This window comes from Pristis pectinata, chromosome 2 (assembly GCF_009764475.1).
Source record: "Pristis pectinata isolate sPriPec2 chromosome 2, sPriPec2.1.pri, whole genome shotgun sequence".
In the NCBI taxonomy this organism is placed as follows: Eukaryota; Metazoa; Chordata; class Chondrichthyes; order Rhinopristiformes; family Pristidae; genus Pristis; species Pristis pectinata.
In genome coordinates this window covers 81,633,054-81,777,232 of record NC_067406.1, presented here as the reverse complement: position 1 = coordinate 81,777,232, position 144,179 = coordinate 81,633,054, and the positions used below count along the sequence as shown (strand labels likewise).

The following is a 144,179-nucleotide window of genomic DNA, read 5'->3' as shown; positions in this document are numbered from 1 at the left end:
TAAAAAAGATTTTACAGAAGAATAAAATTTCATCCATATTAAATAACCATACCTGCAGGTGAGAAATTAATATGGGCTCAGAACGTCCAAGAGCGAGGTACCTGAATCACCTGAAAAGCCACATTGTGCTGTGCAGTGTGCTTCCAGTCATGTATTAAGACGGATACAGTGTCACAGGACGACAAGTTGTATGCTGCATTGGATCAAGAAAAAAATTACACTTTTTTTTAATGGTTCAATTCCTAAACACGAGTACTTCAAGGAAAATTCTAGATGAATGAGATCCACCATAATTAATAGGCCGTATCTGTGTTTTGTGTGATTCATCATTACTTGCAATCATGGTCATACAAATGTTCTACTTTCCATAGAGGGACCAAGCAAGCATTACTTTCCTTTCTTATTGATGAGCTCGGATGAGAATGTTCTCGTGAAATGGAATCAGTTGTAAATATTATTCTAAAAAATACTGAATTCTGTAATTGATGGAGCTCATCGCCTTGGAACAGCCCTCACCTTTGCTCATTTTTATCAGCGCATAAACAAACAGAATGTTTAAGATATGGTCAGTGCCAATGTCTGCTTCCAACTCCTCAGCTTTCTCAACTCCTCAGCTTTCTGCGATCCGAGTACTTTGGCCCAGATCTTCCAACTCCACGCCAGCACTATTGCTAGGAGTTACCCACATTTCCCCATGATAGTCTCAGTTTCCGCTGCTTATATTGGCCAAAGTCTGTGGCAGCTGCACCAGTGACCTTATCATAGTCCAGAGATGCAGAGTGATCTTGACCACTAAGCCTGTGCTGAGGTAAATCTGGTGCAGACATAGCAATACCCATGTAATGTATAGGGGAAAAGAAGTTTTAAATTATTCTTGTAAATCTCACAGTTTTAATTGATATTTTTCAAGTGTGAATGTGTTTTTCAGCATAATAAATGTAAAATGAGATCTTTTGTAACTGCTTTTATTTTTCAATGGGTCCTCGATGTTGCTGAATATTTCTGAATGAGTAAGTCATGCATAAACATCGGCAATACTGACACCTGGTGAACCTGGGGCATGAACCCCCACACCAAACACTGCACTAGGGACCACTCTGGAACAAACAGCATGGCCCAGGACCAAGCAGCCAACTATTTGGGGAAAATGGAAGATCTGCACCATTGTCCCTGCTCATCCTCCTCAATTCTGCATCAGGTTCTTGCCTCAACTACACCAACGTCTTCTCCTCTCCCAGCTTAATAGAAGGGCATTCATTTAGTCGGCTCACTATTACCCATCCTATCACAGCTGGTGTGATATTTCCTCTCATTTCCACATTTCCATATGCAAAGTTCACCAAGAAGCTTTCCTTGCCCCCTTGCTTTCTCTTATATGCCCTTCAGCATCTTCATCAGAAGACATGGGATTGGGTTCCACATGTATATAACCCAGCCCCACATCTTCATCTTCTCTCCGCTACCTCTGTGTTGTCACCTTGAATGACCAAAGGTTGGCTGTGAATTAGGTAAATGTTAGAAAGAAGTGTTTTGTTTTTATAGTGGCAAGAAATTATTGGTAAATCTAGTTTGTATATTAATAGTAGACAAATAATGGAGTACAATCCCCATACTAATAGTACATCATTTTAATAATAAAAACAAATCTTTTACATTGATAAGGTGGCTTTACAAAATCTGAAAAGTTCACTGTTTCCAAATATGTATCCTGAAAAGGGTCTAAATTATTTTCAATGTTCGGTATTTAACATTATATTTAATTTTAAATCATCTTGCAGAGATATCTTTCTCATTCTTGCATAAAATAGATCTGTATAGGTTTAACACAAGATCTCTACTTTTCAGTTTTATCCCACTGTAAAAGAACCTCAGATGCCTATATCCCTTTATTTATACCCTTGTTCACCTTTTAGTGATTTGCCTATTTGTGTAACGTAACCTCAGATTCTTTTGTTTTTCTACCCCATTCAGCACATTTTCAAGGGGTATGCAAGTGGCTGCCTTTTTCTTCTTAACAAAGAATAATTATCAAAACATAAAACCTCACATCTATATTGCAATTCATTTCCCAGTAGGATTCCTGGTCTACATATTTGTTAACATCTTGCTGTATTTTGCTATAGATTTGTATTGGCTACACCCAATCATCACCCACCCACTCTGCACCCCCACACCTCCAAATCTGGTGCCTTCCACAAGTTTTGATATTAAACATTTGAATCCCAAATCCAAATCCAAATCATTGTTGCAAATACTGTACCCAGTAGTCCTTAACCTGATATTTGTGGAATACGACCTTCCTTTTTTTTAACCCTTAATTTCTATCCCTGTTTTCTGTTTTGCTATCTATTCTGCTATTTGTCCCCGGAAGCTACATGTCTTATCCTTGGTCATTATTCTACAATGTGATATATTGGGAACTTAAATATATTATGTCTACTACATTATTCTTTTGTACCCTCTCTGTTATTTCTTCAAATAATTCATTGCAATTAGTCCAGCCTGTCCTTCCCTTCTGGAATTTATCCTGATTATTCATTATTATATTTTCAGTATATAGATGTTTTCTTGTTAAATTTTTGAGTGAGTAGTCCATTCTGTTTCCTACTGCTGGTCTATAGTGTCCTGGACTTGTTCTGCCTCCTTTTTCATGGATAGTTCAATGGCACAATTTCCTTTTCTAATGTATGTTTACATTGTCTTTGGCATCTCTTTCCCGATCTATTTTAATATCCATAGATATTTTATTCTCTCTTGTATTAATTATTTTATAATTACCAGCCCTCTTTCTGTCATAAACATATTTATATTTTTTGATCCTCCTAATATCATTCATCATCCAAGTCTTCCTGATAAATAATATGGCAGTTTAGTGTCATTGCTGGAAAGTCTATAAAGAGAGACTGCCATGTCCCTTTCAAAACATCCCAAAATGCTTTAATAGTAAATTAAGTGAAGTGTAATCAGTATCTTAAGAAACTGCACATATCCCTTAGTGGTCCATTCCCTGTCCTGATTTTGCTTTTCTGGATGTTTGTAAAATTCTATTTTTCTTGATAAAGTTGTTTTGTACTTTTTCATTCCTTTCATAATTGTTTTTTTTTACTTCACATTCAAGGACGATATTTGCAGATTTCATCAATTTGTATTGCAAATGTGCTTTCTTAGTATTGATATAGTTCAAGCTGACTGAAATTAACAGAAGTGACATCATTACTAGAGGTGAACAAGATGGAAAAACCACATCTGCTCAGTTAGAATTTCTCATGTGGCTGGGAATGCCAGGTATTCAGAATGAATGAGGTCTGCTCCAAAGCTCTCCACCTCGCCTGGAGGGAACAAATTCTGAACTCTCATTTTGACACTATCATGTTTAAATGAAGATGTATTTTGAACTCATAGCTAGTCCTTGTGTTAGCTCAGGCAAAAAGGTACATATAAGATTTGCTTTTCCGTCTCTTTCCATTGGAATAAGCATTTATCCACTAACAATCCCAGGAACAATTTCACATGTTCCCCTTTTGACATCTATCCTCTATACACTGTACACTTTCCTGGCCAAAATACTATATAAAGTTACATTTAAGTTGTTTGACAGTTGTAATAGATAAATTATATAAATCAGATTTCATGTTGCTCTCCAGTGTTTCCCTGCCACTCCTTTTCCACTGCTTCCCAGTGAAGCTGACACATAATGTATCATTTAATGACCTGAAACATGTCTGTTTTTCTTTCTGTATTTGCAGTCTGTCTTGCAGTACTAACAGTATTCTCTGTTTCTATGTAAAATTTAAGTTGTTTTATAGTTTATATTGCTCTTAATATTATTGACAAAAGCAATCTTACATTTGTGTAAGGTTTTATGAATCATGTTAAAATATTGACCAGTAATGAGCCTGGCTTACAATTATTCTCAATCAGCACAAAAGTAATCATGATGAAATATCCATTTTTTTTTAAAAAAAAGGAAACATGTTAAACTTGTGGTGATTTCCAGAAAGAATCAGAGCCCCTTTTGACAGAGAACTGATTGGCCCCAATTTCAGTAGAGGCTTACTGGTTAATTTCAAAATAAATATGGTTGTATTTCATGTGTGTCAGCTGGTACTTTTTTATGTACCAGAGGGAACAAATCATTATAAATGTGTCTATTTTTTGGCAAATGGTTTAATAAAGGCAGAATGATTGACCAAAAGGATATACAATGTAGCCCTGCATTATGGCAGTTTGGGTAATGGAAATTCACCCTTATGGAATTCACAAATCACGACCAAAAGTTTCAGATTCGGAATAAAAATTTGCTCTTATGGAATTTATGTGGAAAAAAAATTACCCTGGGGGTTACCAAGGACAATGATCACAGGCTGCACGTTCACAGCGGGAGGTCACTTAAGAGATTTGCTTTGGAAACTGACAAGGCAATCTCTTCTATTGTTACTCGTACAACAATACTTTATCAAACAATGTAATATCCATTTCTAGTTAATTAAAACAGCCCTTTCTCTTCTGCCTGCAATGTAATTGGAATTCCCTTGCCTATAAACCACACACCCATGGGGGCATTTTGTTGAGAGGAAAACTTCCTGTAGGAGTGCATCTCCACTTATAATATGGGATTCAATGTAAAAAAAGAGCTTGTATTACGGAAAGTCATGATACAGATGGTTTTCTAGGAATGCAACCCCTCCATAACATGGGAGTACACTGTATACGGTATGTAAATGGTATACAATGATATTTCTTTCATAAAGTGAAATACAGAGGTATATTTTCTATGCAAGATGTTTTTTGGGAAAATACACTTAAAATAATCAAGCCATTATGTTGTACATTTCATTTGTTTATACTCTGGCAAATTATTATCCCTCAGAAAGTACATGGGAAGTTTGCTGATGCACAGAGGTTATTTGTTCGTCTTTTGAGGACAAATAAGTCTGCTCTTGTTAGAACAGGACTGCTTGTGAGTGATTAGAAGAATGGGGAATAGTGATATTTATAAATGGGATTTAATCCTTCCATTTGATGATCCTTTATGGATATTATCAGAGATGGTTTTTGTCAACTGTCATGACATCATACCTTTAATCTAACTGAAAATAGAAATTCAAAGCCTGTTTTGGGACAACTGTTGCCTACTGAATACATAAGGCTCCAGTGAGTTGGTGATATGCACCTTCTTCATGTGATACATAGTATTTGAACAGAGCTATTTACAACCAATTGTTATTCTACCTTTTGAAATTAAAGGCCCAGTTTTAACTCAGGACCGAATTTGTGTGTGTGTGTGTGTGTGTGTGTGTGTGTGTGTGTTTAGCTGGAATGTGGAGCCTGGATCAGTGAGACGAGAGGAGAAGAGAGCATTATGTTGATACCCTGAGTTTTCAGACCATTTTAACACCCGAGCTTCAGTAGTATTTGATGGGTGAGTTGTCCTTCGTCTGTTTGTATATTTGTCTACACACTCTGCAAATGGGTATTGCTATGCATTCAGAAGGTAGTGGACCAGATATTCCTGGGTAAGGTAAGGTAAGATTTCTTTATTAGTCACATGTACATTGAAACAAATAGTGAAATGCATCTTTGCGTAGAGTGTTCTGGGGGCAGCCCCCAAATGTCGTCACATTTCCAGCGCCAACATAGCATGCCCACAACTCCCTAACCCGAACGTTTTTGGAATGTGGGAGGAAACAGGAGCAACCAGAGGAAACCCACGCAGTCACGGGGAGAACATACAAACTCCTCACAGACAATGGTCGGAATTCAACCTGGATCGCTGGCGCTGTAATAACGTCACGCTAACCGCTACACTACCGTGTCTGCCCTCTACACTACCTTGCCGGCCCTATATTGTCATATAGGGGGATATTGTCACAAGTGTAGCACCAAGGCTATAAGAAGGATGAGCTCCCAGATGTGGGACAAGTCTTCTCTGTAGATTCCTGGCATCCATTTGCAGAGTGTGCAGACAAATAGACGTGAGATGCAAGGACCTTAAAACAAAGTGCTTTTTCTTTATTCTCACAGACTGTCTCTGTGGAACCTCCTATAAACATTGACACACCCCAAAAACGGTTAATTATATGACAAAATCCTAAAAGAAGTAACAATATTAAAACAGCAGCTAACAACAGTTTACAACCAATATTGCATATACTCATCTCTTAAAAAAGTAAACACATTGAATTAACTTCTTTACAAAGTTTTGGCATTTTACAAGTTTGACCAAATCATTTTCCATGATCTTTTTAGTGATGCTGGTGCCACCTGCATGCAGTTTCTCCTGACCCCTTGTGGGGCTCACATCTTAACAATTGGAAGGTCTCACCAGAGTATGTTCATAATTTTAAATTGCTTTTCATCAATAGCTCTTGACTAAACTTTGACAGAATCGTCTGTAACTGTGCCAATATTTATCTCTATTACTCAATTAATGTTCCTTATTTTAAGAAATAGAACCATAGAACAATACAGCACAATACAGGCCCTTCGGCCCACCATGTTGTGCCGACCTTCAAACCACTCCTAAGACTATCTAACCCTTTCCTCCCATATATCCCTCTTATCTTAAATTCCTCCATATGCTTATCTAACAATAGCCTCCACCACCACCCCAGGCAGCGCATTCCATGCACTAACCACTCTCTGGGTGAAAATCCTCCCTCTGACATCTCCCTTGAACTTCCCACCCATTACCTTAAAGCCATGCCCTCTTGTATTGAGCATTGGTACTCTGGGAAAGAGGCGCTGGCTGTCCACTTTATCTATTCCTCTTAATATTTTGTATACCTCTATCATGTCTCCGCTTATCCTCCTTCTCTCCAATGAGTAAAGCCCTAGTTCCCTTAGTCTCTCCTCATAATCCATATTCTCTAATCCAGGCAGCAGCCTGATAAATCTCCTCTGCACCCTTTCCAACGCCTCCACATCCTTCCTATAATAAGGCAACCAGAACACAGTACTCTACATGTGGCCTAACCAGAGTTTTAATGTTGAAACCAATGCTGCTCTTGTTTTTATCAGCATTAGTGGTGAATACAGTATTTAAACTGAATTCCTTGGATTGCTCGTCCATCTGTGCAAACCATCCTTCTGTGGTTTCCCACTATAACTGCTCAACTGCTACTGTGTTCTGATCAGCCTTGCACACAGAGGCTACATGCTGCTGCTTGACGCAATGTGCAGCTCCAAATCAACAGGCTTGAGCTGATCGATCCCATGGCAGTGGTAGCAGGTGATTCCCCCATAGCCATTTATTGCACTTGTTATGCTTACATGACCTACCTTCTATATTTCCTGCTAATGATTTGCATACTCCATTAACACATACACGTTGCTCTGGACAAAACTCTTTTGCATTTTTAGAGGCTATGTCCATACATGGGACTATCCTGCTTGCCTGCATGAATGCTAGATTATACATGTTTAATAACTTGGACTGGAGACATTCATCTGTTAGTCTACACATATCTCCCAGTGCCTAGTTTAAAAATGCTTCAAAGTTACGATGCCGCAAAAGTTATTTTTTAAAACAAATGGGTTGTCTCAAGCTGCCTCCCCAACCTGTGTCTGTGAGTCATGAATTTATAACTGCGACCATATGGGTTTTCTACACATGTTCTGGTTTCCTCCCACATGCCAAAAACATGTGGGTTGGTAGGTTAATTGCCAGGTTACTGATGCATGCTGAATGATAACATTATCTGTCTACTTGGAACACTTCAACTGGGAGTCAGCCACACATACACCAAGCCTTGTGCTCATGGCATTGTTGCTACAACAATGCACATGCACAAAGAGCCCTGTTCTGAAACCTATTTAACACCCATAGCACCAAGATAAGAGTGGATCAAACATGAATGTTGTGGCCTAATTCCTCCAGCCATTCCTTGCAATTGACACCCAGGATTTTTTGGATCATGGTTCTTCTTTGCGTTCCCCTAATGATGGTCTGCCTTCATGAGACAAGCTGACCCAAGTCAACTGCACTAATCTCTGAACAAACATAGAACATAGAACATTACAGCACAGTACAGGGCCTTCGACCCACAATGTTATGTCGACACTTTATCCTGCTCTAAGATCTATTTAACCCTTCTCTCCTACATAGCTCCCAATTTCTCTATCTTTCATGTTATCCATTTTCACCCTGTGAAAAAGTCTCTGACTGTCCACTCGATCTATAGCTTTTATCATCTTCACCACTTCTATCAAGCCACCTCTCATCCCCCTTCTCTCCAAAGAGAAAAGCCCTAGCTCACTCAACCTATCCTCATAAGACATGCTCTCCAATCCAGGCAGCATCCTGATAAATCTCCTCTGCACCCTCTCTAAAGCTTCCACATCGTTCCTATAATGAGGCAACCAGAACTGAACATAATACTCCAAGTGTAGTCTAACCAGAGTTTTATAGAGCTGCAACATTACCTCGCGGCTCTTGAACTCAATACCCCGACAAATGAAGGTCAACACTCCATACGCCTTCTTAATAACCCTATCAACCTGCACGGCAACCTTGAGGGATCTATGGACTTGGATCCCAAGATCCCTTTGTTCCTCCACACTATTAAGAGTCCTGCCATTAACCTTGTATTCTGTCTTCAAATTCAATCTCCCAAAGTGTATCACTTCACACTTTTCTAGGTTGAACTCCATCTGCCACTTCTCAGCACAGCTCTGCATCCTATCAATGTCCTGTTGTAATCTACAGCAACCTTCTACACTATCCACAACACCACCAACTTTCATGTCATCAGCAAACTTACAAACCCTCCCTTCCATATCCTCATCCAAGTCATTTATAAAAATCACAAAGAGCAGGGGTCCCAGAACAGATCCCTGTGGAATACCACTGGTCACCGACCTCCAGTCAGAATACGCACCATCTACAACCACCACCTGTCTTCTATGAGTGAACCAATTCTGAATCCACACAGCCAAGTTTCCCTGGATCCCATGCCTCCTGACTTTCTCAATGAGTCTTCCAAGGGGAACCTTATCAAACACCTTACTAAAATCCATGTACACCACATCCACTGCTCTACCTTCATCAATGTGCTCTGTCACATCCTCGAAGAATTCAATCAGGTTCGTGAGACATGACCTGCTCCTCACAAAGCCTTGCTGACTATCCCTAATCAACCTATGCTTCTCCAAATGCCCATAAATCCTGTCTCTAAGAATCTTCTCCAGTAATTTGCCCACCACTGAAATAAGACTCACTGACCTGTAATTCCCAGGGTTATCCCTACTCCCTTTCTTAAACAAAGGAACAACATTTGCCACCCTCCAATCATCTGGCTCTACTCCATCGCCAAAGGCTCAGCAATCTCTTCCCTCACTTCCCGTAATAACGTTGGATATATCCCATCCAGCCCCAGTGACATCTATCCTAATGTTTTTAAAAAGCTCCAGCACATCCTCTTTCCTCACATCGATATGCACTAGCATATCAGCCTGTTGTACGCCATCCTCACAAACGTTCTCTCTCACTGGTGAATACTGAAGCAAAGAGCTCTGATTTGAGTTCTTTTTTTAACCTATGTAGCTTAATTTTCTACTAATTAGTACTTTTGAAATACATGGAATTAAATCAAGAAATTTACGGGAAAAGAAATTTGCAGAACTTTCCTTAACATCTAGCTACTGAACTTGATAACTTGGACTAAGTACAGCAAGAAATCTTCTTGATATGTTTAGAATAAATCTGTGCTAGGTTACATGATATTAGTGGACGATTGTAACTCAAATCCAATCCTTGTGCATAGGTCTACCTGGAGATCCTTACCTTATTAGCAGGTCCAATTCACCTGGCTAGGTTGTGGGATTCACAACAGACATTCATTTATTGCAAAAATAAATGTGTCTTGAAAACGTGATCAGAGTTTGACATTGAACTGGATAAGGATCTATTCAACAGTCAAGGTTTTGTTCATTTTACTGGTTGACAGAGAAACTTGACCTCCCTGAATCTGTATTTGTCTAATATCTACAATTCAGAAACATAACCTTTTATTTATTTCCATGTCTAGGTTTTCTGCCTTTAACCTCTCAGTCTGAAACAGGCATAAAATATTCCAGCATTCTCAGCATGTGGTATCAATCATGTTTGCAATTTTCTATAACAGACTAAATGTGGCCTGGTGCAAATACTATTTTTTTAAGCAAAGTTCTCAACAATGAGACTGACAGGAAGAATATTGAGAAACCTAATTACTACTTCTAATGACTATCTTTATTTGTGTTAAAGTTACACATACAAGCTGCAGAGACTGATGAAAATTTGGTTCGCTTTGAAAATTTGATACGTTGGGATCAGAAAGCTTTTTTGTCCTGTTTATGAATATTAAACATTTCTTTTCAGAACTTCTGAAAATAATGCAGCATAAGGTGTTCCTGGGATGGACAGTAAATACACTGAACATATTTTTACTTTCCTGGGTATGTGTGTCCAAATTTATTAAAGACTAAATTGGATGTATTGACAAAACCAAGATGCCATCTTTTACTGAATGTATCAGTAATCATTAATTATATATTCAATAGCTATTTCACTTTCAACCTCAGTGAGTTGTATGAACATCCTACACTGTGCTTGCCGAGCTACATTCTGCCAGGTACTCTATTCTGGTGGTTACCTTCTCATCACTTTTTAACTGGATGGTTCCCCTGGTAAAGACATTAGAAAGTATCTTTTAGTTATGGGAACGATCCATAGCAACTTTGGTGTATGCAAGAGCAGAAAAATAAAAGGATTACCTCATGAGCTGCAGGATAAGTATGAAAAAGAGAAAAAGATCAGTTTCCTTTTGCTCCTGGCTGGGACAGAAAGATGCACTGCTCCACTGAAAGAATGTAGAGTAAGTGTTAAGAAATGTAAGAAGTTAAGAAACGTTGCCCCAGAAATAAGGAAATTAGGTGTTTTTTAATTGGTTCCTGGAAAATAAATAAATCATGTTTGCCTTTGACACCACAGATGGATAAATAAATAAATGTGTCCTCGCACATACCACACTTACATAACTAAATAAATCTTGCAATTAAGATGGAGGAAGCAAATCTTAGCACTGTGAATTTTTATAGGAAAGCCAAGATACACACACACACACACACACACACACACACACACACACACACATATACACATGATCTCTTTCTCTCACACACGTTAGCATACAATATTTATTTATCATCCTTCCCTTTATATTCTCTATTAATAATATTTAGCAATGTCAAAATAAGATAAAATTCAGCATTTCTTTTAAGAATTCTAGATTGATGTCCATTTAAAAAACAGGCAGAGCATTTGCCTTATCATGTCTATACTTGTTCTAAACTAACAAACGAAAGTTAATTCAACAATGTGCTCCATTACTTATGCCAGGTCTTGGAGCAATCCCATCAATCTTGTCCCCCTGTTATTTCCCAGTAATCTTTCCTCTCACACATGCCCTAGGACCTCCTGCCACCCGCCTGCACTATGGGTAATTTACAGTCGCCAATTAAACCGCCTGCATGTCTTTGGGATGTGGGAGGAATCCAGAGCACCTGGCAAAACCCAAGTGTTCACATCAAGAATATGTAAACTCCATACAGACAGCACCCAAAATCAGGTTCAGACCCAAGTCCAAAGAATTGTGAGGCAACAAAGGTAACAGCTGCATCACCATGACACTTGCATCGTTCAATTCAAATAGCATTATATTCCACAATTCTGTTATTATCGTAATTCTACTAATTACGATTCAATTACAATTCTGTAATGTCATTTCCATAGCAATATACACAGTTCTAGCTCTAGGCTGTAATGCCTAAACAAATTTAACACAAACCAAGAATTCTATTTTTACTGCTTTTATCAATCTTTGTTGGCACTTTCTACAAATTATGAGGTGGATTTTGAGGTTGTTTCCTGGTTTATGCACAGTAACTGTGGAAGTAGAGCCACGCCAACAGTTTAATAGCAATTCTGCCTGTCTGACTTTGGCCTTTCCTCATTGAATTACCTCTCTTCTTCAGTCCAATACCTCTATCCCTTGAAGCTCCATTATCATATTATTATGATATGATCAACTTGTGCACTATCACGTGTTTAGTCCCAAAGGTTCTCCTATTCTAAAATTATTTATTTGTCAAACTTAGTTTCCCTTAAAAATTGTTGCCTCCCTTGTTCATCTCAAAACTTCTTGCAGCAGTAAAGGATCCTGGATTCTTTCTGGAAAATGCTTCCCATATCATTCAAAAACATTATTATTAAGCTAGTCTTACCTTGACACAATTAACAGTCACTAACAAAATTGCCTTGTTACATTTGCAAACTTCTCTGTAATTTCTACAACTATCCACCTCTATGTCATAGCCACAGCTTGCTGACCTACAATGAATGCAAAGAGTTCCATTATTTCCCTTCTTTATATATGTGGACTTGGCCTTAAATCAATCACATCTTTATACCCTAGTTCCTTGGGATAGATATTTGTAAATCTTTCTATCCAATATCACTTTCCTTTCCAAATTCACATGAAATGTTGGTCCTCAAGTCTTCCTGCTAGAAATATTAAATTTCTGGTCCTACATTAAGCTAACCCATTCTCCAATATAACTACTGTATCAAACTGCCAGGATATGGTCCTTTCAGAACCTTGAACTAAAGTTATTTACCCAAATACAGAAAGAATATTGAGACAATCAAAAATGTATTTCCATTTGTACCACTATAATTCTAAAAATTCAAAAATGAGATGGAAAAATGTCCTTCTCCATTTTTCCTTTCTGTTTTGCTTTGGTCGTGCAAAGTCCCTTGGTCAATAGAATGAGTACACTTCTCACAAAGAATTACACAATTACATCCTTGAACTTGATTGTGTTTTTTTTATTTTACTGCATGTGACAAGTCCAGAATTTATTACGCATCCATATTTATTCTTGGAAATGTGGTGGTCAGCTGTTTTCTTGACTCACTGTAGCCCTCCCAGTGAAGGTACTGACACTACAGAAAAAGGTCAAAATACTCAGCAGGTCAAACCATATCTTTGGGAAGAGAAACAGAATTAACGTTTCAGGTTGAAGACCCTTTGTCTGAACTGTCCTGTTCTAATGAAGAGTCTTTGACCTGAAGGTTAACACTGTTTCTCTTCCCACAAATGTAGCCTGACCTGCTAAGTATTTGCAGTATTTTCTGTTCTTTATTTTTCGATTTCGAGCATCTGCAGTTTTTTGATTTTCCACTGCAAATTTAACACAAACCAAGAATTCTATTTTTCCCACTGTTGGGAACGGGATTCCAGGATTTAGTTTTCATGATAATGAAGGAATGGTGATATATTTCTCATCAAAAAGGTGTGGGATGGGCAGGAGACCTGCAAGTGGTGTCCTCATACACATGCTGCCCTTGTTGGCGACAGAGGTCGCAGCTTGGATGGTGTTACTGGAGAAGTCCAGCCAAGTAAGTATGCAGTGTTTTGTAAATGATACACACTGCAGTCAGGGTGCAATAGTGGTGGAGTAAGTGAGTATTTATGGTGGTGGATAGATGCTAAGAAAGTGGCTGCTTTGTTCCAAGTGGTGTTGATTTTCATGAGTGTTGTTGAAGTTGCACGTATCTGGACAAGTGGAGAGTATTCCACTCCTGACTTGCATCCTGTAAGCTGGTGGAAACACTTTACAGAATCAAGAGGTGAGTCACTCATTGCATGATATGCCATGTCTGACCTGCTCTTTTGGCCTTAGTATGTATATATGGCTGCTCCAGTTGAGTTTCTAGCCATTGGTGACACCCAGAAAGTTGAAGGTGTGGACCACAGTAATGGAAATGCCTTTGAATGTTAAGGGTAAGAAGTTATACTCTCTCTTATTGATTGTTACCTGGTACTTAAGTGGCACAAATGCTCATTGCCACTCATCAATCCACACTGAGTGTTGTCCTGTTGCATGCAAGCAAGCACTGCTTCATTTTCATGCAAATGGATTGAATACTGTGTAATCATCAGTAAGCATCGCCATGTGACCTGTGCTAAGGATGGCTGTTGATGAAGCAGTCCATGATCCATTCCCATGTTCTTCATTCAGCATTCCTTCAACTATCAATCTGACCCATTAGTGAATACGTTCCATAGTCCTTTCCAAAACCTACCAGGTGAGATCGTAGCCTCATTTGGAATTTCCAGTTATTAAGCCCCTCCAATTGTCCCCAGGCCCATATTGTCACGCTCCCTTCTGTAGGTGATAGTGTCAGGACTGGGACAGGGATGGTGTCAGGCCTCACTCAGCAGGTGGAGAAGGAAGATGTGCCTTGACCCTTGGTGGAAATACACCCCATGAATGCTACTGTCCACATGAACCTATACATTTGAAAATTCAGCTGAAAGATCAGAAGTTAAAGATTAACATTAAAGGTTGCACTAGTTTTGTCAGGTGAAGTTAGAATTTCAGCAAGTTTCTTGAAACAACAATTCTTATAGTCAATGCAGAGTTGATGTCTGAATTACTGATTGAATTTTTAGTTGTTAAACTGTGTTTCAAAGAAGAAGTCCATCTCAGTTACAAACAACGGTGGATTTTCCCTCTAGCTAAAGGAAAGTGATACAGCTTCCTTTATCCAACATAATCTGCAACTGGCTGTGCTGTCAACAGCCACTAAAGCCTCAAGAGAGTGAAAAGATTTCATTTTATATCGCTGGGGATCTCATAGTTATCAGCTAACCTTAGCTGTTACAGAGGTCACCTTCCTGTATGGGAGCCAATGACTTGTGTTCATCATCTGATGTTCAAGTAGATGGACATTCAAACTGTATATAGCCCTGATCTGTCTTTAAAGATGGATTCTCCCTGCACACACACAATACCAAGCAAATTACAATAGTGCCTGTAAAAGACGGAAGTTATTGCCAGAAGTGCTCAGCTGTTAAACTGAGATCACCTCAGCTCTTTCTGAAGCAGTGGCACAAAGCACATTGACACAATCACTTTTTGTCAGGCTGTCAGATTAGTATATGTGGCATAGAATAGCTAAAGCAAAATGGACACTTCTCAGTTACACCATGGAATCTTAATTCCTACCTCATCAGCCTTCTGTCATTTATTTTCAAGTGTGATGGACAGGACAAAAAATAATTTATATGTCACAAGGGAATTATGAAGAACTCTTCTGACAAGTACATTTTATTGAACCCTGTGTAAAGAAGTACATAAAGAGCCATTTCTTGTCTTTTAACAGTGGCTTAATGGTCTTTACAATGACTGTGAAGGTCAGATTTGCTATTTCTGTGGAAAAAATAAAACATTTAATGGTGCAGGAACATTGCCATAGAACCATAGAACAATACAGCACAATACAGGCCCTTCGGCCCACCATGTTGTGCCAACCTTCAAACTACCTAACTAAGACTAACTAAAACTAAGACTACCTAACCCCTTCCTCCCACATATCCCTCTATTTTAAATTCCTCCATATGATATCTAACAATCTCTTGAACTTGACCAACATATCAGCCCCCACCAACACCCCAGGCAGCGCATTCCATGCACCAACCACCCTCTAGGTGGAAAACCTCCCTCTGACATCCCCCTTGAATTTCCCACCCATTACCTTAAAGCCATGTCCTCTTGTATTGAGCATCGGTGCCCTGGGGAAGAGGCGCTGGCTGTCCACTCTATCTATTCCACTTAATATTTTGTATACCTCTATCATGTCTCCCCTTATCCTCCTTCTCTCCAATGAGTAAAGCCCTAGTTCCCTGAGTCTCTCCTCATAATCCATACTCTCTAATCCAGGCAGCATCCTGGTAAATCTCCTCTGCACCCTCTCCAACGGCTCCACATCCTTCCTATAATGAGGCGACCAGAACTGGACACAGTACTCTAAGTGTGGTCTAACCAGAGTTTTGTAAAGCTGCAACATTACTTCATGACTCTTAAACTCGATCCCATGATTTATGAAAGCTAACATCCCATAAGCTTTCTTAACTACCCTATCCACCTGTGAGGCAACTTTCAGTGATCTGTGGATATGAACCCCCAGATCCCTCTGCTCTTCCACACTGCCCAGAATCCTGCCATTTAACTTGTACTCTGCCTTGGAGTTTGTCCCTTCAAAGTGTGCCACCTCACACTTCTCCGGATTGAACTCCATCTGCCACTTGTCAGCCCAGCTCTGCATCCTATCAAGCTTCAACAGCCCTCCACACTATCCACTACACCACCGATCTTTGTGTCATCTGCAAACTTGCTAACCCACCCTTCCACCCCCTCATCTAAGTCATTAATAAATATCACAAAAAGTAGAGGTCCCAGAACCGATCACTGTGGGACACCACTAGTCACAGCCCTCCAATCTGAATGCACTCTGTCCACCACAACCCTCTGCTTTCTACAGGCAAGCCAATTCTGAATCCACACAGCCAAGCTTCCCTGGATCCCTTGGCCTCTGACCTTCTGAAGAAGCCTACCATAAGGAACCTTATCAAACGCCTTAATAGAATCCATGTAGACCACATCTACTGCACTATCCTCATCAATCTTCCTGGTCACCTCCTCAAAGAACCCTGTCAGGCTTGTGAGGCAAGATCTTCCCTTCACAAAGCCATGCTAGCTGTCCCTAATCAGTCCATGATTCTCTAAATGCTCATAGATCCTATCTCTTAGAATCCTTTCCAACAGCTTACCTACCACAGACGTAAGGCTCACTGGTCTGTAATTCCCTGGACTATCCCTACTACCTTTTTTGAATAAAGGGACAACATTCGCCACCCTCTAATCCTCCAGTATGATTCCCGTCGCCAATGAGGACTCAAAGATCTTAGCCAACGGTTCAGCAATCTCCTCCCTCGCCTCACGAAGCAGCCTGGGGAATATTCCGTCAGGTCCCGGGGACTTACCTGTCATAATATTTTCTAACAGCTCCAACACATCCTCTCTTTTGATATCTACACACTCTAGAACATTACCCTTACCAACACTGTCCTCAGCATCATCAAGACCCCTCTCCTTGGTGAATACTGAAGAGAAGTATTCATTGAGAACCTCACCCACTTCCACAGCTTCCAGGCACATCCTCCCACCTTTGTCTTTAATCGGACCTACCTTTACTCTAGCCATCCTTCTGCTCTTCACGTATGAGAAAAAAGCTGTGGGATTCTCCTTAACCTTACTTGCCAAAGCCTTTTCATGCCCCCTTCTTGCTCTCCTCAGCCCCTTCTTAAGTTCCTTCCTTGCAGCTCTATATTCCTCACAAGCCCTATCTGATCCTTGCTGCTTACACCTTATGTATGCTGTCTTCTTCTTCCTAACTAGTTGTTCCACCTCCCTTGTCACCCATGGTTCCTTCACCCTGCCATTCCTTCTCTGCCTCACTGGGACAAATTTATCCCTAACATCCTGCAAGAGATCCCTGAACATCGACCACATCTCCATAGTACATTTCCCTTCAAAAATGTCATCCCAATTTACACTCTCAAGTTCTCGCCTTATAGCCTCATAATTCGCCTTTCCCCAATTAAATATCTTCCCGTCCTCTTTGCTCCTATTCCTGTCCATGGCCTCTTTGCTCCTATCACTGCCATTCTTGAATCGTATGGCAGGTGATGATCCTTTTGTTGCTGATGCAGGGATGGGAGATAGAGTCATACGGTGCGGAAACAGGCCCTTCAACCCAACTGACCCATGTCGACCATATGCCCATCTAAGCCAGTCCTATTTGCTTGTGTTTGGCCCATACCCTTCTAAACCTTTCCTATCCATGTACCTATCCAACTGTCTTTTAAAAAAGTTGTTATTGTACCTGCCTCAACCACTTCCTCTGGCAGCTCATTCCACATACTTACCACCCTCTGTGTAAAATAGTTGCCCCTCAAGGTTCCTATTAAATCTTTCCCCTCTCACCTTAAACCTATGCCCTCTAGATGGGGAAAGGGTAGATTATTCTTTCATAGACTGTTAATAAAATAAATCTAAAGTTTATTAAATCCTGGGAGCTTTGAATAGCCGTTTTGTATTTTACTTTTCTAAAGGTGATTCTATTTTCCTTTGCAAAGACCAGGTATCCAGTATACCTGATAAAGTGTGTTTCAGCTTGGTTTTGTTTCTGAGGGGCCAACAGTAGGATTCTCTCATTTAAATGAGTTTTCTATCTTAGTGAGACATGTTAAACATTGCTTTTCACGTTTGATCTATTGTGTCTGTGTTGGATCACCTCCCTCTGCCATTACCTAAGTGTATGTATCAGTCTGAGTGTGTAATCAAGCAAGCTATTTGTTCAAAAAAAAGTTGTGCTTCTTCTCATTCCATGATAGGTCCACTGTGTTTTAACTCAATTGGTTATTTCTTTTGTCTGTTCTCTCCCCATTATTACTATTGTGTAGCTTTAAGAGTCAACATGTATAAAGCTCAAAGAAGTTGGATATGGTGTTTCTCCTACTTACTGATGCCCAGATGTCTGTAACGTGTGAACTTCCTGGCTCTGTGCCAACTTCACCTCCTGCCTTTGTTCTTTCTTTTATACCTCTGAAGTCCAAGGTCACTGTCAACAATCAATGAGTGCAGTGGTTTCAAACACCCTCTGCCTCACTTAAATGTTCCAACACTCCAGGCTGGGATTTCACCTTCAGTGCACCTTCCTCTGTCTTGTTACATGCTTCTGGCAGCATTTCTGGCAGTGTCAGGAATCTGTAGGCTTTAGTTACCTGTGGCAGCAGTGCACAGCTGGCCCTTTGCAGCAAGGAGGTTAAAGAAAAAGGCACAAAGGCATTACAGGTAAATATCGTCAAATAAGCCAATGATCTAATTATGATGAATTATTAATAATGCATAAGCTCCTATCCATGTACTTGTCCAACTTGCGATTTTACCTGCCTCAACCACTTCCTCTGGCTCATTCCATATACGCAACACCCTCTCAAATTCCTGTTACATCTTTCCCCTCTCACCTTTGACCTTTGCTTAACTTGTTCTAATTATGATGAATTATTAATAATGCATAAGCTCTAATAAAGTTCTTTGGCTAATCATTATTCAAAATTTGACATCAAATTACTCATAGTAGAATCATGAATTCAGTGCTTTGTACCTCCACATACAACTTATTCTACAGTTCTTTAAGAATATATTGCTACAACTGAAAAAAAGAAACAGCAGCAACCTTATCAACAGATGCTAAAGAACCCATGGAAAATAGATCTGTAGCAACCAGTATGTTGTTGGCGATATGATCACTGATAGTTTCAGAGTTAATGATATGAATCAGTCTTCAAAAAAGGGATTTCTCTCTCCTGCTGTGTTTCTCCCCTCTGTCAGCTGATGACCAGACTCTGCCCATGATGTTACACCATTTATCAATGTATAAATTAATATTCTTCTTTGGTTCATCAAAGATTAGTCAGATAAATATACAGTTCAAGAGAGAAACAGTTAACTTTTCAGGTCAATGTTCTCATGAAATGTCATTAACCTGAAACAATAATTCAGTTTTACCCTCCACAGATGCTGCCTGACCTGCTGAATGTTTCCAGCAATTACTGTTTTTACGTCAAGTATTTAGTCAGAGTGAGCTATAGAATTGTCTGAATGAAGTAAGCTTAAGAAATTAGTCCTGCGTTTTTTGGTTATTATTGTTATTATGGCCGCAAAACATGAAATCACTTACAGAAGACAAAGTGCGCCTAATGCGTGACATTTAGTTACCTACAGCAGTAGAGCACAGTTGTTAATACTGGTTGCACAAAATCAATCATGTCTCTTTCTGGATTATTTTACCTGTACATCAAATGTAAAGCAAAGATAAATATAATGTTCAAAACCTACCAAATTTAGACTTAAGTTTTATGTTAAATTGCAACTTGCTTGAAGAAGATAAATAGCAAGTGAATAGATACAGAATTTTAATCCACACGTGAAATAAAATAATCTGGGTTTGGAATGTCCAATCCGAAAATAAAATTTTTTCATGGATCTTCATTTGTAGAAGAGGTAGTTTCAGTATATTAATGAATTTCCAAACAGAATTCTAGAACCTCATTTGCCTGAATATTTTTGACTCCACAATGAAAAAAAACCCAAATATTTAACACCTTTAACACCATTCCATGACATGTAAATCATAAATTTTCTGGGAGTTCCACTTTTATTGGCCACTGCAATGACAGCTGATAACCACAGTCAATATAATTCCTTCCTATTCCTATATGACCTGGAGCGGCTTTGAATGAAAGCCCATATTAAGACCTGCAGTGTAAATAGAAACATCTCTGCCAGTCAATGTGACAAGAATGTGTCGGTTTTCTGATATCGCAGTGCTCTTTGGATCTTCAGTCCCTCAGATCCATTCATGGGCACTGATTTGTACAGGCCTTTCAAGATACAACACACATGCCATGACAAAAATCCATTGAGACAATAAAATCCAAAAATTCCACAATACAACATTCTATCATTCAATGCCCAACCAATAATCAATCAGCATTTTTCTAAAAGGAGGTCAATTTCTTATTAATCAATTTAGTTGGGAGGGTAACATAACCACAACCCTGAGGAAAAATAAACAGACAATTTATAATCTCATTAGATGCATTATAGTCATGACTACACTTCAGAAGCATTTGCGTAGCTGCATAGCACTTCAGGATGTCCTGAGACATGAGAGGTGCTGAAGATACATCAGTCTTTCTTTCCATGACAAAAAGTGAAGAAAAATCAGACGGGTAGTGAGGTAAGCATTCCAGTGCTGCCCCCACCTCCCTTCCCCCCAATTTTGTTGCAATGGATATAACAGAGGAATTCATGAATCTCTTCGTCGCCCAAATTTTATGGTGGCTTTTATGTTGCTGCTCTGACAAAGTGAAAATACATTTTTGTTTAGACAACTGGATCAAGTCCTGCACATTTGGAAGAATCTGTGGCATTCACAAGAGACTGAATCAAATTCCCAACCACCTTCATCTGAGAGGAGTCCAGGTAGTCTTGCTAAAAGAGCATGGGTAGCATCCCTGAAATAATCTGGGAATCACCCTTGACATGAGGGATAGGAAAACATTTCTGAAGACTTTCTTGCTTCCCCTCAACCGGACTAGAATATAGGCACAAATAAGCATAGTCAGGGCATATAGATAACACCATAAGTTATAACCCTGTTGGGTCTTACCACTTTTTGATATTTTCCTTCTCTTTCCAGTCTCAGGAATTTTGACTCTACAAGCAACTTAAAAGAAAATGATCTTCTGAAAACTTTTCATAAATTTAAATATGCTCCCAGGATTTCTCTTTACCATTGGTAGTGCATTTCTAGAATATTTATGACCCCAGAAGGATATGATGATGAAAATTTCAGGTCAGGAGTAAATACTTACACATCATCCTACCCTCCTCTCTTCTCCGTGGTCCCTCTTTTCTTGGTTTTCTTTGCTCTTCTGTTTTTATTATTTGGTTTTAATTATTGCAATTCTATTTAATTGTATGTTGACGATAGTTGGCAGTATATTTGATAGTGTGGAAGAAAGTTTTAGCCTTCAGGAAGCTATCGCTGAAAAGTGGCAAATGGAATTCGGTCTGGAGAAGTGTGAGGTAATGTGTTTGGGAAGAGAAAACAAAAAACATGATAGAAGCAATGAACTGCAGATGCTGGAAGTCTGGAATAAGGCCAGGAAGTGCCAGAAAAACTCAAGAGGTTAGGCAGCATCTGTAGAGAGAGACAGAGACTCAATACTTAGGGTCTGAAATATTAATTCTGTTCCTCTTTCCACAGATGCTGCCTGACCTGCTGAGTGTCCAGCATTGTGAAAATCAAAGAACTGCAGATGCTAGAAATCTAAAATAAAACAGAAAATGCTGGAAATACTTAGCAGGTCAGGCTGTATCTATGGGAAGAGAAACAGGGTTAACTTTTCAGGACCCTTCTTTGACCTGAAACATTAACTCTTGGTTCTCTTTCTACAGATGCAGCCTGACCTGCTGAGTATTTCCAGCAGTTTCTGATTTTATATAGGAGAGTCCTGTTTTCACTTAAAGGAATATACAATGAATGGTAGGATACTTAGAACTGCAGTGGAATCTACTAGTTGTCTATCCTCTTCTCATCTCCAAAAATCTACTGATGTGTGGTTTTAAAGTTGAAAAACATTTCAAAATGTACTGTAAATTCAGGTGCAAAGTTAAAAATATTGCACTTCTCAAAGAGCATTGTCATGGAACACATTGTCATGAAGGAGAGATGTGTTACCTCTATACTCTTTTTAAAATTACCACTTTGTCAAACTGTCCATTATCCTCACCATCACATTTATGATAGAATTACTTACAAAACTTAAGTATTCAAATAAAAGCATGTACTGATGCATTTGGGATATTATCAGTCAGAATAGTGGAAAAGGTGTCTCTTTGTTCAATCCCAAAATGCCAGTTTCCACTGTGCATTCAGTTAACAAAAGGAGATCTGAGATTAGTTGAAGCAATGTTTTTCACCTCAAAATTAATATGTGCAATATATGAGGATTACGTTTTGGATTTTTTTACTTGCTTTATAAGTTTGCACAGTGTCCAGCGACCTTACTGTTGTAATCCAATTTCACTTGTTCTACAGTGTGAATTACATGGTAGGGAGGACCAAAGCTTCAGGATGAAATTGTTAGCAACATGCTGAGGGTTTCCTTTAGGTCAGCACCCACTGTGTCAGCAAAATCTTGACTGCTAATTTAGATAAACTTTTGTTCACCCCTAAAGTTTTAATTCTGCAGAATGTATTGCAAATATAATAGAGTATTTTTTTCCAAAGCTGGATTTTGGACTTGAACCTACTTTATATTAACTCCTCTTGGTAAAAAATGCTAACAAGTGTATGCATACTGTACAAAATAGACTGAAAATAAGCCATTTACTTGGATAAGGAAGTGAAATATAATAATCCTTCAGTGTGAGCAACTCTGTTGTGCTGGGATTGAGTCCCAAGCATTCAATAAAACCCATGTAGTGAGGGCAGTTTGTTAATTCCTAGGACTACCTGATCAGTTTACTGGGTTCTTATGACTAGTCAGACAGACATGCAGTTTATGTAACCCCATTACCTCTAGTCTGTCGACAGTCAGCACTCTCACAACACACTTGCAGATCTGCAGCCTGATGACCTAGTGCCAAAGCGATACACGGAGAATAAAGAGGCTTTAGTAGTAGCCAGGACTTCACTGAATTATTCACATTGCCTACGGCAGTTAGGGTGTCTTTTTTTGGGAGGATATTATGTTTTAAAATATTTTGCTTTTTGTCTAATGTCTAACATGTCTAATTCTAGATATATTTAACAATTAAATTGCATAAATAAAGTTAACATTAACAACAGAAATTCTTTTCATAAAGGTTTTGCAAAATTATAGCACAATGTTGTAATACATCAAACATGCCTTTGAAATATTGAAATGTTTGCCTTTGCTATGCAAGTGTCAATTATTTTTATGCAATAAAAACGTTGAATGTTGAAATGCATTCTGTAATGATCATCAGAATAGAATTTTTGGCACATGAGAAGCATTGTAAATGCATGGGAAGTCATTAAAACTTCAAATTACAAAGTCATAAAATGTTTTAGACATTTTACAGGATAAATATCTAGAAGCTAAATGTTTATTAACATTCTATCATTGAATGATGACAATCAGATTTTTTTCTTACCCTTTATCAATACAAAATACGGTAATTGTTTGTGTTATTATTACAGGATGAATATCTTGCAACAAGCATGAGAAAGAAGTTAGTTAATTAAATAATAATTCCAAGAGCACATATAATGAAGGACTTCACTGTTTCGTTTGTACACTGACCTTGAGATAAATGTAGATCTAAACAATACCAAGTTCTTTGATCATGAATGCTTCATTTAATGTTCCCCTGGGAGGTTTCATAATCTCTGGGAACAGTCCAAAGGACTGACCACACCTGCAATGCTTAGGTTTCACACAAATCCCATGAATACCTTGTTTCCCTACTGCTGTTTCTCTTGGGCAATACTCGATGTTTCTCAATGAATTGCTTAAAAATATAGTGTATCTTCTGTCTCAATTAAATGGGATTAATTTTAAAATAAACAAAGGCAAGTGCTTTAGTTTGAAACAAAATTTCTCAGAGGATTTATATTTTTTCAAACAAATCTTCACCCCTTCATGTACTAGCATGCATTAAACAATATGCTGTGCAAATTACAAACAGACACACCACACTGCAACACTTATACAACACAGAGATGGAGCAGCAATATATATAGGGCTGACATGTTGCTCGATACAGGGGAGGGGTGTTCATGATTGTGAGGAGTGGAACTCAATGAATAACAGAGTGAGGTGGAGAAGTGGGTTTTGCCCATCAGAGGCAGAGGGAAATAATAAAGCAGTTTATTTCAGGGGACTGGCCCATCCTGGCAGCAACTAAGCAACAGCAAATAAAATTTAATCCTGATAAGTGTGAGGTAATGCACTTTGGGAGGACTGATAAAGGTAGATCATACAAACTAAATGGTATGGCCTTAGAAAGTACTGAGGAACAGAGTGACCTTGGGGTACAAGTGTGAGGATCCCTGATGGTGACAGCACAGATGAATAAGGTGGTAAAGAAGGCCATCACCTTATCTACCTTGTCCTCATTAAGCAGGGCATAGAATATAAGAGCTGGGAGGCTATGGTACATCTTTATAAAACATTGGTTAGGGTATAGAAGTACTGTGTGCAGTTCTGGTCATCTCTCTGTAGGAAGGACATGATAGCACTGGAGAGGGTGCAGAGAAGATTCACCGAGATGTTGCCTGGGATGGAACATTTCAATTACGAGGAGAGATTGGATTTGGTGGGTTTGTTTTCTTTGGAGTGGAGGAGGCTGAGTGTGGAGAGGGGACATAAGAAAGATATACAAAACTATAAGGGGCATAAATAGGGTAGATTTTATGAAACGTTTCCCCACATCAGGGGTGTCTAAGTCCAGAAGACATAGGTTTAGGGTAAGGAGTGAGAAGTTTAAAGGGGATCTTTTACACTATCTTATCTACCTGTGTTGCCATGGTCAGGTACTCTCACAACATTTAAGAAGTAGCTAGACAAGCACTTGAATTGCCAAGTCATTGATGGTTACAGACCAAGTACTGATAAATGGAATTGGTATAGATGGGGCTTGATGGTTATATGCATATGGTGGGCTGAAGGGCCTGCTATTGAGCTGTATGATTGCCGCATCCAGCAAAGTTATTTCCCTTCCCAAGACCTGGGATACCTGAGTCTACTGTTATTAAAAGCAATTGTCTGTTGAAATCTGATGCACCCTGCCTTAATTACATATATAATTTACTAATCCATGTTTCAAAAGCATGTAATTTCCCTGCTTACTATGCTGTGCCAGTTAAACCAAATGTGATAATGTTCACTGTTTCAAATTTTTCATTATTTAAGTATCCTCCCCATCCTTTTCTTGTTCAGCTTGTTGAAGGCCAGGGTTGTTGTCAGCGAGGTAAAGTTTCATCCAATGGGTCATTCATAAATCGAAAGTACTAGGTTTCCATCTTCAGCATTCCTTGTCTAGAACTTTAAGTACTGACATTACACATTGCAAATATGGCGTGTATGGTTACTTCCATGATATTCTATTCATTAACTTAACCTAGCATTTTATATTAACAGGCTTTTTGGTACGCATTAGCATTTCTTTTGATCAGATTGCTTCTTCATAATTCAGGTTTGCAAAGATAAAGGGAAATCTTGAATGGGGTAATTTGAAATTATGAGTTTAAATATGAGTCAGCTTTCTGGGTGGATCTTATCAGGAATGAGCCTGGATGGTGTCACTCCAGCTCCTTATAAATTACTGTCCTGTGTGGCAGCTGAACATGAAAATCTGGTGCTGGCCTTTGAATATTGAAGCTTGGAAATCTGCACAACTGAAGCAAAATCTGGTAATTGAAACAATAAAAGTGTACGACCAGTTGAAATTTTTAACAGGGGCAGCACATGCCACGAGTTATTAAAATAACATTGGTTCTCATTCATGCATGTGCGTGTTTGCATCCACTTATCTGCAGTGAATTAAATTGTTTGACCTGATTAATTGAAATAAACAGTTGTAAAGTGTATTTATTTTATCTATTTACAGCTTATTCCTTCTCAGCTCATCAGCTTATCTTTGTGACTGCCAAAGTTTGAGATATCCAGTCTCTCAGAGAGAACATTGACAGAAAATAAGATACTTATACCAAGTATATTATTGGAGTCTTTAGGAAGTTACTGGGCATTGCATATTTTTGTGTACAATAATGTGCCATCTGGTCCTCCTCTCCTAAATCTAAGCTTGGGAGGTTGGCTGTGGTATGTGGGGGTGTAGTGGTGCTTGGACCAGAATCTTACCTTAATAAATCAGCAACACCCCAGGACTCATCCATCTTCCTGTGTGATGGGAACAGTATAGCAGCTGTTGGGAAAGTAAAGGGGTTGAGGTTAAGGGGATGATGCATGCTGGGGGTGAGGAACCAAGCAGCATAGCATGTAATGGGGGGCGGGGTGGGGGGAAAGAGGTTTGGAGCAGTGCATTTGGTGAGAGGTGGTGAATTGGGAGACATTAGTACAAGAGGGGGTGGTAGAGTGTTGGAAGGGTCAGAAACTTGGCTAATATCAAGAAGGAGAGCAACAGTTTGGAGGGCCAGGGTCTCAATGCAGTGAGGAAGTGGAGGGCCCAAGGATACAATATCCTCTTGTGCATACCCATGGGATCACAAGAGTGCTTCATGATAGGAACTGCCTGTCTAAGTTCATGTTTGATGTGATTCAATTTAATAATGGTTGCAAACACAATTTATTCCAGTTGTAATTAAACTTCAGTCGGATGGCACCGAAATCCAGTTTCTAGGCAAACTTAAGGAGTTCATGCAGCAAGGCATCTGTGACTCCCTAGTTGAATTATCCAACTCAACAATGACTATTGGTTATATCCAAGACCCTCTAGCCACATCAATGTGACTTAGAACCTGTTTGATCCTTTCCCTACTAAAATGTTAGAATGCCCAATAATTTGACAAAAAAAAATCACAGACTTGAAACATGGATTCAATTATAAAAAAATGTTCTAGAAAAAAATTTAAATTCTATGCTCCAGGTGAAGTTTGTATTTGAAATATAAAAAAATATTGATCTAGAGGCTGACTTCAAAACTACTAAAGCTGTACAACTTTTTATGATAAAGTAAGTCACGTGATATTAGAATTTCTGTACACACACACAGACTTACACCTTAAAACTGTAGTTCCCAAAGATAGTTTTCAATACTTTTGGATTCAAGATTAGCATTTCAATTTATTTCTCACTTTCTTTGAAATGAGCAGAATTTTGATAACTACCTCATCACTTATGGGCTAAGTAACTAACTGAAGGAAAAACTATTGCAATGATGGACTGAATTACATTATTTCATGGAATGTAGATCCTTGTGCAAACAGTTTATTGGTGTTTGGTGTGCTTATCTTCCCTGAAGAAAAGGTGATGACTGAAAAGCCTCTAATTCTGTCAGTGCTCAGATTTATGCAATGCCTTACTAGACACATTGGAGAAATCTTATATTACAGCGCTGTTGCTTCTGGCATGTATTGCATGAGTGACTAAAGTATATGCCTTTCAGTTAACACCACCAAGGGATCTTTAAGTGGGTTTGGTTTCTCCATTTGTAAAAAAAGTAGCAGGTCACAGCTATCCAATCCCTCACTTGCCTCGAGTGACAAGTCCAATACACCATAAATATGCAATGAATTTATCCCAGTGCAAAATATCCAAAAACGTTTCTGAAAAGCGTTCAAGTGACTGAAGCTACATTCAAGGCTCAGAAATGCACAATGTTTTTAAAAAATTCTTCCATGGACCAAGTTTGTCCTGTGAATCAAGAGACACCTACTAGAATGGCAACATGACTTCCATGCTAAAATGTGCTTTAAATTACAGACTGAAAAATTCTACAAAATCATGAACTGCTTTGCATACCTATATTTAAGAACTACAGTAGTGAATGGAGCAGAATAAGTTTAGGATCGAGTTTGTGAGATATAATAAATTAAAATAAATTTGTTAAAATATCCAGATAATAAATAATAGTCTAGCATTTGCAATGTTGTAGATGAATTATTTATTGAATTAATCTATTATATTTGAGTAAATATTTTACAAAGTAGTTGATGTGATGTTTTCAAAGTTTAATTTTCCCGTAAGAAATTGTTTAAATATTTATCTCCATATTTCTCTTCCCCTGCTATTGGTACAAACTGAAGTGATAAATCCAGCAGACCTCTGTGACATAAGAGTTTAAGTTTCTGCTCCAGAACACACCAACAGAAATGCTTGTTATTCATTTTGTGAGTAAAGGCCTACTTCACTTTCCATGGAGGGATGACAGGTTCCCATGTCTCTGGAAACTTTGGTCATCCCTTTGTTGCACTGTTCTGTGGTGGGTGAAATAGGATAATATGTAAATCTCTGATTCAAGAAGTTCCCATAAATCCAAATCAATACCACTGATATCCATGTTTAAGATCTGTAATCCAGCAATGACCAGTAATCAAGTCTGGGACTTCCCTTTGCAGTGTAATTTTGAGTGAGAACTGACACTTGTTACAGATCAAGTTGCTATTTGGTGAATGTCCCTTTAAGACATAGTACAGTAGAGTAGTGGTGTGTGTGTGGTGTCATCACAACAGCAAGAAGATTACAACATGCTGACATTTTTGGAGAGAGAGCGAGAGAGAGAGCGAGCGAGACTGACTATCTCCGTAACAATGGATGAAAAACAATAGCTGTATCTGTCACCACAATCCATGTATGGATTTCTGGAGCAACTTTGTCATTAACCTGTAGAGGGAAACAGGTATTTGTGTGGACGGCCACGCCTTGAATGCCTTTCGGGGTGGCAGATACTTCGGAACAAAGCAATGGAGATCATCAGTGACTGAGGTGTCGTATGGGTTCCATCGTGGGATATTTGGATTTCGTAATTTCTCTCGATACTTTCTCTTCAGTCAATGGTGGTTTTGCAAAAGCCTTTGCTCACATTTCACCTTATGACTTGCTGAACTGAACTTTGAGAACTATTCCTAGACTTGGAGTTTGGGAATTTGCCACACACAGACTTCGAGTTTAGTTTTGGGGTTAATGTTTAATATCTAACATTTTTACTTTTCTTATTATCATAAGTAGTTATTAATAAAATAGTTTCTAACACTTATACATGACTGAGTGTGTTTCTATTGTTGCTGGTACATAACACACTGCATTCTGCAAGAAAATAAATAAATGGGATAAAATATGGCAGTAAAACATTTACAATTCTAACATCAAACTCACGTTGGACTTTAGGGGCCCTACTTTTGGATTCAATCTCCTGGCTAAAGAAACAAAATAATGTGGAGAGCCAATGTAAGAGCAACTTCATCCCCTTTTATGCTTTCCTGGGATTTTTGAATATCTTTTCCCGGGAAAGTGGGTGAAAGGTGAGAAACAGAGGTACCTCTTCGCCTAGAGTAGACAGAGGCCCATAGCAAGAGCAGCCACAGGGGGCATTTCTTCCTTGTCTTATTTTTCTGAGTCCTGTCACCCCAGTAATGAAGTGCAGGAAAATGTGGAATGTAGCCCGCTCCAGAATGCTTGCTTGAGAGTACAGAGGAGTGTTGGGGGCAGTCTGGAAACACAAAATGCACGTTTATATCTTGATATTATTTTTTACACTAAGCTATTTATATGTAATTAAGGCCCTTTAACCACACATTTCTGTCTGAGTCCATACAAGCATTATGACTAACCTAGAGCCACAAATTGAAATTTGGAAACACAAAGCACAATTTTGACTTGTACAATTGTTCCAGGAATTTCTCATTAATTTACTTAATTGATTGTTTAATTTTAAAAATACATTTTTTTTTAACTGCACATTATGCACATGAATATGCAAAAGTACCAGTATAAAATGAAACAAAATAATGAAAGTAAAATATTTTTGGTAACCGGACTAGTTACCATAATTCCCGCTAATGTACGTTCAATAAATCAGGCAAGGCTAACTTTTGCAAATACTAATGATTCTATATTTATCAGCAGATATATATTTTAACAGCAGTAAAACATTTTTCAATATATTCACATACAAATAAACCCTAAATATAATTTACAACATTCAAGAGCAATTATATTCTAGGTACAGTATTGAGCCCAGCAATAATTTAAGCAGTTCATATTCTATATCCCCTTAATGGTGCACTGAGCAAGGTTATCTGCAAGAAAAAACAGTTAAAAAAAATCTGCAACATAACTAAATATCCTTACACAGTATGACAAAAATCATATTAAAATTATCAAAAATATTTTGAAACAAATAAGCCTTTATTCATAATGCAAACATAATGCATCCAGTTAACAACTGCTGAATATATCAAACTGAACCATTTGTAATGGGAACTGCAAAGATTGTATTGGATTGTATTTAATCTATTTTATTGATTATTGTACTTTAAACTTGATTACTACCTTGGCTGCAGTACTAGCGAGGACTGTTTTAAAGTTTATGGAAATATTTTTCATTACTGTCACAAAACTAAAATATACATGGTGTTTATAAAATTTACTGACATTGCACAGCTGTTTGTGATGCTGGTGTTTTGCTGAATTTCAAATGGAAATTGTTCAAACTACTACCAACAATGCACAGGGATTTGACTGCTTCCACAAAATGCGAGGATACAAATTAGGACCAAATGCGAATGTCAAGACTACTTTCTTTGCTGCACTCATTCAAATATTAGGTATCTAAATATGCATTTAATTTTGAGAAATATGAACAAAGGTTTGGTTAAATTTATTAGTGTTACTGCACTGTACTCAAGTTGATAATTGGTACAGAGATAGATGGAAAGCGTCAAGACGCAGGGGTGTCTTAAATGATTATGTCATTATCCATATACACAGACATAAGTCCTGTAGCGAGTGCATTGAGTATGATTTATGTAAAAAAATATATTGGAAAGGAACAAAATCTATACAGTACTGATTAAGGCAGCTACAAGCCAATGGTCTATTATTAATAATAAAATGAAATTATGAAAACTATACAAAAGGCTTTTCTAGAGCTATCTGTGCATCTATAAATGAAGTTAGGAAGATTCCATTAGATGAACCTCCTTGATTTCTTTGTGAATGCTACATATAAATAGAAAATACAGCGTTCATTGCATGTAAACAATGAATTGCTTATTTATTGGATTTTCAGAAAATGTTCAATATCCCCGATGAAATATTATTAAAGAAACAGATTGCTCACAAAAGACTGAAATCCCAAAATCCAGAGGGTGAAAGCCAGCATCCAGTTTTGCTGGAATTGGTACAGAATCTGTTCATGTGACGATTACACCTCATTTGCCCAGCCATCTATTTGTAGTATTTTGTTTGTGTAATATGCTAGTAGTATATGTGCATGGCATGGGTGGTATATGTACATATGATGAGATATGGTGAAATTGAGTAGGCATGCTGGTGAGAGGATACAGAGAAATGTGGGATTCTCAGACCATGCAGGGAAATTCCACTTTTTAAGATTTTGAAAAAGCCCTCAGAAAAAAATCAATGTCAATGAAGAGTGAGCATGAGGAAAGATTTTAATCAATTTTCTGAGGAGCTAAACCTTAACAGGCTATGGTAATCAATTCAAAAGATCAAATATATTTTCATGCTCCCCTCTGTAAGGCCTCATAGCACCGTAGAAAGAATGATTATAGACTGCCCTGCCTTAAAATGGTTGGAGAGTTTAGAAAGGGACCTCCAGCATGAAGTCAGTCAGGTAAGGGTTCTAAATTCTCCCACTTGACCTAGTGGAGTAGATTATCAGCCTGGGAACAAAGGTAATGGGCAGAGTTGTACAGGAATCTGTACTGGAATCCCATTTCTAACACACATCTCTGAACAAAGTAAAAGCTGGTCAAATTTGACAGCAATGTAAACTAAAATATAGAGATTTCAGATAAAGATTTGCAAGTTTTACAACTAAAGAAAAAATAAATATGATTTATTACTGGCAAAAATAAAATGTATTCTTGCCGAATATGCATGACAAGTAACTGTAGCATGTATAATTAGACAACAGGTTCCTCATTCAGTGAAATACAAACACATAGATATGAAGACTTTTAACATTCAATAAGGAGAGGATTTAGAAATTTCAGGAGGACACAGAAGACGAAGATGACCGATTTTCAAGAATAAGAGAGGAAGAGCCAAAGGGAAAGAACCAATAAGCCGAAAGTCTGAAAACAAAATGGTTAAGGAGAACCTCACCAAGGTATATAAAATATAAAATGGTACAAATATCATAGTCCAAGCTGCGAGATTTTGTTTGTTGTAAACATAATCAAATATCTGTCTTACTCAAAGAGTCATAAATGCATTGAATAACATGTCAAGCAGAGTAACAGAAACAAAAGCATTCAGGCTGGATGCTGCACAGACTAAAGGTACAAAAGGACTGCATTTCAGTGGGCCAAATTAATTTTTACTGGTTTCCCACTTTCTTATATTTTTTTTAAGTACTTTCTTGTAAGACTCTGATCTTCATAACAATATGCTACCCTGTCCACATTTGTTAAAAAAAAATCAACAGTTTCAATAAAAAAATCTTTTTTCCCCAGGGCTACAAACTCTACCCTGTTCTTTTAAATGAAATTTCATTTAAAATACAGATTTCTGTAAATGATGAAACACATTTAAATGCACTGTTGTACAAATCTGATTTTTTTAAGTTGCAAAATACACATTTGATGCAGTTACATCGTCATTTTAAACAAAGTGACAAATATCTTTTTGTGACTCGATTTAGAAAATCATACTCAAATGCGTGGTCCAACCTTGTGGATCTCTGCAGTCGACAGTGGCTGCCTTGTGTTTCTTAGCATACAGTAACTGTGTTGCAGAGATGGTTGCTGTCAAAATGAAGTTCCTGAGAAAGAATGGGCCTGTGTGAACGAAGCAGGATTGCCAAATGTACTAATATGGGTATGTGACGGGATCACTGAACTGCACACATTGAACTTCTGGGAGGGTTCACAGTTCTCACCACAGGCTCCTGGCTGTAATTCACAATATCTGCCTTCACTACGCGCTGTCATAAAAGAGAAAAAAGCAGCCATATTTAGATCATTCAGCAAATTCAGCACAAAATTAAAGTTTATTAGATAAGGGATCATTAAGGAGGTTCAGAGAAACTTTTAATTACAAAACATATAATTTATCATTGTATTGCTGAGCGCTGTGAGGCAATAACATAGATTTAACATAGTGTTTCATTAAAATAGCCATAACTGCTTTAATAAACTGACTCTTCCTACTCTTAAGTTAAGATTCAATGAACAGAGAACTAGAGCAAATCTGTCACAATATGGGAACCATATGTTAGAATTTTTTTAAAGATTTCACTAAAGGTACTACACTAGTACACAGGTTGCTAACAGTATGGAAGTAAACATATGTAAAAATCAACATTTATATTTAATATTTAAAATAAATAATTCTAGTAGTTGCGAGAACTACTTTTTAATCCATTGTATTTAATATATTTTCTAAAATAAGATTGATTGAAGATTCTGCCTCAGTACCTGAATTACTGTATGACACACACTCTACTTCGGCAGTGTGCAGAACCCTGTGATAGATTCGCATCATGTGGGTAATTTACCAACTCGGCCCTGACAATATGCTGCCAATAAGGTGATGCCAGCCAGGAAAGCAAAAGAGCAACAAAGTTGAGAAAAAAAAGTGAGAGGAAATAATAAAGATGAAGTTGAAATGTTTCACTATTTGGTATAAGCAACAATAAAAAGAGCTTCAAGTATCACAATAAAATACAAAAGCACAGACATTGTTTTGTTATTATTTTAACACTAACAGTAAACCTAATATTTTAAATTGATTAGTGGCAACGTCCACAATTAAACAATAAATTTAAGCTGAACTTTCTGGCAAAAATGAAGGCAACATACAGGACAGGAGATGAGTTAACTCAAAGAACACAAATTCTTTTACACAATTTATAGGCTATTTAGATGGAATCTATGAAGATGAGGTTGAATTGTAATACTTACTTTCCAACATTTTAATAAGCTAAAAGAAATGTTAAATTATAGCCGTGATATATGAAAAGCATTAAACAAATATAAATTATGCACATAAAATGTTAAAAAGGGAACTCATTGTGAGAAAATGTAATTTTTCAATATAATTATTATACTATCTCCAGGGATGAAAACAGCAGAGATGAACCATTGTGCATGATCATTGCTTAATAAAACAATATTAGTTCTAATATGGAATACCATAATTGGTCACTCTATTTGGAAGGAAGTAAATACTCCATATTAGCAGACAAGATGCAAAATTTCCTACTGAATACAATCAAATCATTGATGTTAGAAGTACTTTTGGGACAAAACTAAGGGTGACTGTAATTGAAACCTCTCTTAATCTACCATTCAGAGAACCCACGGGTTCCAGAGGGATATTCAATGGCCAATCTTCTAATGGTGTGTTGTGATTAAATGACAATGCTGCTTTTCCAAGATTACATTACATCATTTCTCCCCCACTTCATAATCAATGTGTGCAAAGAAATAATATGGGGAACAGAGACTTGCTCATCATTAGTAATTGTCATGACCATTCTGTTAACATCAATGGCTAAAACTTCTGGGTAGTGTTTTTGCCCCCTACCACACTTTAGAATTGCAACCCTTAAACCATGGTTTTATTGCTAAGTTCAAGGCTTACACCTGCAGTGGAATGTAATGTCTCAACATTGTTGAAACTTGGAAGAGATATGATATCAAGGATAGAGCAGGACCCAAAGGACTAATCAAAGGTAATATATGATGAGACAGAGATTTGGAAATGGAAGTCTACAAATATACATTCTGACTACCAAAATGCAAAATTTTGTGCTTAGTTTTTTTTACTGTATTGCTCAGGAGTTGAATATTGGGTAATTCTCAGATAATCTGCAATAGTTCACATTATTAACAGCCAGCAAATTTAAATTCAGGACAAAATTATAAATACTGCATTGGAAAAGTTGTGTAATTCTACAAATCTTTTCCTGTAATGCAGAATAGAATGAATGGTGTTTCAAGCAAGTTACATCAAAAAAAAATAGATTTTTAAACATTTTTAATTTGAGATATCAATACTTATAAAAAGTAATAAAGGAGGCCATAATAGTTGCAGTAACTTACATAGTTCTTCCAAAAACTCATACAAAGCACCACAAAACAGTAAACTTTTCCATTAATCAATTACTTAAATATTAATGGTCATGGAAATTTGACTTTCAGGTTTTCATTCTTTTGATGTGATAATGAGTGTAGTAACATTAGATGTGTTTTTAAATCTACACAAAAAAGGGTGGAGTGGCTTATAAAACATCTGTAACAGACTACTTAATCGTCGGTCTCAAATTCAACTGTCCAGCTGGCGAAGCCATAATATCCTCACCTAGATTGATTACATTTTGACAAAGTGTTAGATGAACGAAATCATGCCTGACTTTCACAAAAGCTCATAATTATAACCAGTACTGACTGAATTAAACTGAAGCACCCACTATAAGCATTTGCTGTTTTCAAGCTGCAGTAGGAAATTGACCAATAAAGATCAGCTTATTTCATGAATTCCTTATGAAATGAACGCAAAAGTAAAATCTCAGACTACTGTTAAACATTGAGGAGGTCAATTTCATCTTCTCTTGCCCTGTTTTGAAAATGATGGAAACCTTATTTATTTGCAAGAAAGGGGTTTCCACAGAACTGCCACTGAAATTTTTGGGATGAGTAGAAGAAGCCAAAGGGTACTCATGCATACTCATGAGGTACTCTTGACTCATGGTATTTAACTTTTGAAATTTACAAGTTATTTCATGAGGTCTTCAGAGGCAATGAAGTGCTACAAACTGATCTTCAAAAGATTTGGTCATTTTATTTAGAATTAATCCATCCTGAGCTGTATAGAAATAAAAATATGTACATGAAAAATTTAGCTTAAAGTAATTTTTTTTTACTTAATTGGATTTTATGAAAAAATGAAGTTTGACTGTTTCACCATGGAGCAAGTAAGTACTTATTCACTGAGTATATTCTTTATCAATTACAGGAATGAAAAGATATGAGATCAGTGCAGGATAACGATACTGAGGTGCAGATTAGTTGTGATCATATTGAATGAGGCATGAGGTGCCATCTATTCCTTATGATGCAAATCCTGTCAAAACACAATGAACTCATCAACAAATGGCATTACTTTAAACTGCAACATGGCTCGTCCATTCCAGCTCCCAACACAAGTTTATCCTAACTGTGGATCAAACAGATTGCATGCTCTTTCCATGATCAACCTTACACCCAGCTGAATATCCCACTAATTCTCTCCAAGTATGGTCACACTACTGACACTGGTCACCATTTGACCAACTCAACCCTTTTTTTGCCCTGCATAATGCAATGTTAATCCAGCTTCTGTCCTGCCCAACATTGTTCCTTTCTTCACTATGAGATACGACCATCACAGCAGCTAATCCCAAATGATGCATCTTATAATGGTCGATATTTTCCTCTGTTCCCCAGTCCACAATTTCCAACCAAATACTATCTCTCATAACATCTCACATGCCATAGAATGTTGCATTTGCCCTATGGATGCAGGCAACACTGGCAAGATCACAATGATTGCATTTATCATTGCCATGATGTGTACAATTGAGTGAATTATTAGGTCACATGTGAGGTCAGTAGGACTCAGCCACATAGAGTGGACTGGATGGGCATATAGACTACACTAGGCACAGTTAGGATCACTAATAACCATGGTGCTTCTATACACCGCACATACATACGTCTTCTATGCATACATGCATATGATGATACACATAAAGAAGCTCAAAGAATAACATACACCAATGAATTTAGTAACATTAAAGATCCTGTTATGAAAATAAACAAAGGATTTTTAATTACATAAATTCTAATAATTAATAAAAAATCATGCTTCTGAAGCAGTTTTTTGCTACAATCCTACTATCTATTTTGTCAGATTAAAATGAGAACTGCCCATAAATTCAGCATCAAATTGGTTGTGTTGAATGCCAGCACCTCAACACTACTTCTGGCTGTACCCTGAAGTGCTGATCACCTCAAGTGCATGAAGTGCAATTGAACCAAATGCCACAAAAAGAGCAATGGTTCGGGCACAAGTTGTAGCTTATTGATATTCTTGAAAACCCCTCAGCCAGATGGCACAAACATAAATTTGAAACCAGAAAATAACTCGAGGTGGTTACAGGTGAGTACTGTGCCTTAAAATCCACATATTGCACATGATTAGCTAATTGATCACCTTCACTTCATCTTATCTGGCAACAATGTTGAATACAAACATTATGTTTCAGTTTGGCCAAACAGTATACACGCTAGTTTTAGCAAAACTTTGGAACACGATATACAACTTCACATATTTCATGTGTACAAATACAAGAGTTGTGTTGAAACCCTTAAAGGAAATCCAAACTTACTATGGGAAACCAAACCTCACTCAGAGTGTGGGAACAAGACTGTGCTTCTTTATGGTATACCACAAGCATATCAACACCTCTTCAAGGCTGGTATAAAATTACTTAAATAGATTTTATACAAACAATCATAATGCAAAAGGAAACAAGTTAGTCTCCAACAGTCCATCATTTTGGTTCTCCATAGAAATGTCTGTATACACATGGTGATCACACATTGGGCACTGCATATGTTCATATTTATTCCAAATTATGTTTTCCTTCACATAAACATCAGTAGGTTGTGGCCAAAAAATTTGAAACCAGAAAATAACTCGAGGTGGTTACAGGTGAGTACTGTGCCTTAAAATCCACATATTGCACATGATTAGCTAATTGATCACCTTCACTTCATCTTATCTGGCAACAATGAATAAAGTAACAATGCTTCCCAGTAGGTGTTATCTCAAAATGTTCTCCAATACAAGGCTTTATAAACTAAAGTAAGTTTTCAACAGCTTTATCTAATCTCCAACCTCCTGGCCTTTCCAGTTTGCAATCCTCACTACAAGCCCAATTAACTTCCAAAAACATTTAAGCTCCAAGATCTAATCACACACCACATATTGGTTAACAATACAAGCCAAGCATCACCTTCTTGTTGCTTTTCTTGATGATATATTAATGAGATAATTAAATCAAAACGCACACAAGCAGAAACAAATTACGCTAATACAATCATTTTCTGGTAATTTCAGTGGGTGGTATTTTCCCAATCTAAAATCAATTTAAAATATTGATTAAATTGCTTTGCATCATTGCAGTTTTGGTTTTGCTTTATACATTTTCACTCCATAGGGTAGATTTTTTCTGATGAATATTCTCACTTCCTTTGGTGCAAAGATTTAGCTGCATTTAAGCGGTTCACTGCCATTTTAAAATTTTCTTTGGATTTTCATAGCTTCTCTGAGGCATCAGAGTTGCATCAATGCCTGCACAAGCACATTTAAGCACAGATAATGGGATATTTAGCCATCTACATCACTTTCCAAACATACAGTACATTCTTTCAGTATGATAGCATTAGGGCAGGGAGGCTGAGTGAAACATGGCTTATTGGTTCCCCCTCAAACACTGAGGGGACCACAGGGATAAAATGAAAATGGCCACACAGTTAACAAACATTTACATCATCCACTCCCTCCAAGTGCATTTTCAAGCAATTAGACCTGTTCATGGAGGCTCAATAAATAGCTGTTCCAAACTTTCCTATTCTTCTGTCAGGACTGGTCCATTGCACCATGGGTGCTGCTGAACCATGTTAAGCAGGAAATGCCACTGTTCTTCAACCTGGAAAGGACTTGTACACTTTAAAATGTGTCTTTATAAATCTGATTTACTTGCTGTCATTCTGTCAAATTTCATATGAATGCATTGCTCTTCTTTCACTCATCCATGGTTGAAAGCCCAGAATCATCCCAATGTAAGAGTTTAGCTGAATTATAAAATGCCTATATCATGTACATGAATGCAGAGTAGTCAGAAAAATGTCTTAGCCCACCACAATGCCCCACCAAAATCTAACACAACATATGATGCTATAGGAAGAGTATTTTACTTGGATTCAAATGCTTATTATTTCATAGGTTACATAAAGAGAAACATGTTTATCACAGGATGGCTTACCTAGCACAAGGTGCCAGAGCATTATGAAATTACTTTGTTTATGTTAAATATCACTACCTAGAAACCGGATCATGAGCATCGTCTTCTTTTGCAGCTCTTCTTTATTGAAATGTGATTTAACCCAGAGCAAACTTTATTTGCAACTAATTCTGGGTTGAAACACCCCATTCTGGGAATTCCAATGGGCACTTCTGTCCGTCTCTTCATGATTGAAAATTGATTTAACCCAGAGCAAATCACATCTGCAACTATTTCTGGGTTAAAATTGCATATTCTGGGAAATCTTACAGGCATTTCTGGTCATCTTGCAAACCCAACATATTTTCCACATCAGGGAAGCATGCAATGACATCATTCCTCATGCAAATCTCCTCGGGGAACTTAGACCATATTGTCCTGGGGGCACCCATCATTGGATACTTCCAAGACAACATGTTCTTAAAAATGCAGCACTGACCCAAGAGGCCTTCACGGTAAGTAAACTACTTAGCTTCATCCAGACACTCTTTCCCTTTTGTGCTAAACCAATCTTCCAATGCCACCTGGTCTCCAGTCCATTCCTGAAACTCTGATTCCCCTAGATCCCCAACTTTGTGTTCACTTCCACATTGGTTGTCATATCCCCAATGCCATTTTCACAAAGATCTCTGGCCTCAGTTTCCCCCATAACCACATCTTCATCTAAACCCTCATTCTAAATGTCCCCTCAAATATACATGCTGGCCTTGCTCCTGATCCCCTAGAAAGACCATGTACGTTTTCCTGATCTCCTTGTCAGATCACGTCAGCCTCCCTGACCTCCCCATCAGACTATGCCAGCCTATCCAATCTCTCTGCAAGACAACATCGGCCCTCCCAACTCCAGTCTTCCCATCAGATCAAATTGGTCTTGCCAGGTACCATGTCAGACAATGCCAGCCTATCAAATCTCACTGTTTTACAATGCCAGCCTATCCATTCTTCCCATCAGACCACACTGGCCCCACCTCACCAATCTCCCCAAAAGACCATGTCAGCCAACTCAGTGTCAAACCATGCTGGACTCCCTGATTCCAACACCCTCTCCACCCAAAATAATGGCCTTGAATTCCCCCCCCCCCCCACTTCCCAACTGTAATATGTGCCAGATCAATTCCAATCCCAGTGCCCAGCACATATCAGATCAAACTCTGACCTTCAACATTGACTAGTAAACCAAATCCTCCAACCATCCTCTACATATCACTTCCCACACGCCAACACAAGATTTCACCAGATTGCTACTAACATCAGTAAGTATTGGATTCTAGTTTCCCCCGGATGTTGGCCACAAGCCCATTTAGGCCAGTGACCAACCTCTTATGCTAGGCTTCAGGAAAGGAAGACCAAGCACTTTCAAATATGAAAATGTGTAATTTTCTTTTGGTGGGACAATAACCAAAAGAGTCACTGTCTCACTGCATCAGTGCCATTCCAATTTAACAATATATTAATTCTCAAAACATAGCAAATAAATGGCCCTGAAATTCTTCATCTCAGCTTAAAGTTTACCTTCAGATTATATGTGCAGATGCTGTCATTAAGCTGAAAATGTGCAATTATTTTAAGCAAGCTGTCATGGTTTCACATGCAATCTGGCCATAATGTTACTACAAGTAGAAAGTGTACAACAATTGAAATTATAAAATACAATGTAAAATTTTGAAAACATTCTAATTGGTATAAAAACTTCATATTTACTAAAATGAACCAAGGAGAGCTGAATGTGGAGAAAATGGCAGTTCTTATCTGCATGAGGGATGGTGCTACATGCTGGTGATTCAAGGAATTAGGGAAGAAACTGAGTAACATGTATTTAAGTAGAAGACAAATACTTCTTTAAATGTTGGACAAGAACAAAAAAAGATGTATCCTGGAAGATTCAGATACACCTCTTACCAGTTGGCTTAAGGCCAACACTGTGAGACTCCTGTCCACCCACCTACTTTTCTGAAAGATACTGCACGATAGGAGGAAGTAGTGAGGATGGATGGAGGGAAGACAAATTAAATGATAGGATAGGGAGAAAATTGTCATTCAATAAAATTTATTAGCCCAAAAATGCATTACCATTGATAAGTAATGACTTAAGTAAAATTAAACAGTTTTGGATGACAAAGTATATAGCTAAGGTGCTGATTCTGCCAATTCATTCTCACACTCCTCTTTCTTGATGTAATGAGGTCATGCTGGGTGACAATGACTAACCCACCCCCACACCTTCCAGAGCCAGCTTGTCTGCACCATCACAATCCCAGGAAGGCTAATGGACTCTTAGAAAGCCAGGGAATCTTATCATTATGGACTCCAACTTTCTGGATAATATATCTATTTGGGAGTAAATGCTTGTCACTGCAGCACATACCTAAAATCAACATCTCGTCAAAGCATGAGACTAGGGGTTTCCTGTTATCTATTGGAACCACATCTTTTATTTAAAAAACCATTAATATTGAATAATCTACATTTATTTTCCTTTGTTATGGATTCTCATTTTCTTTGCAAAAGATTATGCATTGTAATTTGCAGGGCCACATTTATTTCAGGGGCTTTTTTTTAAAACATACGAAAACTCCTTTTAAGCACTGCTTTATCAGGCAAGACTATTATATGTCATGAAATATTAAATAAAATCTATCTGAAGTAAGTGTTTTCTAATATCCTTTTTCTACCCTTCTCATGGCCCAAGACACTATGGAAATCTGGCAGGGGGATGGAAACCAGGATGTTAGGATACAAGATGTTAGGGTAAGGGAGGAGGTTTATAGAAACAAGTCTAAGACAGTGTGCAGTGAGGATGGCAAGAAGGACAGGCAGGTGAGAAGTCAGGATAATTTGCTGAACAATAGAAGTACAACAAATCAGGATGTTAGTATACAGGATGTTAGGATAGAGGATGAGGTATATAGAAACATGTCCAAGATAGTGTGTAGTGAGGATGGCAAGAAGGACAGGCAGGTGAAAAGTCAGGATAATTTGCTGAACAATAGAAGTACAACAAAATCAATAGCAGATACTGAACTAAATGTACTATATTTAAATGAACGTAACATTAGGAATAAAGTAGATGACCCAGTGGCACAACTACAGGTTAATAAATACGACATTGTGGCAATCACCAAATCATGGCTTTATGACAGATGTGATTGAGAACTGAATGTCCAGGGGTACACAGTGTATAGGAAGGATAGGCAGTTAGGCAGAGGGGGAGGTGTGTCCATGATGGTTAGTAGCGATATAAAATCAATAGAAAGGAAGGACATTGGGTCAGAAGAGGCAGAATCCTTATGGGTGGAGCTAAGAAATAGCAAGGGTAAAAGGACAATAGTAGCAATCATATATAGGCCCCCTAATAGCAGTCAGGAAGTGGACCATAGGTTGCAGTTTGAAATAGAAAAAGCATGCCAGAGTTACAATGTGAAGATAATTATGGGGGATTTTAACATGGAGGTGGACTGGGAAATCCAGCAAGGCAGTAGATCTCAGGAGAGTGAGTTTGTGGAATGTCTACGGGACGGTTTTTTGGAGCAACTTGTTGATGAGCCCACCAGGGGATCGGCTGTTTTGGATTGGGTGCTGTGTAATGAACTGGAGGTGATTAGGGAACTAAAGGTAAAGGAACCATAGGGAACTAGTGATCACAATATGATTGAGTTCAGTTTCAAATTTGAGAAGGAGAAGCTGATAACTGGTGTATCGATATTTCAGTGTAACAAAGGAAATTACAGTGGTATGAGAGAGGAGCTGGCCCAAATTGATTGGAAGAGTAAGCTAGCTTGAGGGACAGTGGAGCAGAAATGGAAGGAATTTCTGCAAATAATAAGGAAAATGCAGGATAGATATATTCCAAGAAAAAAGGTTTTGAATGGAAAAAAGGCACGAATGTGGAATTCGAGACAGGTGAAGGCTAAAATAAAAGCAAAATGGAGGGCATATAAGAAAGCAAAAATTAGTGGGAAAACAGAAGACTGGAAAACTTCTAAAAACCTGCAGAAAGAAACTAAGAAGGTCATTAGGAAAGAAAAGATGAATTATGAAAGGAAGTTGGCGGATAACAATCGAAAGGATACCAAGAGTTTTTTTTAAATATATAAGGAGTAAAAGAGAGACACGGGTTGATATAGGACCAATCGATAATGGTGCGGGAGAGATTATAATGGATGATAAAGAGATGGCAGAAGAACTAAATGAGTATTTTGCATCAGTCTTCAACTGTGGAGGACATCAGCAATATACCGGTTAGTCAGGGGTCTCACGGAATGGAACTGAGTTCATTTAGGATTACTAGAGAGAAGGTGCTAGGAAAACTAAATGGGCTAAAGACTGATCAGTCTCCCGGACCGGATGAGGTGCATCCCCGGGTTCTGAAGGAGGTGGCTTTAGAGACAGCGGAGGCATTGGTGATGATTTTCCAGGAATCGATAGACTCCGGCATGGTTCCGGAGGACTGGAGGGTCACAAATGTAGTTCCGCTGTATAAGAAAGGTGGGAAGCAGCATAAAGGAAACTACAGACCTATTAGTCTGATGTCGGTGGTGGGAAAGTTATTGGAATCGATCCTCAAGGATGAGGTTATAGAATACCTAGAGTTGCAAAGCAAGATAGGTCCTAGCCAACATGGTTTCGTGAAGGGAAGATCCTGCCTGACCAACCTATTGGAGTTTTTTGAAGAAATCACAGGTAGGGTGGATAAGGGACAGGCGGTAGATGCTGTGTATTTAGACTTTCAAAAGGCCTTCGACAAGGTGCCGCATAAGAGACTGATTGATAAGATGAGAGGTCATGGAATTACAGGTAGGATAACAGAATGGGTGGAGCATTGGCTGGTTGGCAGGAAGCAAAGGGTGGGAATAAAAGGATCTTGTTCTGGTTGGCTACCGGTTACTAGTGGTGTTCCGCAGGGGTCGGTGTTGGGGCCGCTTCTTTTTACCTTGTACATTAACGATTTGGATGATGGAGTACATGGTTTTGTGGCTAAGTTTGCGGATGACACCAAGGTAGGTGGAGGAGTAGAGCGTATTGAGGAGACAGGAAGGTTGCAGAGGGACCTAGACAGTTTAGGAGAATGGGCAAGGAAGTGGCAGATGAGATTCAATGTTGAGAAATATGCAGTTGTACACTTTGGAAACAGAAATAAATGGGCAGATTATTATCTAGGAGGAGAGAAAATTCAAAGTACAGAAGTACAAAGGGACTTGGGGGTACTCGTGCAGGATACCTTAAAGGTTAACCACCAGGTTGAATCGGTGGTAAAGAAAGCGAATGCTATGTTGGCATTCATTTCGAGAGGTATAGTGTATAAAAGTAAGGAAGTGTTGATGAGGCTGTACGGGGCACTAGTGAGGCCTCATTTGGAATACTGTGCACAGTTTTGGGCCCCATATCTTAGGAAGGATGTGCTGATGTTGGAGAGGGTTCAGAGGAGATTTACGAGGATGATTCCCGGAATGAAAGGTCTTACATATGATGAGCGTTTGTCTGCTCTTGGACTGTACTCACTGGAGTACAGAAGAATGAGAGGGGACCTCATAGAAACATTTAAAATGTTGAAAGGACTGGACAGAGTAGATGTGGCCAAGCTGTTTCCCTTGGTGGGTGAGTCCAGGACCAGAGGGCACAATCTTAGAATTAGAGGGTACAGGTTTAAAACAGAAATGAGGAGAAATTTCTTTAGCCAGAGGGTGGTGAATTTGTGGAATTCCTTGCCACGTACAGCAGTGGAGGCCAGATCATTGGAGGCATTTAAGGAAGAGATAGATAGATATCTAATTAGTCGGGTATCAAGGGATATGGGGATAATGCCGGAAATTGGGGTTAGAATTGGGTTTTTTTGCCCCCCCCCCCCCCCCAATTTCTCATTTCCTTTTCTTTTTTCCCTTTTCTTTGGAGCAGACTCAATGGGCCAAATGGCCTACTTCTGCTCCCTTGTCTAGTGATCTTGTGAACCTTGTCGAAGTAGCTATTCTTCATGGGTACATCTAGAAATTGTTCTGGTAGGCTTTATAAAGTTGAGAGAACATTACAACTAAGCTGGGTCCTGACCTTTAAACGAGAGCTGAACCTTTGCATCAAAAGCTAATCAATAATGAATATCAGCAAAAGTCAAGTTTCCGTATTTAGAATAACAATAGCCTTACCTCTGTTTAACTCAGTGCAATATATCGATCAAATCTGAACCTTATTATTTTACACTCAATTAACTTTCCAAGCTTGGATCCCTCTCAATAATTTCACAGATTCAGTGCCAAAATGTGATCAGGAATCTGCCTGTCCTGTCCATACTTAGCCATATTGTAAGGGTCAAAATACACAACTGCAAAGCATTGGGAGCACAGAAACAGATGATTTTGTCCAAAAGATGTTTAATGATACTTTTGTACCCTGTACCTCCTGCAATTTCTTCTGTCTCACTTCATCCTTACAGCATGGCTTTCTATTGACTCTTTCTCTCATGTATTCACCTTGTTCATTTTTGAAGACATGCAAGCTTATTGTCACAACCACCACCTGTGATAGAGTTCCACAATTTGATCATTCTATCAATAAACAACTTTTGCTAACCCAAACCATTGTTTTCCCATTGGATTTATTAGTAACTAATTGCTTTATTAATCCTCAATTTTGGATTGTCTCCACAGTCATCCTTTTCAAAACATTTTTCAAGGCCTTTATCAAATTAAATTCAGAGCCAATTTAAAATTACTAACTTAAAAATAAAGTTAAAAATAAAAACAAATTTAAAAAGTGAAATTTATTAAAGCAAATAATTAAAAACATAATAATTTAATACAACTAAAAAATAAGTAACTAAACAATGTTTCTGACAACTCATGTGAAAGGGGATGCTGATCCAATCTGATCTGGTTGGCCAATTGTCAAGAAATTGATCTGCCAGCATAATGCAATTGTGAAGTGTTACTTATTTGTGAACTTATCAACATCGACCATAGCTAACTTAATTCAAACCATCAGAATTTATTTCAGTCTAATTTGTCCTACATTCCATTCAACAATTGCTTGCTCTCTGGCGATGTCTCCTGAGCAAGCAATAGTGTCATTTTGAAAATGTTATCCCCATGTTCAAATCTATTCAAGGACTTAACATAAGAAAATAAGAACAGGACTAGGCCACTCAGCCTCACACCACTCAACGTGATCATGGCTCATCTGCCCCAGGCCTTATATTTTCTGGGCCAGTTTCTCATTGCCCTCATCTAATCTTTCAAAAATGTATCTACTTCTGCATTCACTACCCACAATTAAATAGCCTTTATGTCCTCCTTATCTTTGTAACCTTCTTAAGTCCCACAATCTTCCAAGATCTCTGTGCTCCTCCAATTCTTCTACCTCATCTGTTCTTGATTTTAAACATTCCACTTTGCTGCTCATTCTGCTACTGCTGCCACTAGCTTCAATTGTCTATGCCTGAACTAATACAATTTATTCCCTACACTTCTCTGTCTCTAGCTCTCTCTCCTTTAAGAAATTCCTTAAGATCTCTCTTTGACCAAGCTTTAGGTTACCTGCCTGAATATTGCTGTTGTGCTTTGGCATCAAATGTTGTCTGTTAACATTCTGTGAAGTGCTTTGGGGTGTTTCATTACATTGAAGAGCTTTATAAATATGCAAGAAGCTGTTGTTTGCTACAGGATGTTTCTAAAGCTGTAATGTACAGCATAACTCAAGATTTTTATTTCCATTGCTGTAATACACAACTGCTCAATCTTGAGATGTCTTATTGCTGTGATCATGTGTTTTATAACTGGCAACAAACAATACCTTACATTGTGTGAATAAATATGCAGAAGTATAAAGATTTGTACAGTTCCTAATTCAATTTTTGTGCTGCTTTTGGACATGTACCAACAGTCAGCAACAAGAATGTCCAGCAAGAATGTTTACTCTGTTCAGAACAGAATTGATACCCCATTTATTTTAATGAATACAATACCTGAGTTCTATACTGATAGGCATAGCAATGGATATTAGCGGTTTAGTAAACTCCCATCTTAGCGAGATGCATTGCAAAAATTCACTAAAGTGCCTTAATCCCAAGACCTCTACCACATAGACTAAGGCAGCAGGCACATACAAACATTACCATCTTCAAGTCACATACTATCCTGACTTTGAAATTTGATCATCACTCCTTCATCTTCATTGTGCCTTGACCTATCAGCATCTTTACCACATACTGTAACTGCAGTGGTTCAAAGTGGCAGCTTCCCACCAACTTCTTAAAGATAATTAGGAATGGGCAATTAATGGTGGGCTTGCCAGCAATGCCAAAAGTCTGTGCATGAATTAGTGAAAAAGCAAAAGAGCATTTTCTTGGATGCACTCAATCAATTTTGAAATAGCACGTAAAGGTTCAGCAAAAATTGTTTTTTTTTGATTGCAGTTATTAAATCTGTTAGATTTGTAATATCTTAATAAAATCAAGAGGGTTGAGTCATTAATCTTTAATACCTGTGATTGTTCAATCTCTGCTTTATTTAGCTTGATGCCAATAATGTCTGCAGCAAACCTTTGAAAACAGAGGAAGACCTGCAAAAAAGAACAGGTTAAATCATCAGAAACAAGTTAATATACACACATACATACATATGTCAGAAACAATCAGATCCTTTTCTATGGCACAAGAGTAGACATTTAACTAGACCTACCCACATCCTATGATTTATGAAGTATTGTAATCTATATATCAATTACTTTCTCTGGGTCTTAATAAAAATCACCATATACAGTGGCATGCAAAAGTTTGGGCACCCCGGTCAAAATTTCTGTTACTGTGAATAGTTAAGCGAGTAGAAGATGAACTGATCTCCAAAAGTCATAAAGTTAAAGATGAAACATTCTTTTCAACATTTTAAGCAAGATTAGTGTATTACTTTTGTCTTGTACAATTTTAGAGTAAATAAAGGAAAGGAGCATCATGCAAAAGTTTGGGCACCCCAAGAGATTTGAGCTCTCAGACTTTTAACAAGGTCTCAGACCTTCATTAGCTTGTTAGGGCTATGGCTTGTTCACAGTCATGGTTAGGAAAGGCCAGGTGATGCAAATTTCAAAGCTTTATAAATACCCTGACTCCTCAAACCTTGTCCCAACACTCAGCAGCCATGGGCTCCTCTAAGCAGCTGCCTAGCACTCTGAAAATTAAAATAAATGATGCTCGCAAAGCAGGAGAAGGCTATAAGAAGACAGCAAAGCGTTTTCATGTAGCCATTTCCTCAGTTCTTAATGTAATTAAGAAATGGCAGTTAACAGGAATGGTGTAGGTCAAGTTGAGGTCTGGAAGACCAAGAAAACTTTCTGAGAGAACGGCTCGTAGGATTGCTAGAAAGACAAATCAAAACCCCCATTTGACTGTAAAAGATCTTCAGGAAGATTTAGCAGACTCTGGAGTGGTGGTGCACTGTTCTACTGTGCAGCGACACCTGCACAAATATGACCTTCATGGAAGAGTCATCAGAAGAAAACCTTTCCTGAGTCCTCACCACAAAATTCAGCGTCAGAAGTTTGCAAAGGGACATCTAAACAAGCCTGATACATTTTGGAAACAAGTCCTGTGGACTGATGAAGTTAAAATAGAACTTTTTGGCCGCAATGAGCAAAGGTATGTTTGGAGAAAAAAGGGTGCAGAATTTCATGAAAAGAACACCTCTCCAACTGTTAAACACGGGGGTGGATCGATCATGCCTTGGGCTTGTGTTGCAGCCAGTGGCACGGGAAACATTTCACTGGTAGAGGGAAGAATGAATTCAATTAAATACCAGCAAATTCTGGAAGCAAACATCACACCGACTGTAAAACAGTTGAAGATGAAACGAGGATGGCTTCTACAACAGGATAACGATCCTCAACACACCTCAAAATCCACAGTGGTCTACCTCAAAAGGCACAAGCTGAAGGTTTTGCCATGGCCCTCACAGTCCCCCGACCTAAACATCATGGAAAATCTGTGGATAGACCTCAAAAGAGCAGTGCGTGCAAGACGGCCCAAGAATCTCAGAGAACGAGAAGCCTTTTGCAAGGAAGAATGGGCAAAAATCCCCCAAACAAGAATTGAAAGAGTCTTAGCTGGCTGCCAAAAGCATTTACAAGCTGTGATACTTGCCAAAGGGGGTGTTACTAAGTACTGACCAGGCAGGGTGCCCAAACCTTTGCTTTGAGCCCTTTTCCTTTTTTGTTACTTTGAAACTGTAAAAGATGGAAATAAAAAAGTAATCTTGCTTAAAATATTAAAGAAATGTGTCATCTTTACCTTTATGCCTTTTGGAAATCAGGTCATCTTTTACTCATTTAGCTATTCACAGTAACAGAAATTTTGACCAGGGGTGCCCAAACTTTTGCATGCCACTGTAAAAGTGTCACAAAACATGAAAAATTGTTGAATTAATAATTAATTGTATTTTCTGGGATTGAATTAAAAAAAAGTAATTCAACGTTGCATTGAAGTGCATCTCCTGGCTTCTAAAACTCTTATTGCCAGCCACAATGTTTAATGTTTTTTGGTTTCTATAATGTGGCATGAATTGCTGTAGCTGATTCAAGAATAACAATGTTTTTTGTTGAAATATAGGGTAACAGAAAGGTTTTCTTTTTAAAGAACACAAATTTAGCAGTACAGGAAAGCAATACAAATTAATTTAAAAATACAATATATTGACAGTTGCAATTAAATATCTGTAAATTCAAAGTAGAGAATTTGTATCTTTTGCTGTGAAAATTCTAATAACACCTATATATTGAAAGTGAGCTATGACAACTGCAACTGCCTGTGCTACTGGGCACCATTAACAATACTCTCAGAATGTTGATAAACAATTGTGGTCAAAGTAAGTATAGTTAATGTAATATGTTCTACATTTATCTGGTCATGAGCAAATGTTTGCCTTGACCATCTTTATAGGCTCTCAACCAATGGTTATCTAATAATGTAGTTCTTCCATGACTACTGGCATGGAAAAGCATGTGAATGTATTTCCAAGTGTCAATGAAAGAATGGCCAATGTGCTGAGATAAAAAGATGTTGCTGAAAGGATGAACTTCGATTTTACTGACCTGTACCAATCCTTCTCAGAACTTATGAAAGATTCAGAGTTGGAAAAAGAATGGTATAATTGTGACTTTTAAACAAGTACATAACCACCAGATTCTGCACAAACAGTTGCTTCTGTGTCCAGCTAAATGCATTGATTTAATTCCACAGCACTGGGGAAGAGGTTAGTGCATGCATGGTTGATGATTTTTAAACTGCTCTACATATTGCAAATAAACACAAAGAAACTGAAAATTCTCAGTAAGTTGATCAGCATCTTTGGGGGGGGGGGGGAGGGGGAGGGGGAGGGGGAGGGGGAGGGGGAGGGGGAGGGGGAGGGGGAGGGGGAGGCACACACAACAGTTCAAATTGATGACCTTTCATTAGAACTGGGAAAAGGAGAGATTAAATGACAAATTATATGATAGTACATAGACCTTTCCCTTTGTCCCCTCCTCCAATCTATCATTTCTTTGCATCTTAAAATTATCTCTATCTCAATGTTTCATAACAATTAAGAAAAGTTAATCAACCTCAACTGTTAACATTTCTCTTTCTCCATGGTTGCTTCCTAATCTGATGAGTATTCCCTGCATTTTCTGTTTGTATCTCAGATTTCCAGAATCAATAATATTTTGTAAAGCCGGCCTTGGATAACCTGCTTCAACCACAGCTTCCAACTTCCTTACAGTAAAATGCAAGCCTATTTCAATAAACTATATACTAACACTATGGAGTTATTAACTCTGATTACACATGTAACCATATAGACAAATCTACTAATTATAGCACCAAATTCATGAAAAACATATGAGGGCTGATGTTATTACCAAAGATAAACAAGAGCTATATGATGCAAAGCAATCTAACACAAGAGTCGTAACAGAACTTTATTTAAAATTCTTTTCCTACATTTCACAAAATGAATGCTTTAAGTATTAAATTCATGAAAAATAATGTCTGGTGTAGAATGATTGCAGTAATGATGTTGTAACTAACTGGATATACAGAGGATAATAGCAAATAAGTAACATTGCTTTTGGCAAACTTTAAACTACTCTGCAAATTAAAATTAATGAATATTCAAAGACTCACAGTAATATTAAGACTTTGCAATGTTACCCAAAAGCACAATTTGCAATTTTGGAATTTAACCAAAAGAAAAATATTCTGCTAAATCTAACTTCTGACTTTTGCAATTTTAATGCAGAAGAACTGTCAACCCACATTACAAAACATATCCTTAAGTACCAGTGTTGGGAAGTGAGAGATGAAAGATATTGAGTGAAAACTGAACCTCAATGTACACATCTAACAGCTGTAAAACAGGCATAATATGGCCCAATTTCAAAGAATGTCCTGTGTCAAAAGAATTAGTGAATTGGGTCAGGCTACTTGGCAAAACAGGAGTAAAGCCTCATAAATCTAAATGATGGTCCTTATGTAGACACAAGAGATTCTACAGATGCTAGAATCTGGAGCAAAACACACAAAATGCTGGAGGAACTGAGTTCTCCGGCATTATGTGTGTGAGGGTCCTTATGTCTATGTTAGGACTTCCATCAGAAACTCCTTTGTGATGAGCAAGAGCCAGAAGCTGCTACAGCCTACAGAGATGAAGTTTAAACATTTTAACATTATTCCCAAAAAGCCAGAATGACATGTAGAACTTGCTGTCCTGATTCCACACAAACCTTTTTGATTCTGTCCCTTTATATTCTGAACTTATCCTGAGGCTATTATTGGTGAGACCATTGCTGAGAGCTCACTCAGACAATGCTCACAAGGCTCCAGGCTATATTTCATTCTTTGGACCTTCTGTTGGGATGACATTCATTGTAAAAGAGCAGAATGAGTTCGTCCCTAACAATAATGGAACACAAACCTTAATGTATAGCTATATTCTTGAGTTTAGATAAAAATCACTCTACACAGTTGGAGATGATGCCACCAAGTGGTAACAGATAGATAACAAAAGGGAGGAGACCAAAACAAATCATTGTTGAATTTAACAGTCCATGGACAGGAAGTCAGTGGCAGAAAATGCTCTGGATATAATTGAATAGATAAGAAAACTGAAACAAGCAAAGACAATCAGATGAACTGGACTGTTGTTAGTCACAATAATTCAGGAATTGCAATGGAAATACTCTTTCAGGTACGGATGGTATTTTCTTCAATAAGACTTCTGCACCATGAAGTAAAAATCTAACTGGTTTGGTGAGTAGATTTCAACATCACCTGGACAAAGAAAGGAGGCATTCTGATGGTCCTCTGCTTGCTCATTAAAGGAGCTGAAAGCACATTCTGCCTGGTCTTTTTGGACATGGCACCCTCCAAGAGGTGGTGGGTTTGACTGACTATCAGTCCAACATTTTTTATGGCTTCTCAGTGCAGGACTTTGCAATATCTGGTCTACATAAATGGAATATTTTGTTCTGAAACATCCAATTTGACAACAATTTTATTGAATAAATATTTGGATTTGCTTTACCAATGCTATTTCACTGCTTTGTTGCAAATTAACTACCGTTCATTGCTGATTGGGTATCGCTACCATCTTATTGGCCATCTCACTGAAATGAAGCATATGCTCCAGTTTTCAATTTGAAAAAAGCAAAATAATGAGTGTTTAAATCCCTAAAACATTTCTGGGACCTAGGTCCAACAGCAATTCTAGATTTTTATGCATCAGATGTGTGGCACTTAAGGAGTAGGCCATTTAGGATGGAAATGAGGGGAATTTTCTTCATTCGCTCTTTTTTCTTACATGTTTTAATACATCTAAAAAATATAAATGTGTATGGTTTGGGGACTACAGTTACATTTGATTTGTTCCAGGTATTTCCATTCACGTAGTATACAATATGCTATATGCTACAGTTATACTCTCATCTAGCCCCATAAACAGTTCTTTTGGCATTCACCTGCTCATGGAGTTAAGAGTGGAGCATCAACCTCCTCTGCCTGCTGGGCTTGTGCCAAGATAGACTTGGTTTAGGTTCACTGAATTATTTCAATAAAGAGGGATGGGTCTAAGGGAGATGCCACTACTACCATGAAAATTCACCATTCTATTGTACCTTTTCTCCACATTTTTGTCATATCATTAATAGCTGTGCCTTCCAGCCCTTGGTATGTCACTATGGAGTTCCCACCCTCAACATCTCTGTATTCATTTCCTCCTTTAAAACTCAACTCTTCAATCAAGCTTTTGATGATTCCTCCTATGCTACTGGAAGATAACTGGACAATGGTTGTTCAAGTATATGGCCATTATGAATTTATAACATTTTAACACATCATAAAGCAAGAGTTTTTTTTTGGATGAGTTGTTCAACGCGGTAGTGTACTGTTGTTCAACAATACAGTTCTAATGTCTAGATGCAACTTTCCATATCTACAATGTAGATCCATGGTCCGGATCAGGTCTGATGGGTGATTTTGCCCTGCCCTCCATGCACTGTTGCATGCTTATTGGTGGCATTTTTCTAGTGCCTTGAGATGCCTGCTGTAGGTAGTTCACATCTCAGAAGCATATAGGAAGGCAGGGATCACTGGTGCCCAGGAGACCACATGTTTGTCTCATGTCTGAGGTCTTTATCTTCAAATTCCCTTTTCCTCAACTGACCAACAAAAGTAGTAGCAAATTTCATCAAGAATGAATGCAATTGCCAAGAGATGGCTCCTGAGATGCGGGAAATGATCCAAGCTTACCAAGGTCTTTTCATGAGCCTTTAGTGTGGTGCAGCAGGGGACAGTTGGTCTTACAGACATTGACTATAAGGCCCATGCTCTCAATTACTTCGCTGAATAAGTCAATCATGTCTTTGAGCTCAGCCTCTGAATATGCACAAGCGCAAGCATACTACCACCAATGCCGACTCACAAAATTCACTGGAAGGATCAGTGAACCAATATATCCTTCTAAGCCAACATCCCAGCATCAAAGCCCTTGTTACTCTTACTCAATTGCATTGGGAAGGCAACAACAGACTCTTGAAACAAACACTCTATTCTGAGCTTTGTCAGGGGAGCAGATTACCAGGCAGAAAGGATGTTCTCAAAGTTTCTTTGAAGAATAATTGGCTCCTGAGAACTCTGGTTCACTGCTTGAAGTGGAAAAGGAGCTCTCAAGATGGTATAGGGAACCTCAAGGCCACACATCGGGGTATATAGAAGCCCTGCGTATGTGGCAGGTGAATGCACCTGCTCAGAACCTACACATCAGCCTGCCCCCATCAGCCACTTTGTACCCTATCTGTGGAAGAGTCTGAGGTTGTCTGGCATCATTATCCACCTCAGAAACCACAACACCGGAATGGTTATCCTTGATTCTGAGGGACAACCTAAGAAGGGAAGACTTGCAGGTACTTGGCAACGTTTCCCTAAATCTGTCTCCTGATTAGTGAGGCTTTCCTGCTGAAAGAGCAAATCCTGCCCCACAAATACTTTGACAGCAGTCTAAACCATTCCCCAGCCTTCTCCCAAACAAAATTGTCAGAAGACTTTGAATGTCTGTGACCATGCAGGAGCATTCAAAAACAATTAAAAATATGAAAAATTGATCATACTATGAAAACATAAAAATCAATAAAATTAGAGATTATGTTTAAAATAATTAAAACCTACAATTACAATACACAGATTTAAATTAATTCAAATAATTCACATAATTATAACTAAATGTACCAAAACTTGCATATTCCCTCAGAGACTTCCCCCTCCTTTGAAAGAGATTCAGTGGACCTGGGATTTGATGTTGGCGCTCCACCCTTGCACTCTATGACCAGTGTCAGAATAACAGTCGCAAAGATTTTTCAAAAGACTTGTTTTTGCAACAAAGATTCATCAGATTAATTCCTGGGGTGTAAGGCATTATGCTTTAAGAAGAGATTAAACCGACTAGATCTTTGGATCTTGAGTTTGGAAGAATAAGAGGTAATATCACTGAAACATTCCAAAGTTTCACAAGACTTAATGGGGAAGATGTTTTGCCTGACCAAGGTGTCTAGAACTAGGAGTTACAGTCTCAAAATAAGGGGTCAGGACAGAGGCAAGAAAAAACTTCTTCAGCCAGAAGATAGTGAACCTTTGGAATTTTGTACCTAAGAAGGCAGTTGAGGCTCAGTCACTGAGTAAACTCAAGACAGAAATGGATAGATTTTTGAAGATTAGGAGAATAAAGGGAAATGATGTTAGTGCAAGAAAGTGGCACTGAATAAAGTGATCTGTCATGATCTTATTGAATTGTGGAGGAGGGACGAGGGCCCATATGGCCTACTCCTGCTTCAATTTCTCACATTCTAATACATGCCTAAACCCCTCTCCATGGAAACAAATGAACTCATAGTTCCTTCACCAAATCTAGTGAGAGCAGGTTCAGCGAGCAGAATCCCTAGTGTAAGAAATTCCCACAAATACATACTCCACCACTGGACTTATGGATTTAAATGTCAATGTGCAGTCAGCAAATTACCAGCAAAGAACAAACGTAGGCTGAGAACCTATGAATTTATGTAGAACGATTGCTAGTTCCCCGCAAGTTCAGGCCTAATAACATCTGGGTAGTCACAAATATACTATCTTGTCACCATTACATTGCAAATGAATAATCTGTACACTAATTAGTTGGCAATGACTTTCATATTACTGATTCAGTGCACATCTGGATTTAATCTCAATCTATTTTTTAAATAACTTATCTATTTTAACTCTTCCAATAGAAGTTAGATGTTACAAGAGATTTGAATGTATCTAGGAGATGATTCAAACTCACAGAATCTCCAGTTTTGGCAGAGACAAAATGACCACTGATGTTATTCTCCTGGCAAAATCGTTGATGCTTGTCTGTTTTCACAGTTCGAATGTGCTCCAGGTCAACTATGGGAGTAAGAATAGACAGTTTGATTAGCCTTCAAAAAACAAATTTTTAGAATTAAACAAATGTCTATTTCATTCAAGTAGTAAGGCTGAGTGTATATCTGCACAATACTATACAAGAAATAATATTTTTATTTGCTTGATGTTCAGGATAATGTGAAACCATGATTCCCACAGATGTAATTATCGGCATCAAAATATCACTTCATCAAGGTACATTATCTAATCATAAAATAATGCACATCCATTTTAACAGCTCTCCTTTCTAAGCATGAAGAGTCAAAGATATTAAACATTGGAATAGTACAGTACAGGAACAGGCCCTTCAGCCCATGAACAGACTATTCTAGCCTGGACTTTCCATCAGCTAAGGATTTTTGATTATAGAGCAATTCACTCAGCATCAAACTAGTTAAAAAAAAAATCAGATAATTTCAAATGCTACTTAAATCCAGTTCCATCAAGTTTCACATTCTTTTGCTCTGGTGTAATAAAAATCACGCTGGAAGCTGCTCTCAAAATGTAATCATCTCTGTGAATTGCATCTTTTTATGGAACTCGGAAGAGGCTTTTGAAATTATGTTTTTGTATGCACACAAGGATGCCAATAGTATATTTTTAAAATTTTTATTACATTTTCTTACTTTACGGAAAAAAACTGAATACAATACACATACTGCATGTGACGAGTAAATGATTTTATTTAGTTTTTTTTCCAAAAGTGATTTTTAGTTATTTAAAGTGAGGCTGCTTGTGGCAAAAGAGGCACTAAGAAAATTTTCATTTGTGACAATATGATTTTCAGTTGCTTTAAGAGAAACTACAAAAGTTATTGTTGTCAAATATATCAAGGAACAATTTTAAAACATCATTGTTTGAAAGAAAAATTATATTCTAAGTCACTGTCCAAATTGTTCTTGGAAGATTTTATGTTCTCTAATATACAAACATGGGGGAAAAATTATTCTCAAGACCAGAGCAACACTGGGAACAATTTGACTCTAGATTGCCAATTGCATCCAAAGGCTAAACTCTACCCACCTTCTAACTGAGATCAAATTAGCCAATCCATTTACTCCACAATCCAGTGTTCTGTTTTATTTATAAAATGTAAGTGGAAAGATTAAGGGAAATAGTGCTGAAGTGCTTGGAATAAAAACTATGTTGAAAAACAAGGGCATGTGTTTCTCTTTCCGTCCCTCTCCTTTCTTTTTGAAGCGGAAGCAACTTTCCAAATGTCATTCATTAGGAATGGCCATCACTCATTTTTATTTAAAAATGTGACCTGCTTTGATGCTTGTCACTCTTAAAAAGATTTTGCTGGAAGAAAGATAACTGTGTTTGAATGACTAGAAACTTTCGGGAAAAAAATCTCACGAGTTCCAAGACACAAAAATTTGCTGGCTGATTTACACCAATCTACCATTATCCTCACAAAGTTGACATCTTAAGCAACCACAATTTTCTTGTAGTTTCTACAAATGCATATTAATTGTCTATTAAACCCACTGCTGAAAATTAAGTGTTGTGATTAACTAGGTAAGTATATAATAATTGTTGAAGAATGTCAATCAACATTTTTTGCCCAGAAAATTAAAAATCGTGCAGGAAATCTTATTCCTTTGGCTTGTAGATCAATTCAGGTAAGTTTTCAAACATTAAATTTGAATTTTCTTAATTTATTTTCTTACTTTTCCTTTCTATATTTCAAAATCCAACCTTGTGTTCTCTTTTTATTCCATTTCTGAACCAGATCTCTCAATCAATTCCAGTTCACCCTCTCTCTCTCAGTTCTTCCGAATCCTTTAATCTCATTAAGGAGATTCTCTGTTTGTCTCATAGATGACACGTTGACCTTACTGCACTATTATCAGCTTGCACTTTCAGTAACTTTTGGGGAAAATAAATAAATATAGAAATGCAGGAATAAGTCTTTGAAATTATGCTGTTTGCTTGGAATTACTTCATTTCTCAATCCCTAACAAACTTGATATCCGGTTTCCTCATGTTGTGAGTACCAGAAATTCAGCAAAATGTGCAAAAACTGAAAGCTGAAAATATATGAGAAGTAATACAAGAAGGAAGAATGTAGAGATAACAAATGGTAAGGTCATGGAGGATTTTCAAATGATGATAAAGATGTTAAGTGCAGTATCCTGGAAATAAGGAATCAATGCAAATCAGTAAAGCTGGGGTGAGTGGGCAGCTGAGCACAGGTTGAAATTTATGGATGGGAAGCCAGACTGTGGGTAACTGGAAGTGATAAGGAAGAGACAAGAGATTTCATTAGGAGGGTTGTTGGACTAGTAGGTAGGTAATGGGACCATTAAAATAATTGAGTCAGTAGATGAGAAAAACATCAGAAGCTTAGACAAGATAGAAATTATTAAAAGGGGGAAATGAGCAATCTTGATGGAGGATATCGGCTCTGCAGCTCAGTGTTGCAAAAAATATTTCTTTAACTGCATATGTTCTTGTTCAAAGTATGTGAGTATGCATCTGAGAAGTATCTGATAAAGGCAGTTATAACAGGGATTGAAAACAATAACTTTGGTCAACTCAAAATACAGTTGGAGGAGATCAAGGCTCATCCATAACCTGATATCAGACATGCAGGCAGATAGCATGGAAGTCATTTTCTGTGGTGGTAGCATTGAGCTCTTTCAGGACATACAAAAAATTGACACTCAATACTTGACACATATCAAGTCTGTACACATCATATATCATCCTTGACAATAAAACTATATGTCATTGCCAGGATTTTGAAATGCAGAAGCTCAGTAGGTTCCATAAGTATATTTTGCAGATTGCTTGGAGCATTCAGCAAATTGTTACCTAATTTGATCATCATTTAGAGGATGAAATGATCAAATTGGGTCAGGCTCCATTACAATATGCCATACAAATAGCTGCAATATATGCATAATATCTCAAATAAAATGGGAATAGTCTGATCTTCAAGATGGAAGAGAATTCCCAGAAGATAATATCATCTATTTTTAATTGCTGCTAATGTGACTGCGTTAAATAAGACTGCTGCATAATTAATAAATAGTAAGAGATGTATATAAATATGGACTTGCACATCAATATTAGCAAATTCTTTCACAAAGTTTTATTAAGTTTTGTTTTTATGGTGGTTTAAGACCAGTTTCATAGACACAAATACTTTCTACTACTGATTGGTAGTAGAGGTCTGCTGGGATATAAAAGTAAAACCGGACACAAATCCAACCTGCTCTGACTATCGCCATTCTGAACCCAAGGCCAAGTATTTAATCCTTTATAAACCAATCCAAACATTATCACAAATATAACAATTTTAAAAGTGTTATTGACCTGTTTAAGGCTGAAATGCCAAATATTGATCAAGAATAGAGCAAACATGGTATTAATAAGGAAATCATCCTAATCTGAACAAAGAGTTGTATCAAGCCAGTATGACAAAGCCCAAATCAATCAACACCCAAATATTTTATTAGAATATACACCTGACCCAAACCTGACATATATAGTCTGGTCCTGTCAGGCTTGGGTCAGGTAGCCAAGTTTAACAGACATTTAAAAATAGTTAAAGGTTGAACAATATGTACATGTAATTCATAGCTTTCTAACATCATGAGTCAGCAGGGCTGCTTATTTCTTTTTCAATACATCTTAAATGGCTAGCACAAATTTCCTGAAATATATACTATTTTGGGCAACATTTTATCATCTGGGGCACTGTGACAGAAGAAAACAAATTATGTACTATATAGATTTGTACAATTCCAGACCTACAAATAAAAAATAATGTAATAATAATAAAGCTCGGTTACTGCTTTCAGTATTGTCTTTCTGAAGCTGATCAGAGACAGATGCAATAAGTGTCAGAATGTTCATGTTTACAGAAAACCCAGAATGGTCTTGGATTCATTAGCAGTTTGTTTATGGAGCCTACTTAGTTGTGTGAAAAATGATTTGTTCTTATCTAGACTATGTTGAGAATTGATCCTTCCTGGTAATCTCCTACAAAATGATAAAGCATCCATCCATAACAAGCACAATTCCAACAATGCGTGAATGTGTAACCACAATAATATTTTCTACAAACTTTATAAATCATTTAATATTTTGGCATATAAACAGGCCATTCAGTTTTCAAGGTTGCATCGATGTTTTTCTCCATGAACATCTAGTCTAAATCCATCCTCCTGTTTACTTGCCATGGATCCTTTAATATTCCGCTTTTGGGCAAAGCAGCTGTCCAATTTTCTTTCAATTTTATAGGCTTTGTTTCAGCAAAAGTCTAGTGGCAGAGAACTCAACATTCCAACACCTTTTGACAACTTTCCTAAACTCCCCTCTGTTTTGTTGTATGATCTTAAGTTTGTGCATTTCAATTACCACCATGCTGATGCTGACATGTGAAAGCACTTTTATCACTGACCTGCAGCTTGTGCAGGCCTAGAAACATAAAAATAGGCCTCCAAATGATGGAGGAGGAGTGGTGCGAAGTGCAGAGACAGATGTAATTCCTTGTTATAAACTGACCACTGCACTGCAGCCCACACAAACCATACCATGTTTTTTGCAGATGGAACTTGACCATAAGGATAGATATGCCTATTGATTGTGGCTCCAAATCTATGCATTCTAGTTAACAGGGCAGAATTTCACAAATTAACATCACAGACCCCACAGCTTTCTCTACTGTTACAATTCCCTCTGCCATGGAAGTTCCACCCCCTGCCAATAACTAGTTCTCTCCAACTTCCCCAAACACCGCTTCCACCCCCCCCCCCCCTTTTTTCAAAACCATATGTAAAACACATCTCCACCCTGGGAGGAGCACATGTATAATTTGCTTCCACAGCTATATGCAAGTGGAAGCAAATTATACATGTACTCCTCCCAGGGTGAAGAAATAGCAAACTTTCTTTCCCCATGTGATGTGACATCCTCCATAAATACCTAAAGCACATCCTTTAAATGTCATGGGAAAAGGGCCAATGTCAGTAGGAAGAAGACAGAACAATATCTCACTCATGGCACTGAACAAAACTGAAATCCAATCAACTTCAAAGCTAATTAAGATTCTGAATAACTGTTGATTCCATCACAATTCTGGATTTACTCCCACGATGCATTTATAATGAACTAACCAAGCATACATAATGTAACAGGAATGCAACAAAAGCTCAACCAAAATAATATCTAAAAAAAGTCTTTGAAGCCTGATACCTAAGTACTGTCTTTCATGGCCTCGGATTGCTTGAAGTAATTTTACAGCCATTGAAGTACTTTTGGTGTATGGTCTAGTCTCATCTTAGAAGACATAAAAATAGCAAATTGATCATGACCAGATAATTTGTTTCCATCGTCAAGGAAAAATAATTAACAGAAACACATCAATGAACTCCTTCAAAAGAACGGGATTAATGTCAGATTAGTGTAAAATGGGTGGTTGATGGTCAGTGTGGACTTGATGGTCCAAAGAGCCTGTTTCTGTGTTGTATCTCTGTGACTCTACGATTCTGTGATCTTTAATGTTCAACTGAGAGATCAGATATGCTTCAGTTTGACATCTCATCTAAAAGACTGTGAGGCATTCCCTCTAAGTTGTTCTGCAGTGCCAGTTTAGATTTTCTGCTCAAATATCTGAGATAGAACTTGAACTCTCCAACACTAGAACTTCAGGACTTGAACTCTCCAACTCTCCTATTAACACCTCATGAACATTGACAACATCTTGTTCTTCATACCACACAATCACACAATCATTCCACCACAAATGCTGTTACATTCTTGATATATGTTTCACTGTTATCATAACAGGATAATAAGCCTTCAGTCTTCATAGTGGGGTGGAAAGTTATAGGGGGAGAACAAGTGGCAGGAGAAATAAATATTCACTGCAAGCACAAACCGAAAACTACATTTAATCAGAGACACAAGAGAGACTAGAGATGCTGGAAATCTAGAACAATGAATACAAAATGTTGGAGGAACTCAGCAGGTCAGGGAGCATCTATGGAGGGAAATGAACAGTTAATGTTTCAGGCCAAGACCCTTTATCAGGACTGGAAAGGAAGATAGCAGAAGCCAGAATAAAAGGATAGGGAGAGAGAGAGAGGAGCATGAGCTGGCATGTGATAGGTGAGTCCAGGTGAGAGGGGGAAGGTAGGTAGGTAGGTAGGGGAGGGAGGAGGGGTGAAAGGGAATGATGTGAGAAGCTGGGAGGTGATAGGTGGAAGAGGCAAAGGGCTGAAGAAGGAATCTGATAGGCCATGGAATAAAGGGAAGGAGGTGGGCAGGTCATGAGGGTGGGGTAGGAGAAAGCAAAGGGGTGAAGGGGCCACAGAAATGAGGGAAAACAAAGGGGAGTGGGGAAGGAAAACAGAGGGTAGAGGTTACTGGAAGTTAGAGAAAAAAAATAATGTTGATGCCATCAGATTGGAGACTACCAAGATGGAATGCAAGGTGTTACTCCTCCAACCTGTGCCTGGCCTCAACATGGCAGTAGAGGAGGCCGTGGACAGTCATGTCAGAGTGGGAATGGGATGGATGGAGCCAAGGTGCTCGATGAAGCAAACCCCCAATCTGCGTTGGGTCTCACCGATGTAGAGGAGGCCACACCAGGAGGACTGGATGCAATAAATGACCCCAATGGATTCACATGTGAAGCACTGCTTCATCTGTAAGGACTGTTTGAGGCTCTGAATGGTGGTGAGGGAGGTGTAGGGACAGGTGTGATACTTAGCATGGTTGGGTTAAGTGCCTAGAGGGTGATCAGTTGGGAGGGACGAACGGAGAAGGGAATCGCGAAGAGTGCGATCCCTGTGGAAAGTGGGGGTGGGGGGAAGGAGGTGGTGAAGATGTGCCTGGTGGTGGGAGGTGGGATCCTGTTGGGCATTTAATTAATTATTTAAACATTTTTTTTTAATCTACATTTAATTGTTTATTTTTTGTGAAAAATACAGCCATATTCTAGATATAAAGTAATTTTTGATTGTGCATGGCTTAAGTAAGCTGTTAGCCAAGATGTATCTTCATAAACCAACTGCCTAAATAAATATATTTATTAAAGAAAGGAGAAAATAAAGAGTCAATGTAATGTTATGCAGGGGACACTTGGTAGTAATTATTAGGAGTTCTGTCATTGCTTACAAACAACATTTCATGAAGATTGATGGATATTAATATGATGGAAGCCATGCCAAGATGAGGGTTACAATTGATTTCAAAATACTGGGCATTCTCTGCAAAGTGTTTACATCTGTATATAGTTCTGACGATCGCATTGCTCACAATCTTTGCTTCCAGACAAAGATGCAAGATCTGCAATGGAATTACAAACATTAATTCTTAATGAATCACAAGTACAGAGTTGGCTATACTCAGTTACTTAAAATAGAAAATACAATTAGTTAATGCGTTGATTCTACCCCTTGCATTATGCTTTATCAGGCAAAAATCTTGCTCACTGATCTGGTTTTGCTCATTTCTGACAAACTATGTGTTACATTAACCTCCCTCAGGAAGTAATTCCAAACACAAAATAAACTGTTTATACCTTTGTTCAGATGCCTATGACAGATTGTTATTAGCTACAAACAGTTAAAGTAGGTTCATTTAATTCCTAGTATTTGTTTATCCTGTATTTACATGCAATATTGTGAAGTGAATTTGACCCTAAACCTTGACTCTAAATAGTGCAAACTATTTATAAAAGAACCACTATAATATCCAGTATTCAGTCACATAAATTTTAAAATTGAGCTGGTAAAAACTTATTCATGGAAACATTAAGGCAGGAGAGACTTTATCACAAATATCAACATGTTACTGCTGAGATAAAGGTAACTTGGTAAGGCTTGTTCAGTTTAGATAGACTAAAAACAGATTAAAAGTCAGTTCAGCATACTTCCATCATAAAGGTGCAACTTCGTTTCTATTCTATGTATTACTATTGTTATCTCCCGCATTATTAGAATTATAGGATTCTGTGGTCTGTAATGATATAACACAGAAAGAGGCCTTTTGGCCATCGTACTTATGCTGGCTCTCTAAAAGAGCTGTCGAATTTGATCCATTCTGCTTCTATTTCCCCACAGCCTTGTAAATGTTTATACTTCAGATATTAATTTAGTTTCCTTTTAAATATTATTATTGAATCCACCTCTGCCTTCCATTTAACTCTCAAATGTATTGCTGTCAATAGCAGCAAGAGAAGTAGTTGCACCAGAAACAGAATTGAAGGCAATGCCAGGAACAGTTAAGTGACTGAATAAACTATTTATATAAACACACTGCAGGGAAGCCCAGTGCTTCATAGATTGGACTCAACAGTTATGAGTGAAAGCAAATAAATTTCCACATTTAATCACTATTAAGTTATTCCTAACTACATATTTCTTGTCATTTGTGCTTTATCAAGTACAAGCAAGAGGGAGAGATGGTGTAGAGGGGGAGAGATGGTAATCAGAGAGGGTAGGGAGAAAAGAGGGAAAGAGGGAAAATGAGAGGAGATAGAATGGGGAAGGGAAACTGAGAGGGAAAGAGTTACTTTTCCTTTTACTGCCAGATGAGAGATAGAGAGAAGAAAGGAAGAGGGAGAAGAGGTAGAGAAAGATGATAGAATAAAATGATAGAAAAGTATTTACTGTAATCTCAGAATTTTAAAATTAAGTCCAAATTTTATCCAATTATGATGCATTCTATCTATTCAACACAATGTAACTAAATGTTCTACGTTTTTTCTTCCTAGCAGAATATTCATCTAGTGAAACAGGGAAGTCTAGGTCTTATTGTCAGACATGGAGGGCTAAATCTGTCAGTTCACTTTGATACTGGACTCGTATGTGGAATTCAATAACATGCAAAAGAGGATCCAAGGGACGACTGAGTTCAGTGGGAGTTGTAGAGTAAAGATTTAGGAGAAAAGAGGTTAATATTTTCAGTTTTTTAACCTCATTTTTTTTAGTTATTGATGTTGTTAGTTATGTATTTATCTTAATTTTAAATTTTATCTTTTAATTATTTACAATATTAATAGATTTTAATGTCCCTAATATTAGAGCCATTTAAGTCTTTTAAAATCAGTCCCAGCTTTGACAGCTTTGCTACTTTGAAGCTTTACTGACAATCAAAAGCTGTCAGAGAATTTGGGGCAGCGGGGGGAGGTGGGGGGTGCTTTTCCATTATACCACCTGATGACCAAATGATGTCCAGACTGTGCAAGTGGACTTCAGAGTTTGTAAAACCACCAGAATAAGCCCATTACACTTAGCCCAAATAATCTAAGGGAGTGGGCCGGTCTGGAGGTGGGAACTAGATCTGACGCATTGTTCCATGCACATACTACCCTCCTATTTGGCTCCTACATAACTGGATATGATACATTGATCCATAAATGATCTGTGGAAATAAAGAACAATACATCATGTGCTCTACCCATCACCTGTGACAAAAAGTGATACTTATTTATCTTATTAGAATTTCAGGTGCTTATTGGTTATGCAGGGATCGTCTGAGAGACACGTGCTGCCACCAGTGGTTGTCATGATGAGTACTGGTCTGACCTAAATCTGTTCTCACTAGCAGAGTGTGGAATGCAGAGGCTAAAATTGGCAAGAGGTTGGGACAGTACCCGTTCACAGTGGTAAAATTAGGTATTGGTCTTGACTTCAGAATTGTTATTTTCCTGTTATTGTCCTCCAGCGGCGAGTATAGAATTGCTTTTTGAGCAGGAATTGATTCAGAAATGGCTCATTCTACCTGCCAGCACAACTTCTAGTCTCCAGCTTTTTTTTTAAGAACCCACTGCCTGATGATTCTTTACTCACTGTACAGTAAAGTTGCACTTCGAACAATTCTGCCTGTGTGCACACAATACCTGACATGAGCTGCCAATGTCCATGATTTCGGATAATTGCCCTCAACCTTGACTCCAGCTGCCATTCAATCAGTTGCACAGCAAAGCACGGAAGGGAAAGAAAGGAGGGGAGAAGGAAGAGTAGGAGGTAGAAGGAGAAAATCAGGTTGGAAGGGAGGAAGAAAGGGGACAACACTGGAACTAATGGAAAATCTCTATCCCTCTCCCTACTCTCCCTTTCACTTAAAAATTAAAAGTGACCAATCAACACTGAAAAAAATCCAGTATTTAAATGGGGTGTTGTTCAGCAAAAGATTGGGAAATACTGGAGTAAGCAGTGCTTAGAATAAGTGGCTCATATGGAGAAAATAAACATTGGGCAAAATAGCTTGATTTTAGGTCAACTTTCATTGATACAGAAAATTATCGTTAGAAAATAAATCTAACAAAACTTACAGATAGTAATACATTAAAATTAGCAGCTATATAATACAAATTAAACACAGGATTAGGCCACTAAGCCCCCTGTGCCTTAAGACCATGACCTTGATAACTGTGGTAAACAAGCCCCTTGCTTATCATCTACCTCTGCCTTAAAAACATACAAAGGCTCTGCTTCCACCATCCAATAAGAGAGTTATAAAGATGCATAACCCTCTGAAAGAAAAGAATTCTGTCTTAAACAGGTGACCACTGGTTTTTAATAGTGATTTAGTTGTAGTTCAGCTTTAGTTCTAGATTTTTTGACAAATGAAATAGCCTCTCCATATCCACCCTGTCAAGACCCCACAGGATCTTATACATTTCATTTAGTTGCCACTCACTCTGCTAAACTCCAGATACATGCCTAGACTGTGCAACCTTTCCTCATAAGTAAACCTATCCAATGTACTAATATAGTCTAATCTAGTATTACTATCGATTTTATTCACAAGTTGTAGAATCAAATCCTTGCCACATAGTTAAATACAGTAACACAACATTCTTCTTTCTAATCCATGATTATTGAGGCTAGATGGGTCCATGCCTAAATTTTTATGAATTAGTTTCTGACAGGTTAGTGGTGATAAATGATGATTTGGTGCTTTAATTGTAAATGAAACAACAAAATTAGTCACCAAACAGAACTGTAAAAATGTTGTACTGATTCAAGATCCCATAGACCACCAAAGACCAGAATGCACTTAATCCAATGTTTCCCTTCTCCAAGTGCCATAATATGCCTCAATATTTCTTCATTCAACTTGATGGGTAGATATGAAAATCACTAAGCGGAAGTAAGCTTGTTTGCTTAGGGTAAAAGCCAAGTTGTGCAGAAAGAGGATGTTACAGGCATTTTAGTCATCTTTTATCTCTTCACTATAGAGATTACACAGTCAAATATTATGTTAAGTTTTGTTTGAGATTTATTTGCTAAATCTCAAAATAATGCAAATACTGTTTTGCAAAATATAACATATTACAAGCATTATTTACTATTGTTACAACAATGAGTAACCAGTACAAGTTTTACATAGGATACGTGCTGTAGAAAAAAAATGTCTCTGGACTTGAATTAGATAACATTGAGGATTTTCAAAAATTTTAAAAAATGATAAATGGGAAAATTAGTCACTGAACAGAATGAATGTTTCAACTGGATTAATATTCTTTCACATGTCTGCACTGCAGACTAAAAACCTGTTTGTGACTTGTTATAAACATTTGTAATACAGTGGCAGATAATTATAAAGCAGTTCAAAATCAGATATGTGTATGCATGTACAGGAAAATATTTGATTGCCTTCAAATCTACAGAAGGTACACTGAGCTGATCAGTTTGAGTGGAATACTGGATGTGGTTTTAGATGCATTTCTAAACAAATTTTAGAAAGGACAAAAACTGCACTGTTGGAACCCCACATGTTACAGTACCATAACTGTTCCTTATAAACAGAAATATTGAAAGGATCTGCTGTAAGTGCATGTAGCAAATTCTATATTGAAAACTAAAATGTCTTATTCAGTAATTATGAAATACATCATCAATTTAAGAATTTGGAAGAAAAATGCACTTGTAATAGTAAGCTATGTACAGGAACCATAATCACAAATAAGTAATTGGCAGGCATAGCACTTCTTCGTACTGCTGTATTAATTTTCGGAGATATTAAACAACATTTTAATAGATGGTTCATATGAATGCAACCCCCCCAATCTATTTATACACTGTTATGAAAAGCAGTGCTAAATCTAGTCCCAATTTTACCTACCCTTTCACAGACTCAATAAAGGCTGCAAAAACAGCATAGAACCAAATAGACTGTACCACAGGAAGAGTCTGTTTCTCAGTCTAGTCTGTCCACCATGGTGTTCTATCTTCCACCATTTCAAATATTTACTAAATTTCCCATTAAAAGCTAAAGTGCTCTCTCCCTGAGAGGGAAGGGCATTCCATCTCTTTCCTTTTTATTGTAACTTTCTCTATTCTTCAATTGACAATTTTGTATTATTGCCTGCTTCCCTTTAGGTCCAGGTCCTGCTAACTTTTGCTGTGCAATTCCCCACGTGGACTCAACCATGATGTCAGCTCCAAAATGCTGGTCTGATCCTTTGCTTGCATAAATACTTAGCTGTCAGGCTGACAGTTGGAAATATTTAAAACTATTCAAAAACTATTAAAAATCAAACAAGTAAAATTGCAAATAAACAAAAATAAACACTCACAAACAGACTATCAGTAATAGGGAACATGCTAGAATTTATTATTAAGGAAAAGCCAAAGTGAAACTTAGAAAACGACAATAAAAATGAGCAGAGTGAACATTTATGCAAAAAGAAATCATTTGACAAAGTTATTAAGTTTTCTTTTGAAGTTTTAACTAGCAGAATAGTTAATGATGGATGGTGTATTTGGGCTTTTAGAAGACCTTCAAGAAGGTGCCTCACAAGTTACTCAACAACGCATGAGCAGATGAGATTAAGGATATCGTACTGGTGTGGACTAAGAATTCTTTAACAGGCAGAAAACAGAGAACAGGAATTTCAGGTTGGGAGGCCGTGATTAGTGAGGCAGTGCAGGGACTGGTGCTGGATATAGGGACCAAGCATAACATACATGTCATACAAGGCTAGGTGACAGACTAGGTAAAGAGAAGGATGCAGAAAGGTTTTAAGGGATTAGAGATAGTGAAAGGGTGTGGTCTTGACAGTTGGAATATAATGCAAAAAAATGTAAGGCCATTCGTAGTGGTAGAAAAAATTTATAAGTGGAGTTTTTTTTTAAATGGCAAAAGATTGACAGATTTTCATTTTCAAAGGGACCTGGATCTCAAATATAAAGTTATCAACTGAAAGTTAATGTGCACATGCAGCAAGTAATAAGGAAGCCAAACAGTATTTTGGCATTCACTGCAAGATGATATGAGTAAGTAAGTAAGCCATCTTTACTCTTGTAAATTGCATAGGGCAGTGGTGAGACTGAACCTGGAATATCCTGTACAGGTCTGATCTCCCTATCAAAAGGCTATATTTGTGATAGATAAGGTGCAACAAAGGTTGAACAGATTGATTCCTGGGATGGAGATTTCATCCTAAACACTGAGATTAAGGTAATAGTTTATTCAGAAGAATGGAAGGAAATCTCATTGAAACATACAAAATCTTTATGAGACTTGACATGGCAGAAACAGAGATGATGTTTTCCCTGATGGGTTTTGTACATAACCAGGGACACAGTCTCAAAATAAAGAGCTGGCTATTCAGGTCAGAGATCAAAGAAATTCTGTGTCTGTTACTATAATCCACATATGGAAATTGGGAGTAATCCGGTGGAGTTCATTTTGTTGCTGACCTGTAGAGGGAAACAGGTATTTGTGTGGATGGCCACAATACGGATGCTTTTCGGGGTGAGGAAGTCGCTACCGAGTAAACACTGAGGTGTCGTTTGGGTTCCATCGTGCAACATTTGGATTTCATAATTACTCTCTATGTTCTCTCTACATCTATATTTTATCTTCAGACAACGCTGGTTGTCGAAGAAGCCTTTGCTCATGTTTCACCTTACGACTTGCTGAACTGAACTTTAAAGAACCATTCCTGGACTTGGAGTTTGGGACTTTGCCACATACACACAATGAGTTTAGTTTTGGGGTTAATGTTCAAGGTTTAACATTTTTACTTCTAACATTCTAACATTTTTACTTTTATTTTTCTTATTATCATAAGTAGTTACTAATAAAGTAGTTTTTAACACTGCATCATGACTCAGTGTGTTTCTTTTGTTGCTGGTTTGTAATAGTATGGATAAAGGAAATGCAGTGGACACAAGGTTTATGGATTTCCAAAAGGTGTCTTGTGGAGTTACAATTTGACACTTTATAAATATTGCCTTTCGTGATCTCAGCAAAATGCAAACTGCTTCACAACCATATATAGCACTTTCCTTTTCATTGTCTCTCAAAATGGATATCTGATAAAAAGTTACCACCCAGAAGAGGTAACAAAGTACTAACTGGCCCATCATTTGGACAATATTTTACTACGTAGTTGTCTGGTAAGCCCTCCACCCTTTGGGTATCCTTTTTAACTACTGCAATGCTTCCTCCATTGTTATCCAAGTCCTCTTTCTGACCTCTCCATCCTCCCCTTGAACCAGCTACAAATCTAAACCTTAATTTAGAAATCACTCGTCAAAGTCTGTAAACGTATTTCTCAATCACAATTCTGTAACTATTTTGTAAGAATACAAAACTATAGTGAAACTATTTGATGGTAAAGTGAACATAAAGTTAACAAAATATAATTATTCTCAGTACAGTGTTCAATTTCCTAACGGGCCCTATGTACACAACTTTAAATGTTTTCAAATGAAAAGGTATGAAAGTAAGCCAGTCTGTTTGCACCACTAAAAACTAAAATTCTTCAGTAAGTGTTTTGCTATTTTGGCTAAAGCATACAAGTTATAGTTTACCAATATTGCTTCTCATTTGCAGCTCCACTAACATGACGACAGGTTGCTTTGGTGCCTGGCCTCACTTAGACATCATAGAACAACATGCTACGTAGATGTTAAAAATGCTGTTCGACAGGCCAATAAATGTCAAAAGTTCATTCTCCACATTATTACTTAGAACTTATAGCTTTCATGCCTGTTATCTAGTCAATTATCCAGTGTTATTATGAACATTTACGTGTAGTTTTGTCCTCAACTTTATTTGTTCAAGTATCCCTTCAACACAGAGTGCTTCTGGACAAAGGAACAAGGGGAGTAATATGCTTACAGATCTGCCCTGATCTAGTGCTGTCAGCTCCTCTGACAACTGTAACTGGTGGGTGGAATTTTGGGACTGTGGATTGCAGAAAGGGTAGGAAGGAGGAGGGGTTAAAGGATAGAAGGTACGAATAAGTGGAATCTCATGGATTCCACTAATTTGTACTTTCTACCCTTCAACCTCGCTCATGGATTCCACTAATTACCTACCCCATAAAGATAAGTGGGATCATCACAAGTGCTCTGTTCAGACACAAACCCAAATAGTCTATGATCAAAGACACATGCACGAAAAGACAATATTTCAAAAACAAATAAAAAGAGTGAATCACATTCCATAACACATTTTCAGGTTGAAATTACATCATAATATAAGCACACACCTTAATACTTTTAAGAACTTAAATTCAAGATGCATTGCTACAGTAAGAAAAAAAAATCTCACTGAGTGAATGGGAGCAGTTAGAGAGTGAGAACATGGACAAAACAATGTAGAAGTTGCAAAATGCAGAGCAAGAAGACAAGACCTACAGTTCCGGTTGGGCAGGTCCTCCATTTCCAGAAGAAAAATGGAAAAAAAAAACAATCTCAGCCAATATCACAGATGGGGGACTGAAACAGACAGAAAAATCAAGTCACCTTCAATAATGTCTAAAAGGCTGCAGCATACCCATACAGAAGATGAGGTGCTGTTTCTCCAGCTTGCATTGGGCCTCACTGTAACAGTACAGGAGGCCACAGACCAATAGGTCAGAGTGGGAGTGGGATGGAGACTTAAAGTGGCAGTAACAGGAAGCTCAGGTTTGTCCCTGCGAACTGAACACAGGTGGTCCACAAAACAATCACCAAATATCCAATTGGTTTTTCCAGTTTCATGATTGGTTTCACAAACAAGGATATGATATTGCATTAAAAAAACCACTGCCTTCACCTCCATGTGCCCAACCCCCAAATTGACTGAAATCCCCTGAAATCTCTGAATGATGCCCAGTCTCCACCCACCATCCTACAAGGTGAAAATCTCCAACCAAATAGCCCCACATCCTCCAGGCTCTAAGCTGTAGTCAGTGTCTACACTCTACCCACCACACCCTTCAGGCAATGATCATCTGTATCCATCCCCAAGCCAAGACCTCAGCAAGGTTTTCAACCCAAAAATAACACCTTACGACACAATCACCAGAGCCTACCAGCATATTTTCCTACAGTGTGTGAAGGTAAACATCTTGGGCCTCAGGTGCAACTGAAGGCAGGTCCATGGCCAAGATTACAGAGCATGCATTTAAAGACAAAACTTCAATGTCTGTCTTAATAACATGCATCTTCATGAGTCATGTTTTTTTTTGTTTTTCATTCCCAACGTAAAACCTACTACTCAATACAGCGTACTTACTGTGTTTGAAACCAGCAACACTTCTGCCTGCTTTCTCAGTCTCATACAAATAATTACAGTGTATCTTATTCTATTTCAACTTAAACTGTAGAGATTCCATAGAAGTTAACAGAGGCATTACCTCAAATCACCATGTTATATTGGTCAAAGAAAAGCCTATGTAACTATGATACAGCCAGACTGCCCCAAATCAGGTGGTTACTCAAAGTTAATGATCTATGACATACCACACAAGTTGTAACAAAAAGACTTCTTATGCATAGCACGTGCAACAATATTTGCTTTCTGGATCACTAAATGAATGAAGACATTGAATGCAATTGTAAATATGAAATCAAAAGAAAATTTACAACAAGTGTGTTTTCTTTGAGTAACACTAATGTCAATATTTTCCAGTTATACTTAACCTTTTTGTGTAGGACAGTGACCACAAAGAGCACCATAACTAATTTGGTAGATTATTCCCTTTAATGTTTTAAATCTACTCATTGCAAAAGTTCCAGGGGATCTGATCAAGCGATAAAACAATGGACTGTAATTTTTTTTATATATGAAATGTTTTGAAATTGCAGTTTTAATGTATAAATTATGATTTTTTGTACTATTACTCTGCAATACTATGTGAAAGCTTATGAAACATTTATTTCACATTAATGGAAAAATAGAAACGTGTTTAGTGTGGTACTAAATTGAGAAGTTATCTGAAACTTAAAAATACATTGTTAAGTCAGATGTCTTGTATCTTGGCAGATTAAGTGCCTTATATCAAAAGTTAAATGAAAGAAAAATTATTAAACTGAGGTCATTAATCAGGACCACTGTATCAAAATTTTCTTAAATGACCAACTTTCTCAAATGAGTTCTGTGTTTTTGGCTAAAGTTGTGGTTTTACACTTCCATGCTATGTAAGAAACTATAGGGATATTTTCATGTAAGTAAAAAGTACAAAATTTTTAAGATCATCAGGATTTGAAGATAATATTGTTTCTTTAATTTTGCACAGAAGGAAATCAAAACCTTGCATAGTTAAAATATTTAACGTGGGGAGAATTTCAAAATACTTAAAACACTAATTGTTTTAATACTGGTGGTTTTCACAAGGAAGTCTAGGGAAGGGTTTGAACAGAAGAGACCAAATGTTTATCAATGACAAATGAGTAATATCATGAAAATAAAGAAAATAATGTTCAAGTATGCTTCAGATATAAAAATATATAGGATTTTTAATGCAAAATATTCTTTGCACACATTTTATTGCCAGAACAGACTGTACTAAAGGATTTAATCAATATTGTCAAAATACGTACAAAAACTTTTGACAGCACTACAGACCTACAAAATGTATCCTCTATTAGATGGCTATGTTGATTTGCTATTCCAGAAAGTAGAGAAACAACTCATATTTCACGTCATTGAAAATGTGAAAGGTATACATTGGAAAGCAGGTCAACTATATAGACTCTTGGCTTACAAGTAATAGCACTTGGAACCTTGTAGTGGAAAACAACTAAAACCTAACGAAGAATAATAAAACAGACTGTACAAATTTTACAGTATGCAAAATTTGAATTTAGGTACAAATTCTATACAATTAGTTCAAACAAAAGATCAGATTTTTTAAGTCCATCCTGATGAATAATATCACAAAATTTGGCATTGTTTGCATATAATTATGTCAGCAGCACCAACAGAAGTAGAAAATGACAATCCAGATGACATGAATTCCTACTTTTAAAGCTATTTCAATATATGGAAAATACATAATAACTTGTTCAGACTAATATTTTGCAACCAGTAGATCATTTTTTAAATCTATTCTAACCATTATTTCTATGCACTTAACTAAATGTTAAAATACAAGTTAAATGTCCTTTTTTTTTTACCTCTGTGGATATTTTACTGTATATGACGAAACTGCTGCATTTTTTGAAATGAAGCAAGTCATACATATTTTACTGATAATGAAGTTATATGTCAGAAAATGCATGCAATGATGGTATTTACACTTTAGATTACAGTACTTTAGGCTACTTTTAATAATGTAAATCAAATTATTCAAACTAGAAAAGAACACTTGGATAGACTCAGGCACAGCACCAATGAATACATTCAATGACCTTTTTATATTCTTGCATCGTACTACCTTTCTAAGTATCAATAATGTGTTTTAAAGGACTATTTTACATTGAATACATTTCAGGAACTGTAACAATGGCTGATTTTTGTTTTCTCTGACCAAGAGATGCCAAGACCTGACTCAGCACAGGCTTAGGATCAAACCTGGCCACTTTCTGGATGAACTTGAATCCACTGGGGGACTTCCTACTTATGCTTATAATGAAAACAATCTGGCTGCATTTTCTGATTCTGGAAAATTATATTCAGTCCACATTCTGGAAAAATAAAGTCACCAACATTAACTGCATAAAAGCATTTTTCTGTTGATACTTTGATTTCCCACCCCATTTTCCTTTATGATATTTCTTAAAAAAACTGGAATAATTAGACCAATCAGTTGTTTCCCCTATGTTGCCAAACGCTAAAGCCTACAACTATTTATGCTTAACCTAATTCACTACATCACATTTTGTTCACCATATGTCTATTGTAGCATAACTATTCCCATTAGTGCAATAAATAGCTGCTTAGTTTGTTAATACAACCATTGGATATGCAAGATAGAGCCAGAAACAACATCATCAGCAAACCACCAACAGAAGCTGACTTACATGCCAGATCATGCTTCTTGCACAAACTATGATCTTTACTTTCCCACAGCAAGTCATACATCAGTAATTAGGGATACGTCCCATTTTATAGAAAGATTACATTGATCTGTATTAAGGCCCCATTTCTGGAAGATTTTTAAGTTGCCACATTGATTACGCAGCATGAATTCAAACACTGAGATTACTTGGCTTCTTAACACATACACACGTTTAAAAAAAACAAATGCATTAAATGCAAAAAAAAGAAGCAACATTGCATAAGTTTCTCATATATTTGTCAATTTAATGTTCTAAAACATTGGGCAGTATTAAGGAAGCCAGCCTATTTCTGGCCACATGGCGGTCTCATTCTCCCTTTTCAGTTTATATCATGGGAGCAAGTTTTTCAGTAAAAATATTTCACTAAATTAGTTTAATGATCTGGAATATGGTTGTACTTCAGCATATAGGAATACTACAAAAGCCATACAGTGCCACAGGGGAAATTTGCATAAATTACTTCTGTTCTACTGTAATAGGTATGATCATTTGTTTATTTGGAAGAGGGGAATTCTTTCTCCCCTTCACTTAAGATTTGTCCATTTATACTCTCTTGCTGAAGGGACAAGTAGGTTACTTATTCCTCTACTTGAATCATTCTGAAAGAAGCCACTACAAAGCAAAACATTTTAGTAAAAACCCAGGGAGAGCAAAAGGAACACAAATATTAACCAATTCACAAAAAAATGTTTAAACAACCCAAATTACAGTAATAAATGTTATCTCCCAAGATTATCATGCATTGTATTAATTTTATTAATAAAAATATATTTTTGTAAAATGGTATTTTTCATGTATACTTTATTCAGGAAAAATTCACTGAACAGCAGCACTTTTCCAAAATAAATGGAATAATAAACTTTGAAACTGACAATGCAAATCAACAAAGGACATTGCCTTTTGGACAATTTAAACAACTGCTCATTGTGTTCTCATTGTTGGCAATTGTACTATCAAGCGCAACAATACTTATTATGTTAAGTAATCTGTACACAATACAAAACCACAATTACCGATATGATTCTTTTTGGTGCCAAATCTATAAAAGTTTTATGTGGTACCAAACAAATGTGGTACCATCTCTTCCTATCTAGCTGATACTGGTTTTGAGGTGAAAAACTGGTTTTTCTATAAAGTTTGCAACCTGTTGTTGAAGACTCAACAGCCCATCACTTATATGCAACAATCATTCTCCAATATTATTTTACGTCCTCCCCATTTTATTCCTTAATAACATGGATTTATGGAGTCTATAAATCAAATTTCTAAGGATCAAGAATCAGATATGCTGTTAAGCTGATTAAATTCATTAATTTTATTCAAAGACATACGTTCCACAAGTGATTCATTCACAGTTAATTAAGGACAGTAGGAATAATAGGCTGCATTGGGCAGGGCTGTACTGAACAGACTGTCCTGAATGAGTGTTTGTGGTCACTGCACTCAACAAGCTGGGCCAGATGCAGAAATCCTATCTCATTATCCCTCTACAATCTAACAAGATATACATGGCAAGGTATAAGATATTTATTTATTAGTCACACATACATCGAAACACACAGTGAAATGCGTCTTTTTGCGTTAATGAGAATGTGTTGGGGGGCAGCCCGCAAGTGTCGCCACTCTTCCGGCGCCAACATAGCATGCCCACAACTCCTAACCTGTACATCTTTGGGATGTGGGAGGAAACCGGAGCACCCAGAAGAAATCCATGCAGACACACAGGGAAAACAGACAGCGGCGGGAATTGAACCGGGTCGCTGGCACTATAATAGCATTACGCTAACCGCTACAAGATCCAGCTAGCAATTGCAGCAAAGTGCAAAGCCCCTACCCCAATGCAGTAACAGCACCCGAGAGCCAAGGCTAGGGTTAGAATGTGGTGTTGCATGAAAGTTAAGATTAAACAGTTTTTAAATACTTCAAAGAGACAAAAGTTAATTAAAGACACAGGAATAATTAAAAACATTAAACTAAAACAAATAGATTTAAAACTTTACTTTTCCTTTGCCTCACCTGCAGCCCTGGAATCCCCAATGAAATCAGTGGGTTTTCGGGACCCTACATCAGTTTAGGTCTAGCATAGGACCTGAATGGCAATCCCAGTAACACAAAATCCTGTCATGGAGCTCCTCGGGGAGTCCAGCAATGTAGTAAACTGGCAAGGTCAGCAGAAATACAATGTAACCAAGAATTTAATGACAGTGAAGAACTTCGTATTTAATGTAATTAGCAAGAAAATAGTATAAAATTTAAGGGACTAAAACTGAATACATTCTCCAGACCTGATAAAGTGCATTCAAACCTGCATAGATGAAAAGTCAAAATTTAATATATCCAAGTTTGTTGATAATACAAAGCTGGATGGGAAAATGATACGTTACTGGGGACAGAAAACATTCTGCAAATAATACAGTTGTAATAAATGGGCAAGCAAATGACAGAAGGAACACAATATAGGGAAAATATTATTAACTATTCTACCAGAAATATGATTATGCTTAGGTTTTGTGTGTGACTGGCATAAAATGCTCTGGTCTTTCCTGTCCATTTAGTTCACAATTTATTATTTCAGCATGTATTCCTTCAAACAAAAAATTGATAAAGACTTAACTAAATGATTCATTGGCATGCAGAATAAACAATATACATTTAGATATAGTGTAAAATTAGAATTATAAATATATTAATTCCAAAATTACTTATAGACTCTAAAAATGGAGGTACAGAACACAAAATATTTTTAAATGTGATTTAAAATCATTTAGGAAAACAGTGTAAAACTACACTTCAGTTTAGTGTATCAGCTCTTAGAATTTAGCTTTTTTGACATTAAAAATGCAATCAAAGTAGAAGAGAAGTATTTTCTGTCCAATTTCTCTCCTTTGCCTTCCCTGCTTTCTCAATTAAGCCTAGATATGATGTCATGAGTAATGCTAGTTTCTAATACCTCCACCATCAAAGCTGATCCTGATCTTCCCTCAGCAATAAGCCACTTTCCAGAAGGAAGACTGCCCACCAGATAGTAGCAAAAATCCCAGGTTTTAGGGTAAAATCAATTGTAGCTTCCCTAGATTCAACACCTTTTTCAACGACAACTGAAAATGGGGAAGCAAGTTTTAATAATTCAAGTAAACAGTGCAGGGCAGTTTTTAGCCTATACCATAACAGAAAAATGCTTTTCTGAAAATTTAAATGGAGCCAATTTAAACTCTGACTATCCAATGGACAGGTTATCTTTAAAAACAAATATAAGCACATGGAGTCCCATTGGAAAAAGATAAGAACATAACATTACTCTCCCCACACACAAAAATGCATACATAATTTTGAAATCTGGTTCGAGAAAATTTAGCGTAGAAAAAGTTAGGAGACCAAGCTAAAAGTACTCAGACAAATGTGAGAGGCATTCTTCAAAGATACAAAATTTAAAGTATGTAAAGCCATGCTGCTGTTCACAAATGGCATCTAAAATAATTTGTTTTTAATCTTATAATAATGAATAAAAGTTGAAAGGGGTCTACTTACTACCCTGGCACTTTAAGCTATACTGTTTTTTTTTACAGAATACATAAATGCATGATTATAAATATGCTTACTGTTATCACATTGTTATCATTGAGGAAATGAACCATATTTAACTATATTAAGTTTATAAATAGAACCTTGTAGAAACAGCTTTACCAAACAGTGTCACTGTAAATTCTAAATCTAATGCATTACTACCAACAGCAGTGCACACAAATTAAAACATACTTTAAGATTTAACCTTTCACCTAGCAATGTATCACTGCATCATTTCCTGTGTAGAGATAGCACTCCTGTACTAATCAATCACAGCTAAAGAGAACATACAGTCAACATTCTTAATTAGAGTCTTTCCACTCTCCTCCTCACTCCCATCTGTCATGAACAATGTTTAAAAATCAGTGTTATTAGTCTTTATTTGGGAGTAGATCTGGTTAACATCTCCATGTCTCAACAGCAGAAATCATTCATCCATCTGAAGTACACTGGTGCCTGATAATTCATACCCCTGCATAGAAGCTGCAGATAACCAGAGCCAAAACCCACTTGAGAGTCATAAATCACAATGTACATGGCTCCCATGCAACCTGGGTTAATTTCTGTTTACAATAAATCTGTTGAGAAAGTTGGTTTGACACTTAAGGAGTCTGGTTTCAGATCAGATGGTGGGAAAAGCAAAGAAATCTGACACAACTCCAACCAAGCTAAGTGTTTTGCCTTGGGGATCTGTGCATACTAGGGTGACATTAGCAGAAGTTGACACAGTTTTAAAAGAGGGTTAACTGCATGGCAAAACAGAATTTCTTAAGTAATATACTGCACAGGTAAACATAGTTAGTAATAATGAATGCCATGCTTCAATCCCAAAGGATGTATCAAAAATAATCTTAGCCCTAAATTTACCACATAATCATGTCAAGACTAATTTTAAAATATTGACTATAACAGTTAAAAACTGAAATATATTCTATATTAATTTCTCAGCCATTTCCAATAAGCATAATTATAACAACATGCAAGTTAAATTGAAGCAAAGAGTTGTTATATTTAATTTGTTAAACAGTGCACAATAATTAAATCTCTTGTTTAAACATGGAAGGTAGTATAAACAGAAATATCTTTAAACAAATACTATATCAAACTTTGTTAGGCAACAACATTTTTGGATTCACAGACAGACACAAGAGACTGCAGGTGCTAGAATCTGGAGCAACAAACTTTTTGGATTGTTTGAACAACATACTTGAACTATTAAGAAAAGATTCACAGGAACAATTTTCAAAATATCCATTTATAGCTAAAATAATAATTTGAGACCTTGATTGTTTTGAAAGAAAATAGTTCTTTATGACTCTTATTTTTCCACAAAGTGTCCTCAAAAAGATCAATCCCAAGAAATTATTCTATACAGCACTACATTTATTGGATAACTATGTTTACATATTGCCAAATTCTCTTTAATTCTGTAAATGCTACCATGTAATGCTTACCTGTTACCTTTTCTAAATGCAAGAAAATAGCAAGTGAAGCACAAGTTATTAATATTGAATCCTAAAGTATGGAAGGTTAGATCTCCTTAACAGGAATAGCTAATTTAAGTCTTTCCATCACTTTTCAAGAACAAAATCTTCATACTATATGGTAAAACTCATTAATCACCACTTATACATAATTCTTTTAGAAGAGGAATTCATAAACATGAAAAAATCCCTTTGCTGTATCAAAACTCCTATTTTTAAATTATAATTTAGCATATGTTATTTTGGATCTTCTGAGGTGAAGCAGCAGTTAAGTTACCACACCAGTAATACAGAGATTCAGTCTAACAAACTAGAGAGCTGAGCAGCTTTGCAATTTAAAATCAGTTAATAATCTGGAATGTATGTGAATTTCAACAAACAATTTTAGTAATTATGAACACAAAACTACCAAATTGTCATTAAAATGTATCTGGTTCTCTAACTTTCTTCAAGAGATCATCCTTACCTGGTCTGGCCAATATGTAATTCCAATGCCACCCCAGCTGGTCAACTCTTAAGTGCCCTTTAAAACTGTCATACAATCCATTCAGTTGTATCATTATTGTCATATTCAAAGTGTAAATTGATAAAACTAGATAAACCTATTGGCATCATACACAGCAAAATCTTGCAAAACTCACCTCACAAACATCTGAGGATTAACGTCTCAATAGGGAGAGCTTTCCCACAGATTAGTTGAGCAATTGCCTCACATAGTCAAACTCACAGCACCATATCTCTCAATGATCTAGCCTCTTTCATTACAATACCTGGGTACATCCCCTCCCACTAGCAGGAGAAACCCATCAGAGGTGGCAGCAAAGTGAAAGGAAGTACTTGGAGTCCTTAACTATCATTGGAGCCCTAAGCTTCATGAAGAATCATGGCATCAGCTTAAACATGAGCATAGAAACCTCATCCTGATTACTTCCTACATTCCCTCCCTCAGCTGATGAACCAGTGCTTCTCCATGTTGAACAACATTCGAAAGAAGCTCTGAGAGTAGAAAGGGTACAGAATGCACTCTGGGTAATGGACTTCAATGTCTACTACCAATTCTGTTTGATAACACCACCATTATCCTGAAGAACAGAACTGTCACTCTGGGTGTGTAGCACTGTGTGAGTGAACCAACACATGAGATAAACCAGCCTGACCTCATGACAAATGTATCTTTCAACAAAAGCACTAATGGGAAGTAATCACTACACAGTCCTAATAGAGAAAAAGTTCTGCCTTTACACCGAGGACAATATCCATGTTGTTGTGTGGCACAATAATCATGCTAAATGGGACAGACTCAGAGCAGATGCAGCAGGTCAAAACTGGGCAACGATGGACTATCAACTGCAGCACTGTACTCCACCACAATATGTAACATCATAGTCAGGCATATTCAATAACCTGCTCACTGAAACCCAGTTTGGACTTCATCAGAATTACTCTGCTCCAGACCTCATCACAGCCTTTGTCAAAACTGGAGCAAAGATCTGAATTTGACCAAGTGTGGCATCATATTGCTCTGGTAGGACTGAAGTCAATGGATATCAATATTTAGAACCATACCTCAGACAAAGGAAGATAGTTGGAGGTCAATCAGCCCTCACTCAGCATTCTCAATGCAAGAGTTTTTCAGGATAATGTCCTGGACCCAATCACCTTCAGCTTGCTAATAAGTGGCAACTAACATTTGCTCCATGAAAGTGCCAGACAATGACACTCTCTATCATGAGTGTCTAATCACCTACCTTTAATATCGAATGATAGTATCATCACTGAGTCCGCTGCCATAAACAAACTGAGGATCACCATTGACCAGAAATTCAGCTGGACTGGCTGGGTAAATAATAAGACAGAGTGTGTTTTTTTTGGGCTCCTATTACCCTAAAGGCTTTCCACCATCTCAATGTACAAGTCAGGAGAATGACAAAATATTTTCCATTTGCCTCAATTTGTGCAGCACTAATAATTCTTAAACAACTTAACAGAGTCCAAGGTAAAGCAGTCCACTTAATCGGCATCTCATCCACCACTCTAAAATTCATTCCCTACATCACCAGCACACAGAGGCTTTAGTGTGTGCCAACTACAAAATGCACTGCAGTTATTCATCCAGGCTACTTGAACAGCATCTCCCAAACCCACAACCTCTACTACTGAGAAGGACAAGGTCAGCAGACGCATGGGAACACCACCACATAAAGGCTCCCCTCCAAATCATACACCATGCTGATTTGGAAATGTACTGTCATTCCTTCATCATTGCTGGGTCTAAATCCTGGAATTCCCTACCCAATAGCAATGTGGAAGTACCTTCACCAGAAGGACTGCAGTGATTCAAGAAGACAGCCCACTGCTACCTACTCAAGGTAAAATGGGGTTGAGCAATAAATGCTGGCCTTGCCAGTGATGCCCACATCCTGAAAAATGAATAACTAAAAACAAATCAAATAATTACATACAACACTTTGACTAGTGTAAAGGATTGCAACACATAAGCAATACTATGCATATGAAAACAATTGAACACAGGAGACATGACCAGGAACAAAAGTATACAACATAAAAACAGTATTAATTCAACTTTAGAAGCTAGATTGGTCAAATAGGATAAAAGTGTTCTTCACAATGTAAAACTATTTATTGCTACTTTTTTTAAAAAAAAACTAGAAACCCATATGTTATTTAAATCAAACAGTATGATCTTATTTCAAGAGGCACCAGTGAACACTTATAAACAAGGAAACATGCAATATGGACTTGATCATTCTCATAATCTAAATAAGGAAGCCAAATGCAAGTTCATCCAAAAGCTTTCTGGACCAGCATTAATAATATTTTGCATCTGGTAAAATAAAACATTTGCGTAGAATTCTCATTCCATGATATTTAAAACCTCTTTCCATTCAAGTAATAAATATTGCAATAAACTGTTCTAATAGCCTTCTCATAATGTCAATTGGCTGAAATACTTGTCACAAAGTATTTGTTTTCCAGGCTCTGCTGCAATGTAGATTTGAGCAATATATTGTGACATGGAAATGTTGAGAAGAACATAGTATATCCTTGTATTAAATGTAAAATAATAGATCTACTTACTTTAATTCTTTCTTCTCCATACGTCTCTTCCACCTTTTTACACTTTATCCCCACCATATTCACATGAGTTCAATAGCAAAGTAAATTCACAGAGTTTCTATTATAAATGTGGCCACAGAAACTTACATCTGAAACGGTTGTGAGATATTCAATGTGCATGCACATGATGGATTTCATGTTGCATTGCTTGTGTTAAACAGAATGATGGGCTTTATACATATGGAGTGGATTGTTATACAATGTGGTGCACAATATTTTATTCTACTAGTAAAGGGTCTAAGGCCACCAATTAAGTAAATACCATCTCAATTTAGTGATGCTTGTATGCTTCATGCAGCAAATCAGAACCCAGAGTGAACTATTACCCATCTTTCTCTTAAGTATGATTGCAGTGTTATTTAAATTATAAGCTGTTGTCCATTGTAAACTACAGATGTTTTAAACTGGATAAAGCTTTTGTCACAGACAGGAAAGTGGTATTGAGAAAGCAGGCAACAGTGAAACAGCTATCCATTATCCAGTTGTCAATTTTCTGCCACAGCCAAGAATTTAAAATTGGGTTTTAAACACCACTCACACCACTCAAATTCTTATACAATAGTCCTGGACTATATAGTGCCTCAGCTCTTCCAACAACCTGATTTTACCTCTTCCTGGTTTAAGTCTTTCGTGAAAGGTAGAATTAACTGAGATAATTCACAAAGTACTAAAAGCTAAAAACAAACAGCTGGAGGAACTCAGCGGGTCAAGCAGCATCACCACAGATGCTGCCTAACCCACTGAGCTCCTCTAGCAGTTTGTGTTTTGCGCCAGATTACAGCATCTGCAATCTCTTGTGTACTTGTACTCTTTCAACCACTGATCAAAGGACTGTATAAAACATCCTGTGTAAAATAGTGTTTATTGGCTAACACATTCCTAAAGGACAATGATCAAAGTTTAAACCCAACCTAAACTGACAAAGTAAAATTGATCTCACCACTAGATGTAAATGTCCTGTATCAAATTAAAACAAAATACAAAATGCTAGAAATATTCAGTAAGTCAGGCAGCATCTGTGTGGACAAAAACAGATTTGATATTTCAAGATGATGATGTGATATGCAGCCCAACCTGCAGTATTTTACTTATGGATTACTGCATCAAATGAGCTTGAGCACTTCCCAATACATTTCTATTGAAAAAAGGCTCATAGCACAAGATTGTTTGTAATTCTGAAATAAAACAGAAAATGCTGGAAATATATAGCAGTAGAGTAAAAGAGTTAACATTATCAGAACCTGATTAGTTCCAGATTTTTCTGTTTTTATTTCATATTTCCAGCGTCTAAAAGACATTTAACATCTAAAAGAATAACAATATTTGAAAGACATCTAAAACAATAACAACATTTAAAAGACATTTGGAATAGTACATGGATAGGTGGGGTTTAAAGGGATATGGGCCAAACAAGAGCAAATGGGACTAGCTTGGTGGGCACCATGGTCGAAGTGGACAAGATGGGCTGAAGGGCCTGTTTTCATGCTCTATTACTCTATAACTCTATCTGCAGTTTTTTTTTTACTTTTCAATTATGTGCAATTCAACAGGTTACTTTGAGATTCTAAAATTAATGTTATAAATAGACAAGTACAATTTGATGCAAAAACAGAATGCTGGTAGAACTAAGCTGGTCAAGAATATCTGTGGAGGCAAAGCTGTAAGTTGATGTTTCAGGCTGACACCTTGCATTAGGACTGAGAAGGAAGAGGAAAGATTGTCAGTACATAGCAGTATTGGGATTGGGAGGAGGGGAGAGTTGTTCCATATTCCAGCATCAGTAGTCTCTTTTGTCTACAAATTGGTGCAATTGAAATTAAAATTCACTTGCCGGAGCAGAGGATTCAGCTTTATTCTACATCTATTTATTTTGTATCTGACCTGACCTGATCTGATACGAAGTACTTAAAAAACCTAAAAGACCCCCACATGTCAGCACTACCAAAATAGACACAGACGTGAAACTTGTAATAAACAGTTCAGTTCTGTTCATCAAATTATAAAAAAATATACAGAGATACTAGAGGGGAGAGAGATTTACAAAGATCATACCAGAAATGTGAGGGTATATATATTTGGAAAAGGAAAGTGACTAGGTCTGCATTCTCATGAGAGAAGGCGGCTAGAGGTGATCGAATAGAGGTCTTTAAAATTAGATTCTGATAGAGCAGGTACAGAAAGAATATTTCCATTTGTGGAGAATAGTACAACTAGAGGTCATCACTGCAACAAAGCCACCAAGAAATATAATACGGGATTCAGACAAAACTTCTTTACCCAAAGTCACAAAAAAAATGTGGAAAATTGGCAGGCAAATAGTGTAGAAAGATGTAAGGGGAGGCTGGACAGTCATGTGATGAAGGGAATAGAGGGTTATGCCGATAGGTTGAGTTGAGGAAACATAGGAGGAGGGTTAAATTAAGTACAAATGCTGGTGTGGAGTGATTGGGCTGAACAATCAATCCACACCAGCATTTGTTCCAGTGCTGTATATTTTCTGCTGATGGCCGAGTTAACCATGTGATATGTCTTCTAACCGTAGTTGAAAGTGAGCCCCTGGATGCAATCCTATACTGGGAAGCCAGCTTCCACCTGTTCATCAAGGCTTGAGACAATACGAGGCCTTTCTGATTGTTAGTGGTACATTTGCTTTTAGAGCTGATGAAGCCCTATACCTTGGACACACTAGCTGTCCAAACTATTGAATTCAAAACTAATTAAAATTAAAAATATTATAAAGGTAACATTATTTTTAAGAAAGAATGTAAAACACTAGGAAACAATTAAAAATATTTAAGTCCATTCAATTAGTTAAGAAAATCTCTCTCTGCTGCTGTTTTTCCCATTCAAATAAATGGACTCACTGAGGTTTGAGCTTCCCTGATGAGTTTCCTGTGTAGCCAAAGCAGTAATCATCATATGGAAGTTTGGGACTTCCACTTTTACTCTAGATTCCCATACTGTCACACAGTTGTGTAGGTAAAAGCCAACAACTCCAAGCAGAACTGCTAGCATTTTATTAGAAAGTCTGAGTCAATGTATGGTGGTTTGCAAGTTTATACAACTTGCAAACTTCACTGTGCAGTTTTACATTATATTGAAAAACTCTTACATAATTACATACTATTTTGTATTGATATAATATATCACAGAAATTTATAGCAAAGAAGAAAGTCATTCAGCTAAGCATGCCTGAGCTGCAATTTTAGAACAATCCCACTCTTCCATACCTGCCCCACAGCCATGTAAATGTTTCAAGTATATACCCAACTCCCTTTTGAAACTTACTTTTGAATTTGCTTCTCATTCTCTAACAACTGCCTACGTGATCAAAATAACTTCTACCTGAAGGGTCTTTCCTCTCAATTCCCCTCTGGTTATTCTACCAGGTATTTTAAAACGTGTTCTTTGGTCATTACCTCTTGACTCATTTTTAACACTCAACACTTCAATGAAACCTCTCTTTACATTTCCACCTGACATACTAGTATGCATTAAGAATTACTAAGACATAACTGTAGAAGAACATAAAACAGAATTAATCACATTGAGGCACAATATTTTAGAGAAACAGGAAAAAAGCACAGCATGAAAACTATCCTTTGTCAAGCAAACGTGAAGACAGTAAAAAAAACAATGTGACATAGCCACATTGGAATCCTGGAAGACAGAGATGGAATACAGTACAGAATTCATTACCCTAACATGGGTACTCCACACATCACCTAACAGTAGAAGGAAGGTGGATACATAAAATCAGCAAAAGGATTTAAAAAAAACACAATCGCAAGAAACTTCACCTACTATGAAGTTGCTTGGTCAGAGAGATAGTTGAAGTGGATAATATAGTAGAACTTTTACAGTGCGTATTAGGTTCTCTCCCAACCCAGACAGTAAGAAACCTAAATGGAGAGAATTTGCTACTCGATCAACCAATGAGGAAGAAACCAGAATTCACAGTAGTAGTAGTAGCAGGGAAATATCTGAGAAATATGCTTTACCCTAAAACTTGAGAACTTGAGAAAGATAAAAGCATAATAAAGAACAAGGTAACATACAGTATCAGAGGAAAGCCGAGTTTGTGGAACTGAGAATACAACTTGGAAAAATAAAATAGCAGACAATGATGGTGAATATGAATGGGAAACATTTAAAATTGTGTTTACCCGATTTTGGCAAATACATTCTGCAAATCAGGGTTTATTTCCAAAGCGACAGAATTCAAAACTAGAGGGGATATTCTTAATGTTTTAGGCCTCGGTTAAACTCTTTTTAGCTGTAATGTATAGAGTTGTGTTTGCCATATCAATAAAAAGGACACTGGAGAGGGTACAAAAAGAAAGATGATTTGGGTATTATCACAAGTGCAAGATTATGCCCTTCAGAATGGAGTAAACAGGCTGGGTCTCACTTTTCTTTAAACAGGGGTTAATTCAATATTATGAAATATCAGTCAAGAAAATAATGAAAGGTTTTAATGGAGTAAACAGAAAAGGTGTTTCTGTGTATGTGGAATAGTAAATCCAAAGACTATCAATGCAGGATAGTCATCCAAAGAAATCAAATGGGGAATTCAGTTAAAGCTTTTGCTTTTACACAGAGAGTGATGAAAATATGGAACACAGTACCACAGGGAGTGGTTAAACCAAACTAGCTAGATGTACCTGGGGGGGGGGGAGGGGGGGGTGGTAGGAGTGCAGATAACTATATGAGGGAGAGAGTTATTCTGAGTTGGATATAGAAGGATGGAAGAATTCTTGGGTGAAGCATAAAGAGCATAAAGCTAGCTCAGACCAGTTAGGCCAAGTGTCCTGTTTCAGTCCTGTATTTTCAATCTAATTCTAGTTATAATGGGGGAAGTCTCAGTTTAGGGATGGAGAGAAATATCCACAACACATTCATTTTCTCGCCATGTGAAAAGGGACCTTTCTTTTGTACCATTAATTCATTGCTCAGAAAGTAATACCATAATTTGCCATGCAAAATGACAGTTTTAGTCAAATTACAAACATAAAGTGTATTTTTTTTAAACATGTAGCACAATGAAAGTGGTTCTAAAAACCTGGCCAAAGCTTCCATTGCAAAATGAAAAATTGCTGTCTGATGATAATAATTTCCTTCATTTAAATTACTGCAAGTACTCTTGATTAAGTAATTGTCTGAAGAGAATAAGAGTGTTCCTTTCCTTCTGATAAAATGTATTCAGATGCAAGTTCCTTAGTTAAGTGATTCAAACATCATGATTATTTTAAGTCTAAAGATTGTTTGATGTGGTAATCTTATAAATAATCTTTAAATTAATCTTAAAGTTAGTTCACATATGGTTTAATGGCAAATCAAAATATCCCATATACAGCCTACCAGTTCTGCCTGCCTAGGATTGTACAAAACAACCCAAAACACATTATACTAACCATTTGAAAATTTTGTAATAGACAAATCATAGCTCCAACAATGCATATCCCACGCTTCACGGATTTATGAGGTGCTTTCCACAGATTTTACTGGATCTATATCTGACACTATATTGCCTAGGTGCAGCAAAGCCAAGCATTTGTTCTTTCATCTGTACTAACTGTATTTCATGAATGCTTCCTTCATGTTATAACGACCAAAAGCTACAATTGCAGCTTGACCAAACCAAAGTACAGTATTTGTACAATCTCCAATAAATTGAACTCAACTAATTTAAGCCACATCTTATTGTTTAAGACATTGTGATATTGAATCAACAAAGGCAGCTAATCAACCTAGATGATTTGTCAAGCTCTCCAAGATACAGGATCCCACTCTTCATGTCACAATGCTCTCATCTTAATTTTGTCTTGTTACGGACTCAGTGAATGTCCCTTTAAGATAGTGTGTGTGTATGTGTGTGTGGGGCGTGCTTACGTCAATAGAAGATAAAGGACGAAATGACGTTGTTGAAGAAGTCAGAAGAAGGAGAGAGAGAGAGAAGGGAGAGAGACACCAGCCTGCTTGTTTTCTCTATCGATGGATGAGAAACAATAACTGTGTTTGCCACAAACCCATGTATGGAAGTTGGAAGTAATCCGGTGGAGTTCACTTTGTTGCTGACCTGTAGAAGGAAACAGGTATTTGTGTGTGGACGACCACGATTCGGATGCTTTTCAGGGTGAGGAAGTCACTACCGAGTAAACACTGAAGTGTCGTTTGGGTTCCATCGTGGAACATTTGGATTTCGTATGTACTCTCTCTATGTTTCTCTACGTCTACGTCTTATCTTCAGACAACGGTGGTTGTTGAAGAAGCCCTTGCTCATGTTTCACCTTATGGCTTGCGGAACTGAACTTCAAGAACCGTTCCGGAACTGGGAGTTTTGGACTTTGCCACACCCACACGAAGAGTTTAGTTTTAGGGTTAACGTTCGAGGTTTAACATTTTTGAATTCTAACATACTAACATTTTTACTTTTATTTTACGTATTATCATAAGTAGTGATTAATAAAATAGTTTTTAACACTAAATCATGCTCAGTGTGTTTCTTTTGTTGCTGGTTTGTGACAGTCTGCAAATTTAATCTATTTAGCACTTATACTGCAATTCCTGCTTTCTTTGTAATTACATACACCAGAAAACAAGACAGATCCCATTTTGGTGACTGGGCTACTCCACTTAATGCCTTCCCCCTTACTAACCAGATGAGTTTGACTACCATTTGTTTATTTCCTTTCAATAAGTTAATAATGTTACGAGTCAGGTTGTTATTTGGTGAATGTCCCTTTAAGGCACCTGGACAGTAGAGTAGTAGTGTGAGAGTGAGAGTGAGAGTGAGAGTGAGAGTGAGAGTGAGAGTGAGAGTGAGAGTGAGAGTGAGAGTGAGAGTGAGAGTGAGAGTGAGAGAGAGAGTGAGAGAGAGAGACAGACAGACTGCTGCTCTTCGTATCAATGGATGAAGAACAATACCTGTGTCTGGAGCAATCAAGTGGAGTCCACTTTGTTGTTAACCTGTACTGGAAAACAGGTATTTTCTGTGGGAGGCCACATATCAAATGCCTTCGGGGTGGCAGATACTTCGGAACAAAGCAGTGGAGATCATCACAGATTGAGGTGTCGTATGGGTTCCATTGTGGAACATGTAGAGAGAAATTACAAAATCCACATTTTCTCTTCAGTCAACGGTGGTTTTGCAAAAGCCTTTGCTCACATGTCACCTTATGACTTGATGAACGGAACTTTGAGAACTATTCCTAGACATGGAGTTTGGGAATTTGCCACACACACACTTTGGGTGTATTAGTTTTGGGGATTATGTTTAATATCTAATGTTTTTGCTTTTCTTATTATCACAAGTAGTTATTAATAAAATAGTTTCTAACACTTATACATGGCTCGTTGTGATTCTATTATTGCTGGTACGTAACAATAATCAAACTCCTGTCCTTGAAATTCTCGAACAAAACTTCATTAAGGAAACATAAAACAAGTACACTTACCTACAGTGCCAGAGCCACATCCAGTCTATGAATAACTGCAATCTAGTCAATATAGCTTGGGAAGCTTAGTTTCATTTGCATTTTTATACATACTTGCTATATTCTTGGATTTGTAAAGGCCTGCCTTTTCTGCTGTTATCCAAATGGCAAGTAAGCCTTCAAGCGAAACAGCAAGATCCACAGCTTGAGACGTATGCAAATTATTGGAATGTTGAATTAAACTTTGTGCGTGACCCATGAGATGATATGTCAAAGACTAGTAACCACAAAGATTAAATATGATCTATAAAAATAAAGACGTGCTTTTAAGGAACCAATTCAAATTCTTCATAGGATGGGGTGTGCTAAAATGCCTAGGATTCTTGATCCTCATTGCAATCCAAGGCCACTATTAGAAAACATTGTGGAGTAAAAATAGGATCTGGATTAGTTGCGATCTCCTCATGATAATAAAACTTCTCAACATCAAATACCCAATCAGGCTGGCCACATCCCCCCAGCTGCTACTGCCACCTGTGGTTGCCCCTTGCCCATTCCAACTTTGTTCAGATGCAGAGGGCCTATCTCACTGGCACTCTGCATCCCAGAGTTCAGCAGGATGATATAGATGGTAAGAAGGCCTTGAGTGGTAAAGTGAGGATGCTCCATCCCCAAAATGCCCCTGACAGCCTTCCAAATCTGTCCAATCTGGCAGGTGGCTTTACCAGCTGCAAAAGTTATAATTGGTTTTAATATATTTTAAATGTCTCCAACATTAAGAATCATTTAAAACATATAAATGTTGACATAAATATTTTGAAAATGAAGAATTAGTAAAACACATTTTTAAACATAAAGTTAACTAGGACACTTAGAAGCATTTATAGATAATTAAAAGCATTTGCGTAAAGCAAAATAATTTGAAGAGGCATATTACTGTATTCCTTTGGTAGTATACATGGATTTTAGCAAGGCCTTTGATAATGTCCCATATGGAAGATTAATCAAGACTGAAAAATGCCATGGGATCCAAGGGAAAGTAGCAGCTGGATTAAAAATTGGCTCATAGGGAGAAAGTAAAGGATAATGGTCACTGACAGTTTAGTTATTGGAAATTTATATGCAATGGAATTTAAAAAAAGGTCAGTATAGGCCCCTGGTTCCTTTGTGACAAATATGTGAATCAGACTTATATACAGGAGTCACAATTAAGAGGTTAGCCAAGGATAACAAAAGTGGCAGTGTGATTGATAATTAAAGAAAGTTCCAGTCTGCCAGAATGGCCAGCACAAAAATGGCAAATAGAATTCAATCCAAAGAAATGTGAGATAATTAAGGCAAGGGAATATGAGATAAATGGTAGGATACACAGAACTATAGAACAGAGGGATCTTGTGGAGTGTGTCCACAGATCCCTGAAAGTACAGGATAGATAAGGTCATTAATAAGGCAAACAGAATTTCAACCATATTGGCGGAGGCAAAGAATACAGATACAATCACATCATGCCAAAAAAGTGTAAAACAACTAAAGTATTGTGAATAATTCTGGTCACCATGCTAGGGAGGGTGCATACAAAATTTACAATTATGTATAGTTCCAAGGAGAGACTAGCTATGCTGAAGGTGTTTTATTTAGAACAAAGTAGACTGAGGAGAGAGCTAATTGTGCATAAAATTATGAGAGACTTAGACAGTATGAACAAGAAGAATGCATTTGCCATAACAGAGGAGACAATAAATTTAAGTTAACAGATGTTAATTGGTAGAAGCATCAAAATGAGTCAATGAAAAATGTTTTCACCAATAAGTAGTGGGTGCCTGAAAATCACTACCTGAGGCAAAAACCTACACTACATTTCAAAGTACATGGATTGTGCACTTGAAGAGCCATAATCAAAAGGTCTTGGATCAAGAACTGAGAAGTGGCATTAAACCAAATAATCCCTTTGTTGACCAGTTCATCTACTAGACCATTAATATGCAGAGCGGGCACCAAAACAGGATCTCAGGTTCAGCTGACAGCTTTGAAAGATAAAATGATATTGATCTAGGAGAGTGGAGATATTGAGAAACAACACTGCTTGTTTCCCTTTTTTAAAACGGGAAATAAAGCAATTTAAGTTGACAGGAAAATTGATGACCGTTTCCTCTCTTGAATGAACATGTACAATAAGTCAGATTACCTTTCCTAACTGTGGATTTCACATATGTAAAAGCATCAGAAATTGCTCACATAGTACAATGGTCTTGAACTGAGATTGATTTCTTTAAATATGAAATATTTATATGCATTCTAGATATGCCACAAATTAACAAGTTACTCACTTTTATTTCCAACCAGTGCAACCATAGGTTGTTGTTCAGATTCATCATTTACTTTCTTCACCACAGCATACCAATCTTCAAGATTTTCAAAACTCTGGTAATTTGTGATATCATATACCAATAAGATACCCTAGGAAAGAGTGAAAACAAAGAAACTATTTATTATTCACTTCAAAATAAACCATCACATTAGCTTTGGTTTAACATCATTCCATGATCTGCCTGCATATATGTTCCTTTAGTTCTTGAGAAGGGCTGTTTTCAGTTCAAAATGCTGCACTTGATATCTAAGCACAGATGCTTTGACAAATGAGGCTTTGGCGAGGAGACTAAGCGGTGACAAGGTGAGTCAAGATAAGACCTTTACTTTCCTAAAAGTCAGTAGTAACCTGAGGGGTAGAAATGGCAGTTGGTGGAGTGGTCTTCTCATCCTGTGGAATATGGAAGATCAGGGAGAGGTCAAGTGAACCTATCGACTACACTTGCAAGAAGTGTGTCAAGCAGCAGCTCCTCGCAGATGGCACTGATTCATTGGAATGTCAGATGGACTCACTGAAGAGCAGAAAGTATCACAAAATTTCAGGAAAGTGGTCAGATCCAGCCACGTAGATGGGTGACCACCAGAAGGGGCAGACAGGTAGTGCAGGAGTCCTCTGTGGCTATTCCCCTCTCTAACAAGCATACCACTTTGGATACTGTTGGGGAGATGGCCTCTGAGGGGAAAACAACAGCAGCAGCCAGAGCAGTGGCACCACAACTGGCTCTGTCAGAGAGCAGAGAAGGTCAAAGTCTAGGTGAACAATAATGCTGGGGACTCTATAATCAGGGGTACAGATAGGCATTTCTGTGGCTGTGAGCAAGACTTCAGGATGGTGTGTTGCCTTCCTGGTACCAGGGTCAACGATGCCTGAGGGGCTACAAGGCATTTTGAAAGGGGAGGGTGAGCAGTCAGAGGTTGTGGCCCATATCAGTACTAACTTCCGCATAGTCAGGAAGCGAGATGAGGGGTCCTGCATAGAGAATTTAGGGAGTTAGGTCAAAGTTAAAAAGCAGGACCTCTACATTGTAATCTCTCGATTACTCCCTGTGCCCCATGCTAGTGAGGCCAGAAATAGGAAGACTGTACAGTTGAATATGTGGCTAATGAGCTGGTGTAGGAGGGAGGGCTTCAGATAACTGGATTATCAAGATCTCTTTCAGGAAAGGTGGGACCTGTTCAAGAAGGATAGGTTGCACCAAAGCTGGAGTGGCACCAATATCCTTGCAGGGAGGTTTGCTAGTGCTACTCGGGAGGGTTTAAACTAGTGTGATAGGGGGTTGGGAACCAGAGCAGGTCAGCAAGTGGAGTGATTGAGGAGAAAGTAGAGGTTAAGTCAAGTAAGTCATAGGAAAAGCAAGCAGGGCCAGGATAATCAACACATCAGGAATGATGATCTGAAGTGTATTTATTTTAATGCAAGGAGTATAATGGGTAAGGCAGATGAGTTTAGAGTCTGGATTAGTATATGGAACTATGATATTGTAGCCATTACAGAAACTTGATTGAGAGAGGGGCAGGACTGGCAGCTCAAACAGGGTGTATATGTTTCAGACTTGACAGTGAGGAATGTAAAAAAGGTGAGGGGGTTGCATTCCTAATTAGGAAGAATGTCAGGACTGCAATAAGAGAGAAGGACTCTTACAGCAAGGCCATATGGGTAGAACACATGAATAAGAAAGGTACAATCACAATGATGGGATTATACTATGGCCCTCCCAATAGCCAGCGGGAGCCAGAGGAACAGATCTGCAGGTAGATCATAGAAAGATGTAAAATCAACAGGGTCATTGTAGTGGGTGATTGTAACTTCCCCAATATTAACTGGGACTCCTTTAGTGTCAGGGGCTTATATGAAGCAGAATTTGTTTGGTGTATCCAGGAGGGTTTCTTGAAACAAGATGCAGGTAGTCCGACTAGGGATGGGTCTGTACTGCACCTTATACTGGGGAATAAGCCTGGCCAGGTCCTCAAAGTTTCAGTGGAGGAGCATTTTGGGAACAGTGACCATAATTTCCTAAGTTTTAAGATAGTTATGGATCAGGATAAAACTGGGCCTTGAGTGAAAATGCTAAATTGGGGGAAGGCTAATTACAAGAGTATTAGGCAGATATTAGAGAGAGTAAATTGGGAGCAGCTATTTGAGGATATATCCACATCTGGTTTCAGAAAATATAAACACAATGAAAGTATTTCTAAAGTTGCACAAATTGGTGCTTTCGTTAAATCCATTTTGTCAGGTTTAGATAATTATAATTGTTATCAGGGCCAATTTCTTTTTAACCACTGATCTAATATTATTTACTGATATTATGAAGTGGACTGTCAGTCCAATAACAACAAAAACAGACAACTAATGAAATACACCTTTCATTAGATTAATGCTATTTCGATCATAGAGCTGTTTCATTACGGGAGCCTTCAGAAACAATTTTACCCACAATTTGTAATTGTAAATTTCCAGATTTTTTAAACAGATCACGACCTTGGAGATTCCGGCACAAAATTAAGAAGTAAATTATAATGATGAAAACTATAAATAGCTGTATTCAAAGACAACTTTTTGAGTTCACAATCAGTGACTGAACTGACTTTGTCACTGAAAATGGCATAAAACATACAATACAGCCACTTAGTGGTTTTAGTGATATCCATTAGTCTCAATAAGTATAGCTTTAATTTCTTCAGATGAATGATCTGGATTTTCCTGACAACAGTAAGAGAACAATGCTTGCCAGTGACCTTGAGGAAGCCTGCCACACAGTTATACTCACCAATTGCTGGCCTTTTGAATGTGGTCTGTGCTATTGGATCCAAAAACTGATATCATCAGGCTCACTGAGCAGCCAATCACATTGGAGATTTCTCAGACAGCAAGCCAAAATTTACTGACAGATATCCTCCATTGAAATAGTTAGGTTTAATAGTTTAGCTAATATTTTCACTGCAAATTCCAAGGCTGTGCGCTCAAGTCTTTGTCCGCATTGTATTTGCTTGCCAGCTTATAAATAAATGCACTCCTCCACCATGAGCAACTATAACCTAATTTCCACCAATCCATCTGTTGCAGGTGCACCTGCAATGACAGTATTGATAGGGGTCTGCTTTGGAGACAAAGTCAAATTTTTACACTGATGACACACTCTATCTTGTTATGTAGCATTAACATCATTCCAAATGTGATGCATATTCCAACTCAAAACTGAGCATGTACGAGGCTATCAAATGACAACCCATTCTTAACTCTACTACTAGCATTCATTAAACAGGTCAATCCTGGTCCAATGAGAATTGTAAAAGAAAATAACAGAACCAGGAATAACTAAAATGAAGCTACAACCCAGGACTGCACGTGTACAAAACTTCAGAAGCAATATGCAACCTATGGTAACAACATTTGCAAATAAAAGGCATCATAATATCCCACAAGTTTTATTTTCTGTAGGATGTACCTTTGAGACTGATCTAAGGAAGAATTCTTCCTTCCACATATTTTGTCAATCTTACTATCAACCATGTCTTTGCAATATTTTGCAATATTTCTGCCTAATCGAGTCACTGCACACAGAGTCATACAGCATGGAAACAGGTCCTTCGGCCCAACTCATCCATACCGACCATGGTGCTAGTCCCAAGCTAGTCCCATTTTCCCACATTTGGCCCATATCACTCTAAACCCCTCCAATCCATAATCATAGTCAAAACATTAAAAACATTTCCTTCCCATTGAGGGTTTACCCTTTATCTATTCTATTGTCTTACAATCTAAATATTACTGGTATATTTTAGTTCGCAAGGAGTTTAAAAATGGAAAAGTTCTCACCTGAGCTCCATAAATGTATTTGTCCAACATCTTTCCTCCTATGGTTTGTCCTCCAATATCCCAGACTTGCAATGTAACGTTTAAATTACCTGCAAAATCCGAGACACGAGTCCAATTAGACATGAACCAGCAGAAGTAAAATTCCAGAAAATGCAAGCAAATTATTTAGTTCAGTTTCCTTATCGTGTAACAGTGCCTGAATAGTAGTGAAAATGGCATTACCTTTGTAGGCAAAGGCATCAATCAGTGGTTTCCTTGATTGCTTAATTATTACACTGTTTATATCTGCATATGAAATATGGCCCAATCAATAAAGACGCATAATAAAGTGTAGGGAATCTTTGGATTTAGATTTACTTTGTCTTAATACATAGAAAAGTTTCATCTTCAAACTTTGCAAGTAGTTCATGTCTAATTATGGGTCACAAGTTAAACCCGAATCCGAAGCAAACACTTGTGTTTATCATTAAAAAATATTAAGTATATAATGAGCAGAGTAGTAATATTTTTCTTCACAGCAGTTTAATTTTTGAAATTGAAGTTAACCAAAATCAATATTTAAAAGTTTATTGCCATATATTTTTCAACAGTTTACATTTGGCAGATACAGTCAACATATTAAAGAGCAAGCATTTATCTATCATACAGAGGAGGTCTTTCTGTGAGAGCTTCAAGAATTGCTCCTCCTCTCCTCTCCATCACCAAAGCTACAAGTAAAAACTGCAATAGTAGCAATGGAAGATATAAATGAATCAACAAATTTTGCATTACATTTAAAAAGAAACAGGCTTCACACTGACCAGTTCATACTGGGCTGAATTTAAAACCCTCATTGGGACTTAGTATTAACCTTGTAAAATATTTTTGGCGCAGCTTTTAACCTTACTTTAAGTGTCAAAAGCCAAGGATTGAATTAAAAACATTACTTTGGCTATTTTTCATTAACAAGACTGAAATAATCCATTCAGTGGGATAGTCCTATTTACTGGATGCTACCCAAATAACTGTTAAAATATATTTTACAGTAGATCCTTTAAGAAAAGGTTTACTCTATATTAATCAAATGTGAGCACACATAATGATGAACAACCACACACTTCTTTCAAGCTTACCTCTTGCCATGAGTACTCTTCAACCACCATTTTTGGTGCTTTAATAGAAATATACCCTTCAATACCATGAACCATTTAATGAATATTTTCATAAATAGCAGCAAGTAATCACCAATGTGTTCATTTAAAAAAAGTGTTAAGCAGAAAAATATTCAACTTCCTCAGAATTAAAAACATCAGACTGTTTTGTTCTAGAGCAGCCTGCTACATGAGTTCTCTGCCCATGTTCCATGCCTTCCTACACATACTTTTTCCAGATGCAGAGAACTTCTGCAAACTCAGCACTACTAAAACCCTCTCTCACCATCTGACAGGCATCTGATAAAGTGGAGTGAGCTACATACTGTGAGTGGGTCTCAACGCAAAGTATATGGAGGTCCTGCTTCTGGAACACCCCGAGTCTTTGATGGCTTTTTAGCAATTTTTAAAATGTATCTGACAGTTAGGGACATTTAAAAGCTAATCAAATAGACTAATAATTAATAAAAAATACTTTTACCATTAGAAAATAAATTTAATTGAAACCATTTGAAAACACTACCAAATAATTTAAAAGAACCTCCCAGTCCTCTTGGGTAGAGAAATCCAGAGATTCATCATCTTCTGTTTAAAGAACTTTTTTCTCATCTCTGTCCTGAATGGCTGATCCCTTTTTCTAAAACTGTTACCTCTAGTTCTATACACCCCTTACAGGAAAATATCAAATGAATGGTGTCACCATCCTTACACCAGTGGCATAGAAGTTGATGTCTGGACCCACTCTTCAGGGAGTCACTGCTCCATTGCTGAACGCTGGTGGCATAATGGAACGTCGAAAGCTCCAGCATCTAACCAAGACACCTTGGACTGTGCATGCATAATCAAGCACAGATGTCTAAGACTTTCTGGGGCATCAGCATCTGATAGCCCAAAATTCCTTTCAGAACAACCAGGTATTACCCAGCTTGATTCAGTCCAATAATGCCTAATAACTTCACATTATTTTCTAAAAATCCACTCCCAATCCAAAGGGATATCACATTATCCTATGCTTGCCTTGGTGTGCTTCATAAAAAGTGCACAAAATCTGATTTTTTGAAGTTGCATGTCTGAAGATTTTTATTAATTTAATAAAATTAACTTGCTAGAGACAATGCATAGAAGCACAAATATCCCTTTGCACTTTAAACAAAATTGTTCACAAATCAAGCAAATCCACTTCTACTTTCCATTTCGATAAAGGATCTTCTTAATAACAGTAATAATTTATACAGCACTTCTAATGTAGCAAAATATCCTAAGGCACTTCACATGAGTATAATCATAAAAAAACGAAATGGAGCTGTCCATTTGGACATATGATGAAAAGCCTGTTCAAAGAGATAGGTTTTAATTTGCATCTTAAGGAGAAGTCAGTGGGAACAACAGTGGCAGCAACAGAGAAAAAGAGGCTTAAGAAGGGAATTTCTGATGTTAGGACATTGGCAACTAAATTTAGGGATGCTCAAGAGGTAAAAATTGGAGGAGCACAAATATCTTAGAAGGTTACAAAGTTAGAAAGAAGTTTAGGGATAGAGAAGACTCATGTGAAAGTGAGGAGAATTTTAAATCGATGTGTCGCTAAACCAGGGCCCAACATTACTTAGTAAGTACATGGGGGATGAGTGAATGGGACATGATATGAGAAAGGACATGATTCAAGATAGGACATGGGCAGCTGAGTTCTGGACAAGCTCACGTTTAAGGAAAGGAAAGAGAGAGAGGATATCAGAAGTGCACCAGAATTTTGAAGTCTAAAGTTAATAATTTATGGATATAGCAATCAAGGGAGCTAAGGCAAGGATAGGGCAGATTCAGACAATGTTACACAGGTGAAAACGGGCAGTCTTAGTAAATCAAAAAACTGCAGATGCTGGAAATCTGAAAAAGCAACAGAAAATGCTGGTAACACTCAGCAGATCAGCACAGCTAATGTTTCAGTTTTAAGATACTTCAGTGGGTCTTCAACCTGGAATATCAATACTGTTTCTCTTTTCACAGATGCTGCCTCATCTACTAAGAGGAGCTTACAACACTTCCAGTCTTAATGGCATGGATATGTTCTAAACCACCACAACTGTTATTTGGATGATTGTCCTTAGATGATGTTCAGTTAGGAACTACAAAAATTTTGAACTTCTTGGTGGTTGAGATCATTCATTGCTGAAGGAATTTCAAATTAACATTAATGTGCTGTTGCAGTGGCTCTCTTCAGATGTTTATTCAAACAATGAACTGTTTTGCCCTGCAAAGTTAGAATGCTGCTGCAGCAGCACCCAATTAGGCGTGTTTCACATTTTCCACACTCCTGTCATAAATGCTGGTGGAAAAGTTTGAAGAATTAGAAAATGATCTCATTGCAAAGTAGATAGCATTTACCTTGGCATTTAGGCCACATTATATCTTCTATGCCAGTTTATAAATATTGCAAGACTAGTACTACCTCACTGTTATCATTTGATCTCATATAGTATAGGGGTATTCAACAGAAGGATAATGATGGTGTCATCTTCTAGGCTCTGTAAATGGCAAAGCAAGTTTATCAAAGTCATTGGACCACATACATCAAAAAGAAGTCCAGGCTTGATCCTAATGTGCAGTTATTGCACTGAAAATGGCTTCAATTTTCACAAAAATGTTATTTGGTAATGGACATAGGTGCAAAGATAGCAGTCAAAATTTCTACGTCTGGGTTGTATCATTAGACATCAATTCAATGCGTGCACTTGGGCAAAGAGAATATTCAGCCCAGCTTTTATACAGCTTCAACAGCAATTATTGTTGCTGCATTTGGTTTTAAAATGGCCAGTGAGGTAAGAAGGTAAAAGGGTGATCAGGGCCAACTCCAGCAAGGACTCACTTTTTCTTGGAGAGACAAATGGAAGAAAACTATAACTTGGATTTTGATATGCTTCACAAAAATCATATTTTATAGAACTTTATTCCAAGTAAGTAATAATTTAAAATCATCTGTATTCACCATCTCTCCCCATGTTACATATTTTCTTTCCAGCATTGAGATTTAAATTTAAATTTTATTCACAATTTTTTTTTAAGTAAAGAAGCAATATAGCAAGTTTGAGTCAGCCCCACTAGATTATTAATAGAAAGTGGATGTCTGAGATGCACAAACTTAAACTATTCCTGCTCTTCCCTCCCAAAAAAAACTAGCCTCCAGCATAAATTACCTACTTCATTCACCATCACATCTGAGCTACAATTTATGTTAGGTCCTAGTCGAGCAGTGCTTCAGTTTTAAAACACTCATTCGTATTTTTAGTTCTCTACATAGCTTCACCTCTTCCTAACTCTGTAATTATCTCTTTGTCTCCATTGAGACATATGCCTGAGGTGAGTGTCTACAGAGTAAAAAGACAGAAGTGCTTGGGTCGGAGAGTGAGAAGTTTCAAGCAATGTTGGAAGGTGCAAGCAACTGTAGGATAAGCTAGGAAAGGTGTTGGTGCTGCTTGAGGAAGAAGCCAGCTGCCTTAATTAATTCCTCTTTCCCCTAAACGCCTCACAAAAATGCTCTGCATCCAGACTAGAAAATCCAGTAATTTACTGTTGTTATATTGTGTTTTTTAAATACAAGTTGATAATCAAGTGGAAATACACTGTGCTCAGAGAAGCTCTTTTGGCAATTCCTCTTCCATGAGAAGGAAATACCAAATTCCAAATTTTGGAATTTTTTAAAATTTGTTTAAGTATTTATTGCAATCTTAACAATCATAAAGCTTACTGATTAGTGAAAGTGTACCTTTGGTCTCAAGGAGGTGCAAAATACAACAGGAAGTGGTAGGAATAATGTCAGACAAAAGGACCAAAACCAAACTTCAGTGTGGACAAGAGCACCACCTGCCTTGGAGACAAAGTTACATAATCTATTGGAGAGCTACTATTTAGAATGGATGAATATGATTCAGCCTCTTGGTAAGTTTAAATATGGCAGACATGCATGACAGTGTAATAGGAAATAAGAGAAACATTGAAAATATGCATTATATGCAAGGCACAGAGGAGAAACTAATCTCTAGTTACTAGCAATAAATACTTGCAAAAATTTGGGGCACCGGTCCTGCTCAGCTCCACACGTCCTCAACAAAGTCAATGGAAACATTTTTGCAGAAGAGTATATACCCAAAGGCAAATTATTTCATACACTTATTATTGGTCACAATGGGCAAATCTTACTAGATCAGTCATTACATTGTACATGGTGTAGATATGATATCTGCTAACAATAGGGATGTTACACCACAGCACAGTGCATAAATATGGATTGCAATGCCAAGTAATTGACATGAGGCCTATGAGATTTGCAGCAGGATTCCAGTGGGTGCATGAGTAAACATAATACTTGCAGATATCTCCAAAATGTCTGTGTAATTAAGAAATACAGACATTCTTTGTGATCAACTCCAATAAAGTTGAAAATACCATAATTAAGAAATTGAGGGTCTTTGAAACCAATCTGATCCACATCCTCACAACTGCAAGGGAAATAACGACAGACAGGCTGTGAAATTCATTCAGAGACAGATGTTAAAACAGTCTGGATATGGGTAAAATCCTACTGGAATGAGACAGGGCAGTTGTTGTCAATAGTTGCTATTGCTTTTGAAGATTTAAAGCAATAGATTCTGTAGGAGTGTGCAAGCTTAATATTAGAACATTTCATATCAAGCTGCACATGGCAGACAAATTTTTAAAGTGTTTTTCAACGACATCTGAAGTCTAACAAAATGACTAGGAAAAAGAGAAAAATAAGCAGCCCACGGTTAAATTTTATATGTGTTTCAGCATTCATAAAAAGCAAGAGATTGTTTGATTTTGTCTCAGAAAACATGCAGAAATGTGTGAAAATTTGGTCCTGAAAGTTAATCGCCTTATTTTCTTTTAGGGAGCAAAAGCAGGCCATTCGGCCCATCAAGTCTGCTCCAAGGAAAGGGAAATAGAATGAGAAATAGGGAATGGGGGAAGAAGAAAAAAAAACTATTCTAATCCCAATTACCAGCCTTATCCCCATATCCCTTGATATCCTGACTATTTAGATATCTATCTATCTCCTCCTTGAATGCCCCCACTGATCTGGCCTCCACTGCTGTACGTGGCAAGGAGTTCCACAAATTCACCACCCTCTGGCTAAAGAAATTTCTCCTCATCTCTGTTTTGAAACTGTACCCTCTAATTCTAAGATTGTGCCCTCTGGTCCTGGACTCACCCACCAAGGGAAACAGCCTAGCCATATTTACTCTGTCCTTTCCTATCAATATTTTAAATGTCGCTGAGGTCCCCTCTCATTCTTCTGTACTCCAGTGAGTACAGTCCAAGAGCCGACAAACGCTCCTCATACGTAAGCCCTTTCATTCCTGGAATCATCCTCGTAAATCTCCTCTGAACCCTCTCCAACGTCAACACATCCTTCCTAAGATGTGGGGCCTAAAACTGCGCACAATATTCCAAATGAGGCCTCACTAGTGCCCCGTACAGCCTCATCAACACTTCCTTACTTTTATACACTATACCTCTCGAAATGAGTGCCAACATAGCATTCGCCTTCTTTACCACCGATCCGACCTGGTGGTTAACCTTTAAGGTATCCTGCACGAGTACCCCCAAGTCCCTTTGTACTTCCGTGCTTTGGATTTTCTCTCCTCCTAGATAATAATCTGCCCGCTTATTTCTGCTTCCAAAGTGTACAACTGCACATTTCCCTACATTGAATCTCATCTGCCATTTCCTTGCCCATTCTCCTAAACTGTCTAGGTCCCTCTGCAACCTTCCTATCTCTTCAATACTCCCTACTCCTCCCCCTATCTTGGTGTCATCCGCAAACTTAGCCACGAAACCATTTATTCCATCATCCAAATCGTTAATGTACAAGGTAAAATGGAGCGGTCCCAACACCGACCCCTGCGGCACACCACTAGTAACCGGTAACCAACCAGAACGAGATCCTTTTATTTCCACTCTTTGCTTCCTGTCAACCAGCCAATGCTCCACCCATTCTGTTATCCTACCCGTAATTCCACGACCTCTCATCTTATTAATCAGTCTCTTGTGAGGCACCTTATCAAAGGCCTTTTGAAAGTCTAAATACACAACATCTACCGCCTCTCCCTTATCCACCTTACCTGTGATTTCTTCAAAAAACTCCAATAGGTTGGTCAGGCAGGATCTTCCCTTCACAAAACCATGTTGGCTAGGACCTATCCTGCCCTGCACCTCTAGGTATTCCGTAACCCCGTCTTTGAGGATAGATTCCAATAACTTTCCCACCACTTATCAACTACTATTTTCTTTTTTGTAGAAACTGATGCTGTTTTCCATTTCAATCAATTTGGAGTAATTGACCAACAGGGTTAATTAAATAATGAAAGTTATTTTCTTTGCACAAAACTAATAATGCAAATTATATGAATAAGTCATGGCTGTGTAATTTGGGAATATTGGAGAAAAAAGTTAGGATAGCTCATTATAGAAATCAACATTTTTAAGGCACATTAAAGTATGAATGATTATTGAATGTTCTTTTCATTGGCAGGAATACCAATATTTAGCACATAGAAGTGTTTTTAAAAAATAAACTACAATCTGCTGTTTGGTAATTATTTCCACCACAATCCTTACAAGTTCTTAAGGAGAGTTACTCACTTGCTGCACTGATTTATTTTTAAAGAAGTTTGTCTCATGCCTTTAGAGCTTCCAACAATTCAACCTGCTTTTGAGTTGGAAAGGCTGGACACTTCACAAAAGATTGTGTATTGGCCAGAGGGCCTCCTCCTCAATAGTTGGGATCCAGCCATCACAACCTTCACACCCGGTATTGGGAATGATTAAATTGAAATGGACTATTAGTTCTGACAGAAACAGCACTGAAACTTTCACAATCATATAGGTGGGAGCAGTAATCATATTGTCTGCAGCAAAATAAAAACTGCTGGAGGATCTCAGTGGGTCAGGCAGCATCTGTGGAAGGAAAAGAGATAGTTGACGTTTTGTGGCAAAACCCTGTATTGTTTGCTCCTTTCATCCAGGAAAAGGGATAGTGGAATCAATCTCAGAACAAATTAACTGAGTTGTTGCCCTTGCCCACCAAGGCAAAATCATGGCAGAGTCACAGCACAAAGGCCATGCTAAATCTGTAGCTTTGTTATTGACATTAACAGATTATGTATCAAGGCCAAAACTGACCATCATTCTTGCTCCACATCCCAAAAGCCTCACTGCGGACAGAGAGAAGCACAGCTTTTGGCATGCTTTGATGGCTCATCACAATATGTGTTTCAGATGCAATTGGTTTGATTATCATTGCAAGATACAGATGTAAAATAAGCTCTGGGGTGGTAATGTTAACAAATGACAGGAGAGGTACACTGGAAACTGTTGTGTTAAACCCCTATCGCTTCATTAGAAATCATGTAATGACCATTTTGGATTAACTAAAATTAATGGCATTTTTATTGTAATCATTTCAGACTAATTTTGTACTAAATTCATTTTATACTATCAAGAAAACAAAATTGCATTGAAATTGCATTGAGAGATTAAGTAAAGGTGTTGGAAATAACGCCTGGGTGATCATAGAGTGATAGGTATAGTCACAGAGTTGTACAGCACAGAAACAGGCCCTTCCATCTATCATGTCCATGACCTTTTTGCCCATCTACACTAATCTCATTTGCCTGCACTGTTCATCTCCTTTTATCCCGTGTCTATACAAGTGTCTGTCTAAATGTCTCTTAAAAGTAGTCCAGCTATCACCAATTATTTATGTAAAAATAAACTTAGCCTTCAAATCTCCATTAAAACTCCTTTCTCTCCCTTAAACCTATGCCCTCTTGTTTTCGATACCCCTAACCATGGGAAAAGATTCTGACCATCTACCCTATCTATGGCTCATATAATTTTATATACTCATTATATATCATTAACCCTCTGCCTCCTTCATTTCCAGGGAAAACAAACTCAGCCTATCCAATCTCTCCCTATGACTAACTATAGTCCTCCAATCCAGGCAACATCTGGTTGAATCTCCTCTGCTCTCTCTCCAGCACAGCAGATGAGCATAAAAGAAAATTTTAAAAAACTGCAGATAATGGAAATCTGAAATAAAAATGGAAAATACTGGAAATCCTCAGCAGGTCAGGCAGCTTCTTGGGAAAGAGAAACAGAGTTAATGTTTCAGACCCAAGGACCTTGGTCAGAACTGGGAAGAAAAGAAAACAAGTCAGTTAGTCTCAAGCCGTAGGAAGGTGGGAATGGTATGTTTAAGATAAAGGGAATATCTTTGATAGGATGAGGCCAGGGTTACTGTGGAGATGAACTGTAAGTGAGATCACCTGGTTGACTGGTTAAGGGGACAGAACATGGTCCTTTATTCATAAAAGCTATGAGATGAGAGTAATTGGAAAGTGAGAACACAGATTTGTAAATTCTGGGCCTGTAGGACATACCTGGCAGATCACACTGTGCTAATGGAGAGAGAAAAATTGAGATGACCTGGCCCATTCTGATACAGACAGAGAAAACAAGTTAAGTGATGTTGAAGAGTTCAATATTGATTCTGGAAGGCACCAAATTACCCAGATGGAAGGAGAAATGCTATTCCTCAGATTTACATTGGGTGGTTGTGGGTGTCAATGGACAGATTGGTCAGTATCCAAAAACAGATATGGAGATGTTGAAGAAGTGAGGAGTTGGAGGTAAACATAAAGACAAACGAAAGATGGAATTGACAATAAAAATGATGCCATTTTCCAGTGCAGGATGAGAAGAAACATCAATGCAATCATCAATATGCCAGCAAGGAGGTGGGAGAGGAGATCTGAGTAGGAAAGAATATTCCCCATATTCCATGGAAAAAGAGGCATAACATAGACCATTGACAACAATTTTAATTTCGTAGAAGTGAGCAAAATCAAAGGAAAAAGATAAAGAACTCACATTTAGGAAACCTTCTATAACGTCAGCGCTTCCAAAACCTCTGGCATTTAGCCTCAACAAAACAGGTCAATTTGTACATATTTTCATCCATTAGCTTCTCTCCCACCTAATTTTTGAATGAGGGGCAAAATATTTGTCACACCCATCATTAGGAAAAATTCCTGTTGCCTTGAATTTTAGAAAGTTATGGTTAATATCGCCACTATTTCCTTCAATATTTCCAGTATCTCCTCCACTAGTTCCATACTAACTGGTCTTGATAACCTTTCTACTTTGTGCCAATGACTTTCTGAATAACTATCTTGAAACTGTTCTCTTACACACTGGAGATAAACAAACTCATTAAATTAAGCCAAAATGTAAAGACAAGGAAGTTTGCTTATCTTTATTGGATTCTTTTTCTTCCAAGCATAATATTCAGTTAAAATTATTGAGGAATAGAACAAGGAACAATTAAGATTAGGTATTAAGGTGACCCTCCAGAAAAGCCAAATCAATTTGTATACAACATAAAATTCAAAATTCTAGTACGATCAAGGCTAGATTCCTACCCACTTACAATTAATAAGCAGAAAACTAGCCCAAAAGGATCCTTGCCAGATTCCTGTGGTGCCATAGCAGCTAATAGGTAATTATATATAAATACTGCTTTCAGAGAATTGAAGCACTGAGAATTGTGCAAAATGCACCCTGCTTCTGCCTCATTTGTCTTCAATGGCATTTGAAAATTCCACTAAGGCATTCCAATTTCTTAACTCAAATCTTCCACTCTTGAAATGGATAAGACAAACCAAGTATAAAATAAATGTCATAAAAGTAATCACCAAAATATGGAAGAGTTTAAGAACAACTTTTGAGACCGTATTTTGAAGATGAAACATTGGAAATAACAAGTATATTCTTTATATCAATACTTTTTCTCTTTTTGTAAGTTACCTTTAGGTTTCTCACTTCCATATTTGATTTGTTTTAATTCACAATTAATATTCAAAATATAATATGAAGAATATTTTCCTCATTTTCCACATCCTAGACTAAAACTAACAGGAATGAAAAGTCTTCAAACAAAACATTTGCTGTTTCATTGATGACCTGGAAGCTAATAGATTTTATTAAGACCAAAATGAAGGAAAATGTTCTACTGACCTTACAAAACAAAATTTAGAGAATTAATTACCAAATGTGCATTTCAAAGCATGAGAGACGAAGAAAGAGAATTCCCACTGATGCATATTGGAAAAATCACATGGATTTGTGCCTGAAGTTCAATGTATGCCTCCAGTGGGCAAGACTCCAAAGTGCAAAGCCAAGAAAGTAACCCCTTTCATTTCCAGACAGAGTAACCTCATTGCAAACTTCCCAAGAAATGCAAGTTTATTTCATCCCCATTAGAGGGAGGAAAAACTACTTTATGGGTAAAATAGCATTATATTTTCTATTTGTCATGGGATAATTTTCAAGGATTTAAACAAGTATCATGTATATTTTCACTACATACTGAAAAAAAATTCTGCATTTTACCAGGGAAATTACTAAACCAGAAAGGCATAAAAATAGATTTTCATAGAATGAGAAGAGACTCTTGACAGAAATCTGTCACTATGCAACATGGAGTTCAGAGGCAGAGCACGAATTTGAGAAATTTAAGACAGGAAATCCACTCGCAATCCTATGCCAGGATCCATGAGTCCATTCGTGTGCATGAGGGTTTAATGGCTGCAAGGAAAAAAGTAAAGAACGTGGTATGTTACATTGATTTTTAATTACTTGTGGTTTAAATGAATGTGTAAGAAGTTAAAGGGCTTTTCAAAGTTTTTTTAAAAGTTCTTAAAATGCTTTACAATTTTAATTTATTGTCATTATTTTTGACAACTTTGAATGCTTCTGAACATTAGGGAGTATGGCTTTGACTTCTGTCAAAGGTTTACTCAGCAGTCTTGAGGCCTGTCTGACCACATTGCCAAATTAGGTCACATGAGACCCTGGCAAATACTTCACCAATCTGATCCAGGAGGTTTTTGTTCAACAAATTCTTCTTTCCAGATATGCCGAAGGTAACTGCAAGACAAATGACGACTATGGGTGGCAAGCCACCAATCAGCAACATCTGAGCCATTCATTCTGTTCTTACTTTCCATGTTAAAAGGAAAATTAACTATAATTTAAAAAGCATGAAGTTGGCTGACGCAGAAGAGTGAAGCAGAGGTGGAGTATCATAGTGTTACAGGTTTTGAATGCTAGAAAATCAAAATTAGGAAGGCACAGTTTCAGCAGAAGTATATAGAAGCATTTTCCATTATAAACAGAAGTTTATAGGAGTATAAATTTGTAGAAACAAAAACAAAAAAATGGAAACAGAAAATGTTGGAAGCACTCATCAGCTCAGCTAGCATCAATTGAAAGAGACATAGAGTTAATGTTTCAAGTCCAAGAGTCTTCATCACAACTGGGAAAGAGAGAAAGTTAGATTCAAGTTGCAGAGAATGCGGGGGAGAAAAGGGATAGGCCAGGGTGAGGTGAGGGTCACCATGGTGATAAACTGAGACACAAGAGAGACTGCAGAGGTTGGAAATCTGGAGCAATGCACAAAAAATGCTGGAGGAACTCAGTTCAGGTAGCATCTATGGAGGGAAATGAACAGTTGACGTTTCAGGTCGAGACCCTTCATCAAGACTGGAAAGGAAGAGAGTAGAAGCCAGAACAAAAGGGCAGGGGGAGGGGAGAAGCACAAGCTGGCAAGTCACCAGGACTCACCTATCACCTGCTGAGTTCCTCCAGCATTTTGTGTGATGGTGATAAGATGTTGAGGAAGTTATCTGATTGATAGGTTGGTGAGGACTGTTGGAATGGGAGGGAGAGAAACAAACAAACAAACATAAATGTGAGCTGTGAAATCCAGAGCTGCAGGAAATACCTAGATGATCAGGCCATGCTAATGGAGAGAGAACACACATGAGGCGATGTACTGTTCTTTGAAGTCCATTTAGCCTCATGAAAACAGTGCAGGAAGCCACAGATAGTTCAGAGTGGGAGTGGGATGCAGAATTAAAGTGGGAGACACTTTAAGCTCAGGGTTACCCCTGTGGACTAACATGGACGTGACGCAAAATCCACATTTGGTTTCTTCAGTGTTGAAGAAGCGTCATTGCGAACACCAAATGCAGTACATTTGACTGGAAGAAGTGCAACCAAATTGCTGCTTCACCTGCAGGACTTTTAAAGTCACTAAGTTGACAGGAGGTCAATGTTGATGCAAGCAATATAATATAAATGTTAGATAATATTATAAATGTAACATTCCAAATATCCCAAAAATTACAAATATTCCATTGAATACAGATTACACTTAAAATGCCATGCAGCATTGTTGAATATTCATACCTGGGAGAGATATTCTTTTCAGGAAAAAATCCAGCCCAATTGTTTGTTTGTATTGTTTTCCAAAAGCTTCCTGTGCAAAACGCATGGCCAAAGAGGTCTGCAACAGAAAAGCATTCATGTTAGGACTCATTCTTAATAAAATTAGCAAGGGGAACTACAAAGTAATAAAATGACAGTGAGATGAGGTAGGATCGTGGGAGAGCAAGAAGACAGGATCAAAGTGCAAAGGTATCATGTCCGGAAAACTGAGAGAGGAGATGAAAAAGCACAGAAATCGGGGGAAAAACGAGCGAGTAAGGATAGGAGTGCTCACAACAGAGCAGTGGGAGAAGGTAGAAAAAGGATGGCCAAATGGGAAGGAAAGAGGAGATGGGATAGGAGATGGAAGGGGAGGGTTGGTCTGAGGGGAGGGGAAGTGGGATGGAGTGGGGATAGCATGAGATGAAGGACAGGGAGGGTGGTGGTGAGAGGGTTTGGCGAAGAGAGAAGGATGGGGGGGGGATATTGAACATCAAGTGAATACACTGAGGTAGATGGGAAAAGTGGAGAGCGGGAGGGACAGGAGAGTTGGATGGAGAAAGTGCAAAGTGAGGGTGGGAGGAGGGATGGGGGGTGGTGGGGCGAGGGGGAGGGGGGAGGAGGGGGAGGGGGGAGGAGGGGGAGGGGGGAGGGGGGAGGAGGGGGGAGGGGGAGGAGGGGGGAGGGGGAGGGGGGGGAGGGGGGAGGGGGGAGGAGGGGAGGAGGGGGGGAGGGGGGAGGGGGGGGAGGGGGGAGGGGGGAGGAGGGGGGAGGGGGGAGGGGGGAGGGGGGAGGGGAGGGGGGAGGGGGGAGGAGGGGGGAGGGGGGAGGAGGGGGAGGGGGGAGGAGGGGGGGAGGGGGGAGGAGGGGGAGGGGGAGGGGGGAGGGGGGGGAGGGGGGGAGGGGGGGGAGGGGGGAGGGGGGGGAGGGGGGAGGAGGGGGAGGGGGGAGGAGGGGGAGGAGGGGGAGGAGGGGGAGGAGGGGGAGGGGGGAGAGGGGGGAGGGGGGAGGGGGGAGGGGGGAGGAGGGGGAGGGGGGAGGAGGGGGAGGGGGGAGGAGGGGGAGGGGGGAGGAGGGGGAGGGGGAGGGGGAGGGGGAGGGGGAGGGGGAGGGGGAGGAGGGGGAGGGGGAGGAGGGGGAGGAGGGGAGGGGAGGGAGGAGGGGAGGGGAGGGAGGAGGGGAGGGGAGGGAGGAGGGGAGGGGGGAGGAGGGGAGTGGAGGAGGGGGAGGAGGAGGAGGGAGGAGGAGGAGGGAGGAGGAGGAGGGGAGAGTCAGAGGGAGAAAGGGTGGGATATTAAGATATTTGATATTTATTTATTATTCACAAGTACATCAAAACACACAGTGAAATGTATCTTGTTGCGTAACTGAGAACGTGCTGGGGGGCAGCCCGCAAGAGGGAGGGAGGGAGGGAGGGAGATAGAAGGGGACGGGAGTGAGGAGTGGCAAGGGAATAGGAAATAAGGAAGGGGATGGAGGGACCGGGCAAGGAGATGGATGAATGCGGTAATGGAAGAATGGTGTGGAAGTGGAGAGAGTGAAAATGGGGAGGGTGGAAATAGAGACTGGGAGAGAAGGGAAATTGAAGGTAGGAGAAGGGAAATGGAGGGTGGGAGAGAGAGAAATAGTGGGAGGGGGTGAACAGTGGGTGAAGGGGAAATGTATGAATAGAGATGGTGGTAATTGTGAGGGTTCAAGGGAGGGTGGCAATAGAGGGAATAGTGGGGGGGAATGGTGGGGAGGATATTGGGGGAATAGTGGGGAATAGAGTGGGGGAATAGTTGGTGGGGTAAATAGTTGGTGACTAATGGTGGGGGAAAGTGTGGATGAATAATAGCGGGGGATATGGTGGCGGGGGCATAGTGGTGAGGGGAAATAGTGGTGGGAATAGTGGAGGGTGGAGGAATAGTGGGGTGAATAGTGGAGGAGGGATAGTGAGGTGGATTATTGGGTGGGGGATATAGGGAGTAGGGGGAATAGTCGGTTGGGGAAATAGCAGGCGGCATAGTGGGGGGGGGGAATACTGGGGGCCTGACCAAGCTGGCCATCCACAGGTCCAGGCAGCGGGCGGCCAAGGGAGGAGGGGAAGACGGTGGGGGAAATAGAGGAAGGGGGAGGAGAAAATACTGGGGGAATAGTGGGGCAAATAATGGGTGTAGGGAGTATAGTAGGGGGAATAGTGAGATAGTGAGGGAGAGGGGAATAGTGAGGGGGGAATAGTGAGGGAGGGGGGAATAGTGGGGGCAGGTGGGGAGGGGTGGAAGTGGGGAGGGGTGGAGAGTGAGGGTGATGGGGAGGAGGAGTGGAAGTGGGGAGAGGGGGAGAGTGAGGGTGATGGGGAGGAGGAGTGGAAGTGGGGAGAGGGGGAGAGTGAGGGTGATGGGGAAGAGGGGAAGGGGGGAAGGGGGGAAGGGGGGAAGGGGGGGCGGGGAAGGGGGGGAAGGGGGGGCGGGGAAGGGGGGGAAGGGGGGGCGGGGGAGGGGGGGAGGGGGGGCAGGGGGAGGGGGGGGAGGGGGGGCAGGGGGAGGGGGGGGAGGGGGGGCAGGGGGAGGGGGGGAGGAGGGGGCAGGGGGAGGGGGGGAGGAGGGGGGAGGAGGGGGGAGGGGGGGAGGAGGGAGGAGGGGGGGAGGAGGGGGGGAGGAGGGGGGAGGAGGGGGGGAGGAGGGGGGGAGGAGGGGGGGAGGAGGGAGGGGGGAGGGGGGAGGAGGGGGGAAGGGGGAGGGGGGAAGGGGGGAGGGGGGAGGGGGGAAGGGGGAGGGGGGAGGGGAGAGGGGGGAGGGGGGAGGGGGGAGGGGAGAGGGGGGGAGGGGGGAGGGGAGAGGGGAGAGGGGAGAGGGGAGAGGGGGGGAGGGGAGAGGGGGGAGGGGGGGAGGGGAGAGGGGGGGAGGGGGGGAGGGGAGAGGGGAGAGGGGGGAGGGGGAGATGGGGGGGAGGTGGAGATGGGGGGGGGAGGTGGAGATGGGGGGGGGAGGTGGAGATGGGGGGAGGGGGGAGGTGGAGATGGAGATGGGAGGGAGGTGGAGATGGGGAGGGGGAGGGGGAGGTGGAGATGGGGGAGGGGGAGGTGGAGATGGGGAGGGGGGAGGTGGAGATGGGGAGTGGGGAGGAGGGGAGATGGAGGGAGTGGGGAGGGGACGGGAAGGGGAGTGGGGGAAGGGAGGGGAGTGTGGGGGGGGAGGGGAGTGTAGGGGGGGGAGGGGTGTTGGGGGGAGGAAGGGAGGCGGGGGAAGGGAGTGTGGTCCGGCGGCTGACGAAGGGTGAGGAAAGCATCGTCAGGGGGTTGAATCGGGCACAGGGAAATGGGAGACGGGCTCGGTGTTCGCCGTGGCGGCGGATGCGGCGTGGCGATCGTCGCCATTCACCTTCCCCGAAGCGCCGTCCCCCAGGATGACGATCTTCAGCTGACGGTCCTGAATTTCGTCCTCGGAGTCGGACATGTCGTCGTCGCCGCCGCCGTCAGCAGGCCGCTCGGCACTCTGTGTCCGCTCGGAGTCCAGTCCGGGTTCCGCTCCGGATCGACTCCGGGTTCTGGTCCGGATCCTGTGGAGATTCTGGTCGGGATCCAGTCCGGGTTCTCACCGGGTCCCTCCTTCCCGTCGCCTTCACAGCTGGAGCTCGCCGTTGCCAGGGGCCATTTTCACAATCTGTTCAAGACATGGGGGGGGGGTATTACTCCTCATGCACATCGCCCTGGCACAGCTGGGAAGGAGGGAACACAGGAACAGTTATTATAAGTATCTAAAGAATTTTCATCCGTGACAATCTAGTCACATGCATTGGTTCAACATCTTTGGTCTACAATGATATGCAGCTCTACATTCGTCCCTCTGCTACTGATGGACCCTTCCAATCTGACGCAATTGGTCGCTATGGGACGAAGGGGTGAGGGTTCACGCCGACTCGGGTCTGGGTTGAGTGCGGGACTGTGGTTCATGTGTGTCAAGGTAGTGTGGTCATTTCCACTGGTGATCTTCACTGTGTTTGGGGCAAATGTAGAGGCTGTTGGTAATTCACAATGTTTTGGAATTAACGCAACTAAATCTGTAAATTCAAGCATCAGAATCGCCGGAGATGTGCCACTACTCCACCAGCGCCCGTGGGGAGAGAACGAAGGTTGTAGGTCGATGACCTTCCGTAAGCTTTTTCATCTGTTCACCTTTCCTTTATTTACATTGAAATGAAGGGGTGGGAATCAGAGCCAGTCATTAGCAATGTTTGAAATTTCATGGATCTTACATGGGCTGACAAGAACTACGGAGGTGTATGACAGTACAGTAACCATGACTACCGCATTGGTGTAAGTAGAGTTTGTTGTGTTTCTATGGCTGGAACACAAGTGAAATCTGGTGGCATAATTAATCCATCTCCATGATATTGATTTATTGAATGGCCAGTTGTAAGAGAGTGAGAAGTTAGGAGCATTCTTTCAGTGCTGGATCCAGTCAGTTGAACGTTTTTGCTACCCATGCTTTTCCAGGCATCCTCTGTGGATGACATTCAGACAGGCCTTGCTGTGGAGAGTGTCCCACAAGCAGAGTGGTCCAAAAGCAGCAATTGGCCTCATACAGTGGATCCTGTAACAATTAACTATTTATTTTAACGTCTTTTATGTTTAAAATCAGTTGAAATGGACAAAAATTATTTTAACTTCATAATTTTAAATAGTTGTAAATGAGCTTATGGACATTTAATTGAGAGGTTTTTTTTAAAGTTAAAGAAAATAAAAACTACTTTCAACCTAGGTCAGCAACCCCATTAAAATGAATGAGGCAATGTTACAATGCAGATATCAAGCATCTGACATGAGTTACACATTTGCAGTTGACAGGTCACAGAGTCATACAGAACAGAAACTATGAGAGTATGCCAGCCCTTGCCATCAAGAAAACCTTTGATTGAGTTTGATGTCATTCCATTGTAGTGAGAATGTTTGATAATGATCGCACTGTGAGCAATCATATTAACAATTCCAGATGAAGTGAACCATCCCTGTTTTCCATTTGTATGTAGAAAGATTTGGACAAAGTTTTGGCTTAATAAGTAGCAAGTGATATATGTTGCAGACATGCCAGACAATGACTGACACCACTGAACCAACATCCTGGCATCATCATCAGAAACCTAACTGGACTAGATTATAAACCATGAAAGATTTCATTCCCCACTGACAAATTCACTGCCTCTACCAGGCCATTGCTTGAAGATGAACCAAACTCTTCATATCCTTGCTGTTGTATTTGAACAATTATCCATGCCACCAATAAAACTGTTTTTTTCCACCTCTGTAATGTGCCCAACACCACCACTGCCTTGGCACATCTGTAACTGAAACCATCACTCGACAGAACTGCAATTTGTATTTGTGAAGCATTTAACATAAATTTCCAAGGTGTTTCACGTGGGTACTTTAAAATATAATGCGATATGAAGCACAGGAAATAATAAGAGTTTGCCATATTCTTGATCATTGAGATGGGTTTCAAGATTGTTTAGAGGAAAGAGAGACGGTGAGGTTAGGGCCACCAATTGCAGAACAATTCCAAGTCAGAATGCCAAAATTGGAGGAGTTGATCTCAAAGAACTATGGGACTGAAGAAATTACAGTTGTGCAGAGTGAAGGAATTTGAAAATGAGGTTGAAATTTTTAAAATTGAGCTGTTGCTTAATTGAAAGCCAGTATGGGTCATGGATGGATGAATAGGACTGCAAGTTTGAACAGCGATGTTTTCAATCACCTCACATTTGTAGAAGTTAGAATTGACGAGGTTTACCGGGAGTGCAGTAGAAAAGTTGACTAGCTATGATGGTAGCCTTTTGAGCTTGGTGGCTACGACCTGACTTTACATGAGAAGAGATGAGGTCAGATGGTAATCACCTTCCACTGTACCACTCTTGTATTGAAAGAGACTTTCTATTCCAAAGCTAAACAATGGGACCACAAATGTTAAAATGGAGGTCTCCACCACTTCCAAACTGAAAAGTGTGGCTCTAAACTTTAAAGTTTGAATCTAGGCTAACTCATCTTAGAATTAACATGCATGTTTTCTTACAGCCCTGGTAACAAACAAACATTTTATTGTAAATATCCAACAACCTTTTTGTGTAGGCTGCGTCGTTAAGTTTTCATTTGAATAGAACGCAGGCGAACTCATGCAACCTTACCTACTAAGGAGCTGGCACTCAGGCTACCCTTCTTGTCTTTCCTGGTGGTAGATCCCACCTTAAGCTGACTTCTAATTGACGTATTGGTATCTGAGCTTATATTTTCGAGTATCATATTGAATGATTATTTCTGCTGCCAAACTGCCTCTTAACTATCGGTATTCTTGGCAGAAAGACACAAGGCCTAAGTTGGATGAGAGAAAAGAGACAGATGCAACCTTGTGCCATTTTCAATTTTAAAAAAAAGATTGTCATTGTGTATCACCTTTTTGTGTAAGAGAAGCAATGTATCTATTGATTGGTGTCTTTCACTGTGTCTTTAGTTGATGTGCCTCTCTCGTGGTTGAATAGCAGCTTGGTGTGCAAGCTGTGAGATTTGGTGTCAGGCTTGTAGTAGCAGTATTGTGGAGCATGTGACTGCTAGGTCTCAGTTCTAATTGAAAGCAGTTGTAAGTAAATGAATGCAATATGTAAGACTAGCAATGCAGCAGATTTGAAGTTACCCTTCAATATTATTCACTGACCTCGATTATTGTAAGGTCATTGAATACTTTTGACATTGCATCCAACCCCTTGGGGGCAGAATTCCTGGCACTGCCTGACAGCAGTCTTCCCCCATTACTACTTAAGTAGTTTTTTTTATCTGACCTTGTTACTTGAGGAACTCTGTCCTTTTGCCTTCTCATTTATCAATGATTCTAATGCTGCATCAGAAAATCCAGGTCAGTCATGACTTCCTGCAACTGCACCACCAGTTCCTGTCATGAAGCACCTCCTCTTTAAGGGTGAAGATCAAAATAAAACTGCAGATTCTGGAAAACTAAAATAAAAACAGTAAGTGCTGGAAATAGTCATCAAGTCAGGCCACATCTGTAGGAAGAGAATCAGACTTAATATTTAGGTTGAAGGTTCTTCGTCGGGTTATTACCTCACCAGCATGATTTTGTGAGCTTCTCAGCAGAGATTTGCAATAATTGATCATGTATTTGAAGCAGCTCTGCATCCTACCTGAGGAGGTAAAGGAACAGTGAGGCTTTTCAACTAATCAGATTGAAGAATCTTCACTAGGTCCTATTCTAATCTAGGAAGTATCAAGCAGGAAATATAAATTATTTTTAAATCACATCTCGAAACAGAAATAATGATTCAGACAATTGAGATTGAGAAAGAAAGATAAAAGTATTAGACTGAAAAGGTAAAATAAAGTTATTTGTAAATAGTCTTCAACGTGATTTGGTTGCTAAAGAAATAAGATTGTATACTTGTTAAATTTTCAGGACCAAATAAGTAATTCAGCAATAACCATAACTTATCATTCCAGTAAAATGTAGTTTATTCCTGAAAACTATTCTAGCTTTTTCAGACACCTCTTGTGGTGAAGTCCCCTCGCATTCACTGCAGAGCAGTATTGTTAACTATTGAAACAGCACACTCTGGAAGAGCAGGGCATCTCTGACAGCAGCTTCTGGATTTCTGTCCCTGACCACACATTTCTGTACTCCAGAAGTTGGTGTCAGATTTCCTCCTTTATAACAGTGAATGCTGTTCGCAGTATCCACCCCCGCCCCACCAAAGCTCCCTCTGCCCCCATCACCCATAGTCTTTCATAAAAGTTCCACCAAAGAGTGTAATAATATATGCAGTGTAAGAGACTTAAAAAGAAATGCAGACTGGACTAATTTTAGAGAGACAGAGAGAGGAGTGAGAGACAAAAATATTAAGAGAGTAAAAGTGAAATTATTTTTGAATGGAACATAAGTTGCAAAAAGTTTGTCCATTAAAAATGTCATTAGAAATTAGATAATGTTTGTTAATAGTCAACTAGAAGAGCTTTGCTCCATTTCATCTGGAGCAGATTGAGCCAGAGGATTCTTCTGTTACTGTTTCTCAATGCTTCTCTTGTCAACCAGAAGAAAGCTTGCAGACCAAACTTCCCCCAAAGGGATTACTTTCTCGCACACCACTTTCACAGCGTTTTTGTATCCTTCATGCTCTTGGCTGCCACCCATAAGTCTAATTTCCTCTCCAGAACTTCATGAACAAATTTTATTTACTAGTAGATACAATGTTGCCAATTTTCTCACCTCCTTTCCTCTCCTGCAGTCACTTGAGTTTTTACTAGGATCCAGTTCCATAAGCACCAGTTAACTTCTATGCCTCACTCAATTGGCCATCATATTTGGTGTGAGTACTGACAATGATAATCAGCAGGTTATTTGACTTCAGAGACACTGCAACTGAGTCCTCACCTCATCCATAAATCCCACACATCATGCAGTGATTGGTGAAAAGGGATCAGTGTCAGGAATGAAGACTTGGGGAATTCTTCAATCCAGGGATTTTAAGGCCAGTTCTAACAAGCCTACAAATGATGCCCCCCCCCTCCCCCACCCCCAACCTCAGTAGAGATCAACTAACACTGTGGGATCAAATTGGATTTTTCAGGTATGTGCATTTGCCAAAGTAATTATCACTTGTTACATTTTATGGATTCAATAAATGTTTCAAATAGATTGCCAGTGTCTATTTTGGACAAGAAAATTGGCAGTGATTTAAATGTCTCCTGGATTGTGGTAATCACCCAAAGGCTCAGTGTAAATCCTCATTCCTCCCAGGTCCATTTTGTGTTGTCCAGGGTTTCAACATTTTGGGGAAGTACTGATCTCTCAGTAATCGTTCCTATAATATAAAGTTTGCTCTCACTCTAATCACAAAGCAGCAACATAACCAGGTAATACAATAGACTAACAGTGAAGAGCTCATCATTAAAGTTGTCTCCAGGAATGTGTGGAGAGAAAAGTATCTCTGTACCTGGATTTAAAAAAAACACAAGATTTCACACCATAGTTTAGCACTAAATGTCAACAATAAAACATCAATGTTGCTTTAAATTCTATTTATATTCTTAATTCAATATTTGGGATGACAATCCCATAATTTATTGCCCATTCTCTTTGGCCCTTCAGGAAGTGATACTCAGCCACTTTCTTGAACTGCTGAAGCCCTTCTGGTGAGGATACTCCCTCATTGGTGTTGGGTGGGAATTCCAAGATTTGGACCTAGTGACTGTAAAGGAAGTGACATATAGTTCCAAGTCAAGATGGTATTTAACTTGCAGAGGAAAGGACCTTTGTCACTGGTAGTCTTCCTGTAAACCACCTTGTCCTTCTTGGTGACAGTTCGCAGCTTTGGGAGATGCCATCAAAGTAGACTAGGTGATAGGGGAATGTATTTTGTTGATGGTATACATTATTGCCACTGTGTGCTGGGGGTGGAGGGAATGAAGATTTTGGGTAGAGAATGAAGTGTCAATCAAGCAGGATGCTTCATTTTGGATGGTCTTGAGCTTCTTCAGTGGAGTTGAAGCTACACTCATCCAACCAAATAGAGAGTATTCTATAATACTCGGATTTATGCCTTGCAGAAGTTGAGGCTTCCAGTGGTGGCCTACAGTGTTAAATCAAGTGATGGTGTGCTTCACAATCCTCCTGACCAACCACTATCTGGCCAAGTTCTTGGTACCTTAAGGTATAAAGGCACAAGAGTAAGAAGTTGGTGAGGAGCAGGAAATGTGGATAGTTTGTTTACATCATGCTTTTAAATAGAAACTTGTTGGAGGAGAGGGAAATGGGATGTGAGAAAACAGATTAGGTACAGGTAAAGATCTTTATCTTCAGTGGCCTTATCCCAGCTGCTGGCCAGAGACTTTGTTTTGCATATTGTCAAATGGAGAGCCAAGGAGTTACACTGATGCAGCAAAATATGTCATAGAATCATACAGGCCCTTCCACATCAACCATCAAATGTTGGTTGTAATCCAGCTCCTCACCATATTCCCAGCTACTCTTCCAGATCTTAACACCACCTTCTGTAGTGTGACCCTTTAACCTACCAACCCATGTATTTTTGAACACCGAAGGAAACCAGAGCATCTGGAGAAAACCCACACTGACGCAGGGAGAATGTGCACACTCCACACGGACAGAACCAGACGTCAAGATCAAATCTGGGTCACTGGAACTGTGGGGTAGCAGCTCCATTAGCTGCACCACTGTATTGTCCTGCACCACTCCAATGTCTCCCCTGCCCCATTGCTGTTGTTGGCACAAGTTATGTGTAATATTGTTCTCCAAGGAGAAGGGAAGTATCAGTGTCATAGAATATAGAATAGAACAGTACAGCACAGTATGGGCCCTTTGGCCCACGATGTTCTGCCAACCTATATAAACACCTACTCCCTGATCAATCTAACCCTTCCCTCCTATGCAGCCCATAACCCTCCATTTTACTTTCTTCCATGTGCCTACCTTAGAGTCTTTCAAATGTCCTTATTGTATCAGCCTCTACCACCACCCTGGCAGTGCGTTCCAGGCACCCACCACTCTGTGTAAAAACTAAACTATCTTCAACATCTCCCCTAAACTTTCCTCCTCTGACCTTAAACTGATGTCCTCTGGTATTAGCCATTGCCGCTCTGGGGAAAAGATGCTGGCTGTCCACTCCATCTATGCCCCTCATAATCTTATACACTTCCATCAAGTCGCCTCTCATCCTGTGTCACTCCAAAGAGAAAAGCCATAGCTCGCTCAACCTTTCCTCATAAGACATGTTCTCTAATCCCAGCAGCATCCTGGTAAATCTCCTCTGCACTGTCTCTAAAGCTTCCACATCCTTCTTATGCAGGGGTGACCAGAACTGAACGCAATACTCTAAGTGTGGTCTAACCAGAGTTTTATAGAGCTGCAACATTACCTTATGGCTCCTGAACTCAATCCCCCAAGTAATGAAGACCAGCACACCATATGCCTTCTTAACTATCCTAACAACTTGCACAGCAACTTTGAGGGATCTATGGACTTGGACCCCAAGATCACTCTGTTCCTCCACACTGCTAAGAATCCTGCCATTAACCTTGTACTCTGCCTTCAAGTTCTTTCTTCCAAAGGGTATCCCTTCACGCTTTTCGGGATTGAACTCCATCTGCCACCTTTCCGCCCAACTCTGCATCCTGTCTATGTCCCATTGTAACCAATGACAACATTCTAAACTATCCACAACACCACCAACCTTTGTGTAATCTGCAAACTTACCAACCCATCCCTCCACTTCCTCATCTAAGTCATTTATAAAAGTCCCAAAGAGCAGGGGTCCCAATAAAGATCCCTGCAGAACACCACTAGTCACTGGCCTCCAGGCAGAATACTCTCCATCTACTACCACCCGCTGCCTTCCGTGGAAAGCCAATTCCAAATCCACACAGCCAAGTCTCCATGGATCCCATGCCTCTTGACTTTCTGGATGAGCCTACCATGGGGAAATTTGTTAAATGCTTTACTAAAGTCCATATACACCACATCCACCGCTCTTCCTTCATCAATTTGTTTTGTCACCCCCTCGAAACACTCAATTAGGCTCGTGAGGCACGACCTGCCATTCACAAAGCCATGCTGACTATCCCTAATAAGACTATGCTTCTCCAAATGCTTGTAAATCCTATCCCTAACAACCCTCTCTAATAGCTTGCCCACTACTGATGTAAGACTCACTGGTCTATAATTCCCAGGATTATCCCTATTACCTTTCTTGAACAAGGGAACAACATTTGCCATCCTCCAATCCTCTGATACCACTCCTGTGGCCAAGGAGGATGCAAATATTATCGTCAACGCCCCAGCAAACTCTTTCCTCACCTCCTGTAGTAATGTGGGGTATATCCCATCCGGCCCTGGGGACTTATCTATCCTAATGTTTTTCAGAAGCTCCAATACTACCCTTTCTTAACCTCAACATGCTCCAGCACATTAGCCTGTTCTACGCTGACCTCACATTTGTCAACGTCCCTTTTCCTGGTGAACACTGAAGCAAAGCATTCATTAAGGACCTACCCTACCTCCTCATCTTCCAGACACTCTCTCTCTTTCTTTCTTTCTCAATCTTTTTATTAGTTTTTAAATTAATACAGGTTAATATATAACATCAATGTCTGTCCATGTAATACAAACAGATCAGGAGAACAATCATGGCATGGATAATCATAAAGAACAATAAAGTATAAAAAAATCTGTAGATCCAATGATCTCTTAGTAAATGAATATAATATGAAAGAAAGGAAAGAAGAAGATTTATTATAAAATATAAAAGAAAGAAAAAAAAATCCCCAAAACAATAAGAAAAATTATAAACAATATTTCAAACCAAACTAAGCTAAAGAAAAAAAAATTCTATAGGCCCCCCCCCCCCAAGTAGCCACTGGGGGTAGGGGGGGGCCTATAGAATACTCCCAATAGAGTGATTGCTCCCTTCCTGTTTCTGACTTACATCCACACTGACTCTGTAGACGATCCCTCCATGAAGCCCTCCCTTTCTGCAGCTGTGATACTATCCTTGATTAGCAATGCCACTCCCCCCACCTTTTTTACCTGCCTCCCTATCCCTTTTGAAACATTTGAAGCCCGGAACATCAAGCAGCCAATCCTGCCCTTGTGACAGCCAAGTCTCTGTAATGGCCACAGCATCATAATTCCACTACTGATCCATGTTCTAAGTTCATCACCCTTATTCTTAATACTTCTTGCATTAAAGTAAACACATTTCAACCCATCCAGCTGACTGCATTTATACCCTATCCACTGCCTATCCTTCCTCTCAGTCTCCCTGCACAAAGCAGCTACCTTTACACCAACTACTCCATCATCTGACCTAATACTCTGGTTTCCATCCCCCTGCCAACCTAGTTTAAACCCTCTCCAACAGTTCGAGCAAACCTGCCCTCAAGGACATTGGTCCATCTCGAGTTCAGATGTAACCTGTCCCTTTTGTACAGGTCATACCTTCCCCAGAGGAGATCCCAGTGATCCACAAATCTGAAACTCTGCCCCCTGCACCAACTTTTCAGCCACACATTCATCCACCATAGCTTCCTATTCTTACCCTCAATGACACGTGGCACAGGCAGCAATCCAGAGATTACCACCTTTGAGGTCCTGCTTTTTAGCTTCCTTCCTGACTCTATTCCCTCTTCAGGACCTCATCCCTTTTCCAATCTATGTCATTGGTACCTATGTGTACCACAACTTCTGGCTGCTCACCCTCCTGTGAGTATAGGCTGTGGTATATCTGGGTAATATGGCTGAATTTCTGTCAGTATGTCGAAGCTGTGACGTGTGGATGTGAGGCTTTGAGAAATTGTAAGTGTATTAGGGCACAATGGTGAATATAAATGGTATACAGATGGGAGCAAGTAGCTCCTCAACATTGACTCTGAAAGGCTTGTGGCATGGGCAAGAAAACCTCCTGATTACCATCTACCATCCGCACTCAGCTGACAAATCAGTGCTCATCCATGTTGAACACTTGGAAGAAGCACTGAAAGTCACAAGGTCACAGAATGAGGGAGTATTCAGTGTCCATCACCAAGTGTGACTCGGTAGCATCAGCACTGACCAGCAGGACATAGCTGTCAGATCGGATCTGCAGCAGGTACTGAGCAAACCAGCGTATGGGATCATACCATCTGACCTCTTCCTCACCAATCTACCTGCAGTAGATGCATTTGTCAACAATAGCATTGGTAGAAGCGACCACTGTATTGTGGGGACAAAATCCTGTTTTCAGACCTAAAAAACTATCATGTTTGGAACTACAATCATGCCAAATGATTGAGTTGCCAAATGGCAACTCAAAACTGGACATCCATGAAGTGCTCTGGGCCATCAACAATAGAAATATACTCCAGCACAATATGTAACCTCACAGCCTGACATACCCCTCACCATTTCTATCCAGCCACTGGATCAACCCTAGTTCAATAAGGAATGTAGAATAGCTAGTGAAGCTGCAACACAAGATTACATGCATGTACTGCAAAAATAGCATACAATAGACACAGCTAAGCAATCTCCCAACCAAGGACTTCAATTCAAAGCTCTGAAGTCTTACCATATCTATTCATGATTGGTGATGGACAATTAAACAGTTAACACAAGGAGGAGGGTCCAAGACTATCCTCATCCTCAGCGATGGTGAGGCCCAGAATGCTAGTGTAAAAACAAGACTGAAACATTCTCAACCATGTTCAGCCAGAATTGCTGATAGATGAACCATTTTGGGCTTCCTCCTGAGAGCTATACCATCACAGAAGCAATCTTTAGCCAATTCAGTTCATTCCACATGATGTTAAGAAATGGCTGAAAGCACCAGGTGTGGCAAAGTATATGGGACCCAACAATGCCCCACTTGTAGTACTTGAAGGCCTGTGCTCCAGTGCTGGCTGTGCAGTTAGAGCAATGGCAAGGTAGAATATTGCCCAGGTATGTCCTGTTCATAAAATTCAGTACATGTGCAATTTGGCTAATTACCACAAAATGTGGTTATGCCTAGCCAACAGCAAACTGATGGAAGGTGTCATTGAGAGTGCTATCATGTGGCGAATAACTTGTTCACTGATAGCCATTTTGGATTTCACTTGGATCCAGATCTCTTAGTGCAAAGATGGAACAAAGAGCTGAATTCCAGATGTGAGACAATATTCAACACCCATCTCCAGGTACCCTACCATCAAAATCCTGGGAGTCACCATTAAATATCATGGTTACAAGAGCAAGTCAGAGGCCTCATATCCTGTGGCGAGAAATTTGCATCTGACACTTTGGATAGTGAATAGTCACCAATGAGTATTCACCAAGAAGGGCATGGATGGTAATGATGAGATTAGGGAGGGGTATGCTGCTATTCTAGGGCATGTTGATATTAAGGAGGAGGTATTGGGTGTACTGAAAAACATTAAGGTGGATACATCTCCAGGGATTTAAGGAATCTAGAGAAACAAAGAAATGCAGATGCTGGAATATCTAGATGAAAAACACTACAATGCTGGAGGAACTCAGCTTGCCAGGCAGCATCCGTGGAGAAAAGCAGGCGGTCAACATTTCGGGTCAGGACCCTTCTTCGGGACTGAAGGTAGGAAAAGAGGAAACCTAATGTGTAGGAGGGAAAAGCAGAGCAGTGATAGGTGGACAAAAGAGGGGAGGTGGGGTGGGCACAGGGTGGTGATAGGTAGATGCAGGTAAGAGATAGTGATAGGCAGGTGCGAGGGAGGAAGGGAGAGCAGATCCACTGGGGGATGGGTCAAAGGTAAGGAGGAAAAAAGCTCAGAAAAAAGAGCGATAGGAAAAGGAAGAAAAGAAGAGGTGGGGGTAGGGTTGAGGGGATTACTTAAAGTGGAAGAATTCAACATTCATGCTGTTAGGCTGCAAGGTTCCAAGATGGAAAATGAGGTGCTGTTCTTCCAGTTTGTGCTTGGACTTCTCCTGGCAGTGGAGGAGGCTGAGGACTGACATATCTGTGAGGGAGTGGGGGGGGGAGGTGAAGTGACTGGCAACAGGGCGATGCAGATCACGATTACGGATGGAGCGCAGTTGTTCTGCAAAATGGAATCTATCCCAGGATACTGAGGTAGGCAATGGTGGAGATTGCTGGTAAATTGATTTATTATTGTCACATGTACTGAGGTACAGTGGAAAAACTTTGTTTTGCATGACATCCATACAGATCATTTCATTACAACAATGGCATTGAAGAAGTACAAGGGAAAATGATAACAGAATGCAGAATGAAGTGTTACAGAGAAAGTGCAGTGCAGGCAGACAGGTGTAAGGCCATAATGAGGTAGATTGTGAGGTCAAAAGTCCATGTTATCGTACTGGGGACTCTTCAATAGTCTTATAACAGCAGGATAGAAGCTGTACTTGAGCCTGGTGGTATGTGCCTTCAGGCTTTTGTATCTTTTGTCTGATTGGAGTGGGGAGAAGAGAGAATGCCTGGGTGGGGGGGGTCTTTGATTATGTTGGCTGCTTTAACACGGCAGAGAGAAGCGTAAACAGAGTCTATGGAGGGGAGGTTGGTTTCCTTGATGTGCTGAGCTGTGTCCACAACTGTCTGCCGTTTCTTGCGGTCACAGACAAAGCAGTTGCCAAACCAAGCTGAGATGCATCCGGATAGGATGCTTTCTATGGTGCACCAATAAAAATTGGTGAGGGTCAAAGGGGGCATGCCAAATTTCATTAGCTACCTAAGGAAGTAGAGATGCTGGTTGCATGCAAGTGTATAGGGTGATTAAGAAGGCATATGGCATGCTTGCCTTCATTTGTCAAGGCATTAAGTATAAAAGTTGAGAAGTCACCTTGCAGCCATATAAAACTTTGTTTAGGCCACATTTGGAGTAATGTGTGCAGTTCTGCTCCCCACACTACAGGAAGGATGTCAAGACTTTGAAAAGGGTGCACAATAAGTTGGACAAACTCGATTCTTTTCTCTGGAGTGTCAAGAGAGTGAGGGGTGACCTGACAGAAATATATAACATTATGATAGGCATGGATAGGGTAGATAGAATCTTTTTCCTAGGGTGGAAACGTTGAATACCAGAGGACATGGGTTTAAGGTGAAAGGGGAAAGTTTAAAAGAGATTTGCAAGGCAGGTTTTGTTTTACACAGAGAGTGGTAGGTGCCTGGAACATGCTGTCAGGGGAGGTGGTGAAAGCAGATAGGACAGCAATGGTTGAGAGGCATTTAGACAGGCACATGAATGGACAAGGATTAGAGAAATTTGAACCATATGCAGGAAAATGGCATTAGTTCAGATTGGCATCATGGTCGGTGCAGACATAGTGGGCTGAAGGGCATGTTCCTGTGCTGAACTGTTCTATGTTCTTTCCGTTATTTACAAGGCACAAGTCAGGAGCTAGATGGAGTACTCGCCATATACCTGGATGAGTGCAGCTTCAACAACACTCAAAAAGCTCAACACTGTCTAATTAATTGGTATCCCATCCATCATCTAAACTTGAATTCCCTACACTATCAGTGCACAGGGGACCATCAACAAAATGCACTGCTGTTACTCCCCCTGAATACTCCAACAGGACCTTCCAACCCCATGGCCCATACACCAAAAAGGACAAGGGCAGCAGGTGCATAGGAACGCCACCTGGAAGTTCCTCTCCAAGTTGCATACCATCCTGACTTGGAAATGTGTCACTTTCCTTTTTTGTCATTTGGTCCAAACCTTGGAGCTTTTTACCCAACACCATTGAGTGTATACGTTCACCAGAAGGATTACAGCAGTTCACCACCACCTTCCCTGGGGGAGATAAGGATGAAAAATCAGTGGTGCCCAGATTCTGAAAAATGAATTTTATGAAAAGGAGAATATCTCTTCTCTTCTTCATACTTCATCTATAAAGCCATCTGTACTCCTTCATAAAGTTGTGGAGCCTGTGTTTCTATTTTTTGTCATCTCTTCCAGCAAACTGCAGTAACTAATCAAATGATTTCCACCACCTACATTTTAAAAAGGCTGGATTAACTTTAACTGATACCTGTTCACCTGGACTGATGATAGCCATTTTCAAAATAGGGCCTCCTAATGATGCACTAAAGCATTCCACTCTGTGGACCACATTGACAGTTCACTGAAATCATGATAAGGTGTAGGCAAAAAACATTTTGTGTTTTGCCTGATGAAAGCCAAGCTTACATGGGTTATAGAATCATAGCTATTTTATTCAAATTTTTCACATCAGACAAGAAAGAACTACTCAGACTTCTCACAAGCTTCAGTTCTCAGCCTCTAAATCTGTAGGTTCCCCCACATCAAGTCAAACATATTTTTTTATATAAGTGATGAGGACTTTTGCCTTTCCTACCCTCTCAGGCCACAAGTGTCAGGTGCCATTACTCTTTGAATGAAAATCGTTTCCTCAATATCCCTGTAATTCATCTGCCTATTACTTTAAATCCATGTCCCCAAGTTATCGACCTTTCCCTGAGTGAAGAGGGCCACACCCTATCTTGATCTCTCATAATTTTATGTACTATGTGTAAATCTGTCCTTGGCCTCCTTAGTTCTAAAGAAAACAATTCACTTTGGCCAGTATTTCCACAACTAAACTTTGCTATACCTGCCAGCATCCTTGTAAACCTCCTCTGAAATCTCTCCGGTGTTATCTGTAATGTGGTAACTAGAATTCTACACAGTACTTTTGCTCTGACCTAAGCACTGTTCTATTCAGTTCTAGCATGACCATTCTGCTCTTGTATTCTGTACCTCAGCCAATAAAGGAAAGTAAGCTGTCTTATATGCCATCATAACCAGCTTATCTATTTGCCCATGAGCTTCAGGGATTTTGAACCTGCATTTCTAGATTTCTCTGTCCTTCTCCACTCTTGGCAACTTACATTTATTAGGAGTCTTCTGAAATTTTGATCCCAGTATGTATTTTTTTTACAGTTATCCTGTTTAACCCCTTTAGTAACTTGATTTCAACCTCCAGACACTCCACTCCTTTTTCCCTCACTACTGTGGCTTTGGCTTTAGCCAACTAGATTCACCACTCTGGAGTTTCCTTCCAACTTAATATGAACTCAACATGAACATTTTTGTGGCATTTTCTTGGTATTTACTAATCAGAATCCTAGGGGCTTGATCTTCCATGAATGAATATAGCTCAATTACTAAATTGTAAAATATAATCATCAAAAATAATGCCCTATACTCCTATTATCAATTTTGACTTACTTAGAATTATTTAAAGTGTTGCTAAGGTTTGCAACCATTGTTCAGGCAAAAGCTATTTACAAGTCCTTTCTAGCACACACAACTCTCAACACGCATTTAGAGTGTCTCCCAAAAGATAGGAAATTAATTTCTACATGATACAAGGAGAGAATCTCTGGTTCCTAACCACTTATATTGAAGTAGAATAGATTAAACCAATGTCTAAGGAGTCTATTGGGTCTATGTTCAAGATTTTACACTCAACTTGGAAAGTGATTTCAGTGTCAAATTTGTATCAAACTGAAATGGGATGAGGCTACATCTTCCTGATATTCTTACTCTTAGGTCAAGCTCTGAATCCAGATTTGGATTGCCAGTTCTAAATATGCTTTGTATCACCGTTAAAATTGCTGTGTAAATTCAATCCAGCAGAATATGTTTGGAATAATCATAGTTGCTTTTGAAAAATTTGTAAACTGCAAAAAAGTATGGAAAAGTTAACACTTTTAAAATTTTAGAAAAAATGTGGTAAGAACATTCTGATGTCAGAAACATGCTGCAGCCCGAATTGGGAGGTTTGCCTGAAATTCACCCATATTCGCACCTTTAGCCTCATTAGCACATTGCTATGGATGGACATCCTGATGTAACTCACCCACTGTCACAAGGATGAAGTTAACACCTGGCTGCCTTCCAGACAGTAATACTCATGCAGATCCTGGAAAAGGAGATGGAGGTCGAGGTTAAGTTGGTTGTTAAGGAAAGAGTATTCGAGGAAAATGCTGAATGGAAGTCAGCAATAAATTTCAAGACTATCAGGCTGGAAAGAGCTCTTTTGCAATGGCTGACTTCATGTTTGCCTAAAGGTTTAAAAATAAACAATTGTTTGATGGCAAACTCTATAGAATCATTATGGAACACTTGTTAAGCAGCATTTCCAGTTGCATGTTCACATGATAATCCTCAATTCAGCTAGCATGATGCTGGCTATGTCCTAGACAATTTGGAAATAGTTCTCAAACAAGGGCTATGCCCCTGTGCAAAAGTCTATCATCTGCTTCAAATGCAGACCCTGTAATTCTTTACTGGAGTCTTTACCAAGTTGACAAGTGAAAAATATCTCTCACAGACTACCCATGTACCTGTCATCATATTGAGCAGTTATTCTCCCATTTGCACCTGTTAATTGCTTATAACAACAAATAATTTCTTGGCATCGTGCCCTAAGAATCTCATACAAATTCTTCCCAAATCAATGGATGTTGTTGTCATATTCTGATCTAAAAGCAAATATATAGCACCAATTTATGAACAGTTTACCTTTTGGATTTTTAGGATCCAAGGTATATTGGAAGATACGTTGTTTCCTTTATCAAAAAAAGACGACTGGCTGTTTTTCTGGTTGCTCAACTGTGAAGAACAAATTATTCAATTCACTTAATAAATGTGATTAATAAAATCTGGTGAGTTATATCATTTGGTCCAGTTTGATCAGTGTTTTTTTTTCCCCAAATTGGACTTCTGGGGACTCTCCAAAGTTCAAATTCTCTTAAAAATATTTTTATCAAGCTTTCAGCATTATTAAATATTTTACTTCTGCAGAAAATAGATATGTATGAAATGTTGTTGTCACTAAAGTATCTGCATTTATTTTTATTAATGCCACAGACAGTAATGTGGAAAACCTTGTGGTAGATAAAGATTACAACATAAATAAAGACTCTTTATTTACAAATTTAAATAATGTTTAAATATTTGCATTCTATTTTTCCATTACATTAAGATTGGATTTTGAATGATTTCCAAAACCACCTCTATCCACACTCTTTTGACTAGGGAATTTTGTAAGTGTTGCTCACTTTTCCAGTAAAAATTCCATAGCCAGCCATCCAAACCTTATGATGTGTTCCTGCGTTTAGGTCTTACTGCTTTGAGTTCCTACTTCATGAAAGATATTTTTGGTGGTGTCATTTGATCTTGATTTAACATTAGAAGCCAAGTCTGTTTAAAGCAGGCTTCAGTATATTCTAAAGTAAAGTAATAAGAAGTGCATAGTTTAATGAAAAAAACACCTAACTACTGTATTAAATTTACCATCACTCCCTTCATTAAATTTGACAACCTTACTTACAAAGAGTTCAATTTTCCATAGCTACATTGCTACGTTTTTTTCAGCCTTCAAAAATTCTCTTGAGTTCAAGTGTAGACGTCTAGCCTGTTTAATAAAAAACGTTTCAGTTCCAGTTAAGCTGACTCTGACTTTGTAAACACCTTTACATCAAGCATATTATTGTGTACTCATTCTAGCATCTTATTTTGTGTCTCCAGATTCTGAATCTTTTAATGATCTTGTTTCCAGTGGAAGCAAAGCAAACATCCAGTGTATCTAAACATTTTACTGTTTTCCTTGGTCTGGATTTTTCTTCAAATAATGTTTCAACCATCATCTTATAAACAGTTTATAATAAATAATTTCACTGTGTAATTTTTACTCTACTGCCAAGAGGGGCATTGTTTTCTCAAGCTGTGGGCATAGGGGTGCATAGGAACTTCAATTTTATGAAGCAGACAAGATTGAGTATCCTGTCACACTCAGCAAAGAATACATATAAAATAATTCCAATTAAACCAATGTGATCTCGCCAAAAGAGATTAGAAACACCTCTTATGAATTTGTCGCTTATGTTTGTAAGTCCTCAATTTTGCCAAGGTTGCTTTCTTTGAACTATAGACAGCACCTCCCAATTTTCTCATGCCATTCACGATGAATTGGAGAACTTCATCTTCAAACTGGCTTTTTGCCTCCATTAACCTTCCAGATTGTGCATCTCATATGTACATTAATACACCATTGTTTGTGGTTACTACTTACTTATTTAGGAGTTTAGGGATCATTCAGCATCATTACTCTAGGTTTGTTCCAATTAGCTGGTGTGTGATAGTTTTAGTGGAACTAAACACGAAGAAAGCACATTGTACAAGCCTATATGGATACACAAGAATAAATAAAGGAAAAAAAATATTTTCACTTAATCCAAGGTCAGAATGAGAGAAAATAAGACCCTTGCTTTGAAATAGTTTGCTAAAACTGGCAAAACACCAAAGAAACAGACAGCTTAAAAACAGCCGCCTAATATGTTCCTACTCACAGCTGAAGACAAGGAATTAGATTGTAAGTGCAGTCAAGTATGGACTTGTCATAACTTAAGTTGCAGGAGTGTTTAAACCTCAGTCATTTTTACTGTTGGGGGAAATAACCAAAAGTCTATAGTTGCTACTTTGAAGCACCAGTAAATTTAAAAATGATTGAAAGTGGTTGTGAGATGTGAAAGCACAAGGTTTATTTTCTCACAAGGTTTGGGTCATCCCCAGGACTGAAAATATTGATTTTTTGACACTATATTTGGTTAATTTTGGGCATTTTGAAGCCTACCATAACTTAAGCCAAGAATAATTCTAAAGGATATTTTAAATATGAAAATAAAACTAGTTATAGAACTGTCTGTATAACTTCACAGGATTTAGTTCCTTTTACATTGCAATTTGAATCCAGACAATCATATTGTTCTATAAATTGAAACATTTTATATCCACAATAATCCAATCCAGCATCTATAAAACAAAATTCTCTCATTATGCTATTAATCCCATTATGCTTAGACTTCACAGACGTAGTTAGAGATTTGTTGGATTGTACTTAACTAAATAACTATTTTAAATACATTTCCCAGCAATTCTGATAATGGTCCAGAATCAAAAATCAATCTGTCCATTGTATGTGGTGATCAACCAAATGTGCATTTTAAAACCTTCAACATTTTAGAAACTATTTACTTGACAGTAATTTGCATTGAAATGAACTGAGAGATCCTATACGTAAGCTGGTTCTTCTTTTCTTCAAATACAGCTATAAATTATGTACTAATAATTAAAGACAAACCTATAATCATTGATATAATCTTCTGTATTTTAGCTTGGGCAATAATTCATTAAAATTAGTCACTCTAATGTCTTCAATGAAGCAGTGTACAGAGGAGTCCCTTGGGAACGTGTTGGGCTTTAGACTCATCATTCTTTTGGACATATTAAAAAAAAGTTTACTAATTATTACATACTGCATTTATTAATAAACATAGGTATTAAACTGCTCTGCAAAAACAAGGGTATTCCCTTGAGAAGAAGGTTAAATAATGTTAATATAATGTTTAAAATGTTAAAAGGTTTTGGTTGGGTAGCAATGGGTAAGCTTTTATTCCCCCATGTGATGAAAACAATAACTATGGCAATATAATTTTAAAATTAAAATTGGACCATTCAGAAAGAGATCGGGAAGTACTTTGGTAGATCTGAAGCACTCTCCTCCACAAAGCCATGGATTCTAGAATGATTGGAGCTTCCAAGGCACCTGATGGATAGAGGATTGTTAGCAGTGATCATTGCCCTCCTGCAAGCTTCTGCAATATGGACTACCAACAGAAGGCACCTCAAAGCACTGGAGAACTACCACCAGTTCTGTCCCTTCAAAATTCTTCAAACTCACAAGAAGGATAAGCTAATCATTCCTCATCATTCTCTTCCCTGCCAATATCCCCAGCACTGATGCCCTAGTTGGCTCCAATGGACAAGTTTTGTTGTTTGTATGACCAACACCACACTCTTGAAACAGATACCACTGCATTATCATGGCCAGAAATTGACAAATGGACAAAGGAAACAATATAAGGCTTGATTTTCTCAAAGGCTCCTTGAAAATGCGTAACATTCCCACTAGCGCATGGGAATCCCTGGCATTAGACCAGTCGAAGTATAGAATGAACATTGGCAATGGCATTGAGAATATGGAGTTCCAGCACCGATTGCACAGAAGCCTCATGTAAATGGCAGAAGGAGTGTACCAACTCCCAAACTACTCATACACTTGACCTGAGGCAGAGTTTGCAGTTCCCACATTGGCCTAATCATCAGCCACTTCAGATTCCGCAGTGCTGAAGTGAAAGCAAATCATCCTTGATCCTGAGGAAGTGCCTAAGGGAGGAAAGAAATTGGAGAGAAAAGTAAAGTTAACAAGAGGTATGGGGCATAGGCAAGTAACTAACATTCAAGTACAAGTAAGAAGTTATCAAATTGAATTCCAAACTTTAATATTGACCACACTTCAAAAGTACTCTGAGTATAAAGCACATTAGGAATTCCTGGGGTCGAGAAAGGTAATGCAAAACATTATTTCTATCTCATGGTTAAGCAGATTGAATGGGACTGAAAGTTGCTGATGTTCGTTTGAAGAACTGAATGTTGTTTGCTCAATTGTACCCAAATGACTGCCTCACATGTGCAGTCACTCCTCAGATTTTACTGGGACTGTCATCTATTTTAGGACAGACAGTACAAATATTCTTCACAGTTACTAGCAACAAGGAGATATCTAACCCTGGTGAGCGCTTAAGCAAACTGAAAAACAAAACATGATAGGTCCTCCACAATATGACTAATAACTATGCTACATATCATGGTAACATACCAAAAGAAATCATAAATATGAAATATTTGTGCAAAATTCATCAACACTTAAACCCAATGCCCATTCATTTTCAAAATCTAATTAACAGGTAGTGTGGCAACAAGAATGGACAAATAAGAGCAGTTGTATTTACACAAGAAATATTAAACACGGGGAATGTGAATGCTCAGAAAAGAAAAGGAAATTCCCAGGGCATGTTTTTTAAAAGCTGCATGTTAGCAGGTTATGGCATGTGACATCTAAATTCTTCATCTAGTAAATGGACATGAAACTTTCTCAAATCCATTAGCTCATGTTAACATTTTCTTGCTGCAAGTTTTTGTACAATCTATAAGAGAAAGTAATACCAAGTCGTGACAGTTTTCAGTCGTGTCTTTCTATGAACCTTCAGACCTGACTTCCAACATGTCTGATTGTTGGCAACAGTCAATCTCAGTTTAAGAAAACACCTTTTTCTGGAATACGAGCTCTCTGATAGATGATATAAAATGCTGACCATCAGCTTAAATGAATGCTAGTCAGTATTTATATATTCTGGAAAACTGATATGACTGAACTGAATAGTTAGGGTTGCATGGCTGAAAATATTCTTGATGCAAACTTCATTCTAGGATTTGAGCTCAGAAGCTAGCCAAATAATTCATTGGAGTGCATGGGGAGTGCTGGGTTACTTAGTTGGTATATTTTGGATGAGATATTACACTGAGGCCTAGCCTGCCCCTTCAAGTGCATCTGAGGTTATCTTTGAAGAATTGTAGGGAATACCACCCATGTCCTCACCAACACTCATTCCCCAACCAACAAAAGCAAAAACAGTTCATTGGCCACATATGTTTTTCATTGTTTGTGTTATCTTGCAGTGTGGAACATTGACGTACATTTCTGTACAAGGCAAGAGTCGTTTAATTCTTTGACAGTGAAACATTTTGGAACTTCCAGACCTCTTGAGGGACATTGTAAAAATGCATAATTTCTGACAGATCCAACATGATGTCACTACTAGACATATCTTCCCATCCCTTCCCCTTTCAGCATTACAAAAGAACTATTCCCCTTGAGATATCCTGGTTATTCCTCTAGATCCAACTGTTTACCCTAGCAACAGTATTATAGACCAAGTTTTTGCAAGTCGGAGATTCTGCAACTGGAAAAAGAGTCAGATTTAGCAGGGTAAACATGGTGAGCTGACTCACTTAGAGAACTGACTCACAGACACCAGTTTCCTGAAATATGAACTAAGCAAACACCAGTTTAAAAGAGTTCTTGAAGACACCAGATTCAGTATTGCTAGCCATCTCCTGTGGATGACTGGGGTCTCACAGTAGAACAAAGTGCTTCTCTGCCACCTCTTCGAAACTCATGCTGAAGCAAAACTGCTTGACATTTCCGAATTATTTTCAAAGTTGCTGTTTTTTTTATTGCAAGCAATAATATTTTGCATAAAATAAAAACAGGAAATGCTGAAAATTCTCAGCAGGTCAAGCAGCATCTGTTGAGAGAGAGAGTTAACATTTCAGGTATTTCATCAGAACTGAAAAAACTTAAGAAATAAAAAAAGCTGCAGGGAAAGTGAAAAGGGGCAAAGAGAGCAAAAGGGAATGTCTGTAATGGGGTAGAAACTAGGTGAAGTTGAATGATACAAGTGAGGATGATGCCAACTGAAAGAGAATGGTAAAGCCCAATGAATAACAAAAGATATGTCTGGGGAGGTGTGAAATGTCAACTGAGAATGCCAAAAGAGGAGAAAGAAGAAAAAAAACTGGATGTGGTAAATGTGAGTAAACAAGGCTAGAATGAGCAATTATCTGAAATTGTTAATTTTAGAGTTAAGTTTGAAAAGTCATAATGTGACTATTTGGAAGAAGATGTGCTATTCCTCCAGCTTATGTTGAACTTTGTTAAAGTAGTGTGAGAGCCCAAAGACAGAGAAATTAGAGTGAGAGTTGATTGAAGAATTAAAGTGACGTGAAACCGGGAGCTTGCAGTCACCCTTGCTCAATGAAGGGAGGTATTCTGCAAAGTGATCACATAATCTGCATTTGGCTTTTCCTATATAGAGGAAACCACATCCTGAGCACCAAATACAGTATAGCTATGAGAAGAAATGCAAATAAATCACCTTCAAATAGTGTTTGGATCTCTGGACAGTGGCAAAGGAAGAGATAAGAGAGCAGGAATTCCTGGGTTGCGTGAGAAGTTGCTGTGAGAAGGGGAATGGTATGGTGGAGATTGAAGGTTAAATCAGAGGGAATGGTCCGCTTATGATGATGAAAGGAAAATAGACCTGGTGCTAAAATAACATTGAAGGTGGCAGAAATTATGGAGGTTAATCTATGAATGTGAAAGCTGAAGGGGTGGAAGGTTAGGACCGGGAAACTTTATCTTTTTTTCAGGAGAGGAGGAGAGTGTGTGAGTGCAGGAAAAGTAATCAGCATAGTTGGGACCCCTGCCAACTATGGTGTAGGGAAAACCATGGTTGAGGGAAAAGGAAAACATAATAGAAGCTTTTGTGTGGAAGGTGAAGACATTGGAAGAATGAGATGGATGAGAATAAGTGTGGGAGTCCATGGGATTGAGGTGAATATTGGATGCTAGCTTATCTCTGGAAATGGAGATGGAATAAACAAGAGAGGGAATGGACGGACCACATGAAGGTGAAGGTAAGACAATGAAACTTTTGAATTCTGTGCGTGAGCAGAAAGCAGCACCAACAGAGTCATGTACCAGAAAAAGAGGTAAGGGTGGAGGCCCCAAGTATGACTGAAACAAGGGATATTCCACATATCCCACAAAGAGAGGCATTGCTTGGGCTTGTACGGGTTTCCTAACTGCACCTTTTATTCAGAGCAAGTCAGAGATGCTAAAAGAGAAGTTATTCAATATGAGTACAAGTTCAGTCATATGAAGAAGGATGGTAGTGGAAGGGGACCATTTATGCCTTTGTTCAAAGAACCCTCAGGCCATCCTGATATGAAATATAAGTGAAAATTAACCATTGGGACTATTAAGATGGCAGTAGACATCAGAAATATCACAGATGTAGTTGGGAAGTCACTGATCAAGGAGGAAAAGAACAGAGTAAAAGTAGGAAGAAATAAATTCTATGGATAAAGAACAGGTGGAAATGATACTTTTTTTCAGGACAGTCCCACTTGTGGTTCTTAGGGAAACTGTATGTGGTTGATGGAACAACAAGACTGAAGACTGTGGTGGGAAGATTTCCCGAGGAAATGAGGTCAGTGATCAAAGGTAAAAGATATGCTCACAAGATGGAAGAAGTGCTCAATACTATATCACACTCAGAATTAATTTAGACAGGGTAATATGGATAAAACTGAGGCCCCTGCTATGGACTAGTCCTTAAAATTTGAAAAGGTACAGTTAAAAAGGATAATCAAGACATGAAAGGGATGGGATTGGGAAGAGTCCAAAGAAGGCACGGGAAAAAAAAGTTCCATCTCCAAAGTACTTAAATTCAGTAATTGTTGAAGTTTTCATTCCTTAGCATATTGAGGGAAGATTAAAAGTTTTGTTAAAACACTCAGTGTTGTGAAGAATGAAGTATGATTGTAGATCAGAACAGCTTTGAGAAAGATTAAGTGCTGCTAAAGAGAGAGAGCAAGAGTTTGCATGTGCTAAGCACAACATTAAATGTGGATATCAAAATATGTCAAGAACAGTGTCCCTTACTGTTCAGCTACTTTTTATTGAGGCAATTCTATATTAAACACTGATTTGTTGGATTCACGGATAATCCCAAAGGAAGGGATTATCCATGAATCCAGCAAACCAGTCTAAACACCTGTTTAATATTAAATATACTTGGTAATTCTTAGATTTTCAACTCACTTGGTACTAAGATTTTGCTCAATTTCCTAAACTATTATTTAATTTATTTAAACAAGATAAAATAGTGACTCAAAAATACTTCTGTCATTTCGTGGCTCAATGTCCTGCAGACGGAAGACATGATGTAATAAATTCACTAAGTCAGAAGTTAACAAATTAAAACTAATATAACTAACACATAGTTGGAACAAAATTAATGAAAATGATCTTTCGTTATGTAATTAGTTCACAAATATTATCATTGGAACTCATCTAATGTAGGTTTCAAGCTTATGCGTCCAACATTCCAGTGCAACCAAAAACTTGTGCTTTTTGTAAAGCATATATACACTCAGGAAAGTTTCTTTACTCTTCTGGAGAAGTAATAGGTCAACCACATAGATGCCATTCATTTCCTAAAAGATTAAAAAAAAACCTTGAAGAATTCAGTAATGGCATGATGATTCCAAAAAAAAGACCAGGCAGGCATTCAGAGCTAGGAGTGAGGAATAATGCTCCAATATTCAGATTTGTTTCTTCCAACATGTGATAAAGCATTTACCTTTGGAACTTTAGAAAGAAAGCTAAAACAGATTTACAGAAGTATAGGCATTTTGCCCAGTTGCACACAACTTTGACCATACATCCACAAGTTGAATATCCCATTGTTCTCTCCTGGTTGACCAGGGCATCCTGTTGGTCAAATCAAAAATCATAACATTAAAATTGTTGCACTTCTTTAGAATATTATAAACAGGCTTTAAATTCAATGCACCAGGATATAGATCAGTTGGAAATCTGTATGGAGATATAGCAGACAGAGGTTAATCCAAACAAGTGTGAGGTGTGGCATTTTGGGAGTTCAAATGCAAGAGCAAAGTATACAATAAATGGCAAGACTCGTAGGAGCATTAAGGTACAGATGGATCTTGGGGTGTAAGTCCATAGCTCCCTGAAAGTGGCAACACAAGTGGATAGGGTGATAAAGAAGGCGTACAGCATGCTTGCCTTCATCAGTCAGGGCATTAAGTATAAAAGTTGGGAAGTCATGTTGTTGCTGTATAAAACTATAGTTAGGCCACATTTGGAGTGTTGTGTGCAGCTTTGGTTGCCACACTACAGGAAGGATGTGAAGGCTTTGAAGAGGGTGAGGAAAAGTTTCACCAAGATGTTGCCTGGATTGGAGTGTATGAGCTAAAAGGAGAGGATGGACAAACGTGGAGTGTATTCACTGAAGTGTCAGAGGCTGAGAGGGTCCTGATAGAAGTATATAACATTATGACAGGCATAGATAGGATATATAATCAGAGTCCTTTTCCCATTGTGGAAATGTCAAATACCACAGGACAGAGGTTTAAGTGAAAGGGGGAAAGTTTAAAGATGTGCGAGGCAAGTTCTTTACATGGAGAGTGGTAGGTGCATGGAATGCATTGCCAGTGGAGGTGATAGAAATAGATACGATAGCAATGGTTTAAGAGGCATTTAGACAGATGCATGAATGGGCAGGAAATAAAGGGATACGGACCATGTGCAGGCAGGTGTTATTAGTTAGATTGACACAATGGTCAGCCCAGACATGGTGGGCTGAAGGGCTTTTTCCCTGTGCCATACTTTCTTTGTTCTTTGTACTCTCTTACATAAAGCTCTCAAATGAAGCAGTGTGACACTAGTCTCATTTTAACCTCTTCCTTTAACATAATTTGTTATTAATACTCTGTAGCGGCCCGTACACACGGGACTCGAACCGCCATCAGTGGCCGCGGGCGGATGCACAGGAGCACGTCATGAACAAACCGCGGGGCGGGCCTTCCAGCGGGAACCTTACGTCATGTCCGCCCCACATGGGCCTGGAGAGGCTCTCGGATACTTTGGCGCGCGCGTTTTGTCTGAGGAAGTAAAGTGTGGTTTGAATTCAGCCTCCTCGTCTCCAAGTTTTTCCTTTGGAAACGCGCCGCGTCCAGATACATTTGGTGACCCCAATGCTTCCAGACGGCATCTGGAACCCACGAAATGCATTCCAACGACTCGCACAACGCAGTCTCGCTCAAGCTCCCAACTTTCTGGGCCGCTCAGCCCCACGTTTGGTTCAAGCGGGCTGAGGCCCAGTTCAGCCTCAGAGACATTACAGCCGACGCCACGCGGTACTACTATGTGGTCAGCACGCTCGACCAGGACATGGCAGGCCGGATTACCGACTTTCTGCACCAGCCACCAACAGAGGACAGGTACACTAAGATCAAGGTGCTCCTAATCCATACTTTCGGACTCTTCCACCGCGAGCGAACCGCTCGGCTCCTGCACATGGATGGCCTGAGCAACCGCAAACCATCCAAGCTGATGAATGATATGCTGGCACTCATGGACGGCCATAAGCCATGCCTTCTATTCAAACAGTTGTTTCTCGAGCAACTGCCAGAGGACATTCGCCTCCTCGTGGGTGAGGATTTCAGCAACCCATGCAGGCTCGCGGCCAGGGCAGACATTCTGTGGCAGAGTAAACAGCAGGGAGCGGCCTCCATCTGCCTAACCACGACCGCACAGGCCAAGGCCAAGACCTCACAACCGAAGCCGCTGAGACCCACGGGGGACAAGGATGCGGGTTCGGACCACTGGTGTTTTTATCACTGGAGATGGGGTTCGAACGCGCACCACTGCCGCCCATCATGTGCCTTCCCGGGAAAGCCGGGGCCGGCCGTCGCTAGCGGCTTTGACAGCTGGCCATCGCAACAGCCTCCTATTCCTCTGGGACCGACTCTCCGGGCGACGTTTCCTGGTAGACACCGGGGCCGAAATCAGCATTCTTCCCCCCTCCAACATGGTCACCCATAACACCGCCCCAGGTCCCGATCTCACCGCTGCCAATGGCACCACCATCCAAACGTACGGCTTGCGAACCATCCCCCTGCGTTTCAGGCCCAGCCGTTTCACTTGGACCTTCACGGTGGTAGCGGTATCCCGGCCGATACTGGGGGCGGATTTCCTACAGGCCAACCGTCTTCTGGTCGACCAGAAGGGCCAGCGTTTGGTCCATGCTGAGATGTTCCAGACCTTCCAGCTCGGGGAAGCCCAGCTACCGACCCTCCACCTGGACTCCGTCACAATCTCGGGTGACGAGTTCACCAGGGTGCTGGCAGATTTCCCCTCCATCATCACCCCGCAGTTCCCTACAACCGATCCCAAGCACGGCGTGCAGCACCACATTCCCACACAAGGACCACCGCTGCACGCCCGAGCCCGTAGGCTCCCACCCAACAAGCTCCACCTTGCCAAGGAGGAGTTCCAGAAGATAGAGGAGATGGGGATTATCCGTCGCTTGGACAGCCCGTGGGCATCCCCGTTGCACATGGTGCCCAAGTCCACAGGAGGTTGGTGGCCCTGCAGGGACTACAGAAGGCTCAATGACGCCATGACCGCTGACCGATAGCCGGTGCCTCACATCCAGGATTTCACGGCAAACCTACACAGGGCGACCATCTTTTCGAAAATCGATCTGGTCCGGGAGTACCATCAGATCCCCGTGCACCCCGATGATGTGCCCAAGACAGCCCTCATCACCCCCTTCGGGTTGTTCGAATTCCTGAGGATGCCTTTCGGCCTCAAGAACGCCGCCCAGACTTTCCAGAGGCTCATGGACTCGGTGGGGCAAGGCCTGGATTTCGCCTTCGTCTACTTAGACGATATCCTGACAGCCAGCATGTCACACCAAGAGCACGTGGCACATTTGCGCCAACTCTGCCAACGCCTGAGCGACCACGGACTGGCAATCAACCCGGCGAAGTGCCAGTTCGGACGGACGGAGATTGACTTCTTGGGCCACAGAGTCAATCAGCATGGAGCCGCCCCTCTGCCTGTCAAGGTCCAGGCCATCCGCCAGTTTTCCAAACCCAGCACAGTCAAAGGCCTGCAGGAATTCGTGGGGATGGTAAACTTCTACCATCGTTTCGTGCCGGCGGCAGCACGCATCATGAGGCCCTTGTTCGGTCTAATGGCCAGGAAGGCCAAAGAGGTGGCATGGGACGCGGAGTCCACAGAGACTTTCGAGCGGGCCAAAGAGGCATTGGCGAAGGCGACCCTCCTGGTACACCCGAGAGTCGGTGTACCCACGGCACTCACAGTCGACACTTCCGACACGGCGGTCGGCGGAGTCCTGGAGCAGCTCGTCGAGGGCCAGTGGCGACCACTCGCCTTTTTCAGCTGACAACTGCGACCGCCGGAGGTTAAGTACAGCGCTTTCAACAGGGAGTTGTTAGCGCTCTACCTGGCTATCCGGCATTTCCGGTATTTCCTTGAAGGAAGGGATTTCACTGTGTATACAGACCACAAGCCCCTCACCTTCGCCCTTGCAAAGGTATGGGACGCGTGGTCAGCCCAGCAGCAGAGGCACCTCTCCTTTATTTTGGAGTTCACCACAGACGTCCACCACATCGCAGGGAAGAACAACACCGACATGCCCCCACATTCACTCAGCGACCATCTCGTCCCCAGGGATCGACTACACGGCGCTGGTGGAGGCACAACAGGTGGACACCGAGATCCCGGCTTACTGCACCACCGTTTCGGGACTCCAGTTGGAGGATGTTCCTGTCGGCCCGACAGCGGCTTGGCTCCTGTGCGACACATCTACCGGCAAACCCCAGCCCGTGGTACCAGCAGCATGGAGGCGCCGGGTGTTCAACACGCTACATGGCCTGGCCCACCCGTCCATCCGGGCGTCCATCAAATTGGTAGCGGACAAATTCGTCTGGCACGGTTTGTGCAAGCAGGTCGGGCACTGGGCCAGGACCTGCGTACACTGCAAGACCGCCAAAGTCCAGCGGCATGTGAAGGCCCCCCTCCAGCAGTTCCAGCTGATGCTCGGGAGGTTTCGGCACATCCACATGGACATCATCGGCCCCCTGCCTGTCTCCCGGGGCGCCAGGTATATCTTTATCATGGTCGACAGGTTCTCTAGATAGCCAGAGGCTGTGCCGTTGGCAGACACGTCCACCAAATCCTGCGCCAGGATGCTTATCTCAAACTGGATCGCCAGGTTCGGACTCCCAGCGAACATCACTTCTGACAGAGGAGCACAGTTCACGTCAGGTTTGTGGATGGCACTGGCGCAGCTCCTGGGCACCCGGCTACATCACACCACGGCATACCATCCCCGGTCCAACAGTTTGGTCGAGCGGTTCCACAGGCACCTCAAGTTGGCCCTGATGACGCACCTCAGGGGCCCCAACTGGACAGACAAGCACCCCTGGGTCTTACTGGGCATCCACACGGCCCCAAGGAGGACCTGGTCACCTCCTCGGCGGAGATGGTCTACGGCATCCCCCTGACGGTCCCGGACGAGTTTGTGCCAGAGGCCCGAGGTCCAGCAGGGATGCCAGCAGAGGTGCTGATGAAGC

At 39.2% G+C, this 144,179-nt stretch overlaps 1 protein-coding gene across 3 annotated transcripts; it reads right to left on the bottom strand.

Moving 5' to 3' along the window:
• Window positions 1–30,006: 30,006 nt before the first annotated feature.
• On the bottom strand, window positions 30,007–114,436 carry rab28 (RAB28, member RAS oncogene family). 3 transcript variants are annotated; one of them, XM_052010091.1, is made up of 7 exons: window positions 114,091–114,393; window positions 110,711–110,807; window positions 97,254–97,342; window positions 93,394–93,523; window positions 56,070–56,173; window positions 47,719–47,796; window positions 30,007–33,120 (listed from the first exon to the last, which is right to left on the bottom strand). In XM_052010091.1, exons 1-7 carry the CDS (start codon window positions 114,163–114,165, stop codon window positions 33,028–33,030), a joined length of 666 nt encoding a protein of 221 aa, XP_051866051.1. In that variant the 5' UTR covers window positions 114,166–114,393; the 3' UTR covers window positions 30,007–33,027. The 3 variants fall into 3 exon arrangements, with proteins under 3 accessions (XP_051866051.1, XP_051866052.1, XP_051866050.1); XM_052010090.1 differs by lacking the exon at window positions 30,007–33,120 and adding an exon at window positions 33,597–33,714 and having other exon boundaries at window positions 114,091–114,436; XM_052010092.1 differs by lacking the exon at window positions 47,719–47,796 and having other exon boundaries at window positions 114,091–114,407.
• Between the last annotated feature and the right edge of the window lie 29,743 nt (window positions 114,437–144,179).

Bases quoted from the DNA above. Each gene is read 5' to 3' on its own strand.
- rab28 (XM_052010090.1), bottom strand. From the start codon at position 114,165: ATGTCCGACTCCGAGGACGAAATTCAGGACCGTCAGCTGAAGATCGTC. The intron at 110,808-114,090 runs GTGAATGGCGAC...TTTCTGTTGCAG, and splicing joins GGGACGGCGCTTCGGGGAAG to ACCTCTTTGGCCATGCGTTT. The intron at 47,797-56,069 runs GTGAGTTTGAAT...TCTTTTTTGCAG, and splicing joins CTGCCAAAACTGGAGATTCT to GTCTTCCTCTGTTTTCAAAG.